At 47.1% G+C, this 144179-nt stretch overlaps 1 protein-coding gene across 2 annotated transcripts; it reads left to right on the top strand.

The window, feature by feature from the left end:
- The first annotated feature begins 38342 nt into the window (after nt 1-38342).
- Nucleotides 38343-121104, top strand: WNT9A (Wnt family member 9A). 2 transcript variants are annotated; one of them, XR_013831829.1, is made up of 5 exons: nt 38343-38526; nt 82344-82603; nt 83699-83961; nt 90032-90768; nt 121094-121104. XR_013831829.1 is itself a non-coding variant. In XM_079947002.1 (4 exons), the coding sequence occupies exons 1-4, from the start codon at nt 38417-38419 to the stop codon at nt 90503-90505; spliced, it is 1107 nt and encodes a 368-aa protein (XP_079803128.1). In that variant the 5' UTR covers nt 38343-38416; the 3' UTR covers nt 90506-94139. The 2 variants fall into 2 exon arrangements, 1 of the variants encoding a protein (XP_079803128.1); XM_079947002.1 differs by lacking the exon at nt 121094-121104 and having other exon boundaries at nt 90032-94139.
- The last annotated feature ends 23075 nt before the right edge of the window (nt 121105-144179 follow it).

Genomic DNA, 144179 nt, shown 5'->3' with positions numbered 1-144179 from the left:
TCTATATTATTCATTCATTCATTTAATTTATTCTCATCGTATAGGCCTGAGATAGGTTACAAGTCCTTAATATACCATCAGTGCACCTGATGAATTGCAAAGTATAAGTGGTTAGCCCCCTGTCCCTAGGAGCCTACAGTCTAATATTCAACACGGGGATGTCAAAAGAACAGATCAGGTTCTCAAACTCTCCCCGTCCTGCAGTGTGTAACAACCACTTCAATATTGCTGGGGGTGTCAGCGAACGGCTTAATTTTCTTGTTCAACTAAACAAAGCACAAACCCCACTCATATTTTAATTCCAAATTCTCTTGCCTTTTGGATGCCTGTCTTTATGTACAAAGTTCTATGAAGTCGATCTCCACCTTTTGAAAAATATAGTATTAGTATTATTATTTAGAATGGCAGTTTATCAGATTTCCATCTCATCCTTTCTCCTAACAGAGCCCAATAAAATGCAGAGCCACATACAGGTAGCCTTCACCGTTCTACCAATATCTACCCTGAATGGACCTCGTGGACCTGTAGACCAGAGCAAGAACCTCTTTCACTATATAGACTTTATAGAGGGCCGATGTGGTGCATAGGGACGGGGGTGGCGCTGTGGGTTATCAGTTAGATAAGAGACACGGGTGGTGCTGTGGGTTAAACCACAGAGCCTAGGGCTTGCCGATCAGAAGGATGGCGGTTCGAAACCCCGTGACGGGGTGAGCTCCCGTTGCTCAGTCCCTGCTCCTGCCAACCTAGCAGTTTGAAAGCATGTCAAAGCGCAAGTAGTTAAATAGGTACCGCTCCGGCGGGAAGGTAAACGGCGTTTCCGTGCGCTGCTCTGGTTCGCCAGAAGCGGCTTAGTCATGCTGGCCACATGACCCGGAAGCTGTACGCCGGCTCCCTCGGCCAGTAAAGCGAGATGAGCGTCGCAACCCCAGAGTCAGTCACGACTGGACCTAATGGTCAGGGGTCCCTTTACCTTTAATGTGGTGCATAGGCTCAGCCATGAAGCGTTGTGAAGCCCATTGAGTGACCTTGGGCCAGTCGCTGTAGAATCATAGAATTATAGAACTGTAGAGTTGGAAGCATAGGAGTCAACTCATAGAGGTTGAGGTCCCTCAGCTTCCCCATAAAATATTTGAGGGGCCGCCTCCCAAGTTTATGAGCACTGCCATTCAAATGGTGTATATGTGTGCTCCGTATCTTGTGACCGATGATGTGGAGTGGGGCTTACCTGTCCCCTCCAATATTTTATTAAAGTGGGCACCTTTCGTTGGAAGGGACCCCATCTAGTCCAAACTCTGCAATGCAGGATTCTCAACTAAAGCATTCAGGACAGATGGTCATCTGCATAAAAACTTTCAAGGAAGGAGAGTCCACCACCTTCCACTGTTGAACAGCTCTTACTATCAGAAAGTTCCTCATGATATTTAGTCTTATAACCTGAAGGGAACCCAAGAGTCATCTATTCCAATTGCCTACAATGCAGGAATCTCAACACACAGTCCCCTGTCCAATTTGAACCGGACCCCGCTTAGCTTTGCGAATGTGCTAGCAGTTTTATTGCTGTACCACTAGGAGGACAGCTTTTTTGAAAGAAGGTTTACAAAACTGGAATGCATGGAATGCTTGCATTTAAAAACATAATGGGGGGGGGGGGGGACTCAACATGAAATGGTGTTTAGAAGGGAAGATGTGTATCTTGTTGTAAAGACATTTCCTTTTAGTAAGAACTTCCCTGCCATAGACAATAGGTAAAGGTAAAGGGACCCCTGGCCATTAGGTCCAGTCGTGTCCGACTCTGGGGTTGCGGTGCTCATCTCGCTTTATTGGCCAAGGGAGCCGGCATACAGCTTCCGGGTCGAACCAGAGCAGCGCACGGAAATGCTGTTTACCTTCCCGCTGGAGCGGTACCTATTTATCTACTTGCACTTTGACGTGCTTTCGAACTGGTAGGTGGGCAGGAGCAGGGACCGAGCAACGGGAGCTCACCCCGCCGCGGGGATTCAAACCGCTGGCCTTCTGATTGGCAAGTCCTAGGCTCTGTGGTTTAACCCACAGTGCCACCTGCGTCCCACATGCCATAGACAATACAGTACTCTTATTTTTTCTTTTATGACTACCCCACTTTCCTAATCAGGAGCATGTATCAGACCGGAAGGATATTTGAATTTGAAATATTTTAAATATATGCACCAGGCCTTTTAGCTTGGCATTTTTTGCTCCCAGGGGATTCTTTCAAGGCAAAATATGTCATTTTGTGTGTGACCACACACACATACAAACACACACACACACACACACACAGAGAGAGAGAGAGAGAGAGAGAGAGAGAGAGAGAGAGAGAGAGAGATATTACTGGCAACTATGGTATGCCAGTGATTCCACCATATTGAGAGGGACAAAGGTATGACCTTCTGACCTGCAGGCTGGTGCCCCCTAGTGGTTTCCATGCAAAGCTGGCTAGAGATTTTTCTTAACTCAGGCAAGATCTTTGTTGGAGCAACTGCAGTGGCAGACCTTGGCATCTCGAAATTCAGTTGTGCCCTGTGCAACGCCAAAATCTGGTGCCCCTCCTCTTGTCTTTCATTGGCGTAATAGTGGGGGAGCCTGATTTGGCATCCCAGAAGCTCTATGTCCTGTGTTACTGCACCGGGCACACTAGAGCCGCTTCTGGCAATTGTCTGGTTTTCTTTTGGTGATTCTGTGACATAGGAAGCTGCCTTATACTGAGTCAGACCATTGGCCCACCTAGCGCAGTATCGTCTACACTGACTGGCAGTGGCTCTTCAGTGGCAGAAGTTTTCCCCAGTCCTGCTTGGAGATTCTGGGAACTGAACCTGGGACCTTCCCAGTGCCAGATTTACGTATAACCTAAACAAGCTGTAGCTTAGGGCCCCACACTCTTGGGGGCCCCAAAAAAATTTAAAGGGAAAAACCTGGAAGTACATTTCCAAAATATAAGATAAAAAATAAAACCTACATACAGCAACAGTGTTTTGTGTTGTGTAGGCTCCTATGATGTAAGTCATGGGCCCCGCCTGCTAGCCTGATCCCTAAAATATCACTGGTTTGCTCATTTCTATATCAATTACTTTGATAAAATACATATTTTGTTATGTGCAAATGGCTTTAGAACCTATTAAGTCCATAAATTACCATGCAGCATATATTCAACACAAAAAACAGCAACAACTTGTTGGCAAAGGACATCTAGACATATAAAGGGCCCCTTTATATGTCCAGTAGCTTAGGGCCTCATCAAACCTAAATCCAGCCCTGGACCTTCTGCATTCAAAGCGAGTGCTCAAACACTGAGCTAAGGCCATTAAAGCTACCATTTAGGCAAGAACACTGTGTTGTTCACCGTTTTTCTCCATTTAGACCATAGCCAGAGAGCTGTTATTTCAGACTACCCCTTTCTACGTGATACCTTGGGTCTCTGGTTGGCCCAGCACTCCCTTAAAATGTTGGTCTTTGATGCTTGAAAGCTGCAGGCACTCTGTACCCACTTGTCTTGTCCTAACTGACAGGGCACCCTAAGATTTCTCAGTTCACCTTTTCCCATTGCTGAAAAGGTGGCCCCCGTCACCCCAAATTGCCACTTCCAAAGGCCTTCAACTGAGTCACAGACTCTGCCCTGAAAAACCAGTTTGGAATGCCCCAGATGCATAGACAAGGGAGAAAGTACCTCTGAGCATGTGCAGAGTTCCCTTCTTGTTCACCAAGATCCTGCCAGATGCTCCTACAGCTTAGAGGGCTGCATGTCCAAGTCAAAGGATAGAAATTCTTGGTGGGGTTTGAGCCCTGGCTTAATAGTCTATGTCAGTTTTCTAGAATGGAGCAGGAAGGGAAAATGGAGAGTGTTCAGTGTGGTTTAAAAAACAATCCCTCTTCCCAGGGAACTCTGGAAATTGTAGCTGTGTAAGAAGAATAAAGGTAAAGGGACCCCTGACCATTAGGTCCAGTCATGGATGACTCTGGGGTTGCGGCGCTCATCTCGCTTTATTGGCCAAGGGAGCCGGCGTACAGCTTTCGGGTCATGTGGCCAGCATCACTAAGCCACTTCTGGCGAACCAGAGCAGCGCACGGAAATGCCATTTACCTTCCTGCCGCAGTGGTACCTATTTATCTACTTGCACTTTGATGTGCTTCCGAACTGCTAGGTGGGCAGGAGCTGGGACTGAAAACGGGAGCTCACCCCCTCGTGGGGATTTGAACCGCCAACCTTCTGATCGGCAAGTCCTAAGCTCTGTGGTTTAACCCACCTAAAAATTCTCAGCACTCTCTGCAAACCAGAGCTCCAAGAATTATTTTGGGGGGCACCATGACTATTTAAAGTGGTAAAATATTGTTTTAAAAATATATGATTTAAAAGCTGCCTAGGACAAATAGCCTGTCTCTGTATGAAGCTCCCTCCTTTATCCACATAGTGATGGAATAAACACACATGAATCTCTACTGCCACCTCCTGGCCAGAACTATTGAATGCCCATCTGCTCCCAGCTAGGAATTGCAGTTTTGATGAAAAGCTATAAAAGTCACTTTCACAAATGATATTTATTTGGCTACAGTATTTGCATTTCTCATGTATGTTTTCCTTGTGCATGCTTCCTCAAACTCGGCCCTCCACATGCTTTGAGACTACCATTCCCATCATCCCTGATCACTGGTCCTGCTAGCTAGGGATCATGGGGGTTGTAGGCTAAAAAACATCTGGACAGCTGAGTTTGAGGAAGCCTGTCCTAGTGTAACACTGATATGGGCTGGAAAATCACACAAAAAACAGCTGACTCCCAACCTCCATCTCATATGGCCAACACATAATATGGGATCTAAACAGTGTAATAAATGAATAGAATGGGTGGCATAGTCTTATATGAAGGAATAATTTCCCCCCAAAAAACTGTGCTTTGCACCCTCTTTGAGTGTTTTTGTCTGGCTGGGATATGTCCTTGAACTCTGCTAATACTCTTGTTTGCCCAAATAGAGAATAAAGAGGGGTGTGTCTAGAAACTAGCCTAACTGTACGAAGGTAGAATTTATATCCATGGCTCCTCCCACTTTTGCCTCTGGCCCTGCCCACTGCTGGGGTGTGACCCCTGTAGGATTGTTCAGAAGGGAATGCAGCCCTTGAAGAAGGGTCTTAAGCCTGCTCCTAAAGATGTTACCTGTGGGAGCAGACTGAATGTCACCCATAATGTGGTTGTCCTATAGATGAGGTGCCACCACCAAGAGTGACCTGTCTTGTGTTACCAACCACCAAGCTTCTGCTATGGATAGAACCACAAGTAGGGAATCTCCTGCTGATCACAACACCCAGGTTACCTGCTAGTGAGGAAGACCACCCCCCAGGGCTTTCTCTGCCCATAGCAAAATTTAAGCTCAGTAGTTCACTGCCAGCCAGTGCAGTGTAGATTCTGGATTGGGTGCTGTGCTTCCTCTTGTCTACACCCACTTGCAGATGGGCAGCTGTATTCTCCACCAACTGAAGCTTCAGAACAGTCTTCAACTATAGTCCCACAGAGAGCACACTACAGTAATCTATCCGGGATCTATCTAGGAATGGCTGTAGATCTGCATAGGTGCCCAGTGGCATAGCGTGGGGGGTGCAGGGGGGGCCGGCCGCACCGGGCGCAACATCTGGGGGTTAGGGTTAGGGGGCGCAAATCCACGGGTTAGGGGGTGCAAATTACTTGCCTTGCCCCGGGTGCTGACAACCCACGCTACGCCACTGTAGGTGCCCCCTAGGCAAGGAGGTCACATGAGGCTGTAGTGACAGCCTGGGAGCAAGAGGGAGGGAGGGAGGGAGGGAGAGAGAGAGAGAGAGAGAGAGAGAAACAGCACAATTTACTTAGACTACCTTCCATACCAAAATAAAAAAGGCAACACCAAAGCACTCACATGACTACAAGTTAAAAAAGAGGCACATTTTGACACTGTCTCTGGCCCAGGTGTGAAAGCAGTGCTTTTCTCCCCCTTAAAAATGTTTTGGGGTACTCTCATTTTCCTACTCATATTGAAATACTGCCCCTCAATGAAGCCAAACTTAGATTCACAAAATGTTTAGGGGTATGCGTCCCCACAGAAAAAGCAGTGTATGAAAGTACGTACACACACACACACACACACACACAGCAACACAGCCTAGCATAAATGCATTTGCAGCCACAAGATGGTGATAGATCTCTTTGAGCTACCCACACAAAAGTTGCAAGCATAGTTCTGATGGCCAAGTGTGCAGGAGAAAGCTGCAAAGTGACAGCAGTGCAATAAACTCGTTAGCATTTATTAAAATGTTACAAAGTAGTGAGAGAACTTGAGAGGCCCCTTGCACACTTATCCAGGCTGAATGTGAAAGGAGGCTGATTTGGTTAGGCCAGGGGTCAGCAAACTTTTTCAGCAGGGGGCCGGTCCACTGTCCCTCAGACCTTGTGGGGGGCCGGACTATATTTTGAAAAAAATAATGAACGAATTCCTATGCCCCACAAATAACCCAGAGATGCATTTTAAATAAAAGGACACATTCTACTCATGTAAAAACACGCTGATTCCCGGACCATCTGCAGGCTGGATTTAGAAGGCAACTGGGTAGGATCCAGCTCCCGGGCCTTAGTTTGCCTACCCATGGGTTAGGCCATGCCTGATAAAGAGAGGAGTCCAGCGCAGGATGTTGGACATAATATTATGTTTGCTGACTGGGAACAGTTATGGACCACCGGTATGAAATTTACGGCATGTAACGCCTTAAGAGAGAATATTATGAAAATGATTTACAGGTGGTACATGACCCCAGTCAAGCTTGCAAAAATTTATCATTTGCCCGATAATAAATGTTGGAAGTGTAAAGAGACTGAAGGTACATTCTTTCACCTTTGGTGGACGTGCCCAAGGATTAAGGCTTTCTGGGAAATGATTTATAATGAAATGAAAAAGGTATTTAAATATACCTTCCTGAAAAAACCAGAGGCCTTTCTCCTGGGCATGGTTGGCCAATTGGTGCTAAAGAAGGACAGACCTTTTTTATGTATGCGACAACAGCAGCAAGAATACTCATCGCAAAATATTGGAAGACACAAGATCTACCCACTCTGGAAGAATGGCAGATGAAGATGATGGACTATATGGGATTGGCAGAAATGACTGGCAGAATCCGAGACCAGGGAAAAGAGTTGGCGGAAGAAGATTGGAAGAAGTTTAAAGACTATTTGCAGAAATATTGTAAAATTAATGAATGTTAGATTGATGTTGGACAGAAATTAAGTGGTTTCCAGCTGTAATGCCTTAAGAGATATGGAAAATAAGGTTTTGAAATAAGCAGAAACTAATGGTGAGGATTTGTTGAATTAATAATTTGAATTGGAATATAAGAAAGGGAGGTATGAGGAGGTCCGGAAAATAAGTTAAAAGAAAATAAGTAAAGGGAAATTCTATGTGTTTTTAGTTGTTGTTGTTTTTTTGTATTTTTGTATTCTTGTTGTTTCTTTTTTGTTGTTTTACAATGCATTATTCTGGAAAATTTCAATAAATATCTTATATAAAAAAAAAAGATAAAGAGAGGAGCCCAGATCTCCCTAACAGCTGCTTCCCCCTTGAAAACATAAATGCCAGCATAACATAAATGGCTCTAGCACACACATCCCTTGCAAGGCGAAAAGCAGAAGTCAATGGGAAGGCGGTCAATCTTTATTGGGCAGAATACCAATTTCTGGAAACCCCAGGAAGGGAAGATTCTCTTGTGCTCGGGTCCTGCGTGTGGGTTTACGCCAGGCAACTTTGTTTGGCCACTGTGAGGAAGGATGGTGGACTGGATGGGCCACTGGCTAGACCCAGCAGACTCTTCTTATGGTCTTACGTTTCTACACAAGCACACACACACTTCTCCACCCCAAGGAAGCAAGAGGCATGATCACAGCTCAAGTACACATTCAAACCAGACAAAAACGCCTGGAGGGAAGTGAGTAGGAACACTGATGGATGTATAGCCTGGGAAGGGAGTGTCCCAAGGATCAGATATGGAAGCCTTGAGGGATGAAATTCACCTCTGGAGAAGAACAATAGCAGTGAGCTAGGTGGACCAGGCTTGGTAGAAGGCAGCTACTTGTCCTAAGCTACTTGTCCCATCTGACTGATTGTCCTCAGATCCTTTTGAAGTGTTGGTGTGTAGCTGATGCCTGGACAGCAACCTCCAGGCAAGAGCTGAGGAGGCCTTGCCCACCTTCAACACCTCACCACAGGCCATTTATTTGGACCTTGGTGGAGGTGCAGAACAGGGCCTTCTTGGTGGCTGCTCCCAGACTCAGGAACTCCCTACCTGGAGAATCCAGGTTGCCTCTCTCCTTGTAGACCTTTTGCCAGCAGGTGAAGACCTTGTTCCAATAGGTTTTTGGGAACTGACTGCTTGTAATGAAAGGGCTGATGCGTGCTGTTTTTATTGAATTATCTGTATGTTTTAATATATTTTATATATACCTATAGTTTTTATTCTATTAATGTTTAATTGTTTTTAAAGATTATTATTTATTATTATTAATTAAATTTGTATACCACCCTTCATCTAAAGATCCCAGGGCGGTTCACAACATAAAAATACAAAATGAGAACACAAAAATGCATAACAAAAAACAAACAAAAACAAACCAATTAAAATAATTTTAGCTGTTCCTATTTTATCTGTAAGCTGCTTTGAGTCCCTTTCTGGGGAGAAGGTGGGGTATAAATGAATATATGATGGTGATGATGATGATGATGAGGGGGATGGTGATAATTTATTTCAACTGAAACATACTTGATGAAAGCCCCAACAAACTGGGCCACACAAGGTGAGCTCCACTGAACACACCCAGCCTGAAGAAGTTCTGGTCCTTGTAGCCCCATTTGACTGAATTATTTTGACGTCGGCTGTTAGGGGAGAAGGCCAAGGCCAAACCTTGGCTATGACCTTCTCTTCCAGGCAGGGCCTACCGAGGAGGCCCACATTACAGTTTTAACTTTCCTGCCCTGCCAACAAAGTCTGCGGAATCTCACTCCTAAGGACAAGCTGAGGAAAACACGAGAGAACAGGGGGTTTCCTCAGCGGCCTGAGCTTGAACTGTTGGTAGCCGTCGGGGGAAGCGAACTCTGTCATGCTGAAGGAAGCCAGGCCATCCTCTAAGCTTGCTCAGTCATGTTTTCAATGCTCATGTTGGGTGGCAGTGCTGCAGGGCCCTCTGGAGCCAACCCCATGACCAAATGGCTTGCAGGTCAACCTCGACTCAATTTCATGACTGGTCAGCACCATTCCTCCCTGCCGAACCAAAATCAGAAAGACTGTAAGCTTGGGCTGCCTGCCAGTAAGATTTTGCCTCAAGCCACAATCCATGTTCGAGGGAGACCCTCTTTTGTGTTCGGAGGCAGTATTTTGGAATTTCCCACTCTGAGGCACTGTAGGAGATTCAAAAGGGCAGCTGACAGACCCAGCCACATGTTGTCAAGGGCCTAGGGACAGTTGGGCTCTAAACCTGGGTGTTGTTCATAGCAATAGTAATAATAGTGATGTTTAAGGGGCAGATTGGGCTTGTCAGCCTTGGAAGGTAGCCCATCTTGGAGGAGAAGAAGAAGAAGAAGAAGAGTTTGGATTTGATATCCCGCTTTATCACTACCCGAAGGAGTCTCAAAGCGGCTAACATTCTCCTTTCCCTTCCTCCTCCACAACAAACATCCTGCGAGGTGAATGGGGCTGAGAGACTTCAAAGAAGTGTGACTAGCCGAAGGTCACCCAGCAGCTGCATGTGGAGGAGCAGGGAAGCGAACCCGGTTCACCAGATTACGAGTACACCACTCTTAACCACTACACCACACTGGCTCTCAATAAAGGAAAGGAAAACTCTCATCCTAAACCTACGTTGCCTTGAGGGATATCTTAAGGAGATGAAAAGGCTCAGGACCAAACCCTACACAAATCCAGACTGGAGTCGCTGAGACGGTGGGATGGCACTTTGTACGCCTTCTTCCAGCAACTCCTGCATCCAAGCTGAAGCTAAACATCTTGCTGTGCTTTCCTTTGGACCACATCAGCAAGGCTGAGAAGTGGTGGGTCTTGTCACCTGGGCAACCCAGGATCTCCAGACGCACTGCCCAGGCTTGCGCCCCAGGGATGTCACTTTGGTGCTGCAGAGGAGGTGGAGAAGGAGACATTTCCCTCAAGCATCAAAATGCTCTGAGCCAACCCTGTGGCAGATGTATTGAGGAGTTCCTGCTTCCAAGCCATGGAATTAGCACTCAAGAACTTTGAACATGTTGATCTCTATGGAAAGAAGTGGCTTGGCTCTTCTGCCATTGAAGGGAGCCTGCAAGGTTTGTGGAGGGCAAGAGGGGAACATTATAGCCGCTGATGTGCTACCTGACTCAGTTTGAGATTTTGGCATTCACAAACCAAGTCCTACATGGTTTGGGATCCACGTGCTTACAGGATCACATCCTGTAAGATGTGGCTGAAGAGACCAAGAGGAGATATGAGAGCCATCTTCAAATATCTCCGGGGCTGCCACATGGAAGATGGAGCAAGCTTGTTCTCTTCTGCTCTGGAGGGGTAGGACTGGAACCAATGGCTTCAAGTTAAAAGAAAGGCGATTCTGATGAAACACCAGGAAGAACTTCCTAGCAGTAAGAGCTGTTTGACAGTGGAACAATCTATCTTGGGAGACTGTGGACTCTCCTTCCTTGAAGGTTTTAAAGCCGAGGTAGTCATGGATGCTTTAGCTGAGATTCTTGCATTATAGGGGGTTGGGCTAGATGACCCTCAAGGTCCCTCCCAACCCTATAATTCTATTATTCTATGAACTTCCAATACCAGCCCACCTGTGCTTTGAGTTCTGTAGGGGAGGTTCTGTTGATGGTGTTACCAATGAGCTTGGGCCCCACAGGTGGTGAACTGTAACAAGGCCTTCTTCAAGGTGGCACCCTGTTTGTGGAATGGCCTTTGCTGTGCGTGTGTGAGAGAGAGGGAGGGAGGGAGGGAGGGAGGGAGGGAGGGAGGGAGGGAGGGAGGAAGAGAGTCTACCTCCTACATGGTTGGATTTCCAATGAAGACAAAAGACATATGGAAGCTTTTGAGACATAACAACGTGCCCCTTGCAATTTCAGCAGCTCACATTGTTTATATTTCGTATTTAAGGTTGTGTTTTAAATATGCTTTATTGTATAGATTGCATATTTGCATATTGATGGTATTCACGACCATTGGCTTATATAAAAGAAAGGGTTGCATAAAAATGGAAATAATGATAATGTAGATGATAATGATCTATAGTAACAAATTATGGAAAGTCCAGTTCAAATCTTTTTTGAAGTCTGTGCCAGAATATAGAACCTACTTTCTGAGTTGTAGGGTTAGAGGTTAGGAAGGTTTTTCAGCCCAAGAGCCACATTCCCATAGGGGAAGTTTTCTGGGGGCCACTTGGCCATGGTGGGAGGGGCCTAAGGCATATGACCCTTGTAAAGTAAGCTACATTCTTTGCCAGGCAAAAGCCAGAGATGACTATACACACAAATGTAAGCAAGAGTCATGGTAACAGTTAAGGACACATTTCAGACAAGAGGGTGCGAAACAGGGATGTGATTGGAGAGGGGTGTGTGGCCTCAAGAATGGGGCACTGAGGACTGGATAGAACAATCTCATCCAATTATTTTTTTTGGGGGGGGGATCCTTTCCACTTTAAAAATGCAGATGTGTGGTTGAGTCCATCCTGCTCTTCAGCTTTCCAAACATGGGACGCCTCATTTGCTAGTCCCTGACCTTTGGACCCAGGTGGGCAGGCATGTGTTGCTAGCAATGATTTACAGGCTGTTCACTGCCCGGCATATTTCTTGATTGAAATCACAGGGTTTTTTTGCTACCTGGCGCACACAGTGATTGAATCCCAGGCCTTGGTTGACATGCTACTGATTGAATCCCACCGGGACCTGCCCTCCTTCCATAACCTGCACAACTCATGAAAACAAGGAAGCACAACCAGATCTTCTGAGGGCTGCTTTTGATGTTGATATAGGGGAAGAAAGAACCCTCTTCTGGAGGAATTAATATGCCTTCTCTATGTAAAGCAAAGCCCAGTTGCAATGAACAGGTGTCCCCAACATTGCAAATTGCCATCATCTCCATAACCACTAGATGTCTCTCTTTATCATGCAGAAGAAGGGCCAGGGTTGCAATAAACTACTGATTGCGGTTTGCAAGGTACTGTGGGCACTGGGCAGTGATGATAAATCATAGGTAGGGAACTATGGCTCCAGTTGGACTCCAGCTCCCATCACCCCTAACCATTGCCTATTTTGGGTGGGGCTGATGGGAGGAGGAGTCCTAACAACATCCAAAGGACCACAGCTTCCCATTCGTGTTATAAATCCAGTGGAGCAACCCAGAATATGATTCTTTTCTCTATGGCAGGAGTAGCCATGGAGCACAATGAGTCAGTGTGTCTGGCTGAAGCCAGAAGGTTGATGGTTCGAGCCCACCCAGGAATGCATTGCAGGGGATTGGACTAGATCAGGCATCTCCAAACTTGGCACTCCAGATGTTTTGGGAGTACAACTCCCATCATCCCTAGCAAACAGGACCAATCATCAAGGATGATGGGAATTGTAGTCCCGAAACATCTGCAATTTTATGGTTCTGTGATGCCTTCTGGGTGATATTTGGCTTCAGCTTCCATCAGCCCCAGCTGGCATGGCCAATGGTGAGAGATGATGGGAGTTGTAGTTCAAAAACAGCTGAAGGGGACCACGTTAGCTATCCCTCCTAAGAGCACCAAAAGAGCCTGCTGGATCAGCTCAAGTGCCTGTGTTGTACAGCATCCTCTTTGCACAGTGGCCAATCAGATGTTCCAATGGGAAGCTCGTAAACAGGATCCAAGCACAAACGCAGTTCTCCCTCAACAAGAGGTTGTAGGAATGATTGCTGGGTGGGGAGCACACTCCCTGCCCGCAGGCAGCCTCAGCTGCCTGAACGCATGATCTTGGGGTGCAGGGCACACTCCCCCTCACAGATAAAGCCACATCTGTCTGAACATCCTGCCCTCTGTCTAACCTTCTGCGGTCTCAATAGTCTGCGGTGTCCTGTCTGTAACCTTTGTCTCTGAGACCTTTATCTCCTTCGTCATACATTGAGCAAGGGGAAAACGACGCGGTGGAAACAGGTGCCAAAATAACTTTGCACCACCCCATAATCCCGGGACTGGAAGATGTGTAAAGGCCACAGCCCAAAATGTATCTACCTGGGTTTGCATATTGTGTCAATAAAAGGAGCCTCCACAGAGCTGGCCGGCAGCTTGCTTGCAGCTCACCTGCATTCCCAACTCCTGCCTCATGTCCTTCACTTCAGAGGTAATCAGAAAAATGACTGCCTTCGACTGTAGAGGCAGAGCACAGCCATCAGGGTTAGCAGACATTGACAGCCTCTTCCATAAATTTGTCCAATTCTCTTTTACAGCTGCCCAAGTTGGTGGCCCTCGCTGCCTCCTTTGGGAGCCAGTTCCATAGTTAGACTACGAACTGTGTGAATAAATAGTTTCTTTCACCTTTCCTGAATCTTCCAGCCATCAACTTCACTGGATGTCCAAGAGTTCTAGCGTTATGAGAGAAGGAGAAAAACTTTTTTCTATCTACTTTCTCCATACCATGCGTAATTTTACAAACTTCTATCATGTCACTTCTTTAAACTAAAATGTCCCCAATATCACAACCTTTTCCCATGGGAGAGTAGCTCTTCCCCTTGACCATTTTGGTTGCCTTTTCCTGAACCTTTTCCAACACTTACAATATCCTTTTTGGAGTCTACAGAGTAGATTCCAAATGCAGCCTCGCAATAGATTTGTATAACAGCATTATAATTTTGGAAATTGTCTTCTCAGTTCCTTTCCTAATGATTCCTAGCATAGGATTTGCCTTTCCCACAGCTGCCGCTGCATCTTAGAAAAAGCATCTTGTTGGCCACTGCAGAAATGCCATATGGGGGACACATAACGTTGCAATGCTCTGAACTCTCTCGGCTGCTTTTCAGACAGCCTTCTGCTATTAATCTATTGAATGGATTCAATTTTTAAAAAATCATTAATATCCAAAATCGGCAGCTCAAAGTGACTTGGCGATGTAAAACAGATCAAAGCCATCCATCTAGACATTGCAGAGCAAAGTGAAGCAACTACTGAACTATCAAAATGTTTTCCAGGAAAATAATAATAATTCATAGATTAGATGCTCACAGGAAAGAACCTGGAGGGAATATTTTCCACCGGGGCTTGAACACTGCTGTTCTGCAGAAGACCCTATGACTAATTTTCTTAAGCTACAAAAGTCTGCAGCATCATAATATATCATATGGTGAGCCCAGAGTTTATTGAAGAAAAATTGGAAAGACAGAGGTTATATTTTTTGGAATATGATACATAGTGTATGTTATTAAAAAGCATGTCCCCCCCCCCCTCTCTCTCTCACACATTCCCTTTATTTACGGTAAATGGTGAAAGATTTATACAATCTGACAGTCCTTTTTTCTGGAAAAAAAAATGTTTAGGGGTACTCGTATTTCCCTACTCATATTGAAATGTTGTTGTTTAGTCGTTTAGTCGTGTCCGACTCTTCGTGACCCCCTGGACCAGAGCATGCCAGGCACTTCTGTCTTCCACTGCCTCCTGCAGTTTGGTCAAACTCATGTTGGTAGCTTTGAGAATACTATCCAACCATCTCATTCTCTGTCATCCCCTTCTCCTTGTGCCCTCCATCTCTCCCAACATCAGGGTCTTTTCCAGGGAGTCTTCTCTTCTCATGAGGTGGCCAAAGTACTGGAGCCTCAGCTTCAGGATCTGTCCTTCCAGTGAGCACTCAGGGCTGATTTCCTTCAGAATGCATAGGTTTGATCTTAGAATCATAGAATCATAGAATCATAGAATCATAGAGTTGGAAGAGACCACAGGGGCCATCGAGTCCAACCCCCTGCCAAGCAGGAAACACCATCAGAGCACTCCTGACATATGGTTGTCAAGCCTCTGCTTAAAGACCTCCAAAGAAGGAGACTCCACCACACTCCTGGGCAGCAAATTCCACTGTCAAACAGCTCTTACTGTCAGGAAGTTCTTCCTAATGTTTAGGTGGAATCTTTTTTCTTGTAGTTTGGAACCATTGCTCCGTGTCCGCTTCTCTGGAGCAGCAGAAAACAACCTTTCTCCCTCCTCTATGTGACATCCTTTTATATATTTGAACATGGCTATCATATCCCCCCTTAACCTCCTCTTCTCCAGGCTAAACATGCCCAGCTCCCTTAGCCGTTCTTCATAAGGCATCGTTTCCAGGCCTTTGACCATTTTGGTTGCCCTCCTCTGGACACGTTCCAGTTTGTCAGTGTCCTTCTTGAACTGTGGTGCCCAGAACTGGACACAGTACTCCAGGTGAGGTCTGACCAGAGCAGAATACAGTGGCACTATTACTTCCCTTGATCTAGATGCAATACTCCTATTGATGCAGCCCAGAATTGCATTGGCTTTTTTAGCTGCCGCGTCACACTGTTGGCTCATGTCAAGTTTGTGGTCAACCAAGACTCCTAGATCCTTTTCACATGTACTGCTCTCAAGCCAGGTGTCACCCATCTTGTATTTGTGCCTCTCATTTTTTTTGCCCAAGTGCAATACTTTACATTTCTCCCTATTAAAATTCATCTTGTTTGTTTTGGCCCAGTTCTCTAATCTGTCAAGGTCGTTTTGAAGTGTGATCCTGTCCTCTGGGGTGTTAGCCACCCCTCCCAGTTTGGTGTCATCTGCAAATTTGATCAGGATGCCCTTGAGTCCATCATCCAAGTCGTTGATAAAGATGTTGAATAAGACTGGGCCCAAGACAGAACCCTGTGGCACCCCACTAGTCACTCTTCTCCAGGATGAAGAGGAAGCATTGATGAGCACCCTTTGGGTTCGGTCAGTCAGCCAGTTACAAATCCACTGAGTGGTAGCATAGTCAAGACCGCATTTTACCAGCTTCTTTACAAGAATATCATGGGGCACCTTGTCAAATGCCTTGCTGAAATCAAGGTAGGCTACATCCACTGCGTTCCCTTCATCTACCAGGCTTGTAATTCTGTCAAAAAATGAGATCAGGTTAGTCTGACATGACTTATTTTTCAGAAATCCATGCTGACTATTGGTGATCACAGTATTCCTTTCTAGGTGCTCACAGACTGTTTGCTTAATGATCCGCTCCAGAATCTTCCCTGGTATTGATGTCAGACTGACTGGGCGGTAATTATTTGGGTCCTCTCTTTTCCCCTTTTTGAAAATAGGGACAACATTTGCCCTCCTCCAGTCTGCCGGGACTTCGCCTGTTCTCTAGGAATTCTCAAAGATGACTGCCAGTGGTTCTGAGATCACATCTGCCAGTTCTTTTAATACTCTTGGATGCAGTTCATCTGGCCCTGGAGACTTGAATACATCTAAACTAGCCAAGTATTCTTGTACTATCTCCTTAGTTATTCTGGGCTGTGTTTCCTCTGCTGAATCATTTGCTCCAAATTCTTCAGGTCGGGCATTGTTTTCTTTATCGGAGAAGACTGAGGCAAAGAAGGCATTGAGGAGTTCAGCCCTTTCTGTGTCCCCTGTTTGCATTTCACCATCTTCTCCTCTGAGTGACCCCACTGTTTCTTTGTTCTTCCTTTTGCTGCGAACATACCCATAAAAGCCTTTTTTGTTGCTTTTAACCTCTCTAGCAAGCCTGAGTTCATTCTGTGCTTTAGCTTTTCTGACTTTGTGTCTACACGTGCTGGCTATTTGTTTGAATTCCCCTTTGGTGGTTTCCCCCCTTTTCCATTTTTTGTACACATCCTTTTTTAATCTTAACTCAGTTAAAAGTTCTTTAGATAGCCACCCTGGCTTCTTTAGGCACCTTCCATGTTTCCGTCTCATTGGTATTGCCTGAAGTTGTGCTTTTACTATCTCCCTCTTAACAAACTCCCAGCCATCATGAACTCCCTTTCCTTTTAGTATTACTGTCCATGGGATCTCACCCAGCACTTCCCTAAGTTTTATGAAGTCGGCTTTCTTAAAGTCAAGAAATTGAGTCCTAGTATGCTTGGCTGCTCCTTTCCGCTGTATAGTAAACTTCAGAAGAGCATGATCACTCGCGCCTAATGATCCTTCCACTTCTACCCCACTAACCAGGTCATCAACATTGGTTAGGACCAGATCTAAAATGGCTGTTCCTCTTGTTGCTTCTCCCACTTTCTGGACAATGAAGTTGTCTGCAAGGCCAGTGAGGAATCTGTTTGACCTTATGCTCTTGGCTGAGTTTGACATCCAGCAAATATCTGGGTAATTGAAGTCCCCCATTACTACTATCTTCCTTCCTTTTGCATGCTTGGCCATCTGTTCCAGGAAGGCATCATCTATGTCCTCCGTTTGGCTTGGGGATCTATAGTAAACTCCCACAATGAGGTCCCTGTTATTCATCTCTCCCTTAATTTTGACCCAAATGCTCTCACTTTGGCTTTGAGGTTCTAAATCTTGGATCTCTTCACAGGTATACACATCCCTGGCATATAACGCCACTCCTCCTCCTTTCTTGTCTGGTCTGTTTCTCTGAAATAGATTGTAACCCTCCATTATTACATTCCAGTCGTGGGACTTATCCCACCAGGTTTCAGTGATGCCTATTATGTCATATTTAGTTTGCTGTACCAAGAGCTCAAGCTCATCTTGTTTATTACCCATGCTTTGCGCATTAGTGTACAGACATTGAAGTCCATTAATCATTCCCCCGTGTCTCTTATTTAAGGATTTTTTCCTCCCACCACTAGGTCTGCGTGCTGTTTGCTCCATTTGGTCTATGACATTTGGATGATCGTGTTCATCAATTGATAGACTCCTACCTTCAGGAGCACTGTCTTCCTCCCCCACATTAGTCAGTTTAAAGCCCTCCTGATGAGGTTTCTGAGATTTTTGGCAAAAACATTCCTCCCAACCGTTGTGAGGTGCAGCCCATCGCTTGCCAGAAGTCCATCTTCAAACTGCAGTCCGTGATCTAAGAATCCAAACCGTTCCTGTTTACACCATTTGCGAAGCCAGCTGTTCACTTCCACTATTTTTCTCTCTCTCCCTGGGCCATGTCGTTCAACTGGGAGGACAGATGAGATGACAATTTGTGCATTTAATTGCTTCAATTTCCTGCCCAGAGCCTCATAGTCTCTTTTGATCTTCTGGAGGCTATTGCTTGCAGTGTCATTGGTTCCCACATGAACCAAGAGGAAGGGGTATTTGTCAGTGGGTTTTATGATTCCTTGTAGTCGTTCAGTTACATCTTGGATCTTAGCCCCGGGGAGACAGCACACTTCCTGAGACATCTTGTCAGGCCCACAGATTACTGCTTCTGTTCCCCTCAGTAGGTAATCCCCTATCACCACTACACGCCTCCTCTTAGGTTTGGTCGGGGTTCTTCCGTGATCTGTCCGTTCCAAGGTCGCCTGCACATTCCCTGAGGACTGACTTTGCTGCTCGTTTTCATATACCTGATCGACTGTAACGAGGGAGAGATCCTCAAATGGAGTCTGCTCTTCGTCTTCCATTCTAGGGGAGAGGACCTCAAAGCGATTGTGTATTTCTAAACAATCAGAGCGAACCCTGGGCCTCCTACTTCTTTGAGTCACGTTTCTCCATATATCTGGCTCCTGTGTTGGTGAACTAGCCTCCTTCTCAGGGGAGTCCCCTGTCTCCTCCTTGGTGGAGACGGTGTGCTCTGTTGCTTCCAAGAAGAGCTCCAGCTCTCTAATTCTTTGGAGCGTAACCACACGTTCCTCCAGTTGCTGGACTTTGTCTTTTAAGAGGGCAATCAACATGCAATTGCTGCAGGTAAAGCTGCCTGCAACCTTTGGCAAGATGGCAAACATTGTGCAGGAACCGCAGGCGACTGCAGCTGTTCCCTCACTCTCCATCTTGAGAACGTGTCGTTGGGGCTGGCTACAGTGGTCCTCCATCATAAGAAGCGTGCAGACAGGACAAGTAACTCCCCCCCCCAAAAAAACCCTAGGTCTCCCCCAACAAACGTTTGAGACTAGCTCCCCTAAATCTAAAGATAGATCAAATTGTGCGCGCCGCTGCCCTACAAGCTCTGATAAGCTCCTCCCACAGCTAATCACCTACCTCAACAGAAACCCTGCCCCCTCTGACCTTTGCACAGGGTGAACAGCTAATCAGCCACAAGAAACACACACAGGAGAAAACCCTTTTTGCTCCTTCTTCAGCCGCTGCCCTACAAACTCTGATAAGCTCCTCCCACAGCTAATCACCTACCTCAACAGAAACCCTGCCCCCTCTGACCTTTGCACAGGGAGAACAGCTAATCAGCCACAAGAAACACACACAGGAGAAAACCCTTTTTGCTCCTTCTTCAGCCGCTGCCCTACAAGCTCTTCTTGCAGTCTATGGGACTCTCAAGAGCACCATAATTCAAAAGCATCCATTCTTTGGCGATCAGCCTTCTTTATGGTCCAGCTCTCACTTCCATATATCACTACTGGGAAAACCATAGCTTTAACAATACGGACCTTTGTCGGCAAGGTGATGTCTCTGCTTTTTAAGATGCTGTCTAGGTTTGTCATTGCTTGAGGCCAAACTTAGATTCACAAAATGTTTAGGGGTATGAGTACCCCTGCGTCCCCCCAGGGAAAAAAGCACTGTGAACTGAGAAAAAGCCAGAGTATAGAGAACCTTAGTAGATGATACCACAAATCTTAGAGGGTGGGTGTGTTATAAGGGAGGAAAAGGTCTTCCAGCAGCTTTTCTCATGGAGTGATCCAAAGCGACTGACTTTAAAAGCAATGAAGAACAACCAACAAAAAGCTAAAATACAGCTATACAGCTGGAAGGCCACGATACTACCCTTCAAATTAAAAAAAAATTGGATAAATGTGGTTCCAGATGTGCCTCACTGGATTACACAGGCTAGAGACCAACACTCCAAAGGCCCGTTCTCGTCACGTTGCTGCCCTCTGAACCTCCCATGAAGGAGGCCAACAAAGAAGGACCTCAGATGATGATTGAAGTTGGTCTGGGTTGGTTCATGTGGGAAGAGGTGGTCCTTGATGTACAAGGGTCCTCAGCCAGATGCTTTATAGGTCAAAATCTATTGTGTTTGAATTGGTGATATATGTTTAGATGGTTCTGAGCCAGTCAACAATCTGGCTGCCAATTCCTGCACTACTTGCAGTTTCTATACTGTTTTCCAAGGTAGCCCAATGTATGATGAAATGCAGAAGTCCAGCCTAGAGGTTACCAAAGCACAGACAACTGAAAGTAGGCTGTCCTTGTATAGATTGGGGAGCAGTTCAACCACCAGCTGAAGCTGATGGAAGGCACTCTGTGCCATCGAGGCCACAGGAACCTTAAGTAACAGTAGCTTATCCAGAAGTGCATATTTCCAGTCTATTTGCCTGACCTTCAGAGGGAGCATAACTCCATCCAGAACAGGCCACATCCCATCCACCCCAAGTCTATTATAAGCCCAGCTTGTATACGTAATTGTCAGCACTTTTGAATTGTGCTTGGATACCAACACACAGCAGGTGGAAATTATAGAACTCAGGTCTGTGCTCCTGGTAGACCCTGAAAAGCAGTAGGTGGCAGGATATATATATATATATATATATATATATATATATATATACACACACACACATATATTGCAACAGCAACAGCTTTAAGGGCAGCTCTGCACAGAGCAGATTGCAGCAGTCAATCTTTCCAAATACACAGATGACAACAGCCAGATCCCTGCTCTCTCGGGGGTTCAAATCAAACTGCTTTGTGCTTGGGTTCACAAACCATGGAGCAAAATAATTGTGCTGGTTTTAAAGTGGTCTAAGCTTTGCAAAGCCAAAATGCCTTGTAAGTAATTACAGTACTCAATAATGCTTTGCTTTGGTGCTGTAGTGCTTCCTGGTGAATGGAGGTCCCTGCAGGAAATAACAGTAATGGGGGGGAAACCTACGCATGCTTCCTTCAAACCCAGTTCCATTATTCCCAGATAAGTGTACCATACAGGATTGCAGCCTCAGGGTTGTCTCCAACTAAGTTCTACTCAGAGTAAACCTACTGAAATTAATGAACCCTGAGTCATGTCCATTAACTTCAGTGGGGCTACTCTACCTTTTACTTCAGGGTCACCAACCTAAGGCCCATGGGCCAGAAGCGACTCACGGAGGGAGTTTGACCGGCCCCCGAACAGTCCCCGAACTGAGCCGCCCACTCTTGCGCTGTGCTAAACTGGTGCAGCGCGATGTGGGGACTCACTTCTGTGGTGCTGAAAACTGCATCTGCACAGATGCAGACGCCGAAAATCTCTACGAGACCCGATCCAGCCCAGCCAAGATAAACCTTGCTGACCCCTGTTTTACATTCATTGAAATGTTTAGCCCACCCTAAGCATAAACTTCTCCCTGGAAAAGACCCTGATGTTGGGAAAGATGGAGGGCACAAGGAGAAGGGGACGACAGAGGACGAGATGGCGGGACAGTGTTCTCGAAGCTACCAGCATGAGTTTGACCAAACTGCGGGAGGCAGTGGAAGACAGGAGTACCTGGCATGCTCTGGTCCTTGGGGTCACGAAGAGTCGGACACAACTAAATGACTCAACAACAACAACAAAGCCTAAACTTGGGGCAAAAAACAGAAATATATATTATCCTCTACAAACAAGATAAAAGACAGCAGGATCTAATAAAATCCAAATGGATTGTGCTGATAGGAGGCTGAACAGCTCTTCAAGCAGCAGTGGTTGGTACTCCCTTTTTCAGATGGAGGGCTACATTAACTTCTGGCAAGCAAGAGTCATTATCGGAGTTCAAAGGCACATTCTATTCAGATAGGAACACTTGAAGGGGGTGTAAAGCAGGGTCCATGAGGGGTGTGGCACAGGGACAAGAGGTGTTTCCTGGGAAGAGTTCTGAGGGCCAAATAGGGAGACCTGGAGGGCCGCATTTGGGCCTGAGCTTTCCCATTCTTGCCCTGAAGATCTGTCAGTTCAAGAGAGCAGCACTCTATGTCAACCCTGCTCTCCATTTATTAAGAATATCCAATGAAGGGTGAGGCACTGTCTCCTTTCTTCCCTAAAAACGTCAAGCAACACAGCAGCTCTGCATTCTTTCTCCGCTAGGCCCTGGCTGTACTGATTTCCAGATGTTTCCAGTGCACCAGCTGTGGGTCACCTGCAGGCTAAATCAACTTCAACTCAGGACTGACCTGCGATAAACTAGTAATGTAAACAAGCCGAGGCTGGAAGGACGTGTCGATTTATTTATTTAGGGTTTTCTTTTCTTTTCTTATATATATATATAAAAAGCTTGTCCGATTCCCCTAGGCTCAGGGAGGATATCGGGCTCTTTGCAGAATATAAATATAAAAATCTTCAATATGAAATATTCAAAGTCGAGATAAAGCTGCAGCGCTTGCATGTTTCCTGCCCAAAATCATGGGGCAGATTTCTGTATTGTGGACCGGTTGGCACCAGTGTCCCTTTATACAAGCTTTCTTAACCTGGTGCCCTGCAGATGTTTTTGGGACTGCAGTATCCATCGGTCCTGACTCTTCATTATGCTGGCTGGGGCTAATGGGAGTTGGAGTCCACAGTATTTGGAGGGCACCAGGTTGGCTACCTTTGTCATAGCTAACCTGAGAGCCAGTGTGGTGTAGTGGTTAAGAGCGGTAGACTCGTAATCTGGTGAACTGGGTTTGCTTCCCTGCTCCTCCATATGCAGCTGCTGGGTGACCTTGGGCTAGTCACACTTCTCTGAAGTCTCTCAGCCCCACTCACCTCACAAGAGTGTTTGTTGTGGGGGAGGAAGGGAAAAGAGAATGTTAGCTGCTTTGAGACTCCCTTGGGTAGTGATAAAGTGGGATATCAAATCCAAACTCCTCCTCCTCCTCCTCCTCCTCTTCTTCTTCTTCATAGACTATGACAATCTGTGTGGGCCCAAGGAATTGTGATCCAGAAACATTTGGAGGGCAACAGGTTGGCAAAGCTTCCTTCTGAGTTGCCTGGCTCTCTCCAGTAGAGTTGCCAGACATCCAGGTATGAACAGGTTTGCCTGGCCATCACCAGGAGGGTGAGAGTGCCAATAATAATAATAATAATAATACGAAGAATCATATAATTGTAGCTGGAAGGGACCCCAAGGGTCATCTAGTCCTACCTCCTAGCCAAGGTGTGAACACCTTTGTGTAGGGTAAAGACATTCCCCCCATCAGTGTTTCCTGGTATGGACACCAATGGAGAACAAATTGGTCACTAATGAAGCCATGCTGATGTGAGCAGCAAGTGGAGAAGGGGTGATTCAACACACTGAAACCAGCCACAAATTTGCTGCACTTGAAGGAAGTGAACACACCCTACTTGTCCAAGATATTCCTGGTTTGGTTTTTCCAGTTTCAACTGCGTCTCAATAAGACACCTGGTCGGTAGCATTTCACTGATGGAAGGAACCAGTGGGGCTTATCATGACCCATAGACACCCAGAGCTTCAACTGGAGGTGGGGGTTAACTCACTTGAACCACGTGGATAGATGATTAACCATTAAAGCAATAGAGGTTGCCGACCCATTAACCACGTAGGAAGGCTTTCTAACTGGGGTGGGGGCTGCTTCGGATGCTTCCAAACTCCCAACCTACATTGCTTTCGTTTACCACCTTCTTACTGTCATCTCTTCTCTCCCATCTGCTCTGAGGTGTTACCTCTTTCCAGCTATCATAATTTTGGCTGCATGCTCCTGAGGGCAGAGACCTTTTTTGGCGGCTGTTGCATGCGTGAAGCAGCCCTACAGCTGCTTTGCACTGTTGTTGTTGTTGTTGTTGTTTAGTCTTTTAGTCGTGTCCGCCTCTTTGTGACCCCCTGGACCATAGCACACCAGGCACTCCTGACTTCCACTGCCTCCCGCAGTTTGGTCAAACTCATGCTGGTAGCTTTGAGAACACTGTCCAACCATCTCGTCCTCTGTCGTCCCCTTCTCCTTGTGCCCTCCATCTTTCCCAACATCAGGGTCTTTTCCAGGGAGTCTTCTCTTCTCATGAGGTGGCCAAAATATTGGAGCCTCAGCTTCAGGATCTGTCCTTCAAGTGAGCTTTGCACTACAATGCCAAATTGTCCCAGGCAGGTTGGCGGAAGCTGAGATAGCCTGATCCCTGGCAATGATAGTGATGATGATATGCAAAACAGTTTCTGCCATAGGTGCTCATTGTATCTTCAGTTTTTTTTGTACAATCAATCAATCAACCAATCAATCAATCAATAAAATTGTTTTTATGGTGCATTTGTAAATCGCCTTGAGACATGGATAAAAGGTGATTCATGAATTTGTTTTGTTTTGTTTTTTAATTTTAATTTATTTAACATAATTGTTACAAAATATAAGCAAAATATTGCAAATACATACATATATATATTTCAAATAAGCACATATATATATAAAAGGAACAAAAGAGAAAAAAAGAAGAAAAGAAAAAAGAAGAAGAAAAAATAAAGAGAAAAGAAGAAGCAAAGTTGGAAGAATTTATTCTACAAATATCTCAATATGAAAATAATAATAAAATTTCATTGATTGACTTCCATTGCTTACACTGCACTTCCTATATACATTTTAAGCAAGATTGTATCAGTTACATGAATTTGTAAATACTGTAGTAATAACAGTGCTGCTGTGGCTGTCTCTACAGCTGTTTTCTGATCTGTTGCAGAGATCTCCACAGATAGCTCACATGCATGGGCATAGCTAGGATTTTTGTTGGGGGGGGGCAAGCATTTGTTAGGGAGGCAGAACCTCAGATTTGTATTTTTACTCATTTAGGATGGGCAGCTGCTCCACCGCACCCCTGGCTACACCCATGCTGGCATAGGTACATAATGACCTGGTCATCCAGTCTGTGCTGAACTTGATAAGAGGGGTGTGTGTGTGTGTTTCCATTAACATCCATCGCTGCACCTGGAACTGGATCGAGCCCTTGGGAAACATATTGTAGAGTAGAAACTCATGGGTCTGAAAGAGGGTGGTTGCCAGATTGCACACGTCTCAAGCCCCAGATCTGAAGGAAAGGATTCATCTAAGGCGCCCTGTGAGTGGAAGCCCTGTGGAAGGAATTCCACTTGTCTAATGGGGCTTCCACTGTGCCCATCTCAATTGGCTCTGAGACAGTCAGGAGAATCCCCAGAAAAGGGGTGCATGGGGGTGTGTGGGAGGAAAGGAAGACTCATTCCACCTGGAAAACTGCAAGACTTTGCAGAGGGAATATTTACAATTGTAAGACGTTGACTTTCACCCTATACAGTATTCGGTTTAGGGATGATGTTACCTTTCGCTTCAAGGGATGAGGTTGGCGCTGTGGTCTAAACCACAGAGCCTAGGACTTGCTGATCAGAAGGTCGGTGGTTCGAATCCACGCGACGGGTGAGCTCCCATTGCTCGGTCCTTGCTCCTGCCAACCTAGCAGTTCGAAAGCACATCAAAGTGCAAGTAGATAAATAGGTACCGCTCTGGCGGGAAGGTAAACGGTGTTTTTGTGCGCTGCTCTGGTTCGCCAGAAGTGGCTTAGTCATGCTGGACACATGACCCAGAAGCTGCACGCCGGCTCCCTTGGCCAATAAAGCGAGATGAGTGCCGCAACTCTAGAGTCGGTCACGACTGGACATAATGGTCTGGGGTCCCTTTACCTTTACCTTACCTTTCGCTTCAGAGGCCTCTCATCTCAGGAGAGGTGTCTTGCCCCATGGGAAGAGACCATTGGTGCACTGTCTCTTCTGAGATTGTGCCTGTCAGTTGCAGTAAGCTATTCATATTATTGCGATAAGTATCTGTACTAAAAAATAACGAATAATTGCAAAAAAATGTGCTGTCCAATTGCTTGGGATCAACCGTTTCATCTGTCAAAAAGCTTGTCTGTTCAATCAGTTTATTAGTTTTTCTTTTCGTTTTCAAACCCCTCTTTTTATTCTAGATTTTTGTGGTTACATTTTAAAACACAAGTCCCTCTTTTTTTTGAGGGGGGGGCACAATTACAAGAATGGGCAAGTGAATGAATGCACACCAAGAAAAGGCAATTCATTGTAACAGAGCTACTGCCAGGGCCAGGATCACACCAGTGGAAACTCACACGGTGCAGAAATCCACATGAACCCCAAATTTCATTAGCGGGTTTCTGTCCCTCATGCCTATGGTGGTAACCTTGAGAATGTGTGGGCAATTTGAAAGTATGGCAAATTTTAGAAGCGAAGATCGTGAACTAAGGGGGTCTGCTCTGTATATCTGAGGTTGAGGTTTCATCGCCCAGCACTGCATTATGTTCTCCATGATTGACATTAAGAAACCAAGCAATTTTTTCAAAAGTAAGCAGATGCATGCATGAATAGCTTGATTTGCAAATACAAGGGCTGCAATTTGGACTGATTTACTTATCATTTATTTCTTGATAGCATTTAGAACCTCACCCTTTGGCCAAAAAACGGCTCCCGGAGTGGCTTACAAAAATTAGCATTAAAATGGTCCCTGCCCTCAGGTTTAAGATCTAGAAAGACAGGACATGCTAGGGAAATGGAAAGGGTGGGGTGGGGGGAGAGAGAGAGAGGAAAGCAAGATCAAAGACAGGTTCTGAAATTAGAATTCTTGTACTGCAAAGAAGATAAAACAACTCCTTGCCAAGATCAGTGATGGATCTGAGTACTTCTGGAGTTACAGCCCATTTTTAATTTACAAAGGTGTTTTTAAAGTGTAGTTTGTTTTCTCATTCTTTGACTATTCAGGCAGATTAACTGATGAAAATCTGAAGTTCTTATCTCACAGACCTGCATTAATTACATATGCTTTTAGGTAGGGATGGACAAGTCTGTCAATTCTGGTTCTCTCGATTTCTCATTTTTCCAACCTTAAATTTACTTTTCCACATTTCCACAGCAATCTGTGTTTTTCCTTTTTTTAAAAAATATCCTCACGGAAATTTGTCAACATTTTAACACAAATGTAACCAAATATTCACATTTTGTTGATTTTTATTAATACACACATTCTTGCAAGCCATTTCCCCATATACAACACATTCTGTATGTCATCCTCACTGCAATTAATCCAGAATGCGGCAGCTAGACTGGTGACTGGGAGTGGCCGCCGGAACCACATAACACTGGTCCTGAGAGAGCTGCATTGGCTCCCAGTACGTTTCCGAGCACAATTCAAAGTGTTGGTGCTGACCTTTAAAGCCCTAAACGGCCTCAGTCCAGTATACCTGAAGGAGTGTCTCCACCCCCATCGTTCAGCCCGGACACTGAGATCCAGCGCCGAGGGCCAACTCATTGCGAGAAGTGAGGTTACAGGGAACCAGACAGAGGGCCTTCTCGGTAGTGGCGCCCGCCCTGTGGAATGCCCTCCCTTCAGATGTGAAGGAAATAAGCAGCTATCTTCTCTTTAAAAGACATCTGAAGGCAGCCCTGTTTAGGGAAGTTTTTAATATTTAATTTAATATTTTTAACACTTGATTGGAAGCCACCCAGAGTGGCTGGGGAAACTCAGCCAGATGGGTGGGGTATAAATAATAAAATTATTATTATTATTATTATTATTATTATTATTATTATTATTATTATCTGCATTGTGCCCCCAAATATAAACCATGATTGTACCCATTACTGAGGCGGGAGAACTGAGTTGCAAAATTTGGAACTGTGCGAATTTCAAAGGCTTCAGTCTGGTTTGCGTATCGCTGCGAGAAGTGCGATTTAGGTCGTTTCTCATTAAAACATGGACCGAATTGACTTTCCCTAGGCAATCTAGAAATGAGTACTAATGAAAAATGCCATGCATTTGCTATGGAGCCGGGGTCATGCTGATTCTGTGATCTCCCTGCTTGGATAATTCCCCTCCTTCTCCTCCTTCTTGGGTCTCCCTCCCGCCTGGCTGAGTCCCCTCCATCTCTTCTAAGCTCCCCTTTGCCTTCCAAGAACAACAAGGAAACCCAAGGGGGGCTGGGGTTGCAGCAGAGGGCAACGCAAAGCCTTGGCAGCCTTCCGCGGCGTTACCCGCTTCCAGCCACGTCACGTTGAGTTTCCAGAGTTTGTTGTGATTCACAGCAACTGCTGAGCACAAGATACTGTCCCTTCCTGGTCCACCCTACTGGGAGGGCACTTGAGGGCTCTGCAACAGCCAAAACATAATAATCACACATGAGGATTATTATTATTATTTTCCAAAAAGGGAGAAAAGCTCTTCTGGAGAATGTATGGTATAACAATGATAACTGATTTCTGCAGGGTGGCAATATTCCTGACTGCAGTTGGTCTGGGGTGGCTCAGAGGGGTAGGAGGTGGAAGCCAGAAACTAACTCCTATACCACACTGGCTCTCAAGGTGCATTTAGGGGTTATTTATAAGGGATATGGAAGTTTGGTGATGCTCCCTTTCCTTTTCCTTCTGTGCCCATGAGGTCCAGTGCCGAGGGCCTTCTGGCAGTTCCCTCGTTGCGAGAAGTGAGGTTACAGGGAACCAGGCAGAGGGCCTTCTCGGTAGTGGCGCCCGCCCTGTGGAACACCCTCCCATCAGATGCCAAGGAAATACACAACTATCTTGCTTTTAAAAGACATCTGAAGGCAGCCGTGTTTAGGGAAGTTTTTAATGTTTAATGCTGTATTGTGTTTTTAATATTCGGTTGGGAGCTGCCCAGAGTGGCTGGGGAAACCCAGCCAGATGGGCGAGGTATAAATAATAAATTATTATTATTATTACTACTACTACTACTACAGCGGTATCTCAGGGGCTGTTAAGGAAGGTAGCATTGACCTTTACAGTGGTACCTCGGGGTTAAGAACTTAATTCATTCTGGAGGTCCGTTCTTAACCTGAAACTATTCTTAACCTGAAGCACCACTTAAGCTAATGGGGCCTCCCGCTGCTGCCACACCGCTGCTGCCCAATTTCTGTTCTCATCCTGAAGCAAAGTTCTTAACCCAAGGTTAGCGGAGTCTGTAACCTGAAGCATCTGTAACCCGAGGTACCACTGTATTATTATTATTAAGACACCTGGGTCTGGCATTAAGTATCTAGTTCTGTAATGCCAGGCGAGTCTCTTAGGAGCTCTTGTCCAGCAAGGTTTTTTAAAACAAACAAACAAACAAACAAACAAACAACAGATTTGCTTGACCAGTTCACAAGGTAACCAAAGAAAGAGTCTGTGTGTTTGCACGGGCCATGTAAAATATGGCTGGTTGTAGTTTAAATAGATTCTTATTGATAATTTCACTTGGATATGATTCTTTTTAGTGTATTTTTTTAAAAAAATATCCAAAGGGTTTGTTATATGTGTGATTTAGCAATTCTTGTATTGTTGCAATTTTTACACAAGCAATATGAACACTTCTGGTATTATTATCTCCTGGGAGACCAAAGTTCAATTCCCCCTTGGCCATAAAGCTCGCTGGGTGACCTTGGGCCTGTCACTGCCTCACAGCCTGACCTACCTCACAGGGCTGTTGTGGGGATTAAATGAGGAGAAGGAGATACATATGCATCACCTCGGGTGCCTCGGGAGGAAATAGTGAGACACAAATGCAACAAATAAATAAATAAATAAATAAATATTATTTCTTAAGGCTAAGCCGTCATGCCAAAATACTAGTTACAGGTAGGTAGCTGTGTTGGTCTTCAGTGTACCTGAAGGTGTGTGCATGCACACGAAAGCTCATATCAATAACAAACTTAGTTGGTCTCTAAGGTGCTACTGGAAGGATTTATTTTATTTTATGCCAAAATATGTTGAGCATATTTAACAATTAAAATAAACCCATGGGGGGGGGGCATATTTGAGACGCATTTCTTTTTTGTTCAACGTCTTTTGATGCTTCCTGTGTCCTAAAGGCAAAACAGTACCACTATAGGTGAAACACAAGTTGTTGTGAAATGTTGTTGTTGTTTAGTCGTTTAGATGTGTCTGCCTCTTCGTGACCCCCTGGACCAGAGCACGCCAGGCACTCCTGTCTTCCACTGCCTCCCGCAGTTTGGTCAAACTCATGCTGGTAGCTTCGAGAACACCGTCCAACCATCTTGTCCTCTGTCATCCCCTTCTCCTTGTGCCCTCCATCTTTCCCAACATCAGGGTCTTTTGCAGGGAGTCTTCTCTTCTCATGAGGTGGCCAAAGTACTGGAGCCTCAGCTTCACAATCTGTCTTTCCAGTGAGCACTCAGGGCTGATTTCCTTCAGAATGGAGAGGTTTGATCTTCTTGCAGTCCATGGGACTCTCAAGAGTCTCCTCCAGCACCTTAATTCAAAAGCATCCATTCTTTGGCGATCAGCCTTCTTTATGGTCCAGCTCTCACTTCCATACATCACTACTGGGAAAACCATAGCTTTAACTATATGGACCTTTGTTGGCAAGGTGATGTCTCTGCTTTTTAAGATGCTGTCTAGGTTTGTCATTGCTTTTCATTGTGAAATATCCCTGATTAAATTTTCTCAGGTCTTTATTGATTAGATCTTTCAACAGCCAGTGGGAGAGTGGCGGTGGAGTAATTGAATCCCAGACACAATGCTGGGTGTGTTCTTTTGTCTTTCCTCCTTCTGGGGTGGGTGGGGTGGGTGGAGCCATGTATCTAGGGAGGGGTGAGGGTAGCCAAGCAGTATGGTCTTTCAATTTAAACAGTATCTGCCTTTGAGCAGCCACCACTGTGCTGCCAATACACATGCGTTGTTCCTTTTTTTACTGTTCCAAGTAACTGGAAAATAAAGGTAAAGGTAAAGGTACCCCTGCCCGTACGGGCCAGTCTTGACAGACTCTGGGGTTGTGCGCCCATCTCACTTAAGAGGCCAGGGGCCAGCGCTGTCCGGAGACACTTCCGGGTCACGTGGCCAGCGTGACATCGCTGCTCTGGCCAGAGCCAGAGCTGCACACGGAAACGCCGTTTACCTTCCCGCTGGTAAGCGGTCCCTATTTATCTACTTGCACCCGGAGGTGCTTTCGAACTGCTAGGTTGGCAGGCGCTGGGACCGAGCAGCGGGAGCGCACCCCGCCGCAGGGATTCGAACCGCCGACCTTTCGATCAGCAAGCCCTAGGTGCTGAGGCTTTAACCCACAGCGCCACCTGCGTCCTAACTGGAAAATACCCTGGTGTTAATACTTCAAAAAATGCCCCCCCCCCCCCCACTACTTATAAAGAACATAAGATGAACCATGCTGGATCAGGCCATGCTGGATCAATCCACTATCCTCAGGGCCAGATTTAGGTTTGATGCGGCCCTCAGCTACTGAAGGTAATGGGGCCCTTTATACATCCAGCTGTCCTTTGTCAACAACAAATTGTCACCTTTTTGTGTTGAATATATGCTATATGGTAATTAAGTTTGAGAACAAAGGTACCACTGTATATAGAAATGAGCAAATCAGTGATATTTTAGGGAGCTGGCTAGCAGGTGGGGCCCATGACTTATATCATAGGAGCCTACACAACACAAAACAAAACACTGTTGCTGTATGTAGGTTTTATTTTATTTGTTTTTTTATCTTATACAGTGGATGCTCGGGTTGCGAACGTGATCCGTGCGGGAGGCATGTTCACAACTTGCAGCGTTTGCAACCCATAGCACTGCATCTGCGCATGCGTGGGTTGCGATTCGGCACTTCTGCACATGCGCAAAGTGCAATTTAGTGCTTCTGCACATGCGCAACCGCCGAAACCTGGAAGTAACCCGTTCTGGTACTTCTGGCTTCCGGCGCGTCCGTATCCCAAAAACGCGCAACCTGAAGCATCTGTAAGGTATGCTGTATTTTGCAAATGTACATCCAGGTATTTTTTCCCCTTTAATTTTTTTGGGGGCCCCCAAGAGAGTGGGGCCCTAAGCTATAGCTTCATTAGCTTATACATATATGCAGCACTGACTATCCTCTCCTCTAACCAGATGTGGGGAGAATGCTGTTGTACTCAGGTCCTGCTTTTGGGCTACCCATCGGGGCATCTGGCTGGCAACTGGGAAAGCAGGATGCAGGACTAGATGGGCCACTGGCCTGATCCAGTTCTTATTTTTGACCTGGGATTTATACACTTTCCCCTACAGGACCCCCTCCACTTCCAATCCCTAGGCTCTAAGTGACCAGAGCCTTCCCACATCTCTGAACAACATCTGTGTCCTCAGCCCTATCCACTAATGAGCTGTACCTTATATTATTATTACATTTTTTAATTATACCCCGCCCATCTGGCAGGGTTGCCCCAGCCACTTTGGGCGGCTTCCAACACATACAAAAAACACAATCAAACAGCAAACAGCAACAATCTGGTCCAATATAAAAAGTGTCGATAGCTTTAAAAGAAACAACTTTTATCAAAAAAACAACTTTTTTTTTCTTTTCCTTCTCCTGCGATGAGGCTACATTTTAATATTTTAATGTTCCATTATTTTAATGTTGTATTTTATTTTTGTTTTTAAGTTTGTAATCATTCATCTTGTTTTTATTATTGCTTGTAAGCCGCTCTGTGCCCGGCCTTGGCTGGGGAGGGCGGAGTATAAATTAAAATATTATTATTATTATTATTATTATTATTATTATTATTATTATTATCAGACAAAGCAACATTCAACTACCAGAATCTAAATGAGTAAAAAGAGTAAAATTAAACATCAACAAATAATAATTAAACAGTTTACACTTATCAGCCACAATAAAGAATTACCAATCTATAATCAATAAAAATAACAGCAAATCACAATGCATAAAATACTACAAAACATACAAAACCATGTTAAAGGATCAAATTGAGAAACAAGGACACACAACTTGTAAAACTATCCCCACCCCCTGAACCAAACAGATTCAAGTCCCGGACTGGAAGATTTTACATTTAACCCAAAGTTCTTCCTTAAAATGGAGCAAGCATGGATGCCTGAGATTCCGAAACCAATTCCGTTGCAACAATGCCACAGATCAAGACATCAGCAGCCGACACACCTTTGATTTGATGATGTAGGCGTCAGGCTACCCTTTGTGGAATTTGTTGGTGGCTGATACTGGATTGCGTGGATGTTTGGTTTAAACAGGCAACCGATCAAGCTCAGCTATTGGCTGAGTGAGCCTGGCCCACGCCACTGCGTTACCTGATCAAATTAAATCCAACAAAGGGGAACCGGTGTAGACAGGCCGCCCGACACAATCTGGAGAGAAATCAGGCTGAAGTGAATTGCGCCAGCTCAAAAATCTATCAGAAGCAAGTTCAACCCCGGTGGAGTTTGTTCAGCCCAAATCGTTAATCATTCACCCTAGGATTGCCTATGAAAGCAATCCTAGAGTTAAATCAAATTAATGCGTTCAAACTGAATTACGCCTAATCATCCTAAGAGGCAAACCTCTCTCTTTTGAACACACAATAGCAAATTTCTGAAAGGTTAAATATTTGAGACCCTTTCAGTTCTTTTTGGTAAAGGAAACAAATATTTGAATTCCAGGCACACAGAGAGGGACGGCTTCCAAAAACAGGGCGATATTGTTTTCCGAAAATGAAATGCATTTTAATTTTGGGTTGCTGGCTGCTTGTACTGTCCTTTCACAACCGCATGGCATGCAGAAATTAAAAAATTATAATATGCATGTTCTTCTTGGAAGGAGAAAAGTTTGAAGTGCAGGGGCTCTTAAGGAAGGTGGCATTGACCTTTATTTCCTTCTCTGAAAATTTAGCCTATGGATGTAAAGATTTGGCATGGGATTCCGCCAAGTACTGTCAGAGGCTGAATTCCTCTATAGACCAGTTGCTGGGAATCAACAACTGATTAAAGAACAGCCCACTGGATCAGGCCTATGGTCCATCCGTCCAGCAACCTGTTCTCACAGTGGCCAACCAGATGCCTGTGCGAATCCAGCGAACAGGATCTGAGCGCAAGAGCCCTCTCCCCATCTTCTCTTCTCCCTCTTTTTCAAGAGGATACCACGGAGCAAGGGACGTGGGTGGCGCTGTGGGTTAAAACCACAGAGCCTAGGATTTGCCGATCAGAAGGTCGGCGGTTTGAATCCTGCAACGGGGTGAGCTCCCGTTGCTCGGTCCCTGCTCCTGCCAACCTAGCAGTTCAAAAGCACGTCAAAGTGCAAGTAGATAAATAGGTACCACTCCGGCAGGAAGGTAAACAGCGTTTCCATGCGCTGCTCTGGTTCGCCAGAAGCGGCTTAGTCATGCTGGCCATATGACCCGGAAGCTGTACGCCGGCTCCCTCGGCCAGTAAAGCAAGAAGAGCACCTCAACCCCAGAGTCGGTCACGACTAGACCTAATGGTAAGGGGTCCCTTTACCTTTACCATGGAGCAAGCTCCAGTCACGTAGTGCAGAATCCAAAGCTATTATTGTGAATAGGAAGTAACGCAGGGCCTGTGGAAGAACAGGGCGAGAGGAGACCAATCAGCAATACAAGAATCTGCTGGATCTTCTGTCATGGCCTCTCGGTAGATGCCAACATTTGGGAACTGGCCTTCTTTGGTGAGAGAAGAGGGAGGCAGAGAGGCATAGCCAGGCATGCAGAGCCTCATGAGATACCATGACCAACCCTTTTTTTTAAATAAATATTTTTTATTAGGGATTTCGTCATAACAAGTTATCAAAAATACTTCAACCACATTTCCCCCCTCCCCTCTTGCCCCCCTAAAAAGCAATGGGAGCTCACCCCGTTGTGGGGATTCGAACCGCCGACCTTCTGATCGGCAGGTCCTAGGCTCTGTGGTTTAACCCACAGTCCCACCCGCGTCTCATATGTATGTCCCATATGTATGTATGTATGTATGTATGTATGTATAAATGAATGAATGAATAAGTATCTTGTGGTCTCCAGCTACTGCTATTCAGAAGCAAGCAGCCTCAGACTGTGGAGGAAAAGCATAGCCATCGTGGCTAGCAACCATGAATGAAACATGCTGCAAATGAAGCCACTTAATGAATAAACCGGGTCCAAACTCTGCAAATGGTATCACACCAGGCTGCAGGTGGGGAGATTCCATTTCTTTCTTTTTTAAAAATTATGTTCATTAAAGGATTTTCTTGGTTTACATGCACTGTCTCGGGAGATTCCATTTCTGAACAGTTCCTTGCATTACCTCCCACCCCACAAAAACAAACCTCCCTGAAATAAGAACTCTAGCACAGCAAGAAACAGAACTGTCCTCTTATTGGTGCAGCAATAAAACCGCGAGCACATTTACAAAGCTAAGCAGAGTCTGGTCTGGTTACAAATTGGATGGGGGAGCATGTGGTGAGATTCCTGTATTGCAGGGGTTGGACTAGATGACCCTCGGGGTCCCTTCAAACTCTTCAATTCTTTCTATGATTCTATGAACTTTAAACTTTCAAGGAACTTTCCCGCTTCCTTCTTCTCTAGATATGGGGGAGCATTCAATATTTCTACCCCTTCATTCGGTTAGGTGCCCTTGCAGAGCAGGCCTAATCTAATCATCACCTACAGCAGTTTTTCTGCTGGCAGGTGAAGCGGTTTTTTGGAACTGGCCACTTTTAATGAGGGTCATTCTGTTTCTGTTGAGATTGTCTGCATACTTTTGTTTTTAATTACAGGTTTTTTTCTATGTTTTCAGCTGTTCTTATTTTATCTACGAGCTGCCTTGAGATTGCCTTTCCCCCCAACAGCCGCTGCCACACAAGATTTATGCAATATTTAATTGCTATTATTCTTAATTGTTAATCACCTTCCACATGCACGTCTCCAGGCAATGTAAAGGGTTCAAATCTTCTGCACTTGATCATGCAGCTCACCGGGTGATCTTAGGCCAGTCACTGGCTCTCAGCCAATAGCCTGCCTCACACAGGTATTAAATTGGGGCGGGGAAAGGAAAAGCATGTATACCACTTTGAGCTCCTTGGAGAAAAAAGGTGAGATATAAATGCCAAAAAAAGAACGACCTATAATAAAAACAGCAAAGAAAATACAATATATTATTATTATTATTATTATTAATTGCATTTATATATCATCCTATACCAGGAGGTCTCAGTGCTTGATTAAACCCCTCCCCAAAAATATACCTCTAAGGGGGTTACATAACATGATGCAGTGTAGTGGCTTCCTGAAGCTTGGCCCTCCAGATGTTTTGAGATTACAATTCCCATCATCCCTGACCACTGGTCCTGCTAGCAAGGGATTCGTGGGAGTTGTAGGCCAAAAACAGCTGGAGGGCCAAGGCTGAGGAAGCCTGGCTTAGAGTGTGGAACTAGGATATGACAGAACCACTTCAAGCTCCTTGGAGGAAATATATATATACACACACACATACATACAGTGGTACCTCTGGTTGGGATGCGGGTGGCGCTGTGGGTTAAACCACAGAGCCTAGGACTTGCTGATCAGAAGGTCGGCGGTTCGAATCCCCGCGACGGGGTGAGCTCCCATTGCTCAGTCCCAGCTCCTCCCAACCTAGCAGTTCGAAAGCACGTCAAAGGGCAAGTAGATAAATAGGTACCGCTCCAGCGGGAAGGTAAATGGTGTTTAGTCATGCTGGCCACATGACCTGGAAGCTGTATGCCGGCTTTCTCAGCCAATAAAGCGAGATGAGCGCCACAACCCCAGAGTCTGTCACGACTGGACCTAATGGTCGGGGGTCCCTTACCTCTGGTTACGTCCACTTCATGTTATGCCCTTTCAGGTTACGTCCCATGGCGACCCGGAAGTACCAGAAAAGGTTACTTCTGGGTTTCGCCGCTCGCGCATGCACGCAAAATAATGTCACGCGCATGCACAGAAGCGGTGAATCGCGTGGTGCGCAGACACGCCGCTGCGGATTGCACTCTTTTCATGTTGCGAACGGGCCTCCGGAACGGAGCCCGTTCGCAAGCAGAGGTACCACTGTATACCTTCAGCAAAATAAATAAATAGATGCTGTAAGTAAATAAGCAAATTTGTCATTTTTAAAAAATGGCAGGCTTTTAAAAACGGCATATTAAAAGCATCAAGATATAGACAAAATCAACTGCTGTTGTTTTTTTTTAAAAAAAACCTCCAAATGCTTGGAAACATAGAACTGCAGAATTGGAAGGGACCTCTTAGGGTCATCCAGTCCAACCCCCTGCAATCCACTAATCAGTGCTGGAGAATCCCTGGCAGGTGGCCCCCCGACCTCTGCTGGAAAACCTCCAACAAAGGAAAGTCCATCACCTTGCCAGGTAAGTCCATCACCTTGCCAGGTAAGTTACCATCAGAAAGTTCTTCCTGATGCGTAAGGGGAAGGGGGTTGGGGAGAAAGGGGAGTTTTGTTGTTGTTGTTGTTTAGTCGTTTAGTCGTCCGACTCTTCGTGACCCCATGGACCAGAGAACGCCAGGCACTCCTGTCCTCCACTGCCCCCCGCAGCTTGGTCAGACTCATGCTGGTAATCTCGAAAACACTATCCAACCATCTCGTCCTCTGTCGCCCCCTTCTCCTTGTGCCCTCCATCTTTCCCAACATCAGGGTCTTCTCCAGGGAGTCTTCTCTTCTCATGCGGTGGCCAAAGTACTGGAGCCTCAGCTTCAGGATCTGTCCTTCCAGTGAGCACTCAGGGCTGATTTCCTTCAGAATGGAGAGGTTTGATCTTCTTGCAGTCCATGGGACTCTCAAGAGTCTCCTCCAGCACCAGAATTCAAAAGCATCAATTCTTCGGCGATCAGCCTTCTTTATGGTCCAGCTCTCACTTCCATACATCACTACTGGGAAAACCATAGCTTTAACTATACGGACCTTTGTTGGCAAGGTGATGTCTCTACTTCTCAAGATGCTGTCTAGGCCTGTCATTGCCCTTCTCCCAAGAAGCAGGCGTCTTTTAATTTCGTGGCTGCTGTCACCAGATGACACAACCTTGATGGCAGAAAGTGAGGAGGAATTAAAGAACCTTTTATTGAGGGTGAAAGAGGAGAGTGCAAAATATGGTCTGAAGCTCAACATCAAAAAAACGAAGATCATGGCTACTGGTCCCATCACCTCCTGGCAAATAGAAGGGGAAGAAATGGAGGCAGTGAGAGATTTTGCTTTCTTGGGGAGTTTTTAGCAGGCTGCGAAGCCAGCAGGGCAACAGGCGGGGAGTTCCAGAGAGCAGTTGCTGCTGCCCTGGCCCAAGATCGCCTTTCCCCTTCCCCGGATCCACCTCTCCGTCCTCAGCTCAGGACCCGAAGCTTGCCTCTGCGCCTCGCTCTCGCCGAGCGCAGCGCTGCCTCCTTTGCGCCGGTCTCCGGGGGTGGGGGTGGGAGGGAGGCGGAGCGGAGGGGGCGGGACTCCCCTCCTGGCCCCGCCCCCGACCTGCGCCTCCCAGCTCGGGACCCCGCCCCCGGCTCGCAGCTGGGCTCGGGCAGCCGCCGGCCTCCCTATAAAGCGGCCGCCTCCAGCCGCCCGGCTGCTGATCCGGCTCCGCGGGGGAAGGAACGAAATGGTCAGCCCGAGCGCCGCAGCAAAATGCTGGATGGACACCGCCTGCTCCGCTGGCTCTTCTTCTCCTCCGCCTCCTGCGCGCTCCTAGTGCTGCTGCTCGCCGGCGCCCCGGGACCGTCCCTTGCCTACTTCGGGTAAGTCGCCGGCCGACGCGGCTGCCTCACCTCGGGGGCTGCTTTTGACCTGACCACCCCCCTAATCTCCTCTCCAGAGGTAACGCGGCGGGGTCGGACTCTGCGCCGGCGATCGCGTGGCGCAGCGGACGCTTTGCTGGCGAGGAAGCGAGCCGCCGCTGGCTGCTCCGGGATCGCTTGCCTTTGGATCGCGTTGCGCTTCACCCGCGCGCAAGCGACGCTGCGCTTCGTGGGAAGTAAAGCGCCGCTGGGTATTCGGGGGTCGGTAGGAGCAAGGGGAGCGGGATCTGGTTGCGGTGGCTGGGGCTGCAGCGCTGTGCGCGCTTCCTCGCGAGTAAAGCGCCCTCGACCTGGGAGGGGCCTGCTTCAGAGCAAACCCGCCGTCCGGTTTTTATTCGTTCGTAAAATGCTTCCCTGGAAACGGGGCTTGTCTTTTGCAAGTTCACCTTCGTGCCTTCCTCTGCCCTCACTACAACCTGCTAGCAGCCTTTCCCCTCGCAGCCCGTGGCGTGCGCCCATCACCGTACCGTCGAGCCTGCCCCTTCCTCCTCCTCTCTCCAACATGCTGCTTGCAAACCCTGAGGTTTTGCAACTTTTGCATTTAAGCCAAAGCCTCGACGCCCTGCCCTATTCTCTCTCCCTTCCATTTTCATATAGGGCGCCCGCTGTGCCCCCTCCCCACCCCCACCCCTGCGTGACTTGGCAGCAATCCGGCTGCCTCTGTCTCCCTTAGGTGTGCCCCATAATCCCGCTTCACCTTCCAGCAGAGAGCGGCAGGTTGCTCGCTCGCTCGCTCCGGCGGCGTCCCTGCCCGCTGGACGACCCGCGAGCGCTTCTCTCCGGCGCGTAAAACGCACCGCTCCAAAATACTGCATAAGAAAATCTCGTGCAGGCTGCTTAACCCAGCCTCTATGCAGTCTGTATTTTCCCCTTACTAAAATCCCTTTTCAGTATTTCCCCCCACCTCTCTCCACCCGAAGCCGACCACATCTCCTGGCAAAGTTTTTGCAGACCCCCCCCCCCTGCCCTGTAGGAATGTTTAGGGATGAGGGGTGCACTTTGCACGAATCTCTTACCTGAACTACCTGTTTTCACTCTCCCTTCTCCGCATTATAGGTTGTTCAGGATGTTCTGCAGCATCCAGGGCTGTTTGCTATGTAGACCAATCCTCCCCTCCTTTATTATCCCCCTCCCCAAATTATTTGGGGTCAGGTGCATCCCACAAGTGGCAAACGATTCCTTGTTCCAGGCAGTCACCCTTCTAAGAATCTGATTGCACTGAATTGGAAGGGAGGGAAAGGAAGTGGGAGAGGAGTAATTTGGGGGTGCCACTTTCCCCGCAGAACCAAGTGACTCTCTTGGGGTGTGTGTGTGTGTGTGTGTGTGTGTGTGAAACACAAATGCACAATTTTTGTCTCCCCTCCCCTCCTTGCAAACTACCTGTGTAGCCCCTTCTGACGCTCTTTCCAAAGACACATAGACTCTTCTTAAATGTGTGTTAGGAAATGTCCAAAGATTGTATTGTGTGTTCCTCACCCTGCAATGAAAATCTTTGGTAGATTGCATAAGAACAATACTCTGTTCCTGGGCTACCGGTGTCAAAGTGGTGGGTTTTTTTGGGAGAAGTGGCAAAGCTTAAGGGGGCCTGGGTCTTTGCTTCTACTTTGGCACTCTAGCAATGACCCCTCCCTTCCTCTGCTTGGGTGGGTGACTCATGAGCCTTGTCTTGGGCAAAGATGATGGCGATGTCAACCTGTTTAAACTCTGTGGATTCGCTTTAAGTTGGCATTAGGCTGGTCTTGAGGAATTGGCCTGAGTCTCAATGCTGCTGGTGGCGAGTTGGCCTTTCTGCTCAAGGCATGCCTCCTGGCTTGCTTGAACTGCAACCCCTTTCCATGTTAACTTCATGTCTGAAGTTCCAGGCTGTCAGCTGGGAACAGTTTGTTGAGCTCTCTTTCCCCTCTCCGCTTTGCACTTTGGAAGAATATCCATTGCTTGGCTTGCCTTGAATTTCCCTGGAAGCTGAGCAGGCTTGGAAGAGTGAGGTGAGAGGGTTTTTTTCTTTTTCTTTTTTGCTATAAAACATTGTGCTGATCTGGACGCCCTCTATTTATTTTTCTTTTCCGTGGCGTTTAGTGGTGGGCAACAGCCTGGGTTCTGCAAGCTGACATCGGTTTTAAATGTTTGTGGTCACTCTTCCTTTCTGTGTCTTGTGAGTTTTTTGCTGGCTGTGCAATTTACAGGTGACTCTGTTAGGAAACGGCAAGATACATTTTATTTATGGGATGGATCATGCTGGTTGTTCCTTATAGCAGTAGAATGGAGTGGCTTGTGGAGCTGTGCTACCTTTTGAGGCTGAATTGGCTCCCTGTAGAACAAACCTAGAAGGCAACAGTCTACTTTGCCAGATGCATGCTCCTCCAGCAACCCTACAGGCCAATCAAGGATATAGCCTTCTAATTCCATACCTACCTGCAGTGGCTTACAAGAACAGGCTCCTGTAAGAAAATCCAAAGTATTTCTTTTACTTGTTGCTCACCTGGAGTTCATAGGTGGGAGGCATTTTGCATGAGAATGGTAGGTAGCTCCACTAAGGAGATGGTGGAACTTAACCACTTAGTCTGTGAGCTCTTACATTGGAAGCCAGCTGTGAGAGTGAGCTTTAGTCACCAGGGGTGTACATTGATGCTGCAGAGATGGTGTGTGAGATTTCTGCAGTAAGGGGGTATCAGGGCTCCTGTGAATGCGTTTGTCGAGATGCAATTGCAGGGTCTGGAATGGGCATTTCTGGTGCCCTGGTGTGTGTGTGTGTGTGTGTGGCTCCTTCTCTCTCCCACCCTGCCCCAGCTATAGTGATTACTGCTGCCATGTGTTTCTAAGCTCTGGCATTTGGTGGGCAGGCAATCAAAGAGAACAGCGAGAATAAGCTGTTTCTTTACTTCTTCCTGTATTTCATAAGACTCTGTGTCTGGGAAAGTGCCTCCCCCCCTTTTTTTAAAAAAACCTCACCGGCCTGTCTTGGAAGTATGTCCCCCACCCTTCTGAGCTGGTATGTCTGAGTCCCTCCCCATCCTCCCTCCTCTGTGTGCCTGCTCTGATTTCTGCAGCTTCCTTTCTGGAAATGCAAAATGGGTGGGGAGCTGTCATAGGTCGAAAGGCTGTTCTTCTGATCTCAGATCCTTCCCACCGGAGAGGAAAAAAGGAGCAAAACGATTGCGTGCTGGGTGTCCTGTTGTGGCGGCTGCTGCTGCTCTCTCCTTCGACTCCCCCATCCGCCAAAGACTTGCTACATCTTCCCCTGTTTTAATGAAGTTTGAACGAGAAGCACAATCTGCTCCTGTTTGATCAAAAGCATCCCTGTGGCTCTGTGTTTTGCTGCCCCTACTAATTAAGCCTGATGACAATTGGAGCAATTGGATGCAGTTGTAAAAAGTTGACCTTCCTTACCACTTGTTAAAACCACTCTAGTTTGAGGGGGGTGGGGAGCAGATGGTTTTAAGTGCAGTTCAGGCTCCTGCCAGCAGAGGGGTCCATTAATCCATGAATTAAGTTTTTAAAAAAACCCACCACCCCCAACTAGTTAAGACTCGCAGGTGTATCCTGTTCTCTAAGAAAATAAAATATTTTCATGGGAAAGTTTCTTTTTGCACTCTCCCTCCCTCCCCTCGTCTTGTTCATTTCTATTTATTTTGTTTCTCTCTGGGAGAATCCATTCTCTGTAGGCTGGGATCGGAGGCAAGTAGCCAGCCTTTAACCCCCCCCCCCAACCCACAAGCACCATAGCAAGATGAGGTTTCTGCTTTACTGCAGAAAGAATTAAATAAAATGCAAGGAGATTGCTTTAACCTGCTTCCCTCTGTAACTTCCACCTCTTCAACCTGCTGAGGTCCTCTCCTTGAAGCATGGCCATCGCTTGTCTCCTCTTAAACCTCGGTTCTTAATGGATGTTTTGGACAAGTATCATACCTGGAAAAGAAGCACTCCTAAGTGTTTGTGCGTGCAGGCACATAACAATCATGCACAGATCTCTTTCTGCACGGACAAGAGGAGTCTGGGTGCCACATATGGTGGAATAGGTAAACAGGCTTATCATACGATTGCAGAGCTTGGATGCTTTAGCTGAGATTCCCGCATTGCAGAAAGTTGGACAAGATGACCCTTGCAGTTCCACGAAGGAACACCAAGGGTCATCCAGTCCAACCCCCTGCAGTGCAGGAATTGGTGCATGGGTGCAGAGCACAGCACTTGCCCACAGAATCCTTTCTACACGCAAGACTGTTGAAAAGGCCACTTAATTCATGTGTGCGATGCCTTTAACAGGGGAAGCCAGGGCATTGCAGAGATTCCTGCAGCGTGGCTGATGTGCATGGGTGCATTGCAACCCCACAGGGAAAGAGCGTCACTTAATACGCCAGGCATGGGCATTAATGGGTGTTCAGGGCATGCCTTTAGAGAGAGACTGTTCTGCAGAAATGTTAATGCCGATTAAGGTGTCCACTGTAGGCAGAAGGCTTGCCTTGCCCAGTGTTTATAACACAGTTGATGAGGGAGGCTGATGGTTTCATGTCCTGCTTGTGGGGTTCCCAAATACCTCTGGTTGTTAGGCAGAAGCAGGATATTGGACTAAGTCCATCCTTCCCCAGCCTGGTGCCCTCTGGAAGTCTTGGAGTATATCACCCATTGGCCCCAGCCAGCACCAGGCTGTGGATGGATGGACCCAATGAACTATTAGTGTGGTCTAGCTGGGCTCTGATATTGTCCTCATGACCTGTGGCTGGAGCAGAAACCTTTGGGGTCCTGATCACCTTGCGACCAAGCCTTCTTCTCTTTGCTTTGCCTCCTGCTGGGTTTTGTTCTTGGTCACAACATGGTGAGACAGAATGTCAGGCGAGAATGTTGTGAGCTGGCTTGGATATTGCAGCAGCATCAACTGTGCAAGGTGCATTATGGGGCAGGGTAGGAAAAAGAACTGCCCAGGCAGTGAGGTAGGTGTCTAAGAATGGAGGGGTGGGAGATGTGGTGATATTGCCATGGGATGAATGTGAGCAAATGCTATTGCAATGCATCCTGCATCTGGTTGGCCACTGTGAGAACAGGGTGATGGACTAGATGGGCCATCGGCCACCAGACTCTTCTTATGTTCTTCAAGCCTGGTTTTGCCGTGGGATGAAGGCTATGGAGTTAAGGCAGAGGCTTCTTGCTGGAATGAGGTTGAACCTTTGGAATAAAAGGCCGAGGCAGTTCTAGGCTGCTGGGATGGCATGGCAGAGCTGGCAGAGAGTACTGAAGGCAGGAGGTTTTTGGGTGATGGAGCTAGAACTGGGGAAGCCTTTGGCATGATGACTGTGTAGGATTCCTTGGGCAGAGCAGGTCCTCATCACAATTTGGAGCAAGTTACATCGGCGGCTATGGCAAAGTGTGTTTTTTAATATGGACGTTGCCTCTTGGAAGATGCTTTGTAAAGAAACGAGCAAGCTGCGAGGATGCTTGCAGTTTCCACCAAATCTGTTCTGGCTACAGCTGCTTGGAACACAGTGCTTGGAAGTGTCCCTTGGAACCTGGTGGTAATTGTGTAGGGGACAGTCTGGCCAAACATCTGTAACTGTTGCCTCTTACGACTTTCCCAGTGTAAGCAGCTGAGGAAATCACCCTTTGTCAATTAACTTGCAAATATTTGACTGTATTGTATGAGCTTCAGTATCAACAGGACTCAACAGTGTGGTGTAGTGGTTAAGAGCGATAGACTCGTAATCTGGGGAACCGGGTTCGCGTCTCCACTCCTCCACCTGCAGCTGCTGGGTGACCCTGGGCTAGTCACACTTCTCTGAAGTCTCTCGGCCCCACTCACCTCACAGAGTGTTTGCTGTGGGGGAGGAAGGGAAAGGAGAATGTTAGCCGCTTTGAGACTCCTTCGAGTAGTGATAAAGCGGGATATCAAATCCAAACTCTTCAACAGTCCCAGCTGGTTAGGAAGATGGTTTCTGGATTAACGCAGGCAAGGTCACTGGGGTCCCCAGTGTTGTCAGCAGTTCATCTCTACCTACCTGATCATGGTAGAAAAGGAGGATGGCTATCATCACTGTGTCTTATGCATCTCATTTCCAGAGGCAACTGGTGCCAGATAGAAAGGGAATTCTGGGCTAGGACAAACCTCACTCTGATGTAGAAGGCATCTGTTCCAGAGTACACGACAATCTGGTGCCGTTTCTGAAGCTGGATGATACTATTTACTGCTGATAGGCGAGCAGCAGACCACAGTTTCTGGCTGGGATATAGTTTTGCAAGAACACCTGTAGATGTTTCAGTTGACTGCTGACGTTCCAGGAGGTGCAATGGTGGAGCATATCCATGTGCCAGGAGTCATAGGGTTGTATTTGACAGCATTCGAATCCAAAGCACTCCTGCATGGCTAACATAGGTTTATTAATTTCAGTGGGTTTATTCTGAGTAAAACTCACTTGGCCACAATCCACAAAATCCTGACAGAAGGGGAACTTGTTCTTTGTACTATGGTCCAGATGCAGGAAATGTGAAGCTTTCTGGAGCATGTTCCAAAATCTGTTTTCCATGCATTTCCCTTTGCCATTTATTACATATTTATATCCCGGCCTTTTCTTACATGGATCTCAAGGCAGCTTGAAGTAGGGCCATAGCTGAATGGTAGAACATCTGTTTTGCATGCAAAAGGACCCAGTTTCAGTCCCTGGAATCTCTAAGGAGGGCTGGGGAGAAGACCCCAGTGTGAAACCTGAGAAGAACCTCTCCTAGCTGGTGTAGACACAGGAGGTGGATCCTGTGTTCCTTCCAGGCTGGTTCAACAATGGCTTCCATCACTCTGGACCACTGCCCTTGCCGGCAAAGGCTAATGGGTGTACAAGGAAGAGTGGGGGGCTCTGGTGGAAACAATGCTGAGCCCATTGGACTGAGTTTGTAGAAGTCAGCTTCCTAGGAGATCTGTACCGCCGAACGTCCCCAGTTCCCCTTTGGCAGTGGCAGTCAGCAGCCCGGAGCCAGCCTGGTAGCAGATTTGCCCGGGGACAGATTTGCAAATCCAGGGACTGTCTCCGGGAACCAGGGACATCTGATAACCCTACCTTGGTATGATCAACAGCAAAATATTGGACACAGCGGAAAGGAAATGCTTGGGGAAGCTGTGCTGGTTACTTGGGAGAAACCAATCAGTTCTGTTTCAACCATCTGGTTGGCCACTGTGTGAACAGGATGTGCTGGACTAGATGGGTCCATCAGGTTCTTCTTATCTTAAGAGCTTGCCCCAGAATCTCCTGATAAAGCTTAAAGCTAGTGGAATAGGGCACCTTCCTCAGTACTGTGCAATGTGTGTGTGGTTTCGACGGCCATAATGCAGGAGCACCTGCCTCAGTCTTTGGCTTGGCCTGCAGCAGCAGCAGCAGCTGTTGCAACGTGCTTAATACTCTTTTCAAGTGAGTCTTGTTGGCATGTCAGCTTTCCTTAAGCCTCTGTCTGCCTGTATAGGTTGCGCCAGCTGAATCGTCCTACTTTAGACTGTGCTGTCTGGAGACCCTGCTAGCGAAACCCTAGGCTACTCATAGGGCAGTCATGGGCAGAAGGTAGATCAGGATCTGCTGGTAGATCTTCAGGGGATCTCTCTCCTCTCATGTTAGTTAGACGGTGAAACGGACAAAGATAACCAGGAGTGGACTTCTGTGTGAAAGGACTGTGTTCGGTTCTGCTGCTGAAAACAAATTTCCATACAAAGTGCTATGACTGCAGAGAGCCAAGTTTGACCTGATGCAGAAGTATTGTGCTTCAAACTTTTGATATCTCTCTTTCTCCCCTCCACCCTTTAACTGAAAGCAGGTAGTTTGGATTGGTGTTGTGGTGCTTGGAGATGTGGCGTGTGTCTGTTAATAAAAAAAACCCCTCAGAAGTGCCACAAAGATCTTCTGCTGGTAGCTAGAAAGAGCAGGGCTGTCTCGGTGGTTGTTGCTGTTTAGTTGTTTAGTTGTGTCCGCCTCTTCGTGACCCCCTGGACTAGAGCACGCCAGGCCCTCCTGTCTTCCACTGCCTCCCGCAGTTTGGTCAAACTCATGTTGGCAGCTTTGAGAACACTGTCCAACCATCTCGTCCTCTGTCGCCCCCTTCTCCTTGTGCCCTCCATCTTTCCCAACATCAGGGTCTTCTCCAGGGAGTCTTCTCTTCTCATGAGGTGGCCAAAGTCTTGGAGTCTCAGCTTCAGGATCTGTCCTTCCAGTGAGCACTCAGGGCTGATTTCCTTCAGAATGGAGAGGTTTGATCTTCTTGCAGTCCATGGGACTCTCAAGAGTCTCCTCCAGCACCATAATTCAAAAGCATCCATTCTTCGGCGATCAGCCTTCTTTATGGTCCAGCTCTCACTTCCATACATTACCACTGGGAAAACCATAGCTTTAACTATACGGACCTTTGTCGGCAAGGTGATGTCTCTGCTTTTTGTGTGTGTGTCTCTTTGGTGGGCCCCCACTTTGTTTAATGCAAGCCTAGTAGTATCTACTCTGACTGACAGCAGCTCGGCATTCCAGGATCTTGGGTAGGGAAGTGTGGTCCCTCCTGCCCCTCTTGTCACTTTCTGCCTGGTTCTTTTTCAATGAGAGATGCCAGGGACTGAACCCTCTGCATGCAAAACACCTGCTCTAAGAGATGGGTTAAAGGAAGAGGAGGCAACCCATGTAGCAGAGGTTGATAGAAGAAAAACCCAGTCCTGGTTCTTGGTAGATTGTAGTAGGAGGGGAGATATCTCAGGTGTGGTGGACTTAACCTGTCTCAGGGCAGGTAATGTGATCTGCTTGGGTGCAGCCCCGTGGTAAAATCATTCCGGATCCTACAGTGCCACTGGTATGTATTCTTTGCAGATGCTTCCTCCTTCCATCTTTGGCAGCTACCAAGAAAAGGAATTCTTTGTGAAAGTAGCACAACTCCATTCTTAGCAGAGGAAGCTGACTTGCCACATCAGATTACAGTGGTACCTTGGGTTACAGACTCCGCTAACCCAGAAATAGTACCTCGGGTTAAGAACTTTGCTTCAGGATGAGAACAGAAATTGTGCTCTGGCGACAGCAGGAGGCCCCATTAGCTAAAGTGGTGCTTCAGGTTAAGAACAGTATCAGGTTAAGAACGGACCTCCAGAACAAATTAAGTACTTAACCCGAGGTACCACTGTATTGTCGGCACTGACCATCACCAGCTCTCCAGGGTTTTGGGCAGGGATTTCCTCATTCTCAGCCCTACCCGGAGATTGAACCAGGTGCTCTTCTGCTTAGTCACACTGCTCTTCTCCAGACTAGCATCACAGAAAGCTGCCTTATACAAAGGCAGACTTTTGGCCCATCTTGCACTGACTGGCAGGGGCTCGTCAGGCAGGGGACATTCCCAGACATTCCTGGAGATGCCATTGGGTATAGGATCTCTGCAAAGCAGGTGTTTTCCCGCTGAGCTTTAAAGCCCTTATTAACCATGAGATTAAATGAGAGGTGCTTCTGTTTGTTGGGGCTACATCTCTACTTGCCCAGAATTCCTTAGATAAGAGGAGCAGTAGTGGACCAGTTGGGAACTTGAGCAGGCCAGGGATGTAGTTTGGTGGAAGGGTATCTGCTTCTTAAAGTTTAACATTCCTCTTCTCCTGAGCTTTTTGGCTAATTAAACAATCTATGTGTGGGTGGGTGGTGGGCATTGTTTTAGTCTGTTATTATGTTATGTATTTCGGTGTTTTTATATTGTAAACCACCAAGTGATCCTCGGATGGAGGGTGGTATAGAAAATAAATAATGGTCAAAATAATCATAGTAACATGTGTGTAAGCAGGGCCTGCATTCTGGACAAGGGAAGACCCTGGCTTGAGAAAGAGGTGTAGCTCAGTGGTAGAGAATCTGCCCGAGTCCAGAAGGTTCCAGGTTCGATCCCCGTCATCTCCAGGTAAAGATCCCGCCTGAAATCCTGAAGAGCCATGGCCAGGGAGTGTAGGCAATGATAGATCGATAGCCTGGCATGGTAAATGGCAGCTCTAATAGATTTAACACGTCACAAGCAAAGCAATCTGTCTGTGTGTATATATACGCCCTGGAGATCTCTGCTGTTTTAAGGCAAACCTCCCTGCCTGTTTCACAGCATCCTGATAAACGAGACTCCTTCTTAGTAGCAGCTATTAATGTTGCTCTTGTGCATCCAGGGCACCAGCAGCCGCGTTAAACAGATGTCACTTGGGTGAAGCGGCCTGCTTGAGCCACCGCTGCTCTATTTCATGGTCTGCCGAAGCAATTGAGACAGCTGGGGCTAATCTCCAGCAACCCCAAACTTTTTTCCCCCTCTCTCTTTTATTTCGAGCAAAGAATTTTTGGCCTTTCCAAATGTGTGGCCTATCCAAGAATTGGAGCAGCGGGACAAATCTTTCATGGTTGCCTGTTAATGAGATGGTGTCAGCCCGAAGCTATGCTGCTTGTCTGGCAACTCGGCTGTGTTGGCAATTGGGTGAGAAGGAGGCTGCGTCAGGTGGTCCTCTTTTTTTCCTTTCCTGGGGTAGGTTGGTGGGCCTGGATAGGGTCTTCACTAGGTGATGTGCCCACTGGGATTTTCAAGGTTCTTAGCTGTAAACAGTTGTGTGTTTTTAAAGGAGAGTGATTATGTAGGGTTAGGTATATTGTGGCATATCGGAATGAGCGGAACTTGTCAATTCCATTTTTTGGTTTTTTCCAGTGTGAAAGATTGGTATGCTCTATTTCCCCATCAGATTGTCATTTATTATTAAAGAAAAATCCTGTGCATTTATTTAGACACATTTGTAAATGCCGTCTTGTCCTCAAACTTGGGCAGCAAAACGCTGGCCTTGTAGGGCTGCTCCACTTAGTGGGCCTGGATGGTGCTGTGTCTGGCCTGTGTTTAGCTATATTGCACACACACACACCCTTCCTCTGACCTGGATGGGGAGGGTGTGGTATGTTGTGTGTTAGATGAAGAGACATCATGTTTTGACACCAATTCATTGTTGTTGTTTAGTCGTGTCCGATTCTTTGTGACCCTATGGACCAGAGCACGCCAGGCACTCCTGTCTTCCACTGCCTCCCGCAGTTTGGTCAAACTCATGCTGGTAGCTTCCAGAACACTGTCCCACCATCTCGTCCTCTGTCATCCCCTTCTCCTTGTGCCCTCCATCTTCCCCAACATCAGGGTCTTTTCCAGGGAGTCTTCTCTTCTCATGAGGTGGCCAAAGTCTTGGAGCCTCAGCTTCAGGATCTGTCCTTCCAGTGAGCACTCAGGGCTGATTTCCTTCAGAATGGAGAGGTCTGATCTTCTGGCAGTCCATGGGACTCTCAAGAGTCTCCTCCAGCACCAGAATTGACACCAATGCATAGACCTAGCTTTAAGCATGTGAGGTCTACGCAACCTGCAATTCTGCCATAGCTGGAAGAGGATATGAGAACTTGCTTTCATTTTCGGAAGGAGTGCTGCTGTGAATGCCTTGACTTGCATTCTTTCTCCCCTCGCCCCCTGGTATTGGTAGTTGCTCCAAAGGTGTTCAACGAATGCAAGCTGAAATAGCTTCTCCATCTAAATAGAAGCACGGAATTTTGCATCGGCGAGTCGGTCCTCCTGGTGGTTTAGCCAGCTCTTGGCAAGATGCTTGAACCACAGTATCCGTAATACTCAGCAATTTGCCCGATTGTTATGCTTGGCTGGGTGTGTGGATTTCCTTTGTGAGCTTAGAGCTACTATCTTTATTAGCAAAATTCGGCTCTTTAAAGAGTCCCCAACCCCATGCTCATTCAAGTCTGGAGGACGGTGTGATTCAGTGGATAGTGGGACTGGGGGAGCTTTTCATCTGCCTCTGCCCTGCGTGCAAAAAGGGGAGGAATCCCACATTTTGGCACAAGCATCTTCCCGGTTTCTAAATGCCGAAAATGTAGCTGAGCTTTATTAGATACTCTAGTTTGGGTTGGTCCCTAACCGTAAGTGCCTCTTAATTCTAAAGCCTTGGAAATGGGTTGCCCTGCCCATAAGCAGCAGAAGCCCCCAAAGTTCTGCAGCTGCCTCCACTTTTACTACAGCTGCCTCCACCCAGCATGATGTCATGCCGTGACATCAGCACGGTTTTTTTTGGAATCTAGTGGGGCTCCTCCAGTTGCTGACATAACCCTTCCATGTCCATGGCAAAGCCATGATGGGTGGTGCAATGGTCATAATGCATGCAGGAAAAACTGGGGCAGAATGGCCTGTGTCGAGATTTGGGTTGTGTCTACAATGCTTTAGATCAGGGAAATGTTTTCAGCCCATGGTCCATGTTGTTTGTTTACTGATTAATTAAATTCATACACCACCACCCTTCACCTGAAGATCACAGGGCGGATAACATAAAACTGCAAAAGGGAAGCACAAAATAGTCGTTGTTGTTATTGTTGTTTAGTCATTTAGTCGTGTCCGACTCTTTGTGACCCCCTGGACCAGAGCACGCCAGGCACTCCTGTCTTCCACTGCCTCCCGCAGTTTGGTCAAACTCATGCTGGTAGCTTCGAGAACACTGTCCAGCCATCTCGTCTTCTGTTGTCCCCTTCTCCTTGTGCCCTCCATCTTTCCCAACATCGGGGTCTTTTCCAGGGAGTCTTCTCTTCTCATGAGGTGGCCGAAGTATTGGAGCCTCAGCTTCAGGATATGTCCTTCCAGTGAGCACTCAGGGCTGATTTCCTTAGGAATGGAGAGGTTTGATCTTCTGGCAGTCCATGGGACTCTCAAGAGTCTCCTCCAGCACCATAATTCCAAAGCATCCATTCTTCGGCGATCAGCCTTCTTTATGGTCCAGCTCTCACTTCCATACATCACTACTGGGAAAACCATAGCTATACCTCGGGTTAAAGTTGCTTCAGGTTGAGCGTTTTCAGGTTGTGCTCCACGACGACCCAGAAGTAACGGAACGCGTTACTTCTGGGTTTCGCTTCTCACGCATGCGCAGACGCTCAAAATGATGTCACGCGCCTGTGCAGAAGCGGTGAATCGTGACACGCAGATGCGGGTTGTGTTCTCTTCAGGATGCGAACGGGACACTGGAACGGATCCCGTTCGCATCCAGAGGTACCACTGTACAGTGGAACCCCAGTTTCTGGACATCTCGGCTGCCGAACGTTTTGGAAGCCGAACGCCGAAAACCCGGAAGTAAATGCTTCCATTTTTGTATGCGCCTCAGAAGTCGAATGGCTTCCGAAGTGTGTTTCTCCTTTTTCTCAATGAGATTTGCCGACCGCCCATTGCGCCTCAGTTGCTGAGGGTTTCAGAAGTTGAACGGTCTTCTGGAACAGATTACGTTCAACAACCGAGGTACCACTGTACGTAATTAAATAAAAAGCGAACATCCCTCCCCCCTTTCATAGACACTCTGGCAGTGGGTGGGGCTCACAAGCAACAAGGCTGCAGTTGTTTGGGGAAGGATTGTGATGATGGAGGGTGGGGGGGGGCGGCATACCAGCAATGAGACGAAGTTGTGGCTGTGCAAAGAGGCAGACAGCAAGGCCAATGATTAACTTAGCCTTGTAGATGCGGCAGTGGCAGCAATGAAACTGAAGGGGTAGAGGGGAAATATGCAGACCTCCATCGTACCCCCTTAACAGGAAACCATTTCTGTTTAATCATTACTGGGCACGTGCTTTATCTCTTATTTGGACATTTCCTGTGAGCAGGTAATTTAATTGGCATTCAAGGCAGGAGGCTGAGTGTTCAGAGTGGGGAGGGGAGAGGAAGTTAACTGCAATGCATACATTTGCGGGGGGGGGGGGAGTTTCTGTGTGTATTTTGTCATAGGAACATAATAAGCTGCCATATACTGGATCCCTGTACATTGGGCACTGACTGGCAGCAGTTGCAAAGAAACAGAAGAAGCTGCCTTATACAGAGTCAGGCCACTGGGCCATCTAGTTTAGTAGTGTTTGCACTGCCTGGCAGTGACTGTCCAAGGGTTTCAGACAAGAGCCTGTCTGGAGATTGAACCCTTCAGAGGTCTTCTGTAATTCTGGTAGTTGTTTTTCTCTTTGACATCTGGTGGGAGGGTGTTCCACAGGGTGGGTGCCACTACCGAGGAAACCAATTCAGTTTGTGTTTAAAGCTGAATATATCAAATTCACCCTTTCCAAAACCACCTGAGAACCAAAACATAGCCATCCTTCAAAAGTTGCATGTCAAGGAGTGGAGGGGGAGCCGGAAGTTGCAGGTCTTTCAGCAGAGCAGATACAGAAGCCTTGTAGTACCATGACTCTTCATCTGCTGTAGCCTGGTGGAATAGCAGCTGTGGATGATGCTTAAAAGAGCAGCCTGATGGAGTTGGTCTTCAGCAGAGCCGATGGAGAGGGAGCCTCTCCTATATAAGCTGCTGGAAGGACCACTCTGCTTCCAATTCTCCTCAGCTTGATGTCTGGGTCTTAAGTTGCAGCCCAGATGTCCACTTCACCTGTACACATGAGCGAGGAAACCATGTGGATAAAGAAATACCGTATTTTTTGCTCTATAAGACTCACTTTTTCCCTCCTAAAAAGTAAGGGGAAATGTGTGTGCGTCTTATGGAGCGAATGCAGGCTGCGCAGCTATCCCAGAAGCCAGAACAGCAAGAGGGATCGCTGCTTTCGCTGCGCAGCGATCCCTCTTGTTGTTCTGGCTTCTGAGATTCAGAATATTTTTTTTCTTGTTTTCCTCCTCTAAAAACTACGTGTGTCTTATGGTCTGGTGCGTCTTATAGAGCAAAAAATACGGTATATGGCTGCTCCATCGTGTCAAGTTTGGCCTAGCAATGGGCTGGGTTGTTACAGCCATGCATAGCGCCACCTGAACTGCTGTACTTTGAATAAGCTTCAGGAAATGACACAAAGCATGCAAGCATTCGGTGACATTATGGGGTGACATAGCAACCAAGCTCTGGCAGATAGCGCAGATGAGGCTATTGAGGGTCTTCCTTTTAGGGGATGAATGACCCATCTGCAGTTTGTCTGTGGAATAGGATAACAAGCAAGCCCTGTTGTTGGTTTTAAATCTTGTCTGTTCTCCAGTGAACTTTTCTTTTCCCCTGTTTGCAGAAGCACAGTTTTAACTGATGGGAAGAAACACTGGACTCAACAGGCTGGCAAATGCCAAGGTTTTCTGGTCTCCGGATGGAAAAAGCAGACCAAAATCTCTTTATGGCGCTTGTTCCAAGGAGTTGAAATAACTTCATGTCTTGCATGTTGCATGTGGTTCTCAGCTTCTGTTTCTGATATTAAATCGCTCATTTTCCAGCAAGAGTTGAGGGTGGGGTAACTTCATGGCTCTGGTTTTTTAAAAAAATAAAAATAAAGAAAAACTTGGAGTGTGAAAGCATTTTAAAGTCTGAGTTACTCCCTCTGGCTTCAAATTTGGCAGCCGTCTGCAATATTAAGAGTACGCAATAGGTCCTCCACCATGTCGGTTCATGAACTTAAAGCAGATACGCTGCTGAGTTCTGAAGCAAAGCTGGGAAACTCACTATCTGAAAAATATAGTCGCTGGAATTTCCTGATCTTTAAAAACATGGAGTGCACATGCACACAGAAAGCTTGATGTCAATTCAATATCGAGTAAGTTTGATCTTAAAAATGCACACACCCTGTGATATTCCTTCTCCTGCAAAAGGTTTGCAACCCATGCGGAAGGCCTGGAATTCAATCTACAGCATTCCCAGGGAAGCCTGGAAGAAATGCCTTTATTGAGACACTTAGTAGTTGCTCTTAAGGCACGGGTGAATCTACCAACTGCAGCTTCTCTTTTTTTCAGTTATCCCCATCAGTTTGCTTCAAACCCCCCACCCCCCAAAAAAAAATCCACATGAAGATTCACCAGCATTTCTGTGTCAGTTGTCCTAAAATACCCATCTTTGCAAAGTAATTTCCCTTCGAAGCTACTGGATTATATTCTTGCTGTGGCAGTTGTGACACCTTGTAGTAGTAGTAGTAGTAGTAATAATAATAATAATAATAATAATAATAATAATAATAATTTATTATTTATACTCCACCCATGTGGCTGGGTTTCCCTAGCCACTCTGGGTGGCTTCCAACAAAACACTAAAATACAATAATCTATAGGGACGCAGGTGGCGCTGTGGGTTAAAGCCTCAGCGCCTAGGACTTGCCGATCGAAAGGTCGGCGGTTCGAATCCCTGCGGCGGGGTGCGCTCCCGCTGCTCAGTCCCAGTGCCTGCCAACCTAGCAGTTCGAAAGCACCTCCGGGTGCAAGTAGATAAATAGGGACCGCTTACCAGCGGGAAGGTAAACGGCGTTTCCGTGTGCGGCTCTGGCTCGCCAGATGCAGCTTTGTCACGCTGGCCACGTGACCCGGAAGTGTCTCCGGACAGCGCTGGCCCCTGGCCTCTTAAGTGAGATGGGCGCACAACCCCAGAGTCTGTCAAGACTGGCCCGTACGGGCAGGGGTACCTTTACCTTTACTTTTTATTAAACATTAAAAGCTTCCCTAAACAGTGCTGCCTTCAGATGTCTTCTAAAGGTTTGGTAGTTATTTTGCTCTTTGACATCTGATGGGAGGACGTTCCACAGGGTGGGTGCCATGACCGAGAAAGCCCTCTGCCTGGTTCCCTGTAACTTGGCTTCTCGTAGCGAGGGAACCGCCAGAAGGCCCTTGGCACTGGACCTCAGTGTCCGGGCAGAACGATGGGGGTGGAGACGCTCCTTCAGGTCTACTGGACCGAGGCCGTTTAGGGCTTTAAAGGTCAGCACCAACATTTTGAACTGTGCTTGGAAACGTGCTTGTGCATCTATTGTCTTTGGCTCCCAGTACAGGTCTCCCATTGCAGTTTGTTGCTTGAGTCTTCAGGGATGAACATGCTGTAAAATTCAGTGATTGCGACTGATGCAGCTGAGAAGCCAAGTGAAGGTAGACAGGGCTTGAGCATGGAGGGCCGTTAGAATAGTCTTGGGTTGCCCAGGATATGGAAGGCAAAAGGAGTTAACTCCATGGACTGTGTCATTAACTATTGCCTCTAATTGGCCTGATCTGCGGTGGATTTGAACAGGACGTAATAGAGAGTGTAGGGCTGCTATTAAACCTTGGTCATTAGAGCCTTATTTACCTTGGTTACTTGCCTCTTGGGCTGCTTTATTCTCTGAAGGAGCAAACCATGAATGAAAATAGCTTCAGCGAGGGGGGTGTGTGTGTGTGTGGCGCATTGCCACGCCACTATGTGCTGTGATCCCGCCAGGCAGCTGAGTCAAAGCAGGTCAGCGATTCTATGGGAGACCTACAATGGAGAACTGGGTATAAGCAGGTCTCCCTTTAACGCTCCTTTGAAGAGCCTCGCAGGATCAGACCAAAAGTCCATTAAGTGCAGGATCTTGTCTCTGATGTTGGGAGCAAGTGATGTAAGGCCTGATGGGAATTTTTGATTTGGGTTTTTTTTCAAAACCCCCGCAAATGATGCTAAAGTTGCAAAGGGTAATTTCCATTGGAAAGTTATTCAGTGTCCTAGAGAGTGAACGTGTTTGGAATGTTCTGTTTTGCTTGTATTTAGTGAGCAAAGCTAAATGCTTAAGCTGTTGAACCTGCCTGATAACCACATTTCCAATTGTGTCCATCACTTGTCACTAATGAACTTGCAAAGCAGAATTTTCTGCAGAAAAATAATGCCCCTCTCCTGCCTGTTTTCCAGTTTCCCACTCCAGATTGCTGAGCAACCAATTGCCTCTGGGAAGCCCACTTAGTGGGGTGTGGAGACAATTTCTGTCCATTGTTTTGTATATCGAAATATAATGCCTTCTGAAGCAGAAAGTTCTGTTTGGCTATCACCCACTCACATGTCCAGCTGCCCTGGACAAGAGAGCTTGGTGGCAGAGCTGGTGCATTGTTATGCCAAACATTCCTGCTTCCAGGGTAAGCCTCTGGCATTACCAAGTCGGGTTGGGAAAGGACTCCTGGAGGGCTGCTGCCAGTCAGTGTAGGTAATGCTGAACTAGGTGAGCAAATTGTCTGACATGCTCTTATATTCCTGAAAGCCACCCTTGTTGTTGCATATTGCTGCATTGTTTTGACGCTGCCTGCTAGAAACCAGGAGCTGAAAGGTACAAATTAGATCTGCTTTCACTGATGACACATAGTGGCCCGGAGTTCTAATGCTTGGGTGGGTGAGGGGTTAGTAAAGGTAAAGGGACCCCTGACCATTGGGTCCAGTCGTGGCCAACTCAGGGGTTGCGGCGCTCATCTTGCTTTACTAGCCGAGTGAGCCGGCGTACAGCTTCCGGGTCATGTGGCCAGCTTCTAAGCCGCTTCTGGCGAACCAAAGCAGCACACGGAAACGCCATTTACCTTCCCGCCAGAGCGGTACCTATTTATCTACTTGCACTTTGACGTGCTTTTGAACTGCTAGGTTGGCAGGAGCAGGGGCCGAGCAACAAGAGCTCACCCCGTCGCGGGGATTCGAACCGCCAACCTTCTGATTGGCAAGTCCTAGGCTCTGTGGTTTAACCTACAGCGCCACCCACGTTCTAATGCTTGGGTGGGTGGGGGGTTAGTATCTACCTCCATTTGTTCCAATGGAATCTAAAACTGCATAAACCTCAACTCTGATCTCCCCACCTCGCCCTGATAGCTTACTTTTCTGGTGCCAAATGTTGCCTGCCCCTCCAAACCATTTCTACCTTTCCTTGTAGGGAGCATGTTTTGCTCTCTGAGCATCGTGCTCGCTCTCCTCCTGAACGTTTCTCAAGCTTTATAACACCCTTTTAGGGGTGAGACCTATGGGCTGTGTATCTGCCGCTGAGATGAGGGACTGTCGCAATCAGGAGCTTGGGTGTCTTGTATTGCTCCAACTGCATCAGGCGTATGGCAAAAAAACCCCGTATTTTTCGCTCTATAAGACACACTTTTCCCCTCCTAAAAAGTAAGGGGAAATGTGTGTGCATCTTATGGAGCGAATGCAGGCTGTGCAGCAATCCCTCTTGCTGTTCTGGCTTCAGGGATAGCCATGCAAAGCCTCTTCAACAACATTTGATTCAGAATATTTTGTTTGTTTTCCTCCTCTAAAAACTAGGTGCGTCTTATAGCCGGGTTCATCTTAGAGCGAAAAATACGGTAATTCATATCCTGAACTGTTAAGATGAGGTGGGCGAAATCTGAACAATTGGCAGGTCCAAGGGTGGGGAAGCAGTAAATAGGCAGACTGTTTATATGTCGGAAGGTTGGTATTATCCACCTTACCTGGCAGAGGCTCGTCGGTGTTATAGGCAAGGGTCTCTCCCACCAATACCTGAGATGTTGGGGCTGAACCTGGAACATGATGCATGCAAAGGCATGCACATTACTACAGAGCCACAAGGCTTCCTTGTGTTCTCTGACTTGCAAGGCGAGGCCCATCTGAATTGCTTGTCAGCTGCCACTAAGCTTTCTGTTTATGTATCCTTCGGCTTGTAAAAGGGAAGAAATTTGCCTAATGCAATGGAAACCTCCAGTTCCAGGAGGGGAGGACTGTAGTTTTTTAGGCCCCAGCTTGGGAGAGGACCTCGGCCATGCGCTGCTTGCTTCTCTCTCTCTCTCTCTCCTCTCCAGGAAGTTCAGCCAGAGAAAATATCAACAGTTCCATTAAAAAGTCTGCCGGTTTTGCTAGAGTAGTGAAATAAACATACCTGTAGGCAGAGCAGATTGAACCGCACAGGAAACATTAACTAGAGAGAACACACACAGAGCCCTCCTTGCTTTCCCCTGTATAATCTGCCCGCTAGAAAACATTGCTGCATGCAGATGGCAAGGAATAAATCAAAACAGCAGCCGAGGGGATTGTGCGGGATGTGGGGAGAGAGGGGATCGGCGGCTGGGGGGTGGGGTGGGGAGGGTAGCGGCACGGGAAGAGGAGAGACCCAGCTTGGATCAAATGCAGAAAAACTGGAGCGGCGTAGCCAACAAAAAGACTTGTGCCTCTGAACTCGAGAGGCAAAGCACGAAACTGGAGCTGTGGACACGGCGAGAGCCAAATTGAGCCACTTTGTCTCTCTCTCTGCTTGTTGCAAAAGTGGGGAGTGCCTGCAGTTCAGGGGCAGAGCAGATGTAGTACAAGGCAGGGGGTGCAAGAGAGGTCAATTGCCAGCCCCTGCCATCGAGACCACATATCACCGGTCTTGAAAGACCTACATTGGCTCCCAGTACATTTCCGAGCACAATTCAAAATGTTGGTGCTGACCTTGAAAGCCCTAAACGGCCTTGGCCCAGTGTAGCCCATCGTTCTGCCCGGACACTGAGGTCCAGCACCGAGGGCCTTCTGGCGGTTCCCTCACTGTGAGAAGCCAAGTTACAGGGAACCAGGCAGAGGGCCTTCTCGGTGGTGGTGCCCTCCCTGTGGAACGCCCTCCCAGCAGATGTCAAAGAGAACAACAACTACCAGACTTTTAGGAGACATCTGAAGGCAGCCCTGACTTGAAGCTGGGTTACCAATGGCGCTTGGATACATTTGATTTTGTCTTGAATATAGTGCACTTCTCTTGGGATAGTCTTGTTAGCAGAAGTTTGGCATGAAAAATGGGGGGAGGACCATAGCTCAGCATTAGAACATCTGCTTTGCATGCAGAAGGCCTGAGGTTCAATCCCAGACATCTCCAGGTAGGGCTAGGAATGTCCCCATCAGAAATGTGGAGAGCTGCTGCCAGTCTGTGTAGGCAATACTGAACTAGATGGACCCAGTGGTCTGACTCAGTCTAAGGCAGCTTCTTATGTTCTGCCTACTCTATAACATTTGTTCTTTGGTTGTGTATTTGAATGTTGGACCTTTTCACCAACAATGATGCTAATAATCTGAAGGAGCGTCTCCACCCCCATCGTTCTACCCGGACACTGAGGTCCAGCACCGAGGGCCTTCTGGTGGTTCCCTCACTGCGAGAAGCCAAGTTACAGGGAAGCAGGCAGAGGGCCTTCTCGGTGGTGGCGCCCTCCCAGCAGATGTCAAAGAGAACAACAACTACCAGACTTTTAGGAGACATCTGAAGGCAGCCCTGTTTAGGGAAGCTTTTAATGTTTGATGCATTACTGTATTTTAATATTCTGTTGGAAGCTGCCCAGAGTGGCTGGGGAAGCCCAGCCAGATGGGCGGGGTATAAATTTATTATTATTATTATTATTATTATTATTATTATTATTATTATTAATTATTATTATTATTATTATTATTATTATTATTTATTATTTATTATTATTATTTTATTAATAATAATAATTAATCTACCTCCCCATTTGCACACTCATCGGTGCTGTGTCTTTATATGCAGTGCTGTGTGATAGCTGCCCTGTTCAAACCAGGCTCTCTTTTTCAGGAAAAACCCATCTGTTGACTCCTCGCCAAACCTTTTGGGTGTAGCAGTTTTCCCTGCCTCATAACTCCACTTTCCCCTTCTGGCATGTTGTAATCTGGCAAGAACTAATTCCATTGGAACATGCCGTGTGAAACCTGGGCAGTTCCTGTGGCCAGTCTCTCCAGTTTCATTAAATAAAAAAATTTCCAGGCTCTCCTGGGCAGGATGATTTTACCATCCTTCCCCCCCCCAAAAAAAAAAGCTCCCCTCTGCTCTCAGGGATGGATGGAGATGAGTGAAAACTTGGCTGTCAACACAGAAATGTTTGGCAAGCAAGGCTTCTTGGTTGACTCCCATCGCTCGGCTTGAAGGCTGGTGAATGGTGACAAGAGCAAAAAGATTCCAAGTTTCAGCATATTTAAAGGTGGGGGACGGACCCCCAGAAACTACAAATACTGTAATTCACAGTTCCTTCGGCCAGCTTTAGTGGCTGCTGATCTTATTGAACTTGGCATTGGGGGTGGGGTGGGAAAACCTCATTCCTTAAATTTGAGCTAAATTTGAGTGATGCAGGGGAGCCTGCATCACTCCAGATGTTGGGGACTACAACTCCCATGATCCTGTCTGTCGAGCATGTTGGCTGGGGCTGATGGGAGTTGGAGTCCAGCGACCTCTGGAAGGCTACAGGCAAGTGTCAAAGACTTTCTTATTCAAGCAGGCATTAAAAAGGCAGTGTTTGGTTTTCTGATTTATCCCGATCTTACTGTTTTATTCTCTGTGGTTTATTTTATTTGCGCAGCTTAGAAATGTTTATGAGGAAGCGCCGTATAAATGTCTCGAATAGCGTTTTTATGGTGTTGCTTGGCTCTGTTCAAAGTGCAGTTGTAGGATGAAGTCCCACTTTGGTTCCCATGGACTTTACCTGTGTTGTTGTTTAGTCGTGTCCGACTCTTTGTGACCCGCTGGACCAGAGCACTCCAGGCACTCCTGTCTTCCACTGCCTCCCGCAGTTTGGTCAAACTCATGCTGGTAGCTTCGAGAACACTGTGCAACCATCTCGTCCTCTGTCATCCCCTTCTCCTTGTGCCCTCAATCTTTCCCAACATCAGGGTCTTTTCCAGGGAGTCTTCTCTTCTCCTGAGGTGGCCAAAGTCTTGGAGTCTCAGCTTCAGGATCTGTCCTTCCAGTGAGCACTCAGGGCTGAATTCCTTCAGAATGGAGAGGTTTGATCTTCTTGCAGTCCATGGGACTCTCAAGAGTCTCCTCCAGCACCAGAATTCAAAAGCATCCATTCTTCGGCGATCAGCCTTCTTTATGGTCCAGCTCTCACTTCCATACATCACTACTGGGAAAACCACAGCTTTAACTATACGGACCTTAATATTCAGAGAAATCTCTCTGCTAGGGATTGATGAACCTGCCGCTGTTCAATTTCTCAGTTGCTCACTTTCCCAGTATTTTTAGTTCAGTTCACCACATTTAAACATCAAGTTTGTAATTATTTAAACAACAAAATGCCCTTCACAAAATTTGTCAGTTTTAGGGCACATTTCTTGCAATACATAGTTTTGCAAACAATTTACCCCCTGAGTTTTGTATGTTGTTTTCATTATTCATTTTTATTCACAATGTATACAATTTTTGCGATTGATTTTTGGGTTGGAGAGCTGCATCACCATTCAGAAGAATGAAGATCTTGAAGAGTAGCCGCCTCCTGCTTATAGACTTGTGATCTTTTGTGATCTCACTTCTTGGTTTGCACCTTTGGGTCTGCTGTGACTTTAGATGACACCATGTCTACTTGATTGTATTGAAGCCACTGGTAGCTGCCAGCTTGGTGTTGGCCCGGGGTGGAAAGATGGTTCAAACATTAAAACTGAAAATTGGCTGTGCCTATTGTACTTCATGGAAAAATTCACCACCTGAGTTTTGTGGGATGCTGTGAAACCCGGAGGATTATGCAGCTGTCTGGTGGACTCATGACATAGGTCAACCATTGCCCACATCTTAATATGGTCCCTGCTAAGTATGAGTTTGTCTGGAAATGCCTCTAACCAGTGGCGTAGCGTGGGGGGTGCAGGGGGGGCCGGCTGCACCGGGCGCAACATCTGGGGGTTAGGGAAATCCACGGGTTAGGGGGCGCAAATCCACGGGTTAGGGGGCGCAAATCCATGGGTTAGGGGGCGCAAATTACTTGCCTTGCCCCGGGTGCTGATAACCCATGCTACGCCACTGCCTCTAACTTTTGCCCTGGCTGCTTGCCTTTTCCATACGTATCTTGGGAAATGTTTTCATCCTCTGCTAGCCTTGTTATGGACATATGTCTTCCTAGCTCGGTCGGTAGAGCACGAGACTCTTAATCTTAGGGACATGGGTTCAAGCCCCCATTGGGCAGAAGATTCCGGGGTTGCTGGGGGTTGGACTAGATGACCCTCAGGGTCCCTTCCAACTCTACAATGCTGTGATTCTGTTTTACACTCCTATAGTTTCTGTACAACTCTATTGCTTTTATGTATACTTGCTGTATACATAATTGTATAGTTTCTGTACAGCTCTATTGCTTTTATGTATACTTGCTTCATTGTTCTCGGTTATTTCCTTCTCCTTTTTCTCCGATGCCACCACATACCTGTTAAAATAAGCCATTAAAATTGTTAAGAAGAAACTTAACCCACCCTCTGGTTCGGATATGCTTTTTGGGAAGCGTGAATTAGGTTTTCAGTATAGTGGTACTTCTGGTTAAGAACTTAATTCGTTCTGGAGGTTTGTTCCTAGCCTGAAACTGTTCTTAACCTAAGGTACCCTGTTAACTAATGGGGCCTCCTGCTCCTGCTGCACCACCACCTCGCGATTTCTGTTCTCATCCTGAAGCAAAGTTCTTAACCCGAGGTACTATTTCTGGATTAGCGGAGTCTGTAACCCGAGGTACCACTGTAAAGTGCAAACTGAATTAAAATTTCTCCCTCACCCATAATCTCTGGACTCAAGGTACTTAACAGGCTTTAGAAATGGGATAGGCTTTTGCTCCTGCAATCGTGGTCTCTCTCTCCTCTCATTCCCTTCCAGTTCACTGTACAATGCACGCTCCTTTATGGCTTGTATTTGGGTCAGTCTAAATCAGGATGGTAAGTTCTGCCTAAATCTTGGATCTATTTTTAGCTGGGTAGGAAACCCTCATGGCACCCTGTGGGGGAGCCCTTTACATAACTAGATTGCTCCCAATTACTGCAGTTTGAACACAGCCTGATCGGATTGAAGTGCTTTGCTACTTTTTAAAAATACTGCTGGGTTGAGGGGCAAAGGGAGGTTGGTTCGGTCACCAAAAAAGTATGTTTTTTTCTTTGTTCCCCCCCCCCCGCTAAATGTTTTATCTGACCAGCATATGTGGGACCAGGAAACCGTTCTGCCTGCTCATGTGGCTTGTGAATTGCGACCATTGATAGGTCTCCTGAAACGACATAGTAAGGGACGCGGGTGGCGCTGTGGGTTAAACCACAGAGCCTAGGACTTGCTGATCAGAAGGTTGGCGGTTCGAATCCCCGCAACGGGGTGAGCTCCCGTTGCTCGGTCCCAGCTCCTGCCAACCTAGCAGTTCGAAAGCATGTCAAAGTGCAAGTGGATAAATAGGTACCGCTCCGGTGGGAAGGTAAACGGTGTTTCCGTGCGCTGCTTTGGTTCGCCAGAAGCGGTTTAGTCATGCTGGCCACATGACCCGGAAGCTGCACGCCAGCTCCCTTGGCCAATAAAGCGAGATGAGTGCCACAACCCCAGAGTCAGCCACGACTGGACCTAATGGTCAGGGGTCCCCATTACCTTTACCTTTAATGCACATAGTATTTGGTCTGGGTTCCTCTCCATTCATGTCCAGCTGGGAGGGCAAGTTATCTTACTGCTACAATTGCTTGCCAATCCTCAGGCATCCTCATGCAAAGACAAAGATCTCGTGCCATGAATCTGCCTGCTGATCGGGACGGCATGTGCTGCCTTCGGCAGTCGGAACGGCAGGACTGTAAACCCGATCCCAAAGTTAGAGCGTTATGTCGCTGGACTGTCCTGATCTTGGGAGGTCATTAGAACAGGCGGAGGTGGAATGGTTAACTTTTCACACCTCTGCCTTGGGTGTTGCAAATCCCCATTTAATCAAGATGCCCACCACCTTCAGAAAGCAAAGCCTGCCCCGGCCAGTGTTCTGGTTTCCAGCATTTCTCAACACTTGCTGAGGAGTGGTTTTAAGTTCTAGAAGGCAAAGATCCCAGTCTGCTGCAGCTTGGATGACAAATTGCTCCTCCGAAGGTGCTATTTGCCTTGGGAGGAAACCCCCAGGGGTAGTTGTGTGGGGTTCCCCACCCCCAAAGCAAACTGTTTCAGTGGAGGGATTTCCCTTTGAACTGTAGCCAGTTTAACACCCACCCACCCCCAGCACCAATTGTGCCCTGCCACCAGCGTGCTGTGGTCTCAATTTATCCGTGCCCTTTCAGTGGATGCATTTTCAAAAGTATATGTTAAATGCTAAGACGCATTTCATGTTGTGTGTATTTTGGCCAATTACGTGGAGTCAACTGGAGGTGTGTTCAGCCTGGCCCGCTTAAAGATGTACTAGATGTTGGCCTTTCAGTGGGATGCCCTCCATTGATCCGGCTGTTGGCAATGGAGTCCATGTTTGCCCTTGATCTGATGTGCAGCTGTTCCAGCATCGCAGGTGCAAACAAAGTGCTATCTCTGGCAAGCAAGGTGTGAACACTTTTTCCACCGGCCTCCCTCCCTTGGTGGTACAAACAAAATCATAGACATGCCCAAAGCGCTCAGTGGTTTCTCTCGCTGAACACGAGCCCCTTTGAATTTGCCCCTGAGCGCTGACTTCAAGTTCCAAAGTCCTCATGGAGCGCACATCGGCCGTTTTTACACAAAAAGTTATTGTGCATTGTGCCGCTTTGCTCAGTTACGCAGCTATGTGTTTTAGCCAATATATATTTAACAGCTAACACAGAAGATTGACCCAGTGGCGTGTAATGCTAACAGGGAGTGAGGCTCTGATTCACCTATGGCTTATGCAAGAAATCCTTTTTACAATAATCAGAATTTTACCCTATGGTTTTTGGCTGGTCTCCCTTGATAAATGAGCAAAAGGCATTGCCTTCAAAAATTACCAAGGGGTGGTGGTGTAGGGGTTTCACTGCACTTACTGCAACGCTGAGGTGTCTTAAGTTTTCGTTTGTTTGTTTGTTTTTTTCATGCTGCAAAATTTCATCACCAGCCGCCTGCACTTTGCAGTTTTCCGGGGCAGGGCCAGATTTAGGTTGGATGAGGCCCTAAGCTACTGAAGGGTCCTTTATATGTCCAACTGTCCTTTGTCAACAACAAATTGTCACTGTTTTTTATGTTGAATATATGCTGTATAATAATAATGATAATAATAGTTTATTATTTATACCCCGCCCATCTGGCTGCGTTTCCCCAGCCACTCTGGGAGGCTCCCAATTGAGTGTTAATACAGCATTAAATATCAAAAGCTTCCCTAAGCAGGGCTGCCTCCAGATGTCTTTTAAAAATAGGATAGCTGCCTATTTCCTTGACATCTGATGAGAGGGCATTCCACAGGGTGGGTGCCACCACCGAAAAGGCCCTCTGCCTGGTTCCCTGTAACCTCACTTCTCACAATGAGGGAAATACCAGAAGGCCCTCGGAGCTGGACCTCAGTGTCCAGGCTGAACGATGGGGGTGGAGACGCTCCTTCAGGTATACAGGACCGAGGCCGTTTAGGGCTTTAAAGGTATGGTAATTTATGGACCTAATAGGTATCTAAAGCCATTTGCAAATGTTGCCATGCAACTAGTCCGTGCAGAATGTAGGCACCCTATATATAGAAATGAGCAAACCAGTGATACTTTAGGGAGCAGGCTAGCAGGCAGGGCCCATGACTTACATCATAGGAGCCTACACAACACAAAACACTGTTGCTGCATATAGGTTTTATTTTATTTGTTTTTTATCTTATATTTTGGAAATGTACATCCAGTTTTTTCCCCTTTAATTTTTTTGGTTCCCCCCAAGAGAATGGGGTCCTAAGTTTTAGCTTGTTTAGCTTATATGTAAATCTGGCACTGTTCCCGGGTGCCCCTGTTTGATTAAATCCCAAGGGAAGACTTCATGAGCTAACTCATTTCCCACAGGCATCTAGGTGGTACAGGATAAATTTCTCATGCGGGTTCAAGTACAGACGCGGCTCACACCAATTGGTCAGACTTTATTCAGTAATGCATTAAATAACAGAGTCCATAATTCTCTGGGAGCATTCCATTATTGAACACACTATATAGGAAAACATACGTCATCTTGGCAGTTTCAGTCTCTTCCCAGTCACTTTGTGCCACCCCATCGCTCCACCACCTCTCATCCAACCACAGTCCTTGGAAATGCTTAAAGGTAAAGGTAAAGGTACCCCTGCCCGTACGGGCCAGTCTTGACAGACTCTGGGGTTGTGCGCCCATCTCACTTAAGAGGCCAGGGGCCAGCGCTGTCCGGAGACACTTCCGGGTCATGTGGCCAGCGTGACATCGCTGCTCTGGCGAGCCAGAGCCGCACACGGAAACGCCGTTTACCTTCCCGCTGATAAGCGGTCCCTATTTATCTACTTGCACCCGGAGGTGCTTTCGAACTGCTAGGTTGGCAGGCACTGGGACCGAGCAGCGGGAGCGCACCCCGCCGCAGGGATTCGAACCGCCGACCTTTCGATCGGCAAGTCCTAGGCGCTGAGGCTTTTACCCACAGTGCCACCTGCGTCCCAATTTTCTTTACTGTACATGCAGAGTCCTCCTTGTACTGTATCTGGAGTCATTTCCACCTTGACAGTCAATATTAGGGTCCTTCTAAAATGGTTCTTGGACGTGATTGGCGCTGTCATCTAAACCACAGAGTCTAGGACTTGCCGATCAGAAGGTTGGCGGTTCGAATCCCCACGATGGGGTGAGCTCCCGTTGCTCAGTCCCTGCTCCTGCCCACCTAGCAGTTCAAAAGCATGTCAAAGTGCAAGTAGATAAATAGGTACCACTCTGGCGGGAAGGTAAGCGGTGTTTCCGTGCACTGCTCTGGTTCGCCAGAAGCAGCTTAGTCATGCCGGCCACATGACCCAGAAGCTGTATGCCAGCTCCCTCTGCCAATAAAGCGAGATGAGAGCTGCAACCCCAGAGTCGTCCACAACTGGACCTAACGGTCAGGGGTCCCTTTACCTTTACCTTTAAACTGGTTCTTACCAGTTTTGTGGTCAGACGATACTTTTTCCATACCTTACACTGGCTTCACGGATAATGGGCAATAGAAATTCCATTTCAGTGGCCATGGTGGCAGCCAGGCTCTTCTGTTCTTAACTCTTCCCAAGGGACTTTTTTAAATGAGGAAGTGTGGGCAGCCAGGGAAGAAATATTGGGAAATAATATTTGGTAATATTTACTGGAAAGAAAAAAATGTTGATATTGCAGTGTCCCAAGCACAGCGGAATGATGAGGAGTACGTGCCACATACTCTATATTACTTTATTTACACTTCAAAGCTGGTAGATTACAGAAAAACATCTTGCCTCTGCCGGAGCAGAGAAAGCATCCTCTCTCCTCTAAAGCACGGAGAGAACACTGTGAGAACAGTGAAAAACAGTGTACGTCACATCCAGTCTCCTTTCCCGTGAGAAACTCCAACAGCAACTCTGACTGGAATGTAAACATTGCCTCGTGACAAGCACTTCGCTGCACAGTGAAGAGAGCAGCAGAAACCAACAAAACATACGCCCCACTCTCATCCACCTCTCACTGGATCATGTTTAACTTGCATTCTGCAGCAAAATTTCCTAGAAATCACTAAAATACCAGGAGCCAGCTCCATGGCAACTCAGAGCAGAGCCTTCTGTGTGGCTGCCCCTGCTTTTGTTGAACAGCATCTCTACTGATGGAAGACAGCCCCTCCCCACTATATGTACTTTCTGGAAACAAACTGAAGGGGGTTGGACTACAGTAAATGATCCTCAGTGTTCTTTCCAACTCCATTATTCTATTGGTCTCTTTGCCTTGGGTGTTTTTTCCTTGTGTTGTTTGCAAAACCCTCCTTTTAGTTGTTTTTGCCGCATGCTTTCAAATTGCCTTGAGGCTTAAACGTGATGTGTCAGTTAATGGAATGCTAAAATTAGGGTTGGTGGGATCAGGGAAGCTCGAACCCCCGTAGCCGGTGAATTTTTTTAAGCACCCAAAGAATGAGGCAGAAAAATGGAAGCTGCTTTTCACAGGGGGAAGGAAGCTCTGGGGAAATTGAGAGGACGGATTTCTGCACAGCTCTAATGAGAATCGAATTCTGGCAGCTTTGCAGCTAAGTTGGCTTAGTTTTTCTGAGATAAAGGAAACCAGGAGAGGGGGAGGAAGAAGTGATGATGGCAGAGGAGGCTGCATTCATGCCACACTCCCGTGGGAGCCCTTCCTAGCCAAACCACATTTTCTGTGCATCTTATTATTTCTTAATTGCCTCCATATCCCACCTTTCCCGTAAGGTGGTGTGCAACATTCTCTGTCTCCCCACAACAACCCAGTGAGAGGTAGGTTAGGCAGAGAGTGACTGGCCCCAGATCACTTGGAGTTCCCTGGACAGCTGGGGATTTGAACCCTGGTCTCCCACGTCCTAGTCTGACACTCTAACCACTGCACCATGCTGTTGTCCAGGAAGGAAGTGCATAGTTAGTGCAAAGTGGCTGTAGGCATTCAGTCCAGAAATCTACCAGCAAAAGGATCTTGTATGAGCAGTGCTTTCTTTCCCTTCACAACACAGATTTGTCCTTGTGAGGTGGCCTTAACAAATTCAGACTTTTTGAACCCAGGACTGTTTGTCCTGATGGGTTCTACAGGGTCTCAGGACTAGGATGCATTTTCCTGTTCCACTGCCTGAAGGTGCCAGCAGTTTGAACCAGAGAATTCTTGGCATGCCAAACTCTGCTGTGGACTCTGCTTTGCCATGGAGTAAAATGGTTCGTTTTCCTTTGTCCTGGGAAACCTCAAGGCTGGGGGCCAGGTGTGGCCCTCCACAGCTCTCTGTCTGGCCCTTGGAACTCTCCCTAAGCCACACCTCTCACTGGTCCTCCTTCTCTCCTTCCTTGACTGTTTCCCCCTGATTAGAATGTGTCTTTGAAACGCTGATGGATGCCTCTTGCTTGGCTGGATGGAGAGAGGTCTGTAAATATGTGGAGAAGCTCCTGTGCAACTGTCCAATTTGTATCCATTGCTCCACCCACTCTTGCCTCTAGCCCCGCCCACCACTGGCAGGTGGCCCCTGGAGGGTTCATAGAATCATAGCATCATAGAAGAGTTGGAAGAGACCACAAGGGCCATTGAGTCCAACCCCCTGCCAAGCAGGAAACACCATCAGAGCACTCCTGACATATGGCTGTCAAGCCTCTGCTTAAAGACCTCCAAAGAAGGAGACTCCACCACACTCCTTGGCAGCAAATTCCACTGTCGAACAGCTCTTACTGTCAGGAAGTTCTTCCTAATGTTTAGGTGGAACCTTCTTTCTTGTAGTTTGGATCCATTGCCCCGTGTCCGCTTCTCTGGAGCAGCAGAAAACAACCTTTCTCCCTCCTCTATGTGACATCCTTTTATATATTTGAACATGGCTATCATATCACCCCTTAACCTCCTCTTCTCCAGGCTAAACATGCCCAGCTCCCTTAGCCGTTCCTCATAAGGCATTGTTTCCAGGCCTTTGACCATTTTGGTTGCCCTCCTCTGGACACGTTCCAGTTTGTCAGTGTCCTTCTTGAACTGTGGTGCCCAGAACTGATCAGGATGCCCTTGAGTCCATCATCCAAGTCGTTGATAAAGATGTTGAATAAGACCGGGCCCAAGACAGAACCCTGTGGCACCCCACTAGTCACTCTTCTCCAGGATGAAGAGGAACCATTGATGAGCACCCTTTGGGTTCGGTCAGTCAGCCAGTTACAAATCCACTGAGTGGTAGCATAGTCAAGACTGCATTTTACCAGCTTCTCTACAAGAATATCATGGGGCACCTTGTCAAATGCCTTGCTGAGATCAAGGTAGGCTACATCCACTGCGTTCCCTTCATCTACCAGGCTTGTAATTCTGTCAAAAAACGAGATCAGGTTAGTCTTCAGGTTGCCCAGAAGTGAATGTGGCCCTTTCCTGCTTTATGTCATCAAAGATCATGTCTTGCAGCGGTAACTGACCCCATTCCCTCCAAGTCTTGATGGACTCCAATTCCCATCAGCCCCAGCCAGTGTGGCCAGTAGTCAGGGATGATGGGAGCTGTAGTCCATCAACATTTGGCCATATGGAGCCTCAGCTCCCCCATGCATGGTGTCTTCCTTAGTAGAACTAGCCCAAGAAACAGCATTTGAATAAGCACCAAATGCTTCTCCTTCCCTTCTCCCCTATATTCTTGGCTTCTAATTTTCCAGCTGGGGGGTTGGTGGGGGAAATCCCTCCCTTTTGTCTCATCTGTCTGCAGTGGCCTGTTTCCGCCCCCAGGCGCATAAGCGGCAAACCTCGACCGTGCTTATGGGGGCTGGTGGCAGCCTGCAGCACGGCTGCCTGTCCATCACGGAACTGTTTTAAATTTAGGAGGTGAGACCGAACAAAAGGCTGGCCGTGTTAGGCAGACAAATGGGTGACTGATTACGAAAGTCAGCTGTGTGTGTATTGTTTGGCACTGGCGGGAGTGATCGGAGACGGGCACGCACACATGGCCTGTGATGGGTGTTGCGGGAAAGCTGTCCTTAAGGCAGGAGAGAACGTCAGACGAGCCCAACTTCTGCCCCAGGCCAAAGTCCCATCTAGTCCAGCATTCTACTCTCTCAGTGGCCAACCAGATGCCTTAATTTCAACATACCAATTATTATACATTCCACAGAACATCACATCTTATACAATCTTTTTGGACTTCCATCAGCACCTCTGATGATCCACCATTTTTATCATTTTTATCATTTCTTCTGCATTTCTTCTGCATTTCTTAAGTCACAATCCACCTCTTTAACCATTTTTGCAATAATTCAAATAATTTACCTCACAAGAAGAAGAAGAGAAGAGTTTGGATTTGATATCCCGCCTTTCACTCCCTTTAAGGAGTCTCAAAGCGGCTAACATTCTCCTTTCCCTTCCTCCCCCACAACAAACACTCTGTGCGGTGAGTGGGGCTGAGAGACTTCAGAGAAGTGTGACTGGCCCAAGGTCACCCAGCAGCTGCATGTGGAGGAGCGGAGATGCGAACCCGGTTCCCCAGATTACGAGACTACCGCTCTTAACCACTACACCACACTGGCTCTCAAAACTTCTTGCAAACCTACAAACGTAATCTGGTCATCACAATTACTTTTCAAATAGTCCGTAAATTTACACCAGTCTTCTGTGAATCTCAGTCCCACAGGTTTCAAATTCTTCCAGTTTATCCAATTCTGCATAGTCCATCAATTTCATCCTCCATTCGCCCCAGCATCCTACTTCCAACAGGGGAAGGTACCAGTGGTTAGGATCCACAGTTAGACTCATGCACCATGCATTTGTCCAATCCTCGTTTGGAGCCATCCGAGTCAGTGGCCATCCCCACTTCCTGGCTCCTCTCTGAAACCTGCGCTGGCTCACCCCACTTCCAGATCCCAGCACTCTGCTGTGATAATGGCTCCTCATGGCATGTTATGAGAGTGAACCTGCTTTACTTCCATAGGGGCTGCCAGATCACAGGGCAAATTTATATGCAGAGATTTCGATAAAGTAACATGCACCTGCTCTGCTTAAATATGATTCAGAGCCTCTGCAGAGTAGTGTTGGGGGGGAGGTGTTTTTCAGGAAACTTGTAGTTCTGATACTCTTGCTAATTTGAATTGTAGATTCCCAGTTGTTGGCAACCATCTGTCTCAGGAGACAATGGAGGAGTGTGCCTTCAGGGGTGAAGTCCAACCATTGGAGAGTTACAGCGCCTGCTTTGGTTGCAGAGACCGATATGGGAGAGACATGTTTTGTTGTAGCTGGGGAAGGTTGGTTGCGCTTGGTTGTGCTGATGCAGATGCACCATGGCATTTCTTCCCGCCATTGTTGTTGTTTAGTCGTGTCCGCCTCTTCGTGACCCCCTGGACCAGAGCACGCCAGGCACGCCTGTCTTCCACTGTCTCCCTCAGTTTGGTCAAACTCATGCTGGTAGCTTTGAGAACACTGTCCAACCATCTCATCCTCTGTCGTCCCCTTCTCCTTGTGCCCTCCATCTTTCCCAACATCAGGGTCTTTTCCAGGGAGTCTTCTCTTCTCATGAGGTGGGCAAAGTATTGGAGCCTCAGCTTCAGGATCTGTCCTTCCAGTGAGCACTCAGGGCTGATTTCCTTCAGAATGGACCATAGCTTTAACTATACAGACCTTTGTTAGCAAGGTGATGTCTCTGCTTTTTAAGATGCTGTCTAGGTTTTTTATCGCTTTTCTCCCAAGAAGCAGGCATCGTTTAATTTTGTGACTGCTGTCACCATCTGTTAGGCTTAATTATTGGATGTATTGGCATCAACTGTTGATGTCAAGCACTAAAAAATTATCAGTTAGGGGAAAAATGCATATCTCTAAAAACACATACTTGAAATAGGTACCTCTACATTTTGTGGTACTCAAGATGATATTTTGTAGTCAGGGGCTGGGGGAAGAAAGGAAATATTTTTCTTTCAGCGGGAGGAATAGGTAGATTGCTAAATCTCTAGAATCCAGTTTTTCTCCAGGCTTTAACTATAATATAGTAATAGAGCCCCATCTGTACAATACATTTAAAACAGTACCATGCCACTTTAAACAGTCACGGTTAGGAGACCCCCTCACAGAGCTACAATTTCTGGAGGGGTTATCCTCCTTACCGAACAACTCCCAGCACCCTTAAACTACAGCTCCCTGGATTTGTGGGGCGAAACAATGTCTGGTTAAAGTGGCATGATAGTGTTTTAAGCAGATGGAGAACAAGCAGGTAAACAGGCTTTGTGGGTTAGTTTTCTCCACCACCCTCTGATCCACCACCCTCTGAACCCGCCTTATTTCTGCAATTATAACCTGTTCCAAACTTTTTTTAACATTGTGTTTGAGTTGTTGTAACAGGCCCTGGGACCTTGGAGTAACTTATGAACAACAACAACAACCCTTCAACCTAAATGTAACTCCCATTTGATATTAAGCTTTTCAACTAAGATCAACCCCATCGAGAGCAGCCTGGCTCCCCACCTCCCAGATGTGGGAACTTGGGACACATAATGCCTCTGTCTTTTCAGGATTCAGATTCAGTTTACTGGCCCACATCCAATGGGGGGGGGGGGGCGGAATTAACAGTATCTATGTTGCTGCAAAGAATCTTGGAGGTGGTTTGCATGGATCTAGCAAGGCATTAGTCGTGGGAGGGAAGGAATAAATCTTGGCAAGCTCAGTGCCAAAAAGCCGAAGCAAAGTGGGGCGAGGGGAGATACCTGAGATGAAGAGTAAGAAATTCCAGCCTTCTCTGCTCTGTGTACATTCCATTGATACTGCAGGTCATTTTGCAGCCTAGAGAACTCTTTCTTCTATCTCTTCCCCCTCCCCACCGTCGCATGATCAGCCCATGGTAGGGTTGCGATGCTGGCTCCCAGCTCCCATCGTCCCCAGGCAGCATGGTCAATGGTTGGGGTGTTGATAGTTGTAGCTCATATTTCTGTTGGCAATATGTTCATGTATGCAACGATGGCAGCCAGAATATTAGTGACAAGGAACTGGAAAAATGAAGCAATACCTACAATAGCAGAGTGGCAAGCCCTAAGGATAGAATAGCTACAGCTAGCAAAGATGACAGGGAGAGAAAGAGATCGATCGAAACAGAAAGTATATAAAGAATGGAGAATATTTAGTAAGGTAAAGGTACCCCTGCCCATACGGGCCAGTCTTGACAGACTCTGGGGTTGTGCGCCCATCTCACTTAAGAGGCCAGGGGCCAGCGCTGTCCGGAGACACTTCCGGGTCACGTGGCCAGCGTGACATCGCTGCTCTGGCCAGAGCCAGAGCCGCACACGGAAACGCCGTTTACCTTCCCGCTGGTAAGCGGTCCCTATTTATCTACTTGCACCCGGAGGTGCTTTCGAACTGCTAGGTTGGCAGGCGCTGGGACCGAGCAGCGGGAGCGCACCCCGCCGCAGGGATTCGAACCGCCGACCTTTCGATCGGCAAGCCCTAGGCGCTGAGGCTTTAACCTACAGCGCCACCTGCGTCCCTGGAGAATATTTAAAGAATACCTAAAAACCTTACTGTAAGAATAAGAATCTCCTGGCAGAACTAGAGTGAATCTTGTAAATAAAAGGTGGAAATGATACTATGTTTGGACGTACGGAAATAATTAAGTAAATTTGAGACTGTGCATTATAAAGGAAAGAATAGATATAGTAAATGAAAATATTTGGAAGTCTTTTTTAGCTAATTCACAGTAATGTTTTTGTTCTTTTTGTGAGTTTGTAAATATGATATGGCATTTACATACATGAAATGTATAGTATTATTTTTTCTTTTTCTTTTCTTTATTTTCTCGCTTTGTGTCTTTATTAAATGTCGTTGCATTTTGATATTTTTTAATTCAAATCAATAAAGATTTATTAAATGTGATCGTTGTAGCCTGACAATACCTGGAGGGGCACCAGCCCAGTTGCCATATCACTTCTCTGTTTAATGCTGAGAAGATCCCTATGTTGGCCTGTTTCAACAAGTGGCGCATGGTTGGTCTGGAACCAAGACTGTGGTCTGAAACCAAGACCATGTTCATACCATACATTTAAAGCGCTGTCATACCAGTCATGGCTTCTCCCAAATATTCTGGGAGTTACTGTTTAAGGGATCTGTTTGGAGACCTCCCAGAGCTACAGTTCCCAGAGTTCCCTAGGAAGATGGTTAAATCACTCTGGGAATTGTAGCTCTGGGTAGGGGAACAGGGCTCACCTAACAACTCACAGCACTCTTAACAAACTTCAGCTCCCAGGATAGTACCATAGCGCTTTAGATGTGTGGTGTGAATGTGGGCCAAGTTGTTCTTCTCTGGATTTTCTTAAAGCTTACTCTTTAGGAAGACTCCTCCAGAGTGGGAGGTTTGGGACAGGAATGCAATATTTCCTCAGCATCTCATCAGGCCTGTCAGCCCAGCTGGCTGTTAAATGGGTGTTTTTGCTCTTTGATGTTTTTGGGTGGGACTTGGCACATCAAAACTCGTGTGTAATTGGGGAAGCATTCTTTTGATATCTGCAAGTGAGGGGTGTGTGGAATCGCCCTGTATCTTGAGTCCCCATCCTAGACCCAAAAGACTTGCTCCGTCCAGGAGAGCAGGCCCTGAATTTCATGTCCCAGCACAAGGGAGGTGAAAGAGGCAGACCTTGAGCATCTCTGAGATCCGTGACTGCTGCTTCCTGGCACCGTGAGGAACAGCTTTTGTAAGGGGGCTGTGGCAGGCCTGGTCTAGTCCATCTAGTCCAGCACCCAGTTTTCAAGGTGGCCAAACCAGATACCTATGTGAAGCTTGCAAGCGGGACCTGAGTGCAACAACACTCTCCCCTCTTGTGATTCCTAGCAGCTGGCCTACTGAGGCATACTGATTATTGTAACTCACTCTACGTGGGGCTGCCCTTGAGACTGACCCAGAAACTCCAGCAGGTGCAGAATGTCGTGGTGAGACTCCTTATGGGGATCTCGCCGCGGGATCACATTCACCCGGTGCTATACCAGCTGCACTGGCTCCCGGTGGAGTAGAGTCAGGTTTAAGGTGCTGGTTTTAACCTTTAAAGCCCTATGCGGCCTAGGACCCTCGTACCTACGGGACCGCCTCTCCTGGCATGTCCCACGGAGGACCTTACGGTCTTCAAACAAAAACATCTCAGAGGTCCTGAACCACAAGGAGGTTAAGCCTGGCCTCAACCAGAGCCAGGGCTTTTTCGGCCGTGGCCCCGATCTGGTGGAACACTCTGTCACAAGAGACTAGGGCCCTGCGGGACTTGACATCTTTCCGCAGGGCCTGCAAGACGGAGCTGTTCTGCCAGGCCTTTGGCCGAGGCACAGTCTAACCCCCTCCTTTGGTAGTCCTCATTGGACTCTAGCCCAATGGTTGCCATTAATTTGACTTTGAGTTAATTTTAGAATGAATTGATCTTAGAATGCTGTGTTACTTTTATTGTTGTTGGCCGCTCTGAGCCCAGCTTCAGCTGAGGAGGACGGGATATAAATAAATTATTATTATTATTATTATTATTATTATTATTATTATTATTATTTATTATACAGCCTCTGACAATGGAGGTAGAACATAGCCATTGTGCCTATGAGCCAGTGCTAGTCTTATCCTCTTTTCCCCTCCCAACCTTTCAGGTCCCCACTGCTGTTGGGGAAAGGCTGTAGCACACGAGTAGAGCACCTGCTTTTTGCATGCAGTAGTTCTGAGGTTAAGCCTTGGCATTTCCTGGTGGACTGCTGCCAGTCCGTGTAGATATTGCTGAGCTTGATGGACGGGCCCAGTGGTCTAAGGCAGCCTCCTATATTCCTGTTCGCAAATGATGCTTCTTGCCTAGCCTCTCCCTCTAGGGATGAGGACTTGAGCTTTCCTATCTTCAGTGATTTATCAAGTAAGCTTTCAGCAGCTCTGAGTGACAACAGTTCTTGTTGCTCTCCCAGGAGTACATGGCCAAAGCCAGGAGGCATCACACGCAGCATTCGTCTTTGGATAAAACAGCCAAGTCCCTCGCTGTAGCTGGGTCTTCTCTCTCCAGTTTGTTGGCAGGGCTGGAATGCAAATCGGTTGGATTGCGGCAACCAAGAATCTCTTGTGTGATTGAAAAAAGATGCCCCTAGTGACAAATTTGGTTCCCCCTCTTAAATAGGTGCATGCCACAAATTTGTTGAATTCCATCACTCCGGCTTATAATAATAATAATAATAATTTATTATTTGTACCCCGCCCATCTGGCTGGGTTTCCCCAGCCACTCTGGGCGGCTTCCAACAAAGACGAAAAGTACACTAAAATGTCACATATTAAAAACTTCCCTGAACAGGGCTGCCTTCAGATGTCTTCTGAATGTCAGGTAGTTGTTTATCGCTTTGACATCTGATGGGAGGGCGTTCCACAGGGCGGGCGCCACTACCGAGAAGGCCCTCTGCCTGGTTCCCTGTAACTTGGCCTCTCGCAGTGAGGGAACCGCCAGAAGGCCCTCAGAGCTGGATCTCAGTGTCCGGGCAGAACGATGGGGGAGGAGACGCTCCTTCAGATATACTGGACCGAGGCCGTTTAGGGCTTTAAAGGTCAGCACCAACACTTTGAATTGTGCTCGGAAACGCACTGGGAGCCAATGTAGGTCTTTCAAGACTGGTGTTATATGGTCACGGCGGCTGCTCCCAGTCACCAGTCTAGCTGCCGCGTTCTGGATTAGTTGTAGTTTCCAGGTCACCTTCAAAGGTAGCCCCACGTAGAGTGCATTGCAGTAGTCCAAGCGGGAGATAACCAGAGCATGCACCACTCTGGCGAGACAGTCTGCAGGCAGATAGGGTCTCAGCCTACGTACCAGATGGAGCTGGTAAACAGCTGCCCTGGATACAGATTTGACCTGTGCCTCCATGGACAGCTGTGAGTCCAAAATGACTCCCAGGCTGCGCACCTGGTCCTTCAGGGGCACAGTTACCCCATCCAGGACCAGGGAATCATCCACACCTGCCCGCCTCCTGGCCCCCCAAAACAGTACTTCTGTCTTGTCAGGATTCAACCTCAACCTGTTAGCCGCCATCCATCCTCCAACCGCCTCCAGACACTCACACAGGACCTTCACCACCTTCACTGGTTGTGATTTAAAAGAGAGGTAGAGCTGGGTATCATCCGCATACTGATGAACACCCAGCCCAAACCTCCTGATGATCTCTCCCAGCGGCTGCATGTAAATGTTGAAAAGCATGGGGGAGAGGACAGAACCCTGAGGCACCCCACAAGTGTTTTTTTGACTACAGTTCCTATCGTTCCTATCCAGCACGGTGAAGGCTGACTTAATTCTCCAGAACTCCAAGACTGTAGCAGGATGGTGCTCCTAATCTTGCAGTGACTGTTTTGCTTGTCTATAATGTCCCCTTGAACTCTGATGATGCCTCTTGCTTCCTAGATCTACAGGCATGTTTAAGTAAATTAACACTTGTTGCTCCTCCCAGTTTTGCTTCTGGCCCCTCCCACACCTGGCATGTGGCCCTTGGAACATTGCTTGGAAGGGAAGGTGGCCCCGGGGCTGGGAAAGGTTTCCCGACCCTTTGATAGAGCAGCTCTTGTCCTGATGAATCGCTGTCTGTCTGAATCCCCTTGAAGACCAAAGCAAGCTGCGTGTTGGACACATATCCAGGACACACTGCCGCTCTTGGCATTCCAGATGGGGACTCCGATGAGCTTGTGCCAAAGGGCTCAGCTGGGTCTCTTTTGACACAGTGGCCGCACATGACCCCCCCACCTTTCCCCCATCCTTTTCGTAAATTGCATCAAAGAGTTTTAAGGGATTATATGGGTGCCATGCAGAGGCTGCTCCCAACTAACATCCTAAGCCCTGGGCATGGATCTGGCTTGTAATTCCCGTCCTTGTGAACACTTTCTAAAAAGGGAAAGTACCTTGGGCCACAAAATATCAAAATTCTGTAGCAAAAGCTTACGTACACAAAACCTTTGTCCGCAGCAACCACGGAGAGTGTTTCCCTCTCTGTCTCTCTTTTGAAGGGGGAGTAATCTTTGATTCTGATGTTTCAGATGGTGGCTCAGCTGTGTTGAAGAGTTATTGGGGTTGTTTGAACCCTTTCAAGCACCACAGGATAGCTGGCAAAGAACTACTTGCAATAAATTAGCCCAAAGATCAAAGAGGCGCAGATTAACCTAACGCAGGAAAACCTTTCCTATGTGGAAAGGCTGCAATGCTTTGGGGGTTTGGAGAAATGACTACTAAAGGGGAGGTGGACATGATAAAGGTAAAGGGACCCCTGACCATTAGGTCCATTCGTAGCCGACTCTGGGGTTGCGGTGCTCATCTCGCTTTATTAGCTGAGGGTGCCAGCGTACAGCTTCCGGGTCATGTGGCCAGCATGACTAAGCCGCTTCTGGCGAACCAGAGCAGCGCATGGAAACACCGTTTACCTTCCTGCCGGAGTGGTACCTATTTATCTACTTGCACCAGTGTGCTTTCGAACTGCTAGGTTGGCAGGATCAGGGACCGAGCAACGGGAGCTCACCCCGTTGCAGGGATTCGAACCACCGACCTTCTGATCGGCAAGTCCTCAGCTCTGTGGTTTAACCCACAGCGCCACCCGCATCTCTACAACCCCACCCACGTATTAGAATTCTGCATGAACAGGAGAAACTGGATATTCTCCAGTGGTGCTACCCATTGAAGTGGAACGTTGGGAGCTTCCGGACACTGCTTCAGCTGCACAGAGTTAAACTATGGAACTCCCTTCCACAGGATTAGACAAGAGGATTAGACAGATCTGTGGAGGAGAAAGCTCTAGATGGCTACTAGCCACAATGGTGATGTTCTGTCTCTGTTGTCAGAGACATTCCGCTTCTGAATACTAGTTGCTGGAAACCCTGGGAGGGGAGAAGGCTCCTGTGCTTGGGCCATAGCTGTCAACGTTTCCCTCCCCCCCCCCATTCTGAATAGGATTCCTCGCAAGAAAAGGGAAAAGTTGACAGCTATGGCTTGGGCCCAGCTTTCCAGGCTTCCCACTGGGGTATCTGGTCGGCCACTGTGAAAACAGGATGCAAGGCTAGACAGGTCTTTGGCCTGATCTACCCACCTCTTTTGTGAACATGCTGGATCACAGCCTCTTTATGGAACCAAAGACCTCGCTTGAGGACCCGAATCCAGCATGATTTCAAGATTCTTGCTCAACATCCTTAGTTCCCGGCAGTTTTAGCCAATCCCTAATTCTGGCACCAGAAGTGACTGTGTGTGTGTGTGTTTCCTCTTTTTAGCACTGGGGAAAAGTACCCAAACTACTTTACGGCAGCTTTTCCTGACTCTCCAGCTTCCACCCTCCCTGACACCTGGTTAGAGGAGAGCCTGAGCCAGGATCTCGGGTGACTGGCCAGCAATCCTGGTCACAGTTCCAACAGATGTTTCTCTTGCTTGTGTTCACCTCTTTCCCCCACCCCCCCACAGCCAGTGCCAGTGCCAGCCTGGTCCCCATCCAGCATGTTGTCACCCGCCACTGGGAACACTGTCCTGGCTACACTTCGCTGCACGTTTTTGTGAGAGAACAGCCGGGCCATGTGTTGCGAAGCAGCTCTGGGAGAAGGAACAGGGAGGGACCCGTGTTCCTGGTGGGTTGGTTTGTTTGTTTTCGAAGGCTTCCTTCCCAAATATTAGTCGGGCCCTTAAGCCATGTCAGGATCTGGGTGGGCTGCAGGTACAGGGATATTGGGGAAGGGGAGCTAGCAGGCTGCTCTCCAGAAAGGACTGCTCTGTGGGTGGAATAGATGGTTGAAATATGGTTGCTTTTTTGCGTATGTGAAATATACTCAGAGTCAAGAGTGGATTTCATGCTCTTTATTCAGTTCGTAGTGGTGAGGAGGAATGAAAGTTTCCCCAAAGTATCTGCTTTATATACAGTGGTGCCTCGCAAGACGAAAATAATCCGTTCCGCAAGTCTCTTCGTCTAGCGTTTTTTTTGTCTTGCGAAGCATGCCTATTAGCAGATTAGTGCTATTAGCGGCTTAGCGGATTAGCGCTATTAGCGGCTTAGCGGCTTAGAAAAAGGGGGGGGAGGGTAAAAACTCGCAAGACGTTTTCGTCTTGCGAAGCAAGCCCATAGGGAAATTCGTCTTGCGAAGCGCCTCGGAAAACAGAAAACCCTTTCATCTAGCGGGTTTTTCGTCTTGCGAGGCATTCGTCTTGCAGGGCACCACTGTACATTATTTACACAATGGGCTGCACGTGATTGGCTAATTCCGGGATTCTCCTGTAGGCCAATCAGGCTGTGGATTCACTTCCATCTGGAGCTGGATTGGGTGGCTCCTGTGGACCAGTCATACTGCTGCATTGTTCTAGGACCAATCAGGACTGCTGCATTCTGAATCCTGTTGTTCTAGGACCAATCAGACTGCTGCATTTTGGATCCTCTTCAACTCAGTACATAACAGTGTGTGTGGCTTCTTAGCACTTCCTGCTTTAGAGACCTTAAAAACCAGTGTTTCCCAAACTTTTTTGGGCCACTGCCCCCTTGGTTCCATAAACTCATCCCTCTCTACCCTATAAAGAGCGTTGATCAGAAAAGCAGCTTGCACGACCTACTAAGGAAGATAAATAAAATGCAAAACAGTAACAAGGAATTGCTCATTTATTAAATCTAATTACAGCTACTTAGTCTAATTGAGTTGACAAAACTGAACTTAATCAGTGGTACCAGCTTTTCAAAGTCTGATGGTCATGTGCATTTCCAGTGCCCGCAGGTAATCCCATCACTCCCCCAGGGGATAATACTGTCCCCTTTGGGAACCACTGGCTTCTCCCCCCCACCCAACTTTCTTCACTCCAGATGTTTTGCACTATGTTTCCCCTCAGCCCCAGAAAGTGCAGCCCACGTCCAGGGATGTTATGGCCAACTACCTCTGGAGTGGGGGTGGTCACTAGCTTGGGGAAGGCTGATGCAGACATTTCATACTGGGCAATTGGGACTTCACTGCAAGAAGGGGCATGCAAGCTTGAAATCCAGCTTTTAATTTTGAACGAGGTTGGTTTTGAAACGGGGCACGCCATGCAGAACCTTAGTTATGTTAAAGTTGCAACTGTTTTGTGGAGTGCTGCTATACAATAGTCCAACCACTCAAATCCATTCCCTAATCATCTCCCTTTGCATCAGGGTTTTCATCCCAGCAATTGCATTTCATGGTTGCTAAGGATGCTTAGTCCTCACTCGTTCTGCCCGGACACTGAGGTCCAGCACCGAGGGCCTTCTGGCAGTTCCCTTGCTACGAGAAGCCAAGTTACAGGGAACCAGGCAGAGGGCCTTCTAGGTAGTGGCGCCCGCCCTGTGGAACGCCCTCCCACCAGATGTCAAAGAGAAAAATAACCACCAAACTTTTAGAAGACATCTGAAGGCAGCCCTGTTTAGGGAAGCTTTTAATGTTTTAATAGGTTATTGTATTTTAGTGTTCTGTTTGAAGCCGCCCAGAGTGGCTGGGGAAACCCAGCCAGATGGGCAGGATATAAATAATAAATTATTATTATTATTACTGGGTTTTTAAAAACCCGTTTTTTGAAGGGTTTGGTTCATTTTTACTCAAACCTCTGCATTTCCACAAGCCTGCTGCTGCCTACCCCTTTATGCATGGGATGGTGCTGTTAAGGCTATTTAAGGAATGGCACACACACCTTGGACATTGGAAATGACAGGAGCGATATTACACACCCCTTGGCATTCACGGATATGGCATACATGATGGCAGGTCGTTGCTTGTGGCCGTGTCGTGTCTGAGCCTCAAGATCACTGACGGGGGTCGCCTTCTTCTCCTCTCCAAAGGTTGACTGGGAATGAACCCCTGACCATCCTCCCTCTGACTTCAGAAATGGAGGAAGCTGCCGTCAAGGCCCATTACAAAGTCTGTGACCGCCTGAAACTGGAGAAGAAGCAGCGGAGGATGTGCCGGCGAGATCCCGGTGTGGCCGAGACCCTGATGGAGGCCATCAGCATGAGCGCCCTCGAGTGCCAGTACCAGTTCCGCTTTGAGCGGTGGAACTGCACCCTCGAGGGGCGCTATCGGGCCAGCCTTCTGAAGAGAGGTGAGCAGTCGGAGGAGGGAGGCCATGGAACGGGAATGGGGGAGCCTCTGGACCCCTCCAGGTGTCTCTTGTCTGGCTCTCAGGGCTCTCACAGCTTGGGGGTTGGTGGTGGGGTGACAATGAGTGGTCAGAGGGAGAAGAGGGAACAGACTCGGAGGAGGAGATATCAGAAGCTGCAGAGGCAACAGGGCTTAGTGAGCTGGGAGAGTCTGTGGTAGAGAGAAGTCCAGAATCAGAGGGAGAAGCTGAAGCAGGAGAGGAGGCGGCCAAGAGGCAGAGAGGAGTCCGACTGGTGAGGAATCATGGGTGTCTCCCTCTCCTGCTGCAACAAGCTCCCGTCTCCCTGATCTCCCAGGGGATTAAAGTGTTGAGGAGACGTCACCTGACTCACCATGTTGAGGAACATTGGGAAAAGCTACTCTAAGCAAAAGCTGGTTCCTGTTGTGTGCTTGGAGAATACTCTTTTTTCATGATTCTGGTTTTGTCTGCCATTTAGAGGGGGGTAGAAGCTAGACAGTGCATAAACGTCTCACCTTCAGTTATTAGAAAACCTATGTTAGTCAGCCTTTTCTAGCTTATGGAATTTCATTTTCAGCAAACACTGTCCTAATGCTTCCGTGCAAACTCTGTGGGCCACAAGGATTATAATAATAATAATTTATTACTTATACCCCACCCATGTTGCTGGGCCTCCCCAACCACTATGGGCGGCTCCCAACAGAATATTTAAAACGCGATCAAACATTAAAAACTTCCCAAACAGGGCTGCCTTCAGATGTCTTCTAAAAGTCAGATAGATGTTTATTTCCTTGACATCTGATGGGAGGGCGTTCCACAGGGCGGGTGCCACTACCAAGAAGGCCCTCTGCCTGGATCCCTGTAACTTCACTTCTTGCAGTGAGGGGACCACCAGAAGGTCCTCAGAGCTGGACCTCAGTGTCTGGGCTGAACGATGGAGGTGGAGATGCTCCTTAGAGACATACAACGAGGATTTTAAAAGATGTAAACCCAAACCCGTGTATGTGTGTGTGTGTAGCTCTGTAGGCTTAACTGGTGCCACCCTCCTCTGGGTAATGCTGCCATTGTCCTTTGCAGGTTTCAAGGAGACAGCCTTCCTTTACGCCATCTCTTCGGCAGGACTTACGCATGCAATGGCCAAGGCCTGCAGCGCCGGGCGGATGGAGCGATGCACCTGCGATGAGGCCCCCGACCTAGAGAATCGGGAGGCCTGGCAATGGGGTGGCTGCGGCGACAACCTCAAGTACAGCAACAAGTTTGTCAAAGAATTCCTGGGAAAGAAGTCCAACAAGGACCTGCGAGCCAGGGTGGACTTCCACAACAACCTGGTTGGCATGAAGGTGAGGCTGTGTGAGTGATGGAGGCGATAGTTGTTATTTTTTCCTCTTCTTCTTCTTGATTGATTGGATTTATATACCGCCCTATACCTGGAGGTCTCAGGGCAGAAAGATCAACAGAAAAACTACAATATATATAACCAAAATAAAAACAACAACCCAATAACATCCCTCCCCCAAGAAAGTGCCACATTTTAAAAGTACATAGGTTGTCAATCAGATCAACCAAAGGCCTGGTTCTTGCCTGACACCTAAAGGTGTATAATGAAGGCACCATGCGAACTTCCCTGGGGAGAGCATTCCACAGATGAGGAGCCACTGCAGAGAAGGCCCTGTTCTCGTTTTGCCACCCTCCGGACCTCTCGAGGAGGAGGCACATGAAGAAGGGCCTCAGAAGATGATCACAGGGTCTGGGTAGGTTCCTATGGAGAGAGGCAGTCCTTGAGGTATTGTGGTCCTGATACTGCCAACATGGATAGCATTAAAAGAGGATTAGACAAATTCATGGAGGAGAAAGCTAACAATGGATTCTAGCCATGATGGTTTCCAAGGTTGGAAGCAGTAATGCTACTGAATTCCAGTTCCTAGGAATCGCAGGTGCTCAAGCCCTGCTTGCAGGTATCTTGTTGGTCAATGTGGCTCTCCCACTCTCTAGGTCAGCGGTTCTCAACCTGTGGGTCCCCAGATGTTGTTGGACTACAACTCCCATCATCCCTGAGCTCTGGCCTTGCTAGCTAGGGGTGATGGGAGTTGTAGTTCAATAACATCTGGGGACCCACAGGTTGAGAAAGGCTGCTCTAGACAGAGTTGGCAGGTCAGGTTTTGCATCAAAGGCCAATTCTCCCCTTGACTTTTAGGTGTTACTTTGGAGAGAACTTAGTAGTGTTCCCAAATGGGATTTCTTGCAGGAAAAGAACAAGCACTATGGAAATCTGTTGCAGTTCAAGTGGGGAGAATGAAAGGGATTGCACTCCAACAACTCGAGAATCTGATCGTTCACCTTATTTCCACCCTGGCCCTGCTGTCCAACCCTCCAAAAAAAGTGGCGTCCTGTATCGGAAAGGCCTTGTTGCCACTTAGGCTTTCGCAACAAGTGCAGTTGCACCCCAAACTTAAAGGCTGCTATAAGCTGGTTGAAGTCACTGAGATTCTGTTTCAGTGCAAACAAAGAGAGCCTCCATTGGGTTGGGGGGATAAAGGGGAGGGGAACTGATCGTGGTAAGCTGACACTAATAAGATTTGGGTTTGAGCAGTGTGTTAATCAGACCTGAGAAGATTCGCAGGAGTGTTGCTATGGGAACGGCTTTGGGGCGTGGGCATGGGTGTCTGCAGCTTTTCTGAGACAGAGAGCTGTCGGAAATGTTTTGTGCATGAACACTGAGCAGGGCAGATCTAGAATCTGCAGGTTCTTGCAGAACAGAAAAGTTGGCATTTCTGACAAGGATCTTGATTGGGTTTCTGTCCTATTTTTTCCCTTCCTGGCACAGCCTTCCTTAGCTTGGTGTCCTCCGATAGATAGATAGATAAACTTTATTCGCATTAGCCAACGGCCATAGCAACATAAAACAAGCAATATATACAATTAAAAGGACAACAATGGGTAAAAAAGGCAATCAAATGACCAAGATTATCGTTCAGATAGTGGCCCTTGATCTCATTGCACCCTCGATAAATCTAGCAACCTTTGCTGTTGTTTGATCATTTTGATCTGATAAAAGAAAGAAAAATGTGGCCACAGATGGGTGGCCTGGGATGGTAAATAAGAGTGCTCTGGACCACTGGCTGGGATGGATGGGAATTGTGGGCCAAAGCATCTTCCAGATAGAGAAGGCTGGCCTCAAAGCTCAGGACTTGTGTGGATGCGGAGCATGTCCCATATGAGGTAGGCTAGGTGAGAAGAGTGACCAGCTCAAGCTCACTTGGTGGGCTTTGTGGCTTCATGTGGATTTGAACTCTGGACTCTCAGGACCAGTTTTGATGCTATTACCCCTATACCATGCTGGTTCCTCCCCACCTAGCTCCTTAACCGTGAAACTAGGACCCAGGTGACCCTATACCTGTCACCCCACACTTCTGTGGGAGTATGGCAGGCCGAGGGGGGAGTGGTAGTGTGTACTTTGAGGATTTTGGCTCTTTGTTGGTATTAAAAAGGCAAGTTTGTAGTTCTTAAGCTTACAGATTGATGCTTCCAAGTGGGCTGGACATCTCTTGGTTAAATTACCAGATTTATGTATGACTAGACTTTCCTTGGGTATCCTGCATAGCTCCCAGCCTATGACTAGCCAGAGAGACAGATAACAGGCACTCAGTAGAGTTTATTCTAAGTTTCCCTTCAAGATCGACCCTGAATTTGAGCAGTGGTGATTTAGAGATGCTTGCTGTATGTGCAGATTAAATTCTAATCTAGGGGTGCAAGAAACAGTCAAAGAAGATATAAGACCTGTCCTAGGCTTTGCTGCGATTCCAGCACAATTCTCCATTCCAAATCTGCTTCCTTAGCCCTACAGCCGCCATGGTGGCTTGGTGAACCATGCCCTGTTAGCCTCTTGCTCTGCTTAGTTAGTGGCCAGGCCCCATCCCACTTCAAATGTTTATCTGTTAACAAAACTTTCCCCGTTCAAAGATTCCGGGCCTTGTCTCTTGAGGCAACTGAGGAATTCTCTGGCTCTGTAACGTTGCAACTTATCACCAAACTTAAAACCATGGAGAGACCTGGTCTGAACAAAGACATTGGATTCTTATTTCATTATACATGACAAAGCCGTTTTTCAATTTCTCACCCCTTGCTTTTTCCTGTAAGGCCTATTGCAGTCGTTAAGAGTCGTCAACAGGCTCATCACAGCTATCTGCCAATCACCCAATCCCACCACCCTTCTGAGTAATACCCCTCCCCACCTTCTCACTATATAGAAGGGTTTGGTGACTTCTGTTTCAGTGTATCTGAAGAAGTGTGCATGCACACGAAAGCTCATACCTAGAACTAACTTAGTTGGTCTTTAAGGTGCTACTGGAAGGAATTTTTTTATTTTGTTTTGACTATGGCAGACCAACACGGCTACCTATCTGTAACTGGCATTTTTTGTAAGTTTTCACTTTTTACCTCACACGTACGCATTTCTATGGCTGTTACTTGGCTGGAAAGCAACATTGCAAAATTCGGAGAAGTGATTATTTCCAAGCATGGCTGTGTTTTTTTTTAGTTCCCGTATTGTTTTGGGGAGTGCAGATCTGGTAGGTTTGCCGTTAAAGGTGAGCTGCATCAAATGGTCTTCTCATCCTTTGTGACGGTTGAGAAATACGCTCTAGAAATAGGCAGGTCTGTTGGGCCCTCTGAAAGTGTCTTCTCCATTGCCCTGGCTTGGTGGTCTCTCAGCGGTCTGGAATGTTGTGTTTTCCATTACACACACACACACTTGCTGTGCTTCTGATCGTAACGGCTCTCCTGAGGCTCAGTAGACGGGTTTCTCCCTCCCGACCCTTTGAGCTATTGGCAGGCGGTATTGCTGCTGCTTTGGGGACAAGGGGAACCTTTTTCCTGACCCCGCGCTGGAGAATTTCTGAGTGACGCAAGTCTTCCAATGCCACGCTTGCCGTCCAGCCCACCCCTTTGCCACCGCTTTAAAAAATTGCTTCCCGTTGAGGATTTCATTTCTCCTTTTTTTCACACCCACCTCTTTGCCCCAGAAGAGTGCAAGAATCACCCTCTTTGACCCTCTTGCACCCATTTCATGCCTCACTCAAGCGCTTACGATATGACCTCAACGCTGGTGACAAGGCCAGCTTGTCTGGCACAGGGGGTTGAGGTCATTAGCCAGAAGGACTTGGCCAAAGCTCCTTCTTTTTCTTTCTGGGTGAGGGAAAAAAAAAAACCAAGCCTAAAAATTCTGCAGCTTATTTAAAAAAAAGAAAATGAAAGCGTCCCCCCGGCTCCTGCCAGATCCATCCCAGTTCATTCAACAATTCTTGGGAATGGGATAGTGGAGAAAGAAGCAGGAGTGAGAAACCAAAGACACACCTCTCTCTCTCTCTCTCTCTCGCTCTCTCTCTCTCTCTCTCTCTCTCTCCCCCCCCCCCACCCTCCAGGCCTCCCATGTTCCAAGGTTGCTAGAAGATTTTCATGTATATTAAAAACGAGCTGCTGTATAATTCCAGCAATGCCCCCCCTTCTCTTCTGCATATGGTACCTTCCCCCTCCCCTGAAAAAAACAAAACTCCCCTCTATTGCAATTCTCCCTTTTGTGTCCCATTAATGAAAAGTCAGAGTGTTAGCACACTTGATTTTGTTCCACCAGGCCAGAGTTAAGTGATGTTTTAATTAAATCTGCCTCTCCGCCTGCCCCCCCCCCCCGGCCTCTTGCCCATGTTTCTCAGCAAAGTATCATTAAGCATAACTTTCTGACTACCTCTCCGGAGCGTTGCTAAGTTCCTTAATCCCCCAAAGGGCTGACCCGTTCTTTCTTTCTTTCTCGTTCCCTTCCCTTCCACTCCACCTCCCGCCCCCCCCCCCGGTGAGGTATGTCTGTTCAAGCGTGTCTTACAAATCTGAGGGGCACCATGAAAGGGGAGGCTGTTACCCTGGGCAGGATAATATCCATGTTTGCCCTTCCCAGTCTTGCTGGTTTCATCAGAAGAGGAGGAGGAAGAGGAAGAGAGCCTTCTGGTATCAGGCCAAGGGCCCATCTAGTCCAGCTTCCTGTTCTCACAGGGGCTGACCAGATGCCCCTTATGGGAAACCCACAAACAGGATTCGAGCAACAGAACTCTCTCTCCCACCCTGTGGTTTCCATCAGCTGGTACTCAAAAGCATTGCTGCCTCTGACCATGGAGGCAGAGCCACTGACAGCCCTCTCCTCTATGAATTAGTTGAATTGTCTTTGAATGTCATCTAAATGCTCCCACAAAAAATACTGATTTCTTACAAGAGAGGAGCAAGTATTCTAAGCGAATGGAAATCAAATGAATTATACCAGTTAAATGAATAGTCAGGACATTGGGGGCGGGATAACTTTTCAAGCCCTGCTTTTGAGCTTCCGTAGAGACATCTGGTTGGTGACCAGGGCTGGATTTACGTATAAGCTAAACAAGCTTAGGGCCCCACTCTCTTGGGATCCCCCCAAAAATTTAAAGGAAAAGAAACTGGATGTACATTTCCAAAATACAAGATAAAAAAACATATAAAATAAAAACCTAGATGCAGCAACAGTGTTTTGTGTTGTGTAGGCTCCTGTGATGTAAGTCATGGGCCCCGCCTGCTAGCCTGCTCCCTAAAATACCACTGGTTTGCTCATTTCTGTATATAGGGTACCTACATTCTGCATGTGCAAATGGCTTTAGGGAGTGCCTGCTGTGCTCTGGTCCATGGGGTCACGAAGAGTCGGACACGACTAAACAACAACAACAACCTATTAGGTCCATAAATTGCCATATAGCATATATTCAACACAAAAAACTGCGACAATTTGTTGTTGACAGGGACAGCTGGACATATAAAGGGCCCCATTACCTTCAGTAGCTTAGGACATGGGTTGACAAACTAAGGCCCAGGGGCCGGATCTGGCCCAATTGCCTTCTAAATCCAGCCCGCGGATGGTCCGGGAATCATCGTGTTTTTACATTAGAATGTGTGCTTTTATTTAAAATGCATCTCTGGGTTATTTGTGGGGCACAGGAATTCATTTTCCCTCTCCAAAATCTAGTCTGGCCCCCTACAAGGTCTGAGGGATGGTGGACTGGCCCCCTGCTGAAAATGTTTGCTGATCCCTGGCTTAGGGCCTCATCTAACCTAAATCCGGCCCTGTTGGTGACTGTGAGAATAGGATGCTAAACGTAATGGCTCATTGACGTGATCTAGCCAAGGCTATGCTCCTCTTCTCATGTGTAGAGTTCTGGGAACCTCTTGTCAATGTTAACAGAGAAGACTTGTCTTCGTAGCTTTTAGAAGCGTTCTTTTTAAAAAGGAAAGAGGGCACAGTTCATTTGCCTGGAAGCCTGAACTCAGTTGCTCCCCACAGCACCATTTTGCTGCCGGCTCGCTTGCCTTGCCCATCATTAACGCTCAGTTCCTTACCTGCAGGTCATCAAAGCTGGGGTCGAGACCACCTGCAAGTGCCACGGCGTCTCTGGATCCTGCACTGTCCGGACGTGCTGGCGGCAGCTCTCCCCCTTCCACGAGATTGGCAAGCAGCTGAAGCAGAGGTACGAGATGGCCCTCAAAGTGGGCAGCACGACCAACGAGGCCACGGGCGAGGGGGACATCTCCCCGCCCAAGAAGTCCATCCCGGGCCATGGCGACCAAATCCCACGGACTACGGACCTCGTCTACATTGACGACTCGCCCAGCTTCTGCCTGGTGAGCCGCTATTCGCCCGGCACGTCGGGCAGGAAGTGTTACAAGGACAAGAACTGTGAGAGCATCTGCTGTGGCCGGGGGCACAACACCCAGAGCCGCGTGGTGACCAGACCCTGCCAGTGTCAGGTCCGCTGGTGCTGCTACGTGGAGTGCAAACAGTGTACGCAGAGGGAGGAGGTCTACACGTGCAAGGACTGATGTGGCGCAACAGAGGGGTCTTGCACACCAGTCGATTGCCTTTGCTGATGACGGGAGAGGGCTCACCCAGGGAGGTGAAACAGGGTTTGAAAGGGTGTTTTTCACGGTTGACTTGAGAAGCGATGTGCCGAGATGGTGTAAGCACTTTGTAGGGTACAGGTGACCCCCCCCCACAACTCTTGCCTTCTTGTTTCCTCGACCTTCTGCCCTCTTCTCTGCAAACCCAGCTGACGCTTCTGGAGGTCCAAGTGCCTGGAGACCAAGTGCCTATTGCATGGTGTCCGTATCAATTGTTTGTGCGCTGTTGCAAAAAATGCAACAAAATAATTTGTGGTGACTGAGGTGGGATTCCTAGCAGGTTTCCCTCGTCACTGCCCTTCATGAAACCTTGGCTAAATCAGGCATTCTCTTTTGGGTAGAGAACCTTCTGGCCTGTAATCTGGATTGTCCTATGTGTTCCATGACTGCCTTGAGATCCATGGTGAGGAACGGGAAAAAGCACCACCCCATTTTATGAAGAATTCGATACCAAAAGTGTATCAAGGGGAAGGGGTGGTGATGTCGGACTTCAGCACCTCTTTAAAGGAGGAGAGTCAAGGTTTAAAAAGTTACATACTGGGATCTCCTAAAATAGGATGTTTCAATGTGGCCTGCTTGATGGAAGGCGGTTGTGGTTCCTCAACGTGGAGGGTTTGGTTTGAAGCAGACATTGTGAGATTTCCTTCCAGATGTCAAGACATCCCATTGCATTGCCCCACTTCAATCCCCCTCTCACTTCTTGTCACCTTCACGATCTACTTTTGTAAATGATGAAAACCACTAGAGGCTTTCTTAAACCTTCCCAGGGACACACCAGCACTCTATAACTCCTTATTATTATTATTATTATTATTATTGTTTTTATTTTGTACCTCTTATTGCTCCAAAACTCACCCTGTGGATGCTGCCTTAAATTCCAGTACGTATTGAAACCCTAACTTCTGGACATGCTGTTTAGGCAAGTTGCCTTCCTGGTTTTATGGAGAAACCCTGTTGCCTTATAGGCTGCAATGCTGCTTTGACTTTTCCTCGTAAGCCGTTCTTGACCGGATCGCACAACCCAACTTACTCTACATCTCTTCGGATCTCATTCCAGTTACACTCAACAGCGATAGTGGTTTATAACCGGCACAGATCTCTGTAAAGATCTTTGTAACATTTCCCTCCTTAAGCCGCTAGATTGAGGCATCATGTGTGTTAGAAATCAAATACAACAGCAGTGCAAATACTGGGTTCTGAGTGACTGACTGGCGACCATCAAGAGGGGGAAGGGAAGCCAGAGAAGAACCAACAGCAGTGACCCAAACCAAAGGGTGGTCTGGCCTACTTGCGATTCTTCCATTGCTTTTTAGAATTGGAACGTTACAAATCTGTTGACTTGGCTGCGACGATTTTCCTCCTTCAACAATACTACTTGGATCAGAAGCGGCTAGCTAAGTTCTTGGCAAAGTGCCCACTGTATGCAGTGATCAGCATTTCTGATTCTCCAGTAGTAGCATTTTTTAAAAAAAATTTTTTTTTAAACCTGTTGACCTGGTTTTCAGTGGGGAGCTGGATAAGAAAAGAAAAAAAAACCTTCTGCATGGTTTCCGTTTGTGTGCCTGGGGCTGTCCAGTCTTCGAAGGATGCCCTCTCTATCTTTTTTTTTCCTTTACTGCCGCTTCTCTAAAATAATAATAAAAAATAGTAGCCACTCGCCTCGTATCTAAGCTATATTATTGTGCATCTACTGGGAGGGGATGGATTTGATTGGCTTTTGTATACTGTCAGATTGGAAAACTGATTGAGGGTGGTCAAGAGGCAAGGCCTGCTTTTGCTGGTCCAGGATTCTGCAAAATTAGAAGACAGTAGTTCTTGTCCATCTTTTGGAAGGCCAGATGAGACTGGTTGCAACAGATGTTGAACCTCAAAGACACCTATTCCCCTCCCTCTCTGCCCTGGTGGCTCTCCATGCAACAGACTCCTCAATCTGAACTCTGTCCTTGGGTGTCACACCAGATGGACCAGTCCTGAAGTTCTGTGCAAATTGGTTTAAGAAAAGGCTGAATAGAAACCTATTATTCAATGTGGATATATATAAATATAAATATATATATATATATATGCGCTCCTAAATATAAATATGGAACATTTATTTATTAAGCCTTTCCGAAGTACCTTCTTATGGTTTCAATGTGGTATTATGTCCAGTCCTCTCTTGAGCATGCTTGATCTCTCCTCCCCACCTTGTTTTGCACGCACACATAACTTTATCCAAATCATTACTTCTTTGACAAAATTTAAGATGCATGCCGCATGCCACATTCTCCAGGTTTTCTTCTTGTGTGTGGGATCTGGACTACTCAGCTCAGTCCTAGCTCACTGGAAGAATGGATCGCAAATAGTCAGGGAGGAAAGTTTAGGCCAGTCCACATTTTTTTCAGTGAAGTGACCTGAATTTACACCCCCTGGGTTTGATGTGCGAGTTGGAACATAATTTTCCTTTGGCTCTTGCCCATCTCCAGATTGAAAAAAAAAAAAAGGTATTTCCAGATGCAAAAATGGGATAGACCCAAACAGATATAGGAATTGATTCTTAAGAATTTGATATGAGGTAGAGCAGGCATAAGCAAAATCGGCCCTCCATATGTTTTGGGACTACAACTCCCATGATCCCTAGCTAACAGGACCAGTGGTCAGGGATGGTGGCAATTATAGTCCCAAAACATCTGGAGGGCCGAGTTTGCCTATGCCTGGGCTATGGGTACTGACTCATCCATGCCTGATCTCCCTATGGTACCTTAACTATTACAGTTGAGCTCCATTCTAAGCTGGGGGCAGGGCCAGACTGAGCTATTTTGCTGCCCCAGGTGAAACCTGTTTGAGTGTGTTGAGGTGGGGAGGGCCACCATTTATGTTTTTCTCCCTAGGGAGTGTTTCCCAACTTGCAATTGGCAAGAACGAGTGTATAATCTGGGAAACTTTTTGCCAAAGACACTGTGACCCCAAAGATCTGTGTCGAAGAGGAAGTGAGGGGATTTCTTCCCCCCATTTCCGAGCCAACAACTTTGCCTGTTGCCCTGTGCAGCCCCCATGATTGGGGTAGCTTTGTGCCTTCCTGGGCCTGTCCCCCTTATCAGCTGTAGATGACCTTGCTTTCTGGATCTTTGCCCAGGTTGGCTGACGAAAGGCAGACATCCTTACACACACACACACACACACACACACACACACACACACACACCAGTTTCTTGCTTTTGCTAGGGTTCCTCTAGAGTGAAACAATCCTGATTAAGACCAGCATGCAATGAATTGGCTTTAAGTTAAGTGGAAGAAGTGTCATTGGCTAGGTGATAGTCTTAATGGCTGTAGCTCAGTGGCAGAGCTTTGCCTACAGAATATCCCAGGTTCCATCCTCAATATCTCCAGGTCAGGCTGGAAAAAGTTCCAGTCTGATACTTGGCAGAGATGTTGCCAGGCAGACAATACTGAGCTAGTTTCACTCAATGGATTGCCACTGGTGATAAACCTAGCTGTAAGGAATCAAGCCCTTGTAATGGATGCCACTGCTGTATTTTGCCATGGAGATCTGGCTAAATGTTGTGTTCACCAGAAAGCGCAAGTGTGAATGGGCTTTTCCCCATATGGGTAGGATGGCGCTGTAACTGACTGTAGCTTTGCTGCAAATATTGATATGCCAGTTTGAATTGGAGTTGGGAACCTGCAAAATGCCTGCATTCTATTGCAAAAAAGTTCTCAAAATGTGGGGGAAACCATCACTGGTCCTGTGCAATTTAAAAAGGAGCGGATCTCTGGGCTCGCTTAGGATCACAGCCCTAAATTATATTGCATCTCAAAGTGGGTCAGCCTCTAACTGGGTGGCAAATTTGAGTGTATTGTTAAAGACAATCCTGTGAAATGTTACTCCTCAGTAAGCCCTACTGAGATACTTACACAAGTAAGCGTGCATTGGATTGCAGCTTCAGGTTAGTAATTTTACCCCCAGTAAAGGGGAAGGAGGAGTTCTGCATTTTCTGCCTCCAACATCAAAATGTCTTAGGCCCCAAATCCTGGATGGATTTCCCTTGTGGGTAAAAATGTCTCAACCTTCTGAACTGAGAGCATTGCAATAGTAAAAGGCCAACTTTTTAGGACTTCAGATAGGCAGAATAGTGAAATTGCAGGTGTACATTCAGAGAATGTGGCCCCCATTTTTTTTTTGTACATGCTTGTCTTGTTGAAACATTGTCCCAGATCACACATCACAGTAAACCACAGTCAGCGATATTGCATGAACACACCTATTCTTGCATACAGAGAACTCCTTGCCTGGTGTTATGTCTAAACCAGGGACCATGGTGTATCTCACTCAAACAAACCATAATTGGCTACAGATCATGGTTTGCTTGGGGAGCAAAATAAACCCTCTTCCTTGGTTTGAATGAATGCAAGCCCAACAACCATGGTTTGTTATTCCTCACCTCTGGCAGGGAGGTGTAAAATGAACATAATTGGCTTATGCACAGTAAACCATGGCTTGCCCTGATGTGTGAACATTGTCTTATGTGCAGCTGTGCAAAGGAGAAGCAGAGCATCTCTTGCAGTCTTTTCCCACCCACCTTTGCTCAGAAGTTGGTCCCGCTGAATTCTATAGGACTTCCTCCTGAGTAAGCGTGTGTAGGATTGTGGCCTTTGAGCTGAGAGGCAAAGGAGTGAGTGAACTACTGAGTGGGAGAAACTCCTCTTTGTATAATAATTCGCGCACTGAAGCCCGGGTGTTTCTGTAAGTATTTAAAAATGTATTTATGTTAATGCAAATATTATTGCTTTCATGTTATATAGATATATATATATATATATTGTAAATAGTAAGGTTTATTCTCCTGTGGTTTTTTTAAATATATATATATATAAATAGTATTGAGGCACATGCATTGAATTGTATAGGCAGGTGTAATACACTTATTATTATTATTATTATTATTATTATTATTATTATTATTATTCCCCTTTTGAGATTGGGCTAGCTTTTATGGGGCTTTCATCAACCCAAGGCCATATTACAAGTTCTCCTCCCCAGTAAACGTGATGCAAGTGTGCAGTGCTTTCCTTGCCTTAAATTCTGGGAAACTAACATGGTGTCTTGTGTACTACAGTGGTGCCTCGCAAGACGAAATTAATCCATTCTGTGAGGCTCTTCGTATAGCGTTTCTTTCGTCTTGCGAAGCAAGCCCATTGACAGCTTAGCGGATTAGCGCTATTAGCGGTTTAGCGGCTTTTAGCGATCAGCTGTTAAGCGGCTTATCAGCGGAGCAGCTGATAAGCGGCTTAGCGGCTTAGGAAAAGGGAGAAAAAAGGGGGGGAAACCCGCAGGAACTCGCAAGACATCTTCGTCTTGCGAAGCAAGCCCATAGGGAAATTTGTTTTGCGAAGCGCCTCCAAAACGGAAAACCCTTTCGTCTAGCGGGTTTTCCGTCTTGCGAGGCGTTCGTCTTGCGGGGCACCACTGTATGTAGGATTCAGACTCCCCTCCAGCCCTGACCATTGGCCCATGCAGACTGAGTGTGGTGGGTTATGAGTCTCTACACAATATGAGGACAATATGTTGGCTCCCCCTGCTATCAATGTTGGTGAAGAGACAATTGACCAGGATCCAACACGCTACCCTTTGGAGAAGCTTCCAAAGGCTGGCTTGTGTCCAGTGAGACTTTTGGTTTCGAGTTTAACCCCTGAGCTGAATCTCAAAACTGCTCTCGACTCTCCTTGGTTTCTGAAAAAACCTTTTTGTGTCATGGAGATGGGCGAGGGAGTTTCTGTTGTTTGTGGAACTGCAAGTCGAAAGCCCGCCGGGTTCTGCATAACTAGCTAGCCGTGTTGGTTCTTTAGATGCTCCCTATGAAACAGAACAAGGGAGGGAGAGCCCTCAATCCAGCCTTCACCCACCTCTTGGTGTTGTTAGACTGCAGCTCACATCAGCCACAGCTGGGTGTTGCAGTCCAACAACATCTGGAGGGTACCAGGTGGGTGAAGAGAGGCATTAAATTCCATTGTTTTAATGAAAGTGTCCTCTAGTAGCTGAGGGCCAGCAGATCCCTTGTATTCTACACCTTCCATTTTGCTTCTCTTTGTTGCTTAATCTCTTGCGGCTGTTTCATAAGTTAACATGTTTAGCAAATGCTCCTGATATACACACAACGATATTTTGTAGTAATATATATGCAATATAGGTGCACACACTGCAGAGGATGTTTTGCTCAGCCATGGTGCCTTGTAGCAAGTGCCCTTGTGACCATCTGCCTTCTGCATATTTATGGCAATTTTGTGGAAAGCCAGGAGAGTCAGCGTTAGGGTGTTTTTTTGCAAGACAAAATGACACAAACCCAGGAGGATGTGTTTTGTTGAACCTACTGAAGTTGCAAAGAACCTGTGACCGCCCATGTAGTCACCAATTGACTTAAATGGGCATGTTGAGACTTTTGCTCCCCTATTGAATTGTACTGGGTCATGATCATGGTGTTCATGGAGATGGGTTTTTCATCATCTGCCAAATTCTCACTGGGTCCAAGAAATATCTGCTCTTAATGGGTTTTTTGTTCCATGACCTTGCAGTGGGCTGTTCCTATTTGTAGCCCAAAAGTAAGTTGTTGACCCAAAGCTGAAAATGATCTTGTGTTGTTTTAACACATTGGTTATGCCTTAAGGTAGACACTTTCCTGGTCTCCTAGAACACTTTTTGCTGCTTCAATCTAAGGCAACTGGTTCTGTTGTGACAATCATAAGGGTTGGCTCCTTTGTCAAACATGGAGCGACAGTACACTTTGACTGTCAGTCTTTTCCAGGCAAAGTGTAAATCTGACTCCACATGAAAGCTAACCAAGGAAGGGGAGAGAATGGAGAAGAACCTGCCACAGCTGTGCTAGCCCAGGGCAAGCTAGGGGCATTCATGGAGAAGGCTGGAACATAGGCAAGTCATAACATAGCAAGTCATAACCTTGGTCCATCTAGCTCAGCATGGTCTATCCTAACTCGTGGCCCCTTTCTAGGGTTTCAGATGAGGCAGACATTCTCAGCTCCTGTTGGAGATGCTAGGAACTGAACCTGGAATGTTCTGCACACAAAGCAGACTTGGTTGAGCACAGCACCCGTGGATTGTGCATGAGTTGGACTGCTGTGGTGGCCATCTTGCATCTCATTGATTTCCTATTCCTCTCTCTCAATCTTGATGGAAACCACATTGAGTCCTATCAGCGGAAAAGGCAGGCTATAAATAAATGTATAAATAATAATAATAATAATAATAATAATAATAATAGGTTCTCCTTGCCCAGTCAACCTTGTCTTCCCGACATTCTTCCTCTAGTGGGGTGCATCCATTATTTATATAAATTACTATTCAATAACATAGTTACAAAACTACTTTTCCCAACCTGATGTAACTGAGACGCCTTTTGTGGTAGGTTTTCCAGTGTTACATTCAAACCCACAAAACACCACACCAGGTTCTATCTTCTATGACTGCCTGAGGGCAGCCCTTGACTTGTGGACCTCTAGGTGGTATTGAGGCTCCGATTCCCACCAACCCTAGCAAGCTTTGCCCATTGTTAGGTACGATGGGAGCTGTAGTTCAACATCTAGAGGTCACCAACTTGGGGAAGACTAGGCCGAAGGTGGAAGAGTCGGTGGTGTGCATAGAAAGTTGTCAACGCCCTATCAGATGGTAAAGGCAGCCATGTGGTTGTCCTTGAGATGTACCCAGGATATGATAAGTTGATGTCAGGTGCCGTAATAAAAGGGTTATGAACAGAGGCCCTGTTAGGGTCTTACTTCCAAGCTTGGAGATGTGAAGAAAGGGGAAGTACAATGATTCCCTTTTGAAGCCAAAAGTACTGCCAAAATGGCACCCCCATGTCAACTGGTTTTCTCTCCCTGCCAAAAATTGTTAGGATCTCTTTCCCTTGCATGTCACAATTTGGAGTGGAGATTGTAGGGGCGGGGAGTCTTAAAATGATGTCAAAAAGGCTGTAGCTGTGTGGTAGAGGGTCTGCTTTGCATGCATAAGCTCCCAGGCTCAAATTTCCAGCATCTCAGGGTAGGTTTGGGAAAGATCTCTGCCTGAAATGCTCCAGAGCTGTTGCCAGTCCATGTAGACAGCACTGTACTAGATGGACCAAAGGTTTGAGTCTGCGTAAGAGAGCTTCCTGTTTACCTAAGCCAATGCAAAAGGGGAGGTGGAGAACTTTGCAGGAGATGTGTTCAGCAGCACTTTCTTAAATTTTAAGGTTCATCGTTTTAGCCTCTATTTATTGGTTTGGAGAAAGACACGGAGAGGTGATCTCCCCGAATATGAAACAAACAAACAAAACCAGCCTTTGGGTATGAATGATTAAGTTTTAAAATTGCCATCTGAATTGGATCACAGCAACCTCCGTTTCTGTTTTGGGTGTATCGATTTTTAGTAAAAAAAAAAGTATTGTTTAGCTCATTAATGGTCTCTGATTCCATTTTTCATCTAGGAAGCATGAATAGGGACTTGTTGTGCAAACTGAGTTCCTTTTGGGAAGGGTTGTGAGGAGCAAATTCTGACATATGAAGGATTTGTAGTATGTATTATTATATTTTCCAGGGGGTGGGTTTGGGGTGGTTAATGTCTTATGGGAGCCTAAATTATTTTTCTCTACCTCATATGTACAGCTTTGTTTAGGTATAAATCTGATTCTTGAGTGACTGTGGAGAATGTATTTAAATTATTTAACATCTTTGTATAACAAATGAGAACAAATGAAACAATAAATGTATTTTAAATTATATCATGGAGCCTGTCTTGATATCTTGCTGAGGTGGAATGATGGCCCGGGGGGGGGGGGGGAGTGTGGGTCCCATGGGTCTTCCAAGACTTCTAGAAGTCTCCAAAAAGAGAGTGCTTTCCACCAGTAGAGCAACTGTCTATGTAGTATGATGATGTGTACAACTCTTAATCATAGAGGAGATGTGGAAAACCTTTGGCCTTCCAGATATTGCTGAACCACAACTCCCAACAGCCCCAGCAAGCATAGCCAATGGCAAAGGGTGAACTACAAGGTTCTGAACTACAAGGTTCCCCTCACTGCCCAGTAATAGAAGGTTGGTGTACAGTACAATCCAGATAAAATGGGTTAGGAGCTTTCTATAGCCATTTCAATTAAATATTTGTGGAGCGCAATCACAAAGTCCATGATTATGCTATAGAATTTGGAATAAAGTTCATGAAGAGATAATAAAGATTTTTTAAAAAATAATTCAACAAGAAACAAGAAGTGTATCTTCTGGGATTAATAGCAAATGACACCTCCACAAATAAGAAAAGGATATTCTTATACGCATCCACTGCCGCAAGAGTTCTCATAGCAAAGAACTGGAAGGGAGACAAAATACCCACAATAATAGATTGGCAAATCAAACTTCTTGAATTTGTTGAATTGGCCCAAATGACGGCAGCTGTCGGAGGTCAAAGAAATCAAAATTCAATAAAAGAATGGAGTTGCGTTAATGAATACACGAAAAAAACACTGCTCCGGTACAGAAATATTGATATGTAAAGAACAAAGTTTGTGAGGGGGAAAGGTTACAAATGCAAGTAAAATCAGAATGTTTGTCAAATGCAATATAACAACACAACTGTAAAGATAAGTTATAGAATTAAGGTCAAGCAATGATGGAGGGAAGTCAGATTTTAATTCACATTTCAAGTTATGTTGAACCAATGGTGGGGGGGAGGTGAGGTGGGGGGATGCTTTGTGTTACTAACATGTAAAAGGTAAAGGTAAAGGGACCCCTCACCATTAGGTCCAGTTGTGGCCGACTCTGGGGTTGCGGCGCTCATCTTGCTTTATTGGCCAAGGGAGCCGGTGTACAGCTTCTGGGTCATGCGGCCAGCATGACTAAGCCGCTTCTGGCGAACCAGAGCAGCGCACGGAAACACCGTTTACCTTCCCGCTGGAGCGGTACCTATTTATCTACTTGCACTTTGACATGCTTTTGAACTGCTAGGTTGGCAGGAGCAGGGACTGAGCAACGGGAGCTCACCCTGTTGCAGGGATTCGAACCACCGACCTTCTGATCGGCAAGTCCTAGGCTCTGTGGTTTAACCCACATATGCACTAACATGCACATATATGTAAACCTTTCTGTTATTTTGTAGAGATAAAAACTTCAATAAAAATAAAAACAATTTGCTCCTACGGCAGAAAGTGATAGCCACCAACTCTGGTGTCTTAGAAAGGCAGATTAGACGAATATATGGAGAGAAAGGCCATGTTTTGCCTCTGAATACCAGCTGCAAACTCGTGGGGAGCACTGTTGCACTCATGCCCTGCTTGCAGGCTTCCCATAGGTATCTGGTTGGCTACTGTGATAACAGGATGCTGGTCTAGATGGGCCATTGGCCTGATCCAACTGCCAGGCTCCACTTATGTTCTTAGAATCATAGAATTGTAGGGTTGGAAGGGTCCTAGAGGGTCCTCTCTAGTCTATCTCCCTGGAATGCAGGAATTCCTGACAGATGGCCATGAAAGCTCTTTTTTAAAACCTCCATAGGAGGAGATACAACCTTCTTCTTAGGTAGACTCTTCCACAGTCGATCAGCTTCTACTGTCAGAATGTTCTTTCAGGTGTTAAGTTTGAACCTCCATTCTTTGAATCAATTGGGTTGAGTCCTTCCCTGTGGAGCAGCAGAAAACAAGCTTGCTCCATCTTCCGTGTGACCCCCCCCCCTTCGGAAATCAGAAGATGCCTGTCATATCATCTCTCGGTCTCCTCTTTTCCAGGCTAAACATACCCAACTCCTTCAATGGTTCCTCCTAAGGCTAGATTTCTAGTCCCTTCATCATCCTGGTCCTCCTCATCCTGTGTGTGTTCCAGTCTGTTAATATCCTCCATAAACTGTGATACCCAGAACTGGACTCCGTACATTTGTAGATTCTTTGTTCACTTTTAGTTCCATTTAGCTGATGGAATTTATTCCCTTATCTATATCTCTTCAGGGTTTGTTGCCTTGGAACGGCCAGACATTGAGCTCCAATGGGAAATGGGTTCCACATATAAGGCGGACACTACCTGTTCTCAGAAATGCATAATGAGACTGAGTTGGGTCAAATATCCATTTATGCATTGAAAGTGAAGGCCATTTTGACCCTAAATCGAGACTTCGTTGCTGCAGTGTACTTACCCTAAACCTTAATCCAGGCCTGATTCTGTCTTTTGCTGTCTTGCCTTTATCCAGGCCGATATTGCGATGCCTTTGTTTACTTTGGCTCTTTGACGCACAACACCCATCTCTCCCTTAATGTGGCTTTTGCCATATGGGCCTCATACTGCCGAGATGTTAAAACACCCTATTTATTTCACAAACCACAAATGTGCTTGTTTAAAACAAAACAAAAGTCCTTCCAGTGCAGGCTGGGAACAGGATCACTCAACCCTTTAATGAATTTCAGTTCCTCGTGGTGGTTGGTCTGTGTAGCTGGCTACCGCCTTAGAGCAGTGATGAGGAACCTCTGGCTGACACCCAACTCCCATCAACCTTAACCAGCATGTCAGAGAAGATGGACACTGCAGTGGAGAAACATCTGGAGGACAGCAGCTTCCCCACCCCTGATCTAGAGGGCTGTGTAGAATGCCCACGGCCTTTCTTAACCTGGTGCCGCTAGATGCTTTGGACTACATCTCCCGTCAACCCCCGCCAGCAATGTTCAGGGATGATGGGAGTTGTAGTCCCGTAATACCTGGAGGAGTTCCGCAGCCCTGGTGTAACCATTGAGAGGGTTGAGCATCTTCCAGAGGCCTCATACATTGGTTGGCTGTGGGTTGGCCCTAGAGCAACCTTTCTCAACCTTGGGTCTCTAGATGATGTTGGACCACAATGCCCATCATCCCTAGCTTGAAGGACCAGTAGTCAGGGATGATGGGAGTTCTCCAAGGAGTTCTAGGTTCTCCTCCTCATTCAATCACTACCCCAACAACCCTTTGAGGTGGGTTGGGCTGAGAGTGCCCCAATGTCACTCAGTGAGCTTAGGAAAGTCTCGTTGTGTGGTATCCTGGAGAGCTACTGCCAGTCAGTGTAGAGAAACACTGAGCTAGATGACCCAATGGTCTGGCTCAGTATGAGGCAGCTTCCTATGATTCCTATCCCATAACTGTATACTTGAACCCTGGTCTCCTAGGTCCTAGTCCAACACTAATCAGGACACAACCACGGCTCTCATGCTCCTATTCTTTCACTTCTCTGCAGTGGTTGTGTTACCTGACTTTCCGTAGACTGGAGAATAAATGACTGAAGCGGGGAGTCCCCTGCAATTGCAGAGGCTCCCTGTGTCTTTTAGAAACTCACACCTTCTAAAACGCATGTTCACGAGTATGAAAAGGTCCCCACTTTGTTTTTTAAAAAATAATATTTATTACTTTTAAACCTTACAAAAGAAAGAAGAAAAAGAAAAAGCAAAAGAAAGAAAAAACAATACATTACAATATACACAACGCAACATCAACACACCAAACCAAACAAAACAGAACAAAAACAGTTTAAAAACATACATCATACCATTTCAATGTCCCATCCCTCATTCCCTTGTTTCCTCGACCTCCTCTCACCTCCCTTTTTGTATTCCAATTCTATTAATTGTTTCAGCAATTCCTTTCCATCTTTCTCTATTTTCTGTCTTATAATTATCTTGACTTATTTTAACCTTATTTTCCATTAATACTATAATACTTATTTATGCTTAACTCTTTATAACATTTCTACTAAAGCCATATAATTTCATTCCAACATTTTTCTAACACTCATTAATTTTACAATATTTCTATAAATAAACTTTATACTTTTTCCAATCTTCTTCCACCGTCTCTTCTCCCTGGTCTCGGATTCTGCCAGTCATTTCCGTGAATTCCATATAGTCCATCAACCTGGTGATCTTCTGTCCGAGGCTCTTAACTCTTTTCCAAGTCCCTTCTGCAGGTCTTCTTCATATTTATACATGCACTTTACTTTGTCTTCTGCTGATCTTGTTCTTAATTTCCTTCCTTTGATGCTGAAGAGTAGATCTCGGGGAAGCTCCGACCTAGCAATGTTTTTATTCCTTCTCGACAGGTCAGCCAAATCTCCGTAGTTAAAACTAAAATCCAAAAGATATTTCAGGACATGTTTCAAAATTCCTTCAAATCTGAAGGTCCCCACAACTCCAATCTCCTCCTGACCCAGGTCCAGGTCCCAAAGGTCAGTAAATCCCTGCATGAGGGGATCTATCCAACTTTCCTTCTCCAGTCCAAGCAGGGCTCCAATCCTCAAAATCTGACTTTCTCTGAATTCACTCATAGAAGGCAACAACTTATAATCATCAAATTGCCTCTGTAAAACTGGGGCTCTCTCCCTCTCCACTTGTATTACTTTAGGTTCAGCAACAACAACTTTCTCCCTCGCATTCTCCACAGTTTGCCATATCAAAATAGATTCCTGTGTCGATTCCTGAATAGTTTCTGTATAAATATTCACTTTTTGTCCAAAATTAGCCACTTTTTTTGACCCAAATTGTCAATTTTAATAGTCATCACATCCATCTTCTTGAGGAGCTGTTCCAATGAATCACTTATCTTACAAAATGCAGTCACTAAGGCTTCTTCTGTCGACATTCTTAAACAATCCAAGGTCAATCCCTGGTTCTCACAATTTTTTATCTTGCAGCTGGAAATCCCCCCAGATCAACTCCTATAACAGCTTCAAAGGCTCCCTCTAGAGGGAAACAATTTCTATTTGTATCAATCCTTTTAGGCACAGTTCAAGCAATAAAATTTGTTTCAATTTTCAGTTACTTTTACTCCTTTTTAAACGCAGAAGGAGACAATGGAAACAATGTATTTCTCTTATTTAACTAGCTGTCAACAACAATGAACTTTCCCAAAACGTCGGTCTTGCTAGCAGCCCGTTTCCAGGTTCAGAGCAGTGGTAATTTAACTTTCTTCCCTCTCTCCTGCAGGCTTACACGATCCAAAATTTCCCCCCTCTTCTCCTGCTTCCAAGGGGGGTTTAATGATTTTAGCTGATGGAAGTTTAATCCTTTACAGAGGACTTTCCAAGACTTTAGCTTACAAGCTCTTTGCTTCAATCTATTTACAAAAGGGGAAGGCAGACTTCCTGTTTAGAGCCTCCCCGTTTCAGTGCCAAATTAAGACGTTTAAGAATCCAATTTTCCATTCTACTCACGGGTAGTTGTTTAGAATCAAATTGTCCACAGGAAAAAGTCAGCGCTCTCCGGCAACAGCAATGCGGCTTCACTCCGTGAAAAAAGCAATCAATTCGAAGCACTGCGCCGCTCACCCCACGTCACTCCGGATCCCCAAAACCGGGTCTCCCCGTGAGTAGGGGAGGCGCAAAAGGTGCCAGCCGAATCCCACGTTCACAGGCTTCTCCCGCCTGTGATTTTAGTGGGTCTCCGCCTTCGCTGTGGCGGCCAGACCCTAATTTCCACGGAGCGAATTCCTCCCGATCAGAGGAATTCCGCCATTGCTGGAGGCGCCAACCCAGAAGTCGAAAAGGTCCCCACTTTGGACAGCGCCCTCCCCAAATCATAGAGGGTGGTGAGAGTGATTGTGGCGAAGGCCGTAATCCAGGCATAGGCAAACTCCAGCCCTCCAGACGTTTGGTACTACAATTCCCATCATCCCTGACCACTGGTCCTGTTAGCTAGGGAAGATGGGAATTGTAGTCCCAAACATCTGGAGGGCTGGAGTTTGCCTATGCCTGCCGTAATCTTTCCCGTATCTTTACTGAACGTAGCATCAGAATGGCTGGAGAGAGATTGTATCAGTTCTCAAGATGCTGGGTTTTTTTCATTTAAAAAGCAGCTGGAAGTTTGTACACATACGCAGTGCTTTTTTTCCCTTTAAAAATATTTAGGGGTACTCTCAATTTCCAACTCATATTGAAACACTGCCCCTCAATGAGGCCATATTTAGGTGCACAAAATGATTAGGGGTATGCGTCCCCCCAGAAAAAAAGTGCTGCACATACGCAATATCATATGTTCATTTATAGTTCATTTGTTGATGGAATCCATTGACGTAACCTGAAATTGAGGTCAGGTGCAGTAGCAGAAACGTTATTACATTCATTCATTCATTCATTTATATGAATTAGTCATTTTTTAAAATAAAAAGATAGCTCAATGTGTCTTATATTATAGTACAAAATTTACAACTAATCTAAAACTGAAACAGAATAGAAGCTAGAGAATAAGAAGAGGCTGCTGGATGAGGCCAATGGCCCATCTAGTCCAGCATGTTGTTCTCAGATGCCTGTGGGAAACCAGCAATCAGGGTTCGAAAACAAGAGCCCACTCCCTTCCTGCGGTTTCAGACGCATTCAGAAGTTTTGCTGCGTCCAACTGCAGCATTCTTATACAGTGGTACCTCGGGTTACAGACGCTTCAGGTGACATACGCTTCAGATTACAGACTCCACTAACCCAGAAATAGTACCTTGGGTTAAGAATTTTGCTTCAGGATGAGAACAGACATTGTGCAGCGGCGGCACGGCAGGCCCCATTAGCTAAAGTGGTGTCTCTGGTTAAGAACAGTTTCAGGTTAAGAACGGACCTCCGGAATGAATTAAGTTCTTAACCAGAGGTACCACTGTACATCAGAAGAGATATAACACACCTCTCCCCCTAAAAGGGACCACTATTTCTAAAATCCAGATCAACACTAGATTCCAGTATTGTCAACTGAGGCCTGGGTGAACGCTTCTGGTGGAAGAAAAAGTTCTTTGCATGTAGAAATGTCCGGATGCAACCCTTACTAAATAAAATCAGCCTGAAACTCTGGAAAGCCATTGACCCTTGTTATAGATCAGGGGTATCTAAACTAGTGGCCTCTAAATCTCCAAATTTACTGGCTGAGGGAGCCGACGTTTGTCTGCAGACAGTTTTTCTGGGTCATGTGGCTAGCATGACTAAGCCACTTCTGGCGAAACCAGAGCAGTCCACGGAAATGCCGTTTACCTTCCCGCCAGAGCTATACCTATTTATCTACTTGCACTTTGAGGTGCTTTCAAACTGCTAGGTTGGCAGAAGCAGGGACCGAGCAACCGGAGCTCACCCCATCGTGGGGATTCGAACCGCCGACCTTCTGATCGGCAAGTCCTAGGCTCTGTGGTTTAACCCACAGCGCCACCCGCGTCCCATCAAAGGTTGTAGCTGCAGACATCTCCCTGTTTCGACAAGCCCCGTTAATTGGTGTGCATACTTTCTGCAAAAAAAGAGAAAAAGCTCTGGGACCCAAACAAGGAGGCATTGATGGGGCTGCCATCTTTCCACCGGCTTTGCGACCACCGTGGGGAAGGCAAATTCAACTTGGGCGTACCTGTCATATGTCAGTCGATGTTATGCCCAACTTCTCGCTGGCATGGAGCAAAGGGAGATGGCGTTTCTTCCCTTCGCTCTCTCTCCCCCCCACCTTCCCCTTCCCTCCTTGGCGGGGTTTGTTTACGCTCCACACGGCGGGTGGGTCTGCTTTGCTTGGGGCTCCCTCCCTGCTCCCAGTGATGCCACCCAGCTCCACTAAACGTTATCCTTTTTTCCAGCCCCTCTCTCGAAAAGGCTCGGGGGGGGGGTTGTACTCTGCGAGGTAGCACAGGGTAATAAAAGCAGCTGTCGCCTCAGCGCTGGGCAAACAAGTTATGTCACACTGTTTAGTAAACCCGTTTCCCCTTCGCACTGTGGAAAGAACCTGTCCTTTTTTTCTAAACTCCTGGAAAGTATAACGTCTGCCGTTCCCTCCCTGCCCCCCCCCCCCCCCGTTTGCCCCTTCAACATTTCAACGTGTTAGGCTTATTCCATTTGTTGGGAAGGATCCAACTTTGATTTTGTTTTGGTTTTCGTTACAGGTTTTGATTGTCACTCGAGATCCCCATCTCTGCCACACCCTGCCAGCCCCTTCTGAATTCTCCAGATAAATCTGAGGGGAGCAGTTAGTGTGGGTTTTATTTTCATTGGCGACTGTCGAGACTGGGACCGCTCGCTCTTTTCCGTATAGAGAAGAAGACCTATTCATCAATACTACACAGCTGACACTTCAAACAGTGGCCGGCCCGGGGGGGTGGGGGGGTGGGATACGACTTGATTAATCAATGCAGGAAATCGTAGCCCGCAAAGAATGCGTAATGGGACTTGGCTTCAAAGGACAGCTTTGGGCCAGGATTTCAAGCCTTGTGAAGATCCCGCCCGTCCGTGTGTCAGAACAGAGCCAGCCCGGCCATTAGGGAACTGGGGCGCAGTCTTCAGCACAAACTCCTTAAACCTTGTTGACATCAATGGGATTTAAGGAGCATAATGCAGGCGGGATTTGCAGCTGTGCTTCCAAATTTAAAAGGTTCTTAGGCCAGGCACTCGCAAGGTCTCCAAGTGGTGACCTGGGAACAGGAATGGAAGCGTGCCACCATGTGGCTCTGGTCAAGTGAGGGAATGGCAAGGGACGGGTGGCCGCACCAGTTGAGGGAATGGTTGTGGCTCTGCGGAAGAGAGGCTGGTTTGAATGGTCCCCGATTCTTATCCCGTATCTGTAGTTATGACCCAGAACGGTGTTCCAAACACCGTAGAGCCACTGTTGGTCAGTGTGGACAATGCTGAGGTAACTAGACTAGTGGTTGGAGTCGATATAAGGCAGCTTTGTAGGTTCCTATATTCCTTCCCACACCATTCTGAATTTAAGAGAGGTAAAGGTAAAGGGACCCCTGACCAGCCGTGGCTGACTCTGGGGTTGCGGCGCTCATCTCGCTTTATTGGCAGAGGGAGCCAGCTTACAGCTTCCGGGTCATGTGGCCAGCATGACTAAGCCACTTCTGGCGAACCAGAGCAGCGCATGGAAACGCCGTTTACCTTCCCGCCAGAGCGGTCCCTATTTATCTACTTGCACTTTGACGTGCTTTCAAACTGCTGGGTTGGCAGAAGCAGGGACTGAGCAACGGGAGCTCACCCCGTCGCGGGGATTCGGACCGGCGACCTTCTGATCGGCAAGTACTAGGATGGAGGAGCTCTGAACATTAGCAACCCAACAGATCTCGCTTTGCCTTTAGGTTTCCAGGGAAGCACCAAGTCACAGGTTGGGGTCCATCACAGAGCAGACATATCTCAGTATCTCCAGCTTCCAGCATCAGCCCAGAGAGGACTCTGAGAGACACTCCCACTGTGCCCTGTCAGGGGGAGGGCAAAGCCATACATATAATCTCCTCACCTGGCTGGGCAAGGTCCTCTTTGCTCTTTCACCTCATTCTAGCAATGCAGAACGCCTGCATGTCTGAGCTCCATAGCTCAGACACCACTTTAAGCTAAAGGATGTCTCTGTAAGTAGATTACCATTCTAAGCCTGCCTAAACAAAGCTGCTGCTATCTGTTATTCTTCAGCAAGTGTTCTGCGTAAATGTTATGTTTACCTTTTACAAGACCGTTTGTGTGATTATTGTTTTAAGGGGGAGAAAAGGGCGAAATGTCGTGAGAACCCAGTCTGTCTTAAAGCATCCGGAATTACTTAAACTGAAAATCTTAATCTAGCCTAGCTAAGCTTCCCCTTTTAAGCTGCATAGGGACACACTCTGCTAAACTCGCAAACATGAGGGAGGAAGGATAATAGCTAATAAATATATCCTCTTTTTTCTTTAAGAGAGGAGATATTTATTAGATTTTAGAAAGAAAAACAGAAAGAAGGTTCTTTTTAATATATGGGGTGGTCTTGTAGTAAGGTTAAAGCTTACTGGGAAATGATATATAATGAATTGAAAAGGATGTTTGAAATGTTTGTAAAAAAACCCAGAAGCTTTTCTTTTGGGAATTATAGGGACAGAACTGCCTAAATTGTATAGAAATTTATTTATGTATGCTAATATAGCAGCAAGAATGCTACTGACCCCAAAATGGAAAGGAGCAGAAGTCCCAGCAAAGGAAGAATGGATACAAAAGCTGATGGAAGATGCAGAAATGTCGAAACTCACTGGAAGAATAAGAAATCAAGATAACAAACTTTTTATAAAAGAATGGAAAACATTGGCAGGATTAATGTAATAACCTGCAGTTTCATAGCAGTATATCCAGTATTTGAAGTAGATAATCAAATGAGCAAATTAAATGAATTTGGGTAAGCAGAAGATAAAAAGGGACACCTGACCAATAGGTCCAGTCGTGGACGACTCTGGGGTTGTGGCGCTCATCTCACTTTACTGGCCGAGGGAGCCGGTGTACAGCTTCCAGGTCATGTGGCCAGCATGACTAAGCCGCTTCTGGCGAGCCAGAGCAGCGCACGGAAACGCCATTTACCTTCCCGCCAGAGCGGTACCTATTTATCTACTTGCACTTTGACGTGCTTTCAAACTGCTGGGTTGGCAGAAGCAGGGACCTGAGCAACGGGAGCTCACCCTGTCGCGGGGATTCGAACCGCCGACTTTCTGATTGGCAAGTCCTAGGCTCTGTGGTTTAACCCACAGCGCCACCCACGTCCGAGGCAGAAGATAGTGAAAATAAATTTAAGGAACCGCAGAAAGAGGGGGGAGGAAGTCAAGCTTTGAAATGTTAAAATGATTGTAAAATTAATGAAATGTATAAACCTGAAAAGTATAAAAATATAAAAATATCCTCCCTTACCATCTATACACATCCCAAATGGAGAGGCCGGGGATTGAACCTAGGACCTGCTGCATGCAAACAAGATGCCCTACCACCGAGCTACGCCCCTCTCTGTTTATGTGAGAAGAAGAAGAAGAGTTTGGATTTGATATCCCACTTTATCTCTACCTGAAGGAGTTTCAAAGCGGCTCACAATCTCCTTTCCCTTCCTCCCTCACAACAAACACTCTGTGAGGTGAGTGAGGCTGAGAGACTTCAGAGAAGTGTGACTAGCCCAAGGTTACCCAGTAGCTGCATGGGGAGGAGCAGGGAATCGAACCCGGTTCACCAGATTACGAGTCCACCGCTCTTAACCACTACACACATACCCCCGGGGCAGCTTCTTCTGATTGCCCGCCTGCGTTTTCCCCCACAAGGGCTACCTCTTGCATCCACACATTTCTCCCTTCTTAGCCTTGAATCATCTCTGGATCCTCGGCCAGCATCCACCAGGGAGCCAAGTCCCCACTCCGCTCTTCGCCACGCCCAGACTCCTCCTTCCTGTTTCGTTTGAAAACTCCTCTGTAGCTAAGATTTCTCTTGGCGCGGCTTCAGGAAGTCATCGTCTTCGTTGGAAACAACAACTCAGAGGGGAAACCAGGTGATGCAAAGCTCCCCATGAATAAAGTAGCCACGGTGGCCTCTGGAGAAATGCAACCCAGTTTCAGACGTCCCGTCAAAATCCAGAGACTGAGCCTCACCCGGATCCCTTCCTTTTGCTTCCCTACTTACTCCGATCCACTTTCCCTCGCCCTCAGCCTTGCAGCCTGTGTGCTTTGGATCTGGTAGCACCTCTCGCTCTTCTGGGCGATGGGAGACGGGGACATATATTCGCCGCACGTGTTAAAAAGAGCAGATAAACTCCGGGAAGCCGCCCGCTTCCAAAAGTGAGTCATCCCGAGAACCGATCTGGACAAACAGCTGTGCTAACATTGACTAAGTTGCTTATTAAAAATATTGGCAGACGAAGAAGAATCGCTCACTATTTGATCATCCCCCCCTTCTCTGTCTTTCTTTTCTTTTTTTGAAATTAGCAAAACAATCTGGGGAGATTTCAGAATAATATTTTCGGGTCAAGATAAGGCCTGTTGTTCTTTGCTGAAAAACCGCCCGCCTTTCCTCTCTCTGAGAAGTGCTTAGGGCAGAGGAAACTGATCTTTGCCAGCCGTCGCACCCTTCCCAAAGGATGGCAACTTAATCTGCTCCCTCCTGTAACCCTCCCTCAGTTTTCATAGAACTGGAACAGGCCAGAGTCCTGTTGTTGCAAAACTCAGTGAAGGGAAGTGAGCCTGATTTGCTACTTGTCTATTAATAGTGGATTAATTAAAAGGAGGCAGGTCTGCTTGATGTCTGTGCTAGGAAACGTCGGGGCTGGCGACCAGATGCAGCCCCCCCCCCAGGGCTTTCTGTCTGGCCCTCGCATCTCTTCTCAAGTCATATCCCATGCTGGCAGTTAGGGTTGCCACAAAAGGTTGGGCAAAATACAGGACAGGTCGGGGGTGGGAATTGGGGGCACACACACTTTCACGACACCAAATCCTCCCTCCCCTTTGTGGAGGGGGGTTCCCTACATTAAGCCTCCCACCTCCCTTACCACCTTACCAGCCCTGTTCTTCCCCTCAACTCACGTCTTCTTCTTCTTTGGCGATCTCTCGTAGCCGAGTAAGATTGTCTTCCATAAACACAGTTTCAACAGTGAGTCCGTAAGTGATTGTGGAGGCCATTTCTGGATCCGCACGTCCTTCCACAGTGGGGGCGTAGGTTTCTGGGTGGGAGTTGATCACGGTGAGGATTTGCCAAGCGTGCCTTCCTCTTAGCACATTTCTCCCTTGCGTCCTGAGTTCAAAGCCCATGACTCACGTAGATGGGCATGCGTCAGGGTAGATGGCTGGTTCCCACAGGCACAATGAGCTGCAGCTTCAGCCTCTTGCCCATGCTGACGCCAGAAGAGTGTGCTGGTCCCGGGGGGAAGGTTACCGTTGGCGTAGTCAACGTCCGGTCCTGGGTCAATAGCCTGGAAACAGTCCACAAGGAGCGAGGCGAGGTCCGAAGCAGGAAGCCGGGCGGGGACAGGAGCACTGGAGAGTCAGGTCTGGGTCCGGGCAGGAACAGGTACTCAACAACGACGTTGCTCCCACAACCTGGGACCAGGCCGACTGGCCTTTATCTGTTCTGAGGCCAGAGGCGGTCCCTGCCCCCAGGAGACCCGCCTCTCTTGGCCTTAAGGCGAGCACTCCTTCTGGGAGAAACCAGTTCCCTTCGCCTCTCTGCCCTGAGTCTCTGCAGTTCAGGAGAGGATGAAGGGTTACTGGACCCAGGGGGAGACTCACCTGTAGGCACTGAGTCCTCAACCACCTCTGGAGCCAGAGTGGATTCACCTGGTGCCTGCTCCTGAGGATCCGGCACAGGTGCAGGCGCTTCAGAATCAAGGCCCTGCCCCAGTTCAGCCGGCCCTGGAGGCGGGGACTCCTGTGCAGGCTGGGATTCCTCCGGTTCAGCCTCTGAATCGGATTCCCAGGCCATCACAAAGAGACTCAAGCGTGGAGGGTGAGGCAAGAGGAAGGAGGAGAAATCACGTTGGGGTCATGGAGGGGGCGAAGCAGCGGTGGCCCTGCACCATGCTAGACCAGCGGTGGTGGCTGAGCACCAGTGAAAGGGAAGGAAGGAGGGGAACGAGGAAGGAAGAGGAGGTTGCTCCTTCCGCCTTTGCTCTATTGTTGCTCATGCCAGCCTGGGCTCCTTGTCAGCCACACCAACAGAGACACAACCACTGTTTTGGGCTGGCCAAGCTTCATTCTGGGGGGGAAAGGCGGCCTGTTTGAAGTGCAACCAGGCAGGGCACACTTTTGTTCAAAATGTGGGAATGTTCAGGGATGCAGGAGAGGATATGTTGTTTGATTTTAGCCTTTCCAACTTGTGTAAACAAGTTCACAGTTTAGCAGAGTAACATTCCCCCTTTTAAACTCACAGCGGATGCGTTTGCTCAGGCTCACTGAAGCCTGTATAATAACTGTTCTGGTATTTCCCCCTTATTCCCTCATAAAAGATAAGACACAACACAGTCTTCTGTAAAAGTATAAAAAGAGTTTACTCACTCACATTCTGTTCACAATCGGATCCGAGAAGGCAGACTTAGCTGAGAAAAATAACATACACCTGGAAACTATCTCATAAGGAGCATCTTTGGCTAAGCAGATGTTGCTTCTTTGACGAATGTAGTCAGAGAGAGAGAGAGATGGCTGCCCTTCCCTGTGCTTTTGTTGTTACCTGCACAGGTGAGGCCACGCCCACCTCTAGTCACATGCAGAGGAAGTCTGTCCCAGCCCAGAAGGAAACAGGAAGTTTACCTGCTGGCTGGACAAACATTCCTCCCCATGCGTAAACATGTTCACTCTAGGAATGTTGTACTTGACTGCTCTTGTGTTTCACATCCCACACAAAAATGGTCCTATCCCATTTTCCTAGCAATGGGTGGCAACCTTACTGGCAATGCTTCTCACCCTCGTTGAGGGTTTTTTCTTGGCTGGGGGGCATCCTTGGACTCTGAAGGTGCCTCTTCCTTGTGTAGATGGAGGACAGAGCTGAGTTCGAACGTCTGTGGATACCAGCCTGCTGTTCAAAGGCAAACATGATCTTCATTGTCCTGCCTCCGGCCCCACCAACCACTAACCTGTGGCCTCGGGGAAGTTGCCCAGAAGGGATTGTGGCCCTTGGTTTTCCGCCTCTGCCCCTAGTTAATTGGAATGTATCCATTTGCACCATGCAGTTGATGATAGCCTTCACTGGAGAGACTGTTCAGCCTTCCAGAAATGTCCCTGTAAAACATAGTTTCATAGCAAAATCCAAACCAAAGCTGATTGTCTCCCTGGCCTGGTTTTAACGCTTGCCTTCCTTTCCTTTCTTTTGCCCTATGTAAATTCTGCACAATGTCTGATCTGATCTTTGCCCTCACTTATATTATTTTAAATGTATTTCCCAACATGCTGTGGAATGTGGGATTATTCCTTGTAATGCAGCACTAAAAGAATCTTCCAGAGTAATAACTCAGTTCCCCAAATCAGTGGCGTTTTTGTGTTTTTTTTTGTTTAAGGCCCTGTTGCTTTTCCTAATGAAAAAGGGGGATTTAAGAACAAGATCTCGAGGCCTCACAAAGGAAAACAACATCATAATAATTCAAAAAATCCCTTTCCCAATGCATTAAAACCCTTTAGCATTTGACGGAGCCGGCAATTTAGTAGCTTAATCCATTTGGCAAATGCGAGACAGTGCAGGCCTCAATGGTCCCCAGCTTGGAGGTTTTGTTTGGGAGAGTGTTTGCTAACTGAATTCAATAAGGGAAGGAAAACGCTCTGCTTGTTTTAATCAGGAGGCAAAAGAGGACCTTCTCACAATGTCCAACGTTGCCTTGGCTTTGGGAAAGCGAGAGAGCCTAGAGGTCTGAGTTGCCGGAGGGCCGTTGTCCCCGAAACACGGCCGTGCCATCTGGTGGGAATTCTCCTCTGTCCGCTGGCTGCCCCCCGCCCAATTTCAACTAGGCAAATGCTAATCTCCTGACATTTCACCCAGCAAACAATATTCCTGGTTGAGATACAATGGAGGCTTAAGCAGGAAGGAAGGCACTCTGGCGCATGCAACAGAGGTGAGGATGCACAGAACAGGCCCACCTGCACATCCTTATGCGAGATGCGAGGGACCTGTAGCCTTCCAGATCTTGTGGGGCTCCAGATCCCATCACACCATAGCCAATGGCCAGGGGCAGGATCCATTAGCCTTGGTGAGGTAGTCACCTCAGGCTGAAGCCCGGGAACAGTGGGGGTGTGTGGCAGATCTAAAAACATAGATGCGTTCCGGATCACACATTGCTTTGAAAAGTGGGAATTGGGCACTGTATTTTTCGCTCCATAAGACGCACCTCACCATAAGACGCGCCTAGTTTTTAGAGAGGGAATGCAAGAAAAAAATATTCTTTAAAGGGAGCACTGAGCAAAGCCTGTATGCATCCCAGGCTCTGCTCAGAGCTCCCTTTCACGAGCCGCGTGGAGTGTGTGTGTGCCGCTTGCAGGTTTTTCCCTGAGGATGGAGAACGGCAGCCTGTCACTGACGGGTTGCCCTTCTCCCTCCTCAGGGAAAAGCCCCCAAGAGCCGCACACACGCTCCACGCAGCTCTTTAAAGAGAGCGTGGCTCTTGGGGGCTTTTCCGGGAGGTGGGGGAAGGGACAGAGCGCAGCTAAGCCAGAAGCTAGAACAGCGAGAGGGAGCGCTGTGATCCCTCTTGCTGTTCTGGCTTCTGGGATAGCTGCACAGCCTGCATTCGCTCCATAAGACGCACACACATTTCCCCCTTTTAGGAGGGAAAAAGTGTGTCTTATACAGAGAAAAATATGGCAGTTACTGTCATGGACTGGCAAGATTTAGAGGAGTGGTGGGTGTCACCAGCTGAAGAGAAGACAGCTCAGAGCCGGGGGATTGGTGAGGGGAAAGCGATGAGCAGTCAGAGGGAGAAGACTGGGAAGAGGTGGTGTCAGAAGCTGAAGACGCAATCAGTCTTTTTTGTTTTGTTTTGTTTAAATCTTTATTTCATTTAATTATTATAACATGGAATATATGCTCTAAGGCAGAGGTTCTCAACCTGTGGGTGCCCAGATGTTGTTGGACTACAACTCCCATCATCCCTGACCACTGGTCACGCTGGCTAGGAATGATGGGAGTTGTAGTCCAACAAGATCTGGGCACCCACAGGTTGAGAAACACTGCCTAAGGTATGCAGTGTAATGTATTACAGTAATAAAATCTCTGTTTTCCATTCTGTATCTGTATCATTCTATTATTGTGACTTCCCTCCACCACAGCTCGACATCCTTTAATATATTTTGAAATTATCATTGTGTTATATACATTGATTATTTTGGTCCTCTGAACGATCTTAACAATGATTTTTTCTCATCTTTACAAACTTGATCAATGCATATCATTAAATTTGTTTTGGAATGCTATTTTGTCATATATTCTTCTAAGCAGTTCCATTCCTTCTTAAGTTTTTGATTCGACTAACGTCTAATGGTTGCTGTCATTTTAGCTAGTTCTATAAATTCACATAAATTGTTTAACCAATCCTCTATTGTGGGGACGATGTCCCCTTTCCAATTTTTAGCTATCAACAACCTGGCAGCAGCTGTGGCATATAAAAAATATTCTTTTCTTATCATTAGGGGTGTCCTTAGTGAGCTGGGAGAGGCTGGGGCAGAGAGCAGTCTAGAATTTGAAGTTATAATACGTGAGGATAAATAATTAAGGGTAAATTAAGAGGGTATGAATTTGTTGAACCAATTTTTAAATGGAATACAAAAAAAGGAAGGTGTGAGGAAGTCAGGAAAATAAGTAAATGAATGGTAAGAAACTAAAAAGAGGGATTTTTATTTTTTATTTTTTCTCTTTTTCTTTTTATGTTAAATTCTGGGTTTTTGTATTTTTTGTGCTTTTTATTGTTTATTGTCTTGTAACTTCTTTTTTGTTAAAAATTTAATAAAATATCATTAAAAAAAAATAGAATTAGAGGCAGAAGCGGAGGATGGAGAGAAGGGGGGCCGAGAGGCAGAGATGAGTCTGGCTGGTGAGGAAGCCAGGCTGTCTCTCCCTCCTGCTGCGACCAGCTCCCCTCCCTTCTGGTCTCCCAGAACCCAAAGAGGTATGAAGAGAGTGGAGTAAAGACAGGCAAGACGACAGAGACTCAGATTGGTTGGGAAGGAACCAGGGGAGGAGAGGACTTAGGCAGCTCTGGGAAGCTAGGGATCTTCCGTCCCCACAACAGCCTCGTTGGGGCAAGATCTACTGGGAAGAGTTGGTGCGCTCTCTTGGCCTGGTCTCCTGAGCTATCATGTTTCTTTGAATAAAGAGTTACGTAACTTCGCTGAAGCTGTGTGAGTTATTTCTACGTATCTACGGGACCGCCTCTCCTGGTCTGCCCCACAGAGGACCTTAAGGTCCATGAATAACCATAGTTTAGAGGTCCCGGGCCCTAAGGAAGTCAGACTATTCTCCACCAGGGCCAGGGCCTTTTCAGTGATGGCTCCAACCTGGTGGAATGCTCTGTCCCATGAGCCCTTCAGGATTTAACCTCCTTCCGTCGGGCCTGTAAGACAGAGCTATTCCGCCTGGCCTTTAATTTGAATTCAGCCTGATCTTTTATTTCCCTTCTCTTCCCTCCCCCTCCCCTTTTATGAAGACCACCCACTCTGAGACCCCACAGCTAGTTCTCCCCTGGCCTCCTCGCTGGCCCAAGTGGGACCAATTCAGCCAGCTAGCCCTGGGGATTATCTAACTGATTTTTTATTTTTATTGTTATTCATGTTTTTATACTGTACTTTATGCTGCTTTTATAATTAAGTGTTTTAAATTTGTTGTTAGCCGCCCTGAGCCTGGTTTTTGAATCAGGAAGGGCAGGGTATAAATAATTTATTATTATTATTATTATTATTATTATTATTATTATTATTATTATTATTGCTGACATGCTCCAGGCACCTGCTCCCAACAGTTTTTCATGAAAATCAAATCTACCTCCATCCCTAGTTGGGAGGTGTGGTCTAGTATACGAGAACTAGTTATGATTCCTGCATTGCAGTGGTTTGGAGGAGATGGAGGAGTTCTATGATAAGAATGTGCAGAATTCTGCAGACAATTGTGTGTGCACCATTCAGGGTGTGAAATATACACAACCTCTCCTTCCCACGACGGGCTGTGTGTGCATGCGCACACACGCATGCGCTTGAATTTTTTTGGCACAATTACTGCCCAAGTTCATATGTTACAGTCAGTTTTGCTTTATATGCATATTGGAGAGGATGCTAAATTGCAGAATCACTCACCAGGCTATATCTCGACTCCCTTGATTTAATGTCAGATCTCTCCACATAACATAACTCATCTCCCTTATAGAATTTGAGAGATCAGAGGATAGCCTGGACGCAGTCTGGAGGAGAGAGCCAAGTATGATATACAAAAGAAAGCGTCTGGGCACACTGCCATTGGAATATCATCAGATATGAACCAATCCTAAGGGCATGTTGCGAATGAAAGGTAAGAATCTGTCCTCCTCTTTGAAAGTATGTGGAATGGGATGAAAAAAGTAAACGAACGTTGATCGGTGTTTGATTGTCTAGCAAATTTACTATGGAAAATTGCGGGGTCTCTGATGAATAGTTGGAGGGTTTGAACGCCGGCCTGTGCCAATAAAACCTAAATGTGTCTTTCAGAAGTAAAGATAACAAGGAGCTCAGCTGAGATGCGAGGAACAATATGAAGGGTAAACATTGCATTTTTAAAATAAATAAATCAATCTTTTTCTTCTTTTTTAAAAATGGAAAATAAGGATCCAATTAGCGGGAGGGTTTGCATAGATTCTACAAAGGAGATAAAAATGGGGAGATGTAATTGGAAACACTGACGCTCAGTATCAAACTATCCAAAGCATGTTATCTAAGCTGAAATGCTTTTCTCGGAGAACGAAAAGGGTCGATGCTCCCATGGGGGTTAGCAGCGGAGAGCAGCAACGACAAAGTTTCTGGATTTATGAGAGGCTCTCGCTTGAGATGTTGGTAGTGTCTAGGGAAGGAGAAGAGTGCTTCTGGATCTGACCAAAGGTCCATCTAGTCTGGCAATCGGTTGCCACGGCAGTCAACCAGGCATCTCTTCTGGAAAGCCGCTAAGTGGACCTGAGTGCCACAGCACTGTGATTCCCTAGAACTGATATTCAGAGGCAGTGGAGACATAACTTAGCCCTTGTGGCTAGTAACTACTGACGGTCTTATCTTCTGTGAACTATTCTATCCTCTTTCAAAGACATCCATTTTGGCCATAATAATAATATTTTTTTATTTATATCCCGCCCTCCCCAGCCGAAGCCGGGCTCAGAGCGGCTAACAACAGTAAAAATAACAGTTTACATAAAATCACAATCAATTAATTGAAATGCATTCTAAAATCAATTCAGTGAGCCAGTGTGGTGTGGTGGTTAAGAGCGGTAGATTCGTAATCTGGTGAACCGGGTTTGCTTCCCTGCTCCTCCACATGCAGCTGCTGGGTGACCTTGGGCTAGTCACACTTCTTTGAAGTCTCTCAGCCCCACTCACCTCACAGAGTGTTTGTTGTGGGGGAGGAAGGGAAAGGAGAATGTTAGCCGTTTTGAGACTCCTTCGGGTAGTGATAAAGCGGGATATCAAATCCAAACTCCTCATTCTAAAATCAATTTAGAGTCAAATTCATGGCAACCATTGGGCTAGAGTTCTGTGAGGATTGCCAAAGGAGGGAGTCAGGCTGTGCCTTGGCCAAAGGCCTGGTGGAACAGCTCTGTCTTGCAGGCCCTGCGGAAAGATGTCAAGTCCCACAGGACCCTAGTCTCTTGGGACAGAGCGTTCCACCAGATCAGGGCCACAGCCGAAAAAGCCCTGGCTCTGGTTGAGGCCAGCCTAACCTCCCTGTGGCCTGGGACCTGCAAGATGTTTTTATTTGAAGACTGTAAGGTCCTCCGTGGGACATACCACGAGAGGCGGTCCTGTAGGTACGAGGGTCCTAGGCCGTATAGGGCTTTAAAGGTTAAAACCAGCACCTTAAACCATCTCGCTGCTTCTTGTAGGAGCAAGTTCCAGAGTTAAGCTCTGTGCTGTGCGAATGAATTTTATCTTTTGTGGCAGAAAATGGCACACAACTTATGCCCCAGATATCTGAAAAACTGCCTCCTTCCCTACAGACCCTCCTGGGTGCTAAGACCAGCAGAAGGGACCCTCTTGCTAGTTTTACCTTCCCTCAGAAACTTGGGTGGCGGTGGACCAGAAGAGAGCATTCTTTGCGGCAGTCCCTAAATTGTGGAAATCCTTCCTCATTGTACAGGTTTCAGTGAATTCTAAGAATGCACCTGACCTGGGACACCTGAGATGTTTGATTCCAACTTTTGGGACATGGACTCGGATTTGAAGGAGATTGAAGTTTTGGGGGCCTTTGGATTTGGAGGAATCTTGAAATACATCCTGAAACACTGTATAGACCCAAGCTTCAACTATGGAAATTTGGCTGAACTGTCCAGAAGGAATAAAAGTAATGTTAGGATGGAGTTCTCTCGAGATTTGCTCTCTAGCATTAAAGAATATGAAGAAGATCTGCAGAAGGGACCTGGAAAAGAGTTAAGAGCCTCGGACATAAGATCTCTAGGTTGATGGACTGTATGGAATTGACGGGAAGGACTGGCAGAATCCGAAACCAGGGAGAGGAGTTGATGGAAGAAGATTGGAAAATTTAAAGTTTATATATAGAAATATCGCAAAATTAATGAGTGATAGAAAAATGGTGGATTGATATTTTATGGATTTAGCAGAAATGTTATAAGGAGTTAAGCATATATAAGTATTTTAGTTTTAATGTTAAAATAAGGTTAAAAAAATTGGTGAAAGGAGGGAAAGTAAAGTTACATTATATTGAGATAAATTACAGAACAAAAATTGGAAAAGATGGAAAGGATTTGCTGAAATAGTTAATCGAATTAGAATACAAAAAAGGGAGGTGTGAGGAGGTCAAAGAAACAAGCAAATGAAAGATAAGTTGGGAAGATTAGTTGTGTTTTTGTTTTTTGTTTCTTCTTATTGTGGTGTGTTGTTTTGTTTTTGTTTAATATGGTATTACTTTTACTTTTGCTTTTTGTAACCCTTAAATTTTTTAATAAATATTATTAAAAAAGAAAGAAAGAGATGTTTGATTCCAGGGCCGCCTTATTACCGTGACTCTGCTTAACTGTTTTTTAATTCTGAAGTGCACCACAAGCAAAACATGAGTCTACAGTGTGATGCAGCAGCAAAAAACCCAAAACCTTAATGCTATTCTAGGCTTCATCAGCAGAAGTATAGTGTCCATATCAAGGGAAGTAATAGGCCCTCTCTATTCTGCTTTGGTCAGACCACACCCGGAGTCCTGAGTCCAGTTCTGGGCACCACAATTTAAGAAGGATATTGACAAGTCAGAAGGTGTGCAGAGGATAACAACCTAGATGATCAAGGGTCTGGAAACCAAGCCTTAGGAGGCAAGGTTGAAGGAGTTCAATCTAGGTAAGAGGAGAGGATATACATTAGCCATTTTCAAATGACCACTGGGAGGAATGCAGAGAGAAGGAACGGCATGTGCAACTTAAGCAGCACAACCAGACGCCTTCATCCAGCTGCAACAAAACAGGTCTCTCTGTTATGTACTGAGTTGAATAGGATCCAAAATGCAGCAGTCTGATTGGTCCTAGAACAATAGGACACAGAATGCTGCAGTCTGATTGGTCCACAGGAGCCACCCAAGACAGCTCCAGGTGGAAGTGAATCCGCAACCTGATTGGCCTACAGGAGAATCCTGGAATTAAGCCAATCATCTGGGGCCCATTGTGTAAACAATGTATATAAAGCAGACATTCTGGGGGAACTTCCATTGCTCCTCAACACTATGAGCTGAATGACGAGCATGAAATCCACTCTCAACTCCGAGTATATTTCACTCTCCCACATTGAGCTCTACAGCCACAGCAGGCGCTGAAACCCTCCAACAGCTTGACCTCACCCACAAAGGCTCATTGAGAGCCAGTGTGGTGTAGTGGTTAAGAGCGGTAGTCACGTGATCTGGGGAACCGGGTTCACTTCCCTGCTCCTCCACATGCAGCTGCTGGGTGACCTTGGGCCAGTCACACTTCTCTGAAGTCTCTCAGCCCCACTCACCTCACAGAGGGTTTGTTGTGGGGGAGGAAGGGAAAGGAGATTGTTAGCCGCTTTGAGACTCCTTAAAGGGAGTGAAAGGCGGGATATCAAATCCAAACTCTTCTTCTTCTTCTTCCTGAGACAGATGGATGCCAAGCAAAGGGCTGCCTCATGGAAGATGGAGCAAGCTTGTTTTCTCCTGTCCTGGAGGGCAGCACCCAAACCAATGAATTCAAGTTACAAGAAAGGAGACCCCACTTACCCAGGAGGAAACCTCATTGATTCAGTAGGCCTTCTGATTAGACATCTTAGGCTTACGCTGCAAGTCATGGCAGCCTCCCCCTCTCTCTGAAGCACAGAGCGGTAAAGAACTCTAATTAAAGATTATCCAATATTGCTTGCAAGGCGAGGGCTCTCTGGAAAGAGGGGGGGGGAGAAGGTCCGGGAACGAAGCAGCCAGCAGCGCAAACACTTGTGATGGGCTGGCAAAGTGCCCTGCATACCAAGCAATCCTGTCTGACTAGCCCAAATCCTCTGAGGATGGAACCCCTAGTTCCATTCAGATTCGGAACAACTGCAGAGAGATGAATCAGCGCGGTGATATCACTCCTGCCTTGATGCTAAGGCACGCCAGTTGTGTTTCGAGCCCCCAAGAACGCTCAGGGGCAGCCCAAGACCGGGGGGGGGGGGGGGAGAAGAGAGAAGGGAATAAAATGAAATAGACTTTCCACTTGCGCGCCTGGTCTATTGTTCTCCTGTCCCTTGAACTGCCTGCCAAACTTGCCTCCTACTCCATCCCTTCGGCACGTCGGTAATGGCAGACTTCTCCCCCAAAGAGATTTCCAGCCCATTCTCCCTTTGTGGAGAATGCCTCTGTTAAAGACCATGGAATATTTTGCATCTCCTGGAGCAGGTGGGAGGACAGACGCCAGGAGAGGGAGGGAGGCTCCATATCTCCCGACGTGACGTGACTTTTTCCAAAGAGGACCTCCTCGCTCGAGTCAAGATGGATATTTTTTTCCACCGGGGATCCTCCTTCGAGATCTTTTGCGGGTGAAAAGAAATAAAGAAGGGTCACACTCCTTAAATGCAAGCCCGTAAATATTGCTATTAGGGACGCGGGTGGGTTAAACCACAGAGCCTAGGACTTGCTGATCAGAAGGTTGGTGTTTCAAATCCGCAAGCCTGGGTGAGCTCCCGTTGCTCGGTCCCAGCTCCTGCCCACCCTGCAGTTCGAAAGCACGTCAAAGTGCAAGTAGATAAATAGGTACCGCTCCGGCGGGAAGGCAAACTGTGTTTCCGTGTGCTGCTTTGGTTCGCCAGAAGCGGCTTAGTCATGCTGGTCACATGACCTGGAAGCTGTACGCCGGCTCCCTCGGCCAATAAAGCGAGATGAGCGCCGCAACCCCAGAGTCGGTCAAGACTGGACCTAATGGTCAGGGATCCCTTTACCTTTACCCTTTGCAATTAGAAAGAGGTGAAATTCTCAAAGAATTGGGTTTAAAAAACAAAACAAAAACCCACTTGCTTTGAAACAAACTAATTTCAGTTTTGAAAAGGTTCGCTATTTTTGTCTATATATGGGCACAGTTTCAATTTCCCGCCTGCCTTTTCCCTCATGAAAAATCTGTTTCCTACTGGGTATTCTGGGACACTGGGTGGTGAAGGATGTGCCATCTGAGGTAAATTTTGGGGCCTTTGGAGAGGCAGAAGAGGAGGAGAGCTTTCTCAGGGTTCACCAAATGCTCAACAAGTCTTGAGCCACTTCTAGGTGAGCAGGAGAGTTATTACCCATCTCTGCTTTAGATTCCGTAGATGTCATAGGCCCAGACTACAGTGGTGCCCCGCAAGACGAATGCCTCGCAGGACGAAAAACCTGTTAGACGAAAGGGTTTTCCGTTTTTCGAGGCGCTTCGCAAGACGAATTTCCCTATGGGCTTGCTTCGCAAGACGAAAACGTCTTGCGAGTCTTGCGAGTTTTTCCCCTTTCCGCCCCTTTTTCTAAGCCGCTAAGCCGCTAATAGCCGCTAAGCCGCTAATAGCCGCTAAGCCGCTAATAGCGCTAATCCGCTAATCCGCTAATAGGGATGCTTCGCAAGACGAAAAAAACGCTAGACGAAGAGACTCGCGGAACGGATTATTTTCGTCTTGCGAGGCACCACTGTATCTAAAGGACAGTCTTCTTCCAGACAGACTTCTTCCAGTTGAGATTGGCTTCAGAGGCCTTTGCCTGAAGAGTCTGTCTGCCTCTGGAAGTTAGCCTGGGTGGCATCAGTGGGGAGACCACTGCCCGTAGCTTGTGTCCAGGCACAGTTTGGTTTGGTATGCTGAGGTTCTCATTGGTAGCAGAGATCGCCTAGAAGTGGAGGCCAGAATAATAATAATAATAATAATAATAATAATAATAATAATAATTAATAATAAATTTTATTTATACCCCGCCCTCCCTGGCTAGAGCTGGGCTCAGGGTGGCTAACACCAGTAAAATTACAGTAAAAACATAATAGGGGGGAAATCAAAAACAGAAACCAATTTAAAATAGAGGTTAAAATGCAATTTAAAATGCAGCCTCATTTTAAAAGTAGCCCATAGATCAAAACCATAAGGGGAGGGAAATATAAGGGTCAGACTGAGTCCAAACCAAAGGCCAGGTGGAACAGCTCTGTCTTGCAGGCCCTGCAGAAAGATGTCAAGTCCCACAGGGCGCTGGTCTCTTGTGGCAGAGCGTTCCACCAAGTCGGGGCCAGTACTGAAAAGGCCCTGGCCCTAGTTGAGACCAATCTAACCACCTTGCGACTTGGGACCTCCAAAATGTTATCATTTGTGGACCTTAAGGTCCTCTGCGGGGCATACCAGGAAAAGTGGTCCTGTAGCACCATGAAAGGCTGGATGGATGAGGCAGGGCGATTGCACTGTATATAATTGCAATAAATAAAATAATAAAGTGACAAAGGTGAATTCTGAGAAATTTTGGGAGCAAACCCATTTCCTTTCCCACCCCCCTCTTCTTAAGCAGAGACTATATGTGACCCTGACCGTTTTGCATGCCGACACTTTCCTCTCTCCCGCCCTGTCGAGGGAGGTCCAAAAATTGTATCAAAGGGAGCATTCCAACTCCCTCAAATTGTAGGCGATGGCTTTGGGATGACATCAAGCGAGTTGCTGCAATTGCCCCACCAATTTCTCACCCGGCCTCAGGCTCTTTTATTAAAACCTGATGGGACAAATTTATCCCCATCTTCTCTTTCCTAGTTCTTTCCCACTCCACTAGTCTTGGCAAAGAGTGCAGAAACTGGCTCCAAGCCATTGACAACCCTCATTACCTAATTATCCTAAAGCATACCCAGATCTTAGGAAGGAAGGAAAAAGAGAGAGAGAGAGAGAGAGAGAGGGAGAGGGAGAGAGAGAGAAGAGCCTTGGCATAGAGGAGAAATGGAAGGCAAGCCTACACAATTGGCAACTTCTAAAACAATATGTGAACCCAAACACTCCTGTTACTCGAAATCTGCACTTCTCTGAATTTTGCAATGCCATTCTCCAGCTAATGTGTAAAGGTAAAGAGACCCCTGACCATTAGGTCCAGTCGTGGCTGACTCTGGGGTTGAGGCGCTCATCTCGCTTTATTGGCCGAGGGAGCCGGCGTACAGCTTCCGGGTTATGTGGCCAGCATGACTGAGCTGGCGAACCACAGCAGCGCATGGAAGCGCCATTTACCTTCCCGCTGGAGAGGTACCTATTTATCTACTTGCACTTTGACGTGCTTTCCAACTGCTAGGTTGGCAGGAGCAGGGACCGAGCAACGGGAGCTCACCCCTTTGCGGGGATTCGAACTGCCGACCTTCTGATCGGCAAGTCCTAGGCTCTGTGGTTTAACCCACAGTGCCACCCATGTCCCCCAGCTAATGTGTACATAAACGCATATACTAGGCTATAAAGTGTGCATTAAAATGCAAGTATTCATGAAAACAACGCACCAAAAATACATCTTAGATGGGGAAATTGCTTTGCAAAAATCATGCAAAATTGCATGCAACACACATTAAGAAATTCGCACTTAACTCTTGATGAATCTTCAGTAGCCCCCCCCCCCTTAAAATAAAAATCAAACTCACCATTAGATGCTTTCAAAAGCCAATTCGGCTAAAATATTTGTGGAGCCCTACCACGCAGCGCATGGCTACCTGGTAGAATTTGCTCCCACAAGAGATAGTGACGGCTACCAACTTTCAAGACTTTAAAAGGCAGATTAGACAAATGTTTGGAAGATAAGTCCATGTTCTGCTGCTGAATGCCAGGTGCAACCACAAGTGGGGAGAGTAGCTATGTAGTAGTATGTCCTATTTGTCAGCCTCCCATAGGTATCTGGTTGGCCACTGTGACAACAGGATGCTGGACTAATAATAAATAATAATACATTTTATTTACACCCCGCCCTCCCCAGCCAAGACCGGGCTCAGGGCGGCTAACACCAGGTATAAAAACAATTGATTAAAATACAACTTAAAAACAAGATTAAAATGCAACATTAAAATGCAGTCTCATTTCAGTAGAAACTCAAATAAAAAATTTTTGGGGATGAAAACGTCAAATCTTCACCAAGGCTAACTATCCAGACTGGTCCTACATGGGCCAGAAAAAAGCCAGGGAAGTCCCCAAATAGGAGTTCCATCATAGAAGGAGAAAGGAAAAAGGAAAGAGGGAAAGGGGATCAAATTGGCTCCAAGCCAAAGGCCAGGCGGAACAACTCTGTTTTACAGGCCCTGCGGAAAGAAATCAGATCCTGCAGGGCCCTGGTCTCATGAGGCAGAGCGTTCCACCAGGCCGGGGCTAGTTCTGAAAAGGCCCTGGCTCTGGTTGACTAGACGGGCCATTGGCCCTGATCCAACAGCCAGGCTCTTCTTATGTTCTCACAATCATAGAATTGTAGGGTAGGATGGGTCCCAGAGGGTGCAACCCCCTTCAATGCAGGAATCTCAACTGGAGCATCCATAACAGATGGCCATTCAACCTCTGCTTAGAAACCTCCAAGGAGGAGACTCCATAGGGAGACTGTGCCACTGTCAAACACCTCTCGCTGGCAAAAGTCCCCCCTAATGTTCACTTGGAATCTCCCTTCTTGTAATTTGAATCCATCACAAAATATCCAAAGCTCAGCTCCACATCCCGTGCAAATCATGCAATTTAAGAATATTTGCATCTCCATAGTTGGCATCCCTTAATTCTGCTAGCCATGGGAAGAGACAAGGCCAAGTAATGAGAAGACAGATTGCATTGAACTGGGGTCAAGTGTGCACAAACAGTGAATATACTTTGTGACATTGACATAGAAAAATGTATTGCACCCGGGGAAATCGCTTTAGAAAAAACGCACGTTATTTAGCTTTTGCATCTATATCCCAGCTTTTTCTTCAAGGAGCTCAAGTTCTCCTTTAATCTCCACAAACCTGTGAAGCAGGTTGGGCTGACAGAAGCAGTGACCGGCCCCAGGTCACCCAATGGCCAAATGGTGATTTGAACCCTGGTCTCCCAGGTCCTAGCGCAAGACTCTAACCACCATGCCACCCTGGAAAAAAATGTGTATACAGTGGTACCTCGGGTTACATACGCTTCAGGTTACAGACTCCGCTAACCCAGAAATAGGACCTCGGGTTAAGAACTTTGCTTCAGGATGAGAACAGAAATCAGGATCTGGTGATGCGGCAGCAGCAGGAGGCCCCATTAGCTAAAGTGGTGCTTCAGGTTAAGAACAGTTTCAGGTTAAGAATGGACCTCCGGAACAAATTAAGTACTTAACCCGAGGTACCACTGTATTGGGGAAAACTCGCATTATGATGTTGACGAACTTTCACAAGGACTTTAAAAATAAACGAATGGAATGAGAAGTGACAGACCGGCTGCTATTGTTGTTGCATATTGTACTACATTTATAAGCAATAAAACACATTTTTTTTTAAAAAAAAATGAATGGCTACAAAACTGGCGTGGCAACGTGAAGGACCTAATTTAAGATCTGAAAAATGAGAAACTGGGTGAAATTGAAACGGGAATTTCGCCCCTTCCTACTTGGGAGCGGAAGTTTCTTTGGCCACCACTTCCCTAAAGGGGCTTCTGTGACAGGGTTCTCCCTCGACTGCCACCGCCCCCGACGTCTTGGGGTTAAAGGGGATAATCCTTCACATTATCCAGCCTATTAACTACCGCGCCTATAAAAACACCCGAGCCTGTCACAGTTACTGCTGGCAGGGTTCCCTTCTGCCCATCAAGTGGACGGGAGATCATTTGTAACGGGATACCCCCGGGGCCGTGTGCTGTTGACACTGAGGAAGAAAGAATTCGGGCTCGGAGTGCCACTCGGGTTACTGATGATTTGGAAAATCCGCCCACTCGTACGGGTGTTGACAGTGTTGTATACAAACTCTCTCTCGCTGCTTGGGATATGGAAACAGCAGCCGGATGGAGGTTATAAGGAACTTGATAGACAAGGCCGATGGAGGAGGTCAAAGGAGTCATCTCTTTTTAAAGCGATGATGCTATTAGATGGGGTGGGGTCTCTGCACTGCACATGCTCCAGTGGCCCCTATTTTCCAGGAACTGTCCCTACTATTTAAGAACATGAGAAGAACCTCCTGGCTTAGGCCAATGGCCCATCTAGTCTTTGCACAGTGGCCAACCAGATAACCCAGTGGGAAACCAGTAAGCAAGACCTGAGGACCGCAGCAACTCTCTGCTTCTGTGGTTTCCAGCAACTGGGATTCAGAAGCCTTGCTACCGCCAGCAATAGGGAATCCATGGCAGAGGGCCATCCCTGGTCCTGAATGGGGTAACTGTGCCCCAGAAGGACCAGGTGCGCAGCCTGGGAGTCATTCTGGGCTCACAGCTGTCCATGGAGGCACAGGTCAGTTCTGTGTCCAGGGCAGCTGTTTACCAGCTCCATCTGGTACGCAGGATGAGGCCCTACCTGCCCACAGACTGTCTTGCCAGAGTGGTGCATTCTCTGGTTATCTCCTGCTTTTACTATTGCAATGCGTTCTATGTGGGGCTACCTTTCAAGGTGACCCGGAAACTACAACTAATCCAGAATGTGGCAGCTAGACTGGTGACTGGGAGCGGCCGCCGAGACCACATAAAACCGGTCTTGAAAGACCTACACTGGCTTCCAGTATGTTTCCGAGCACAATTCAAAGTGTTGATGCTGACCTTTAAGATCGTAAACAGCCTCGGTCCAGTATACCTGAAGGAGCGTCTCCACCCCTATCATTCTGCCCGGACACTGAGGTCCAGCTCAGAGGGCCTTCTGGTGGTTCCCTCCCTGTGAGAAGTGAGGCTACAGGGAACTAGGCAGAAGGCCTTCTCGGTAGTGGCACCCATCCTGTGGAATGCCCTCCCAGCAGATGTCGAAGACAAAAACAACTACCAGACTTTTAGAAGACACCTGAAGGCAGCCCTGTTTAGGGAACCTTTTAATGTTTAAAAGGTTATTGTATTTTAATATTCTGTTGGAAGCCGCCCAGAGTGGCTGGGGAAACCCAGCCAGATGGGTGGGGTATAAATAATAAATAATAAATATTATTATTATTATTATTATTATTATTATTATTATTATTATTATTATCCAACCTCTGCTTAAAAACCAGCTAGGAAAGGGAGTCCACAACCTTCTGAGGGAATCCCTTCCACTATTGAACAGCTTCTACACCTGGATGAGAGATCGACCACAAGTTCTGTGAGAACGCCACCCACACAAAAATTAACTGAAAGGACAGTTTTGCACTCAGGCGATCCAAAGACTGCACTGCGCAAAATAGGATTTTTCAGTCCAACACAATGCATGTCATTTATTTAACCTGTGAACTGATGGCTATAACAACTAAAACACATCTACTTGCAATTTAACAGGCCCTTGGGAGTATAGTCCCAAGCCTCTAATCCAGGCTTCCTCATCCTCGGCCCTCCAGATGTTTTGAGATTACAATTCCCATCATGCCTGACCACTGGTCCTGCTAGCTAGGGATCATGGGAGTTGTAGGCCAAAACATCTGGAGGGCCAAGGTTGAGGAAGCGTGCTCTAATGATTTCCCCCCTCCACATGCCTTTGGAGTACATACTTTTTATCAATTGAAAGTGAGCGCTGTTTGGATGACGGGGTCTAAATATTCATAATTTACACAATAATACACACAGTTTGAGGTCCATTGTGTTGTATGTATAATGGCCTCCAGAGCTGGGCATTTCTGCCCCCAATTCACTATTTTCTTTGCATAGAATAGCAGACTTCAAATTCAACGTGTCTGATACATAGCGAGTTGCGGATTAAGTTCAGAAATTATGAATGCAGACTTGAATAGAGCTACTTGTATTAAGTTCCGGCTGCAATCCTGTGCACATTTTCCCTGTGAGAAAGCCTCCCTGAAATCAGCAGGTCTTACACCTGAGTAAACAATGCACAGGTTTGCTCTGTCAGATACCACTTTAAACCAGCTGGACTTAAAGGGTTGCTTACAGCACCACCGTATCCATATGACTTCAGAAGTAAACCCACTGAGTCCAATGCAATTTACTGTCAGGTAATTGTATGCACTCAGGATTGCAGCCTTAGGCATGTAGATATTGTATAAGGAACTGCATTTTTTGAAACTCTCAAAAACCCAAAATATAATTAAGACAACACCTGATTGTGTTGTTGTTAAAACAAAGTCAATCCATGCTGTGAGCAAGGACTGCTTTCAGTTTGGGCAGCGTAAGAACCCCCTGCCATGGCTATAGTTCCTTGGCTTTAGTGATCCCCATCTGTAAAATGGGCCTATTGGAGAACTAAGCATTGCATGGCGAGTTCCCACCCCGCCCAGTGGAAATGAAGACACATGACACAATTATTTAAGGTTAATGGGCTAAATATAGCCACAACTTTATTGGTTACAGGTGATGGGTGGTATTGGCTTAGGCATTGGTCCTAACCAACTATCCAGCTTCAGCCGTCCGCTTGAAGTCCTGGAAGGGTTAACCACCAGTAGGGGGAGTCCTGCTGATGCACATCAACTAGGAGCTCCCCCAGAGTCACTGATAGGGGGCGAGCCTTAGGCCCTCAACTCCCCAGGCTTCGGACAGGGCCATGCCCCCCAGAATCCTTTATCGGACTACCCTCAATATGTGGGGCAGGTGATGGCGCTACCTTCCCTCTTCCATCTACATAACAATACCAATATCACTGCCTAACCACCAATACCAAGGAAGTTGTGACGATTTGCTACAAGGTAGGCGAGAACCAAGTGGCTGGTGCCAATTTGCCAAGTGGAAGAAATTCCTACCAGGCCCCTCAACGGTGACCAACCAAGGTCCATAGCAAAGTCAAGGAATGAAAACCTTAAAGGGTGGGAGGGTGGGAAACCGGAGCAGCTGGAAGCGGCAAAAGAGGGAGATCCCCAGCCGCACCTGCGTTAAACAGAGCAGGCCACTCCCCCTGAGACAGCCGATTGGCTGGCCAGGGGATGACACTGCCGGGGATTCCCTCAATCGCATGGAGGCTGAGAGCCAGCCGCCGCGCGCGTGGTGGTGGGGCGTGTAGCTCGCAATACCACCTCTTTTGTAAGCGGAAGTGGCTTTCCCTCGCTGCCCTGGGGTAAGGAGCTTCTCTCCGTCCCTCAGTGTCCCCCAGCACAGAATTTCTATTCTTGCCGGTCTGGCGGAACGCACTCAAATAATAGATATACAACCCCACTGGTACAATGCAAGCTAAATAAAGGTAAAGGTAAAGGTACCCCTGCCCGTATGGGCCAGTCTTGACAGACTCTGGGGTTGTGTGCCCATCTCACTTAAGAGGCCAGGGGCCAGCGCTGTCCGGAGACACTTCCGGGTCACGTGGCCAGTGTGACATCGCTGCTCTGGCGAGCCAGAGCCGCACACGGAAACGCCGTTTACCTTCCCGCTGGTAAGCGGTCCCTATTTATCTAGTTGCACCCGGAGGTGCTTTCGAACTGCTAGGTTGGCAGGCGCTGGGACCGAGCAGCGGGAGCGCACCCCGCCGCAGGGATTCGAACCGCCGACCTTTCGATCGGCAAGTCCTAGGCGCTGAGGCTTTAACCCACAGCGCCACCTGCGTCCCTCTGCAAGCTAAATAGTTGGGACTTTCTCTCTCTCTCCCTCCCCCCGCCAGCCTCCCTTCCACTGCCTGCCCCCCCTTGCAAAAAGCTCTGCTATGAGTAACTCCATCTGGGCCATTAAACCCAAAACCTCTCTCTGGTGTCCATCCGGGCGGAAGTTCAACATCTCCGCTGAACATTTCCCAAAGAGCAGATCATCGCCAGCATGCCCAGAGCTGATGTTTCCTCACTCAACAAGAGGCAGGTCAAATGTCCAGGGATGCGTCCCAAACAAATTCCACGCAGCCCTCAGACTCTGTGCCTAAAGAAAGCAAGCAAATACCCAGCAGGCCTCGGGCCTGACATGGCGCATTTTCTCTCCACAGCTGTCTCTGTCCGTAGCAAAGTCCAAAGGCTCCTTCCAGATGACAGCCTGCTGTGGGGTGGGATGACCGGCGACAGGGGGCACTGTTGGGCTGCCTGCGAGCTCAGAGGAATCTGCTTTCCGTGAGGGGAACGCATGAAGGGTACAGAGTCAGGCCACGTGCCCATCTCAGGCAGCTTCGTCTGGACTGACTAGGGGTGTGCATTTGCAGAATCACAGAGGTGGAAGGGACCGTGAATTTCTGAGAAATTCACTGCTGCAAAATCCCTGATGGACGACTGTTGAGGGTCTACTTAAAAACATCTGAAGCGAAGCCATAGGACACCCCTTTTGGTCCACTTTTCTTTTTTAAAATTTTAAAAATTAATTTTCAGCATATCATTTTCAACAATAATTAAACGTACTTTAACATCTTATACAATTTTTTTTTACTTCCATCAATCACATCTGGAAATTTTCCAATCTATTTACTTGTTTTACATTTCTTATTTTCACTATTACATTTAAAACTCATAACTACGGTAATATCTCTCATCTTTCTCTTTTTGCAATATTTCAAATATTTCTCCTTACGAAACTTCTTGTAGTCCTACTAGCGCAATTTGTCGATTACAGTTGCTCTTCAAATAGTTCATCTATTTCTTCAAATCTTCTGTAAATCTCTGCTCCCGCAGGTTTCGAATCCTTCCTGTCATTTTATCCAATTCTGCGTAGTCCATTAATTTTGTCTGCCATTCTTCTTTTGTTGATATTTATTCTTGCTTCCCCGTTGGTCCACTTTTTATCCCTCCCAAAAAGATTGTGCAGATGAATGAATAGGTATTTCTGAACACCCATTCAAGATACCCATTTGTTTTATTTCGTGTCATTGGTTGATGGCAGTGGAAGCTGTAGCAGAGATAAGTTCTGTGGCTCCTTCGGAAGGCCACCATTTTATTTACCCACAATGCCTTGGTCGTATCTTTCCAGGGTCTTGTAGGGAAAACTATCGCCACCATCACCCTCGAGGTGGCACCCATGGTTCTCCCCCTCCTCCTTTAATTCTTGCAATGACCCTGTCAGGTAGGTTAAGCTGGGAGAAGGCAGTGACTGGCCCAAGACCACTCAGTGAGCTTCCTGGCTGAGGGGGGTTTTCAAACCCTGGTCTCACGGGTCCTAGTCTAACACTCAACCCACTCCGCCACACTGACTGCCATAAAATGGCAGCCGATTTTGAGAGCATCCTCTATTCTAAGGTTTGTCTGGTTTAATGGTAAAGAACAGGGATCAGCAAGGTTTGCCGCATCTGGGCCAGTTCACTCCTGCAGAGATTGCTTCAAATCGTGTCTGCGCAGATGCGTTTTCCAGTGTCTGTGCAGATGCGATTTCCGGGGCATGCGCAGACGCAATTTTCAGCGCTGCGGAAGCGAGTCCCTGCTCTGTGCTGCACCAGTTTAGAGCAGTGGGGGGGATGCCGAGCAGGTGGCTTGGTTCGGGGGGGGGCTTGTGGGCCATTTAAACAACCCCTGTGGGCCTGTGGCCCACGGGCTGCAGGTTGCCGATGCCTGGTAAAGAACCATAAGAGAGGAGACTGTGAAGTTACTTGCCAACAGTTAGCAAAGTGAGCGGGTACTATAGGCCTCTTGGTCACAGTCTCCCCCACTATGATGGGAAGGGATGGGGTTTTCTGAAAGTCTCCCCCACTATGATGGGAAGGGACGGGGTTTTCTGAAAGTCTCCCCCACTATGATGGGAAGGGATGGGGTTTTCTGAAAGTCTTGACATCAAATTTACTTGCACAGACCCCCCCCCCCCGATTTCCATCTCCCTCCTGAAATGCTATGAGGAGGAGCCATCTCTGTGTCTCTGACTCTTGCAGCTGTTCATGAATTGTTTTTTAAAATGAGATTGTTATTAAAGTTTTTCACGATCCAACAAGCTCTTTGAGAAGTCATGCAGGAGTTTCCCCCGCCGCAATCAGAAACCCTTCCTGATATTGATGTTTTGTTCCTGTTTGATGTCTTATTGTGTTTATAGCAATTTGTTGGAAGCTTCCCAGTCAGGTGGGCGGCATACAGATAATAAAAGAATGATAATAAAACAGAGATGTGGGGTATTGAACTCAGGGCTTCGGAGCACATGATATGCTAAGGATTGGACAAGCTGATGGGTCAGCAAGGCATCATTGGCTACCAGCCACGTTGGCTATGCACTGCCTCCAGGGTCACAGGCAGCAGTGCTTCTGAAGACCAGTTGCTGGAAACCTCAGGTCCCAGTCCTGCTTGTGGGTTTCCTTTTAGGGAATCTGGTTTCCCAGTGTGGGAACAGGAAGTTGGACTAGATGGGCCACTGGCCTCATCCATCAGGCTTTTCTGATGTTCCTATGTTCAGTGCATGAACTACGGAATAGAATAGAATTTATTATTTATACCCCACCCATCTGGCTGGGTTTCCCCAGCCACTCTGGGCAGCTTCCAACAAAGTATTAAAATACGGTGGTCTGTTAAACATTAAAAGCTCCCCTAAAGAGGGCTGCTTTCAGATATCTTCTGAATGTCAGATTGTTGTTTGTTTCCTTGACATTTGATGGGAGGGTGTTCCACAGGGCAGGTGCCACTATGAAGAAGGCCCTCTGCCCGGTTCCCTGTAACTTGGCTTCTCATAGCAAGGGAACCGCCAGAAGGCCCTCGGCGCTGGACCTCAGTGTCCAGGCAGAACAATGGAGGTGGAGACGCTCCTTCAGGTATACTGGACTGAGGCCTTTTGGGGCTTTAAAGGTCAGCACCAACACTTTGAATTGTGCTCGGAAACGTACTGGGACCCAATGTAGGTCTTTCAAGACTGGTGTTATGTGGTCTCGGCGGCCGCTCCCAGTCACCTGTCTAGCTGCCACATTCTGGATTAGTTGTAGTTTCCGGGTCACCTTCAAAGGTAGACCCACGTAGAGCACATTGCCATAGTCCAAGCGGGAGATAACCAGAGCATGCACCACTCTGGCGAGAGAGTCTGTGGGCAGGGAGGGTCTCAGCCTGTGTACCAGATGGAGTTGGTAGACAGCTGCCCTGGATACAGAATTGACCTGCACCTCCATGGACAGCTGTGAGTCCAAAATGACTCCCAGGCTGTGCACCTGGTCCTTCAGGGGCACAGTTACCCCATTCAGGACCAGGGAGTCCTCCACACCCACCTGCCCCCTATCCCACAAGAACAGTACTTCCATCTTGTCTGGATTCAACCTCAATCTGTTAGCCACCATCCATCCTCCAATCGCCTCCAGGCACTCACACAGGACCTTCACCGCCTTCACAGGGATCCATGCAGCATATTGAGCGAGACCAGTTCCATACTTTTGTCCTGAAGCCATTCTGAGAGGCTCGTCCCTGCAGAAAAACCTTCTGCCCATTCCCCTTGGTTCCAGGTCCTTCCCAAAGTCTTGGGAGCCCCGGCGAACTTGCCCTGAAGGCGACAGGACACGTGCCAAGCGCAAACAAATATGATTATTGCAGCTGGCTGAAGGGAGCTATTTGTTCTCAAAGCTCGGCTTTTGCAAACAAGCGCAGGCCGAAAGCGTTTAATTTCTGCTCTGCCGTCCTCTGCGGAGAGAGGGGCGTGGATCATCTATGGGATGCCGGGAGCGTCAAGGAGAAGGGGACGTTGGCTCTTCCACTAACCACAGAATAAACAAAAGAGGGAAAGGAGGGATTGAATTCTCACCGCAAGATGATGTTGGGGTTGCGATTTGATACGAGGGAGATTTTTTTCCTTCTTCGTTTTTTAAAAAAGCAAAAAGCTCTAACGAAATGGAAGGGGTCGCCATGCCAAGAAAGTGCAATGCCATGCCAAGGGAAGGCGTTTTCTCAGGGTGATGCGGGAGCTGGCAGCGCAAGCGTGAAGAATTGGTCGGAGTGATTGTGGAATCGCCGGCCTTTGGCCAACGTCTGCATTACACAGAGATCTGTAAGAGGAACAAAGGGGGGGGGGATCTCCTCCCCAGGGCATTTTTCAGCTGCGTTTTCTGTCATTGCAACACACGTTGCCTTGCATTGAGTCAGACCATGGCTCTGTCTAGCTCAGTACTGTTTACACTGGCTGGCAGCAGTTCTCAGGCTTTCCCAGTCCATACTGGAGCTGCTGGGTATTTAACGCAGGACCTTCTTCATGCCCAACACCTGCTCCACCACTAAGCAATGGTCCTTTCCAGTAATGTGCACATGGTGGTTCAGACCCTTGGTCCAATTAGCACCAACACTGTCTACACTGGCTGGCAGCAGCCTCCAGGGTTGCAGGCAGAGCTTTCTCAGTCCAAACTGGAGATGCTAAAGATTGCACCTGAGACCTTCTGGATACAAAGCAGGTGTTCTGCCACTGAGCTATGGTCCTTCCTAATGTAAAGGTCAAAAGGTGAAGGACCCTTGGACAGTTACCGTATTTTTCACTCCATAAGACACACTTTTTTCTTCCTAAAAAGTAAGGGGAAATGTCTGTGTGTCTTATGGAGCGAATGTGAGGTCCCTGGAGCCAAATTGCCCAGGGGCAAAAAGCAGATCATGCTTTTTTTTTTTTTTTAAAGAGGGAAGTGGGTGTTGAAACAAAGCCAGTGATCGATTGCCGATCAGGGAGAGAGATAAGGGACGCTAGAGATAAAGGAGGCTGCCTGGGAGGGGGGAGGTAAAGACAGTAAACTCGCAAAGGGGGGAAACAGGAATACTAAAGCAATAAGGAGAGAAATTAGAAGAAAAGGAGGAGCAAAAAACTGTTCCAGCTAAGGAAAAGACACTAAGGCAAACAAGAGGGAAGGGAGTGTTGAAGAGAAGCAGCTGATCAGTGGGATCGGAAGAGAGATAAGGGACGCTAGCAGAGGCTGCCTGGGTCGGGGGAGGTAAAAGCCCATGGATCCTCAGGATTTGTACATTGGGTCACCCCAAATTCACCATCAGATCATATAGCATGTCCATGGCTATAGCCTGCACCAAAAAAACACACACCCGCTGTTTCCTGGGGCTGCAATGGTGCAAAAATGTGGTTACAAAGCACGGATCCACATGGATCCTCAGGATTTTTACACTGGGTCACCCAAATTCACCATCAGATCACATGTCTGTGGCTACAGCATGAATCACAAAAATCGTATACCCACTGTTTCATTCAGAATATTTTTTTGTTTTCCTCCTAGGTGCGCCTTATGGTCAGGTGCGTCTTATGGAGCGAAAAATACGGTAAGTCATCAAAGGTGACTATGGGGTTGTGGTGCTCATCTCGCTTTCAGGCCGAGGGAGCTGGCATTTGCCACTGTGAGAATTGGATTTTGGACTAGATGGGCCCCTGGCCTGATCCAGCAGGCTCTTCCTGTGTTCAGAAGCCCCTACACCAGAGAAAGCCCTCCTGTATTGCATTTTTCAAATACAGTGGTGCCTCGCAAGACGAAAAGAATCCGTTCCGCGAGTCTCTTTGTCTTGTGGTTTTTTCGTCTTGCGAAGCAAGCCCATTAGCGGCTTAGCGGCTTAGCGCTATTAGCGGCTTAGCGGCTTAGCGGGTCAGCTGATAAGCGGCTTAGAGGATCAGCTGTTAAGCAGCTTAGCGGATCAGCTGTTAAGCGGCTTAGCGGCTTAGCGGATCAGCTGATAAGCGGCTTAGCGGATCAGCTGTTAAGCGGCTTAGTGGCTTAGCGGATCAGCTGATAAGCAGCTTAGCGGATCAGCTGTTAAGCGGCTTAGCGGATCAGCTGATAAGTGGCTTAGCGGTTTAGCGGATCAGCTGATAAGTGGCTTAGCGGCTTAGAAAAGGGGGGGGGGAAGGAAAAAAACCCCGCAGGAACTCGCAAGACATTTTCGTCTTGCAAAGCAAGCCTATAGGAAATTTGTTTTGCGAAGCACCTCCAAAACGGAAAACCCTTTCATCTAGCGGGTTTTCCGTCTTGCGAGGCATTCATCTTGCGGGGCACCACTGTAACTAGCAGCCCCCACAAACACACTCCTTATCCTCTTTGACCTCTCCTTGACACACCTGAGAAGACAGGCTGCATGGTTCTGTTTGACCTCCATGACCTGGTAGCAACATCTGATACCAATGTAGGTTAACAGAGTCTCAAAGGTATCATTGGGGCAGCAGGCCTGCTTGTTTAAACCTGAATATGCCCCAATCACAAGTAATACTACTACTACTACTACTACTACTACTACTAATAATAATAATAATAATTTTTTATTTATACCCCACCCTCCCCAGCCAAGACCAGGCTCAGGGCGGCTAACACCAGGTATAAAAACAATTGATTAAAATACAACTTAAAAACAAGATTAAAATACAACATTAAAATGCAGCCTCATTTCAGTAGAAACGCAAATCAAAAACTTTTTGGGGATGAAAACGTCAAATCTTCACCAAGGCCAGCTATCCAGACTGCTCCTACGTGGGCCAGAAAAAAGCCAGGGAAGTCTCCAAATAGGAGTTCCATCACAGAAGGAGAAAGGAAAAAGGAAAGAGGGGAAGGGGGTCAAGTTGATTTCAAGCCAAAGGCCAGGCGAAAAAGTAAAGCAAAGGGTGAGTATTCTGACTTTTAGAGCAAAAGGGGAGCTGATAAACCCTCCTCACACAATTGCTGAGCAACCTATAACTAAAAGATAGCGATCGCAGACCCTCCAAGTGTCCCTATTTTCCAGGGACACCCTGGATTTAGAGAAGCTGTCTCAGTTTTTTATTTGATCCCGGAATGTCCCGCTTTTCCTTAGGATGTCTCTATTTTCATTGGAGAAATGTTGGAGCGTATGGAGTTATTCGACTCCCAAGCTGTCTGAAGGCAATCCCGTATAGGGAAGGTTTTTAAAAAAATGTTTAATATTTTATTATGTTTTTATATACAGTTGTACTTCGGCTCCTGAATGCCTTGGGAGTCGAACATTCCGGTTCCCAAATGATTGAAAACCGGAGGTGAGTGTTCTGGTTTTTGAAGGTTCTTTCGGAAGCTGAACATCTGACAGGGCTTCCACGGCTTCTGATTGGCTGCAGGAGCTTCCTGCAGCCAATCAGAAGCTGCACTTTGGTTTCCTAACGTTTTGGAAGTCGAACGGACTTCCGGAACGGATTCTGTTCGACTTCCGAGGTATGGCTGTACAGTGGTACCTCGGGTTAAGAACTTAATTCGTTCCAGAGGTCCATTCTTAACCTGAAAGAGTTCTTAACCTGAGGTGTGCTTTCACTAATGGGGCCTCCTCCTGCCACTGCGCTGCTGGGACGAGATTTCTGTTCTTATCCTGGTGCAAAGTTCTTAACCTGGAGCAACCACTTCCTGGTTAGTGGAGTTCGTAACCCGAAGTGTCTGTAACCTGAAGTGTCTGTAACCCGAGGTACCACTGTATGTTGGAAGCTGCTTAGAGCGGCTGAGGCAACCCAGTAAGATGTGTGGGATATAATTAGTAAAATTATCGTTATGGAGTGGGATGTCCCTATTTTCATTGAAGAAATGTTGGAGGGTATGCTCTTGTTGTGACCTCAGAGCCTCCCATCCACAAAGAGGCTTCTGACCAGGCCTTGAAGAAGAAGAAGAAGAAGAAGAAGAAGAAGAAGAAGAAGAAGAAGAGGAGTTTGGATTTGATATCCTGCTTTATCACTACCCGAAGGAGTCTCAAAGCGGCTAACATTCTCCTTTCCCTTCCTCCCCCACAACAAACACTCTGTGAGGTGAGTGGGGCTGAGAGACTTCAGAGAAGTGTGACTAGCCCAAGGTCACCCAGCAGCTGCATGTGGAGGAGCGGGGAAGCGAACCCAGTTCACCAGATTATGAGTCCACCGCTCTTAACCACTACACCACACTGGCTCTCCAGAGTGTGTATATTCTTACAGCCTAGACCAGGCATCCCCAAACTCTGCCCTCCAGATGTTTTGGGACTACAACTTCCATCATCCCTAGCTAACAGGGATGATGGGAATTGTAGTCCCAAAACATCTGGAGGGCAGAGTTTGGGGATGCCTGGTCTAGATGCTCAGGGATCCTTTCGCTTCTGATGGAGCCTGATATCGGGAGCTTATCCTGAAATTCTGCGAAAGGCACAGGTGAAGTGCTCTGATCCACTGGAAGTTAATTTCACCAGCAACTATTATGGGGTGGGGAGCCGAACTTGCAAACATGGATAGATCAGGCACATGGTGCAAATCTGTAAAATATTGGTTCATTTGGGACAAGTTATTCTGCTTTTTTCCCTGAGAAACGAACAAAAGCAGATTGTGGAAATTCCGCTCTGCCTCCACCTGAAACTGTCTCTGCTTGCACAGTTCCAAAATAACCCCCACAGCTTTAAGGGCTAAAAAAAAAAATTGCTTAAAAAAAATAAAAAATAAAAGAGGAAGGAACAATGAGAGGCAAACTTCTCAAGATGTTGCCAGATTCCCTGATGTGACTTCGGAATGCCTTCCCTCATAAGGCACCAGCGTGGAATTCGCCTTTTCCTTCAGACAGACAGCTGCATTCTTTGGAGCCACGGCCGGGCCTGCCCAGTAAACAAAAACAAAATTTGCTTCTCGATGGGAGTCGTCGCATGAAACAAGAAGCTAATTTCCCCTGCTCTGGTGTTTGCCATCTGCATTAGCCTTGGTCTCAGGGGAAAGTGAATGGAGCCATTATTCCTAGGGTAGTCTTGGCCGTATAATTCCGACGGTGGTGAAACTGTAGACCGCGAGAGGAAAAACATAATACTTGTGTGACCGGCTTGCCATCGGCTGCCTGAGCTGGTGTCTACCTTGTTTTGCGAACCGAGGAGTCGGGCGGGCAGCTTAAGGGGTGATAGACTTCAGTGTCCAAAATGCACGGGAGGCAGCGAGTAATTAAAGTGCTACGTTAGGGTGGATAGCTGAGCTAGGAGGCAGTGCAAGGCTCTCTATTGATTTCTCGAGGCTTCTCAGTGACGGGGCCACGAACCGTGGAAAAATCAGTGTGGGACCTCCTGGAAAGGCATTCATGATCCCTCTCGGCACGTCTCGACCCCCTCTCCCTTTGCCGTATTTCCTTCGGCTTAGGAATGCAGGAAATCTGGAAGCAGAGCATTTGGGTGACACCATGCCTTCTCCCTGGCCTTACCGGCGCAAAACCACCCCACTGGTCTCCACCATAAGTTCTACCCAGGTGTTGGTCTCCATGCGGACGGCTAATGTGTGGAGGGGGAGAAAGTGCATTTTATCATGTGTGGTGGGATTGTAAGATTACAGTGGTACCTTGTGTTACAGACGCTTCAGGTTACAGACTCCGCTAACCCAGAAATAGTACCTCGGGTTAAGAACTTTGCTTGAGGATGAGAACAGAACTCGCGCGGCAGTGGTGTGGTGGCAGCAGGAGGCCCCATTAGCTAAAGTGGTACCTCAGGTTAAGAACAGTTTCAGGTTAAGAACGGACCTCCGGAACAAATTAAATTCTTAACCCAAGGTAAAGTAAAGGTAAAGGGGCCCCTGACCATTAGGTCCAGTCGTGGCCGACTCTGGGGTTGTGACGCTCATCTCGCTTTATTGGCTGAGGGAGCCGGCGTACAGCTTCCGGGTCATGTGGCCACCATGACTAATCTGCTTCTGGTGAACCAGAGCAGCGCATGGAAATGCCGTTTACCTTCTCGCTGGAGCGGTTCCTATTTATCTACTTGCACTTTGACATGCTTTTGAACTGCTAGGTTGGCAGGAGCAGGTACCGAGCAACGGGAGCTCACCCCATCACAGGGATTTGAACCGCCGACCTTCTGATCAGCAAGCCCTAGGCTCTGTGGTTTAGACCACAGCGCCACTGTATTAAAAAAAAGGAAATGCTATATAACTGAAAAAGATGTTTAAAATAACCTTCCTTAAATAAACCAGAAGCCTTTTCGTTAGGTATTTTATGACAAGAAATGCCAAAGAAAAACTGGATGTTATTTATGTATGCTACTACAGCAACAAGAACTGTAATAGCACAAAATTGGAAGATTGGAGAAATACCATCTAAAGAACAGTGGCAAGAAAAATGGACGAACTATGCAGAATTGGCAAAGTGAACGGACAAACTGCGTGAAAAGGACAATAGTGACTTTTGGAAAGAATGGGAACCTTTTACAACATACTTGCAGAAACAAAACAAAAAATGGACTCATTGGCAGGATTTAAATAAACATTTGCAGCTTTATTTACAGAGAACAACAAACATAATTAGTGATAACAGAACACTATGTATAAACAGCAGAATGTAACATTTGGTGTAATAAACCAGAAATGGAAGTTGGGGGAAGTCGACAGGGAGTGGGGAAACTAGAAAATGGATGTTAAATGATGATATTGAATGTTTGTTATGAGAAAAGAAAATCAATAAAAATTCTTAAAAAGAAAGAAAGTGCATTGCTCAGTGTGCAACCCCGGCGAGCCCTGCCCCAATGGCCCTTCTGGCCCAGCGGCCTGATCTTACAGTGAGCAGCCAAATGCCTGAGGTCAACCCACAAACAGGATCTAAGCAGAAGAGCATCATCGCCTTCTGTGGTTTCCAGCAACAGGTATTCCAAAAGCATCACTGCCTCTAACCATGGTGGTGGAGCGTGGCCTCCGCCACGGCTAGTAGCCACTGATAAACTTATCCTCCAGTAATTTGCCCAGTCCTCTTTTAAAACCACCCAAGTTGGTGGCCATCATTGCCCGCTGTGGGAGAGTTCCACAATTTAATTTTGGCAGGGATTTCACTGAGGTTTTCTCCCTCCTTTGATGACTTCTGAATGGAATTTCTGTTCTCGTGGACTGCCTCGCCAGAGTGGTGCATGCTCTAGTTATCTCCCGCTTGGACTACTGCAATGTGCTCTACATGGGGCTACCTTTGAAGGTGACCCGGAAACTACAACTAATCCAAAATGCGGCTGCTAGACCGGTGATTGGGAGTGGCTGCCGGGACCACATAACACCGGTCCTGAGAGATCTGCATTGGCTCCCAGTACATTTCCGAGCACAGTTCAAAGTGTTGGTGCTGACCTTTAAAACCCTAAACGGCCTTGGCCCAGTATACCTGAAGGAGCATCTTCACCCCATCTTTCTGCCTGGACACTGAGGTCCAGCTCTGAGGGCCTTCTGGCGGTCCCCTCATTGTGAGAAGCAAAGCTACAGGGAACCAGGCAGAGGGCCTTCTCGGTAGTGACACCCACCCTCTGGAACGCCCTCCCATCAGATGTCAAAGAGATAAACAACTACCTGACATTCAGAAGACATCTGAAGGCAGCCCTGTTCAGGGAAGTTTTTAATGTGTGACATTTTGATGTATTTTTAATCTTTGTTGGAAGCCGCCCAGAGTGGCTGGGGAAACCAGCCAGATGGGCGGGGTACAAATAATAAATTATTATTATTATTATTCTCATTACCTGACATATTATGGCACATAGAGATGGGGTCGGTGGGAGGGATGCAGAACAAAATTTCCACCCAGCACTATTTTCCATTGCCAAGTCGCCACGTCGGCCCCTCCACTGACGGCTGTCTTCTGAACGTCTGTCAAAAGCTGCTGGACATTGAAGTTCTCTTGCACGTTCACCCAACGCCTTGAGGGTGCCCATGGCAGGAGCGAAAGGGCATTGAGTGTCAGAGGAATGCCCTCTCCTGCAGCCAACTGCCTTCCCCACACCCGGTGTTGAAAGCTATGGAGGCATTTCTAGTGAAAATGCAGCAGCCCTGCTCCCTGGTGGCATGGGTCATAGTCAAAACATGGATTCCGGGCCAGTCTAAACATCGCCAGGTTACTAATCCCGGTCTAACACCCTCCCCAACATCAACGCCACATTCCCATCAAATCCGCTGGCATCCAGTTCTGCTCAGAAGCCAAGAGGCTATTGCACTCCCT

The sequence above is a fragment of the Podarcis cretensis genome, assembly GCF_951804945.1.
Source record: "Podarcis cretensis genome assembly, chromosome: 12".
NCBI classification, from domain to species: domain Eukaryota; kingdom Metazoa; phylum Chordata; class Lepidosauria; order Squamata; family Lacertidae; genus Podarcis; species Podarcis cretensis.
This window is presented reverse-complemented; position numbering and strand designations above follow the sequence as displayed.

Coding starts and splice junctions, on each gene's coding strand:
- WNT9A (XM_079947002.1), top strand. CDS start 38,417: ATGCTGGATGGACACCGCCTGCTCCGCTGGCTCTTCTTCTCCTCCGCC. Junction 82,604..83,698: donor GGCCAGCCTTCTGAAGAGAG/GTGAGCAGTCGG, acceptor TGTCCTTTGCAG/GTTTCAAGGAGACAGCCTTC. Junction 83,962..90,031: donor ACAACCTGGTTGGCATGAAG/GTGAGGCTGTGT, acceptor CCTTACCTGCAG/GTCATCAAAGCTGGGGTCGA.